The sequence below is a fragment of the Zea mays genome, chromosome 2, assembly GCF_902167145.1.
Source record: "Zea mays cultivar B73 chromosome 2, Zm-B73-REFERENCE-NAM-5.0, whole genome shotgun sequence".
NCBI lineage: Eukaryota > Viridiplantae > Streptophyta > Magnoliopsida > Poales > Poaceae > Zea > Zea mays.
The window spans coordinates 60,523,971-60,668,149 of NC_050097.1; the positions used below are offsets into that span (position 1 = coordinate 60,523,971).

Genomic DNA, 144,179 nt, shown 5'->3' on the forward strand with positions numbered 1-144,179 from the left:
TCACGGGAGTAATGAAGATGATTTCTTATACTACCTCCCGGACAACAAAGAAATATCCGTTTGCCAGGAGATAGGTGCAAGCATGGGATTCTCGAGGCTAGAAGACGAACTTTCACTCCTGTCGAAGGATGAACTTGCTGACAACCTAGCATACAATAGCATAAAGGTATAAAAATTAACTTTTAATTTGAAAATGAGGTATTTCATTTGTCATACTCAATTTTTCCTCCTCTTGCAGGGCTTGATTCTTAGCAATGCCCTTAGGGCACAGAAAAATATCGAAGACGAAGGCTATACAATGGCTCTGAACAACCTTTGTACAGAGGTGACTGAATTGAGAAACGAAGGTCTTGAAAAAGACAAAATCTTAATTTCTCTGGTTAACAAAGTGAAAGAAGATGAAGCCAATTACAAGGCTCAGGTTGAAATCCAGAAAGCTGAAATTGAAGACCTTCGAAGACAGCTGGCAGAAGCTAAAGAAAAATGTGCACTCGCAGAAGCTGGCCGATATAACAGCGAATATTGGAAAAATCATTTAGAAAAAACTGTTGAAGAACTTCGCTCATCCAAGGAAAGATGTTTTGAAAAATCTTTGGAGTGCGTGAAGAAGATAAAGGGTAGCTTCGCCAACGTGGGTGCCTATTCGACCGAAGAAAACTTTATACGAGACGACCCCGAAGGTGTTATTGAATGGATAAGTGGAGAGGCTGAATCTTTCGAAGAGATTTTAAGCGATCGCGGGGATGTCTGCGCATTCTCCGGTGCGTGGGGGATTTCAGCTATCTTGGAGAAAGCGGGATGTGATCACGTCAAGGCCATGGCCGAAACCGAAGCTGCCCTCTCCTTTGATGACACGAAGGATCCTTCAGCTGAAGCAACCTTGATGGGCGGAAAATTCTATAATGATGTCTGGGTAAATGGTGGCTGGGAGATGGCCCATAAAATTATAAAGAAAAGTGAAAAAGACACCCACGATGCCCGGATAGAAGCGAGACAGGCTGAAGAAGCTGCGGATCGTGAAAAACGTATAGGTATTATTTATTGGCTATTAGCTTCGTTATTGTTTTTATGGCTTCGGACTGATTAACTTTTTCCTGCTTTAGCTGAACTATCTCCACCGCTGGAGCCATTCAATCCCCTATCGAATCCGGAAATGAAGAAAACGTTGGACATTATAAACATAGCTGAATCCATTATTGATGAGGTTGTTGACAAATTGCTGCACGAAGTTGCTGAGAAAGTTCTTAAAGAGGAATAGTACTTTTTGTAAAAAACATTTTGAGGTGGTCAATGTACCTTTATTGTAACAAGGCTACTATTTGTTGTGTATGGCTTTAAGTCGAATATGTAAATTATTGTAATTCATTTCTTTACGATGCATGAAACTTTACATACATATCGTTTTTGAGCCTTCGGCGAAAAAACACCTTCCCTTCTTTTCATGCTTCGGAAAGAAAAATCCATACTTCGTAAAAATATCCATGCTTCGAAAAAAAGATCCCTTCTTTTGTGACAGGGTTGATGAAGAAGCCTGTATTTTTCACAGCTTGTTTTGTGCCTTAGCACATTTTCATTTCTACGAAGCATTTTCCGAAGATCAACTCCGTTTTCGATTATCATGCTACTGATGTGATATGATGTATGATGTGATGCTATGCGGAATGATGTGATGAATTGATGCAAAAATGATGCTAATGCCGCAGACACACACCCACACACCCATAGTGAAACACACAAGCTCTGCATCCCCTTATGGACGTCTGGAATCTCTTTGCCGTTTATTTTTCGGCTTCACCGCTTATTTTTCGGTGTAAGTTCTGCATCACCTTAGGAACGTCTTTTGAACTTCTTCGCCTTCTATTTCGGCGGTGTCACCATTGGCTTTTCGGTGTAAGTTCTGCATCCCCTTAGGAACGTCTTTTGAACTTCTTTGCCTTATATTTCAGTGGTATTTGGCTCTGCATTTCCTTTGGAACAACTTTTGAGCAGGAAACTTACACTGTGCTCCCTTAGGAACGACTTTTTGTAGCTTCGGCAGAACTTACACTGTGTTCCCTTAGGAACGACTTTTTATAGCTTCGGCAGAACTTATGCTGCGTTCCCTTATGAACGACTTTTTATGGCTTCGGCAATTTTCAGTTTTCATAAGTCTACAAAGAAGATATATTCCATCTTGATAAAAGCAAAAAGTATTACAAGAATTTAAAACTAGATTTACATTGTTTATTCGTCACTAAAAAACAAAATGACATAGAGCATAAAAGTATTTTAGAGGGAGGATATTGCTCAATAAATGTGCTTTGACTCTGGCATAGTGCTGTTGACTATACGAGCTTCGGATTCCTCCCTAAATTCGCGTTGCTGTTGAGAGTGCTGGTGCCCTTCTGGCTGCAGGCTTCGGGAATGCGTAGTTTGTAGTGGTGGTGGCGGTGGAAGCTGAGGCCAAGAAGCCTAAGAATGGCTAGCTGAAGCAACAGAGGTTGCAGGATGATTGCCCACATACTCTGGTATGTAGGGAGAATGGCACGAAGCGGTGCACAAGACCTGCTTCGGCTGATTCTGTCGAGCTTCAGCTTCTGCGATCTCCTTTTGCTTCTGGATAGTAATTTGGCACATTCTTGTAGTATGGCACTTGTCCTCACCATAGAATAGGCAATAGATTTTTCTGGGATGATCCTCATATCTTCCTCCGAAGCCCCTGGCGCCTCTGCCCCTTGGAGCTGATGGCCTAAAGGAACTTTGCTGCTGCCTCGAAGATTATGAGGTATGTTGTGGCCTCTGAAGTTGGCTTGCTTTATCGTCACTCTGACTGGAGCTGTGGATCGATCTGACATGTCTGGGATGGATTCTTCCTCCGAAGCCCCTGGTCATCTCAGAGAATTTGTAAGCTTCCTCCCTTCTTTGGAGGAAGTCGTTGTCAGCCCGGATATATTCATCCATCTTCTGGAGCAGCTTCTCCAAAGTTTGTGGAGGCTTCCTGGCGAAGTATTGAGTCGCAGGTCCTGGCTGAAGACCCTTGATCATGGCCTCAATGACAATTTCATTGGGCACTGTGGGCGCCTGTGCCCTCAGTCGCAAGAACCTTCAGACATAAGCATGAAGGTATTCCTCATGGTCTTGTGTGCACTGGAACAAGGCATGAGCTGTGACTGGCTTCGTTTGAAAGCCTTGGAAGCTGGTAATCAGCATATCCTTGAGCTTCTGCCACGACGTGATTGTTCCTGGCCGAAGAGAAGAATACCATGTTTGGGCTACGTTCTGGACTGCCATGACAAAAGACTTTGCCATGACAGTCGCGTTGCCTCCGTATGAGGATATTGTTGCCTCATAGCTCATCAAAAATTGCTTTGGGTCCGAGTGCCCATCGTACATGGGTAGCTAGGGTGGCTTGTAGGATTGTGGCCATGGGATAACCTGCAATTCTGCTGCCAAGGGAGAAGCATCATCAAAAGTGAAGGTATCATGATTAAAATCATCATATCATCCGTCTTTGTTGAATAAGCCCTCTTGACGAAGCTCCCTGTATTGAGGCCTTCGGTCTTGGTCATCTTGAGTAAGATGACAGACTTCCTCAGTAGCTTCATCGATCTTCCTTTGAAGATCGGCCAGTCGAGTCATCTTCTGTTTTTTCCTTTGTACTTGTTGATGAATGATTTCCATATCCCTGATCTCCTGGTCCAACTCTTCCTCCTGGAATGTTGGACTAGTGGCCTTTCTCTTCTGGCTTCGAGCCTCTCGGAGAGAAAGAGTCTCCTGGTTTGTGTCCAATGGCTACAGTGCAGTAGCCCCTGGCGCTGTTGTCTTCTTCGGCGGCATAACGAAGGCTGGTTTGCCGAAGGTTGTGAAAGTGAGTACATCGGCGGTGGGCGCCAATGTTGGGGTCTTGTTCTCAAATGCTATGAATTAAGAACAAGACAACACAAACGTTAAAGGTTAAAGCCCTTCGTCCTTCGAAGCATTATTTCCCTTGGGATATAATGATCTTCAGGCAAAGGTTGTGAAGGATGAACCTTCATCATCACAGTATAGATTAATAGAAGAAGAAGCATATGAAATATAAAGGGCAACATAAATAATCATGTAATCATACAATACTATTAATATCTTTTCTTCAATTGTTCTGGATAAACAGAAATAATATCGAATTATATTTATACCTTCGGCTTGACAGAAGGTGAAAAATCCAAGCGTGATGCAACAGTGAATACAAGTCAGCGTGAACAGTACAGGAGTACTATTCATCTATTTATAGGCACAGGGCGCAGCCTGTGTAAAATTACATCCATGCCCTTCATATTTTCTACTGACTTATGGACAACTCAACGAGGACCGGATGGCCTTTTCCCCTTTAAGTCGGTTCCTTTTCCGCCGTTTAGCCGAAGCTCCTTCGCCCGTAGCTTCGGAGCAGCGTTAGCCTTCGTCTTGACCATGCTTCTCACATCGTGTACGATTTTGATCTATGTCCGAAGGTACCTGTTCATCTGTTACACTTAGGAAACATTGTTAAATCATGTTTTTGAGGACCTTCGGAGGACGAAGGTCCCCAACAGTACCTTGCCCAGAGGGCCTCCACACCGACTTGGAAACCTTAGCAGGTTGCTTTGTATTAAGTGTATTCTGTGAAAACCTCATAGTGGATCCCTAGCCATTCACCTTGGTAGTGTTTAAGGGTCCGTACAACCCAGGCTAGATGGGATACATGTCTTGTGGGTAAAGTTATACCACCTCTAGAGAGTGTAAAACTGATACGTCAGTCGTGCTCACAGTAAAGAGCAACCTGGACCCTCACATGATAATTGAACTTAAAGATGGACAATAAATCGAGATCTGATGATCTGCCAACGGTTTGCTTAAGTGATTTCACTTAAGTGTTTTTGTTATACTTTTATACCTTTGTTTAATTGGGATACTTGGGATATACACTTATTAGTAAGACATGTGTTGCTAATAAAATATTGACCAAGTAAAATGCTTATCGCTTAACTTTAGCCTTACCTTGTTAAACTTGCATTAATTTTCCCCCACTTGATGAGCCCCGACCATAAGTGAGCTCACCCTTGCTAATATTTTGATCAGAGGGTGATGAAGAAGACCTTGATGGAGATTTCGATGAGTACTGAGTCTAACGATGCGCTGGTCATCTTCCTGTGGGAGATTACCCATGTTATTTCCGCTTTACTTTGATGATACTATTTAAGATACTATTGTCTGGGTGTTGTAATAAAGACTACTCTACTCTCTTTACGCCTTTATTGCATTGTCTTTTGATATACTACACTTGTGACATCAACATATGTGTGGAAAAGGGATCTTGGCACACATATGCTATGCATTCGGTTTTGCCCCTAGAACCGGGTGTGACAGAAGTGGTATCAAAGCTATGCTGACCCTAGGTCGTTAGATTAGTTAGAAATGGAAAGCCTAGTTTGTTCAAAACTTACTAATTTCGTTCTTATAAAATTATTTTATTAGCCTTACATCTTTAAAAATTCAACTGAGTTGACAATTTCTCTTGTAGATGGTTCGCACTCTTCAAACCACCCGAGTCAACACCAACTACGCCCCTCCGCCACGACAAGTTCCTGTCTACCCAGTGGTAGTTGAGGAAATCCCTGTGGATCTCCCTCGCATTCGAGTGGAGCGTGGAGTCATCTTGGAGGACAGCTTGGAGGAACTTCTGCCTACGCCCACCCCATTGGCAGAGTCACTGGCCTTCGCAGCTAGATCATCAACCTCAGTACTGCCTGCACCAGCAGTTCAAGCTTCTGCACCCGGAGGCGACGACCTGGACGACTCTGGGGACGATGATGAAGATGACGACGAAGAAGAAGATGACGATTAGAACGTTAACGAAGAAGCCAACGGTGTTCAGCACGACTACTTCATGGGGTTTGGGCCTGTCACCGAACATTATACATCAATGTTCGAGACAGGGCACTTCCCCAACCTGCTGCAAGATGTGTTACACGCGTTGGGAACCTACGTCCGACCGTTGTACGAGATAAGGCGAGTGTGCGAGCCTCCCCGGGCTTGCTACTGCATCACTCGCATTCACGTCAGGGTGATGGATGCAAGGGATCGGGGTTTCAGGACTCTATCGGCTCATGAGTCCCTGACACCGCTATCCACCTATGCTGCTTCGGTCAGCAATGCTGCTAGGTGAACTCTATGGTCTCTCAGCCACACCTACCGACAGCAGCTGCATAACACGAAGTTCAAGCATCTTCCTCTGCGTGTTAGTGGAGAGAGCCAGACCAGCATCGTTCCAAGTGGAGCTAGAGAAGATCGCCTCAACACCCTAGCTGGTGTAGTGGCAGGTCTTAACACCGACCTCGACAGTGCCACCCTGGATCTCTCTAGGGTACACTTAGAGCTGGAGGATGCCCATGCCAGGATTGTAGCCCTGAAAGCTCAACTTCAAGGAAGGGATCCCCCTGAAGCCCAAGTCCCCGCCATGGCATTGTCTCCTCCCCGCAAGAGGATTCATTATGGGGGACCAGGATCCAGCACTAGGCTGCTTTGAATTTTTAAGTTATATTTGTAAAAAGATAGTTTTCGCGCTAGACGATGAACACTCTTTTATAATTTATGCTTATAATAATAACAACCATGTGATGGTGTTGGTTTCAATGTTTGATTTGGATTTTTGCTTGAGTGCAATGATCTTATGAAATGATGACCATAAGAGCATATATAAAAAACTTAACTTTAATAATAAGCTATTTCCCTCTAGAACCTTTTTTACTCCTCACTCCTCTAAGAATTTCACTTTCTAACCAACCAGATGGTGAACGCTCGCTCAGGTCCCAGGAACAACAGGAATCAGTGTGGTCAGCAGTTGCCACCACCACCACCGAACCCCAATATGGACCAGTTTATCGCAGCTCAAATGCAGCTTTTGCAAGGACTCACTGCGTCTGTGCAACAGATTCAGCAAAACCAGCAGAACCAACAGAACCAGCAGCAACAGCAGAATGTACCCCCGGCTAGAGACAAGCATCAGGATTTTATGAGCCATCACCCGCCTACTTTCTCTCATGCGGTTGATCCCTTGGATGCCGATGACTGGCTCAAGGTCATTGGGAAGAAGTTAGACATCACCCAATGTAATGACCGGGAGAAGGTCCTATATGCTTCCGGAAGACTTGAAGGCTCCGCGTCCGACTAGTGGGATGCTTTCACAGCGGCCCATGCAAACGCGGATACTATAACCTGGCAGGAGTTCCAAGTGAATTTCCGCGCTCATCATATTCCTTCGGGAATTATGAAACTCAAGAAAAAGGAGTTCCTCTCCCTCACTCAAGGGAATATGACCGTCAGTGAGTACCGTGATCGTTTCACCTAGCTTTCGTGCTATGCGCCGAAAGAAGTGGATACTGACGAGAAGCGCCAAGAGCGTTTCTTGGAAGGGTTGATTGGACCGCTAAACTATCAGCTGCAGAGTCACACATTCCCCAACTTCCAGACTCTGCTGAACAAGGCAATTAGCCTTGAGAGCAAAAGAAGGGAATTGTCTGATCATAAAAGGAAATTTCAAGGTCAGTCTAGCAGAAATACACGCCAGAACAACTCGCAGGGTTCTCAGTTTGGCTCTGGTAATCAGGGTGGAAACAACTATCAAATGCAACACTCTGGACAACAAGGTCAGAGAAGCAATCAAACTCAGAACCAGCAGAGGAACAGCTCTTAGACCAATCAAAGGTCTGGTGGTAATTCGCAGAATCGTCAAGGAAGCGTCGTGAACACACAGGCCAAAAGCAACAACAACGCACCAGTCCAACCCAATGGTTGTTTCAAGTGTGACGAACTTGGTCATTATGCTAACAACTGCCCAAGGCGCAACCAACAGACACCTCAGAAGAACAGCAGTCAGAGAACTGACCAGAACACCCCCGCTCGTGGATCTACACAGAACAAAACTCCGCAGAACCAGAATAGAGGAAGGGTTAATCACGTGACAACAAAATCAATTTTTGAGGATGTCGACATGGTGTATGGTATGTTTCTTATTAACTCCATACCTATTTCAGTTTTATTTAACTCTGGAGCATCTCATTCATTTATAACTGAGTCATTCGTGGAAAACATAACATACCAAAGTACCCTCTTAAGAAGATGTTACATATTAGTTCACCTGGAGGTGATATGAAGGCCACACACTCATGCCTCCATGTTAATCTCAAGATTCAAGGAATAGATTTTCTAGTCAACCTAGTGGTCCTAGGATCCAATGGTATTGATGTGATTCTTGGATGTGACTAGTTGAAAAGTTGTGATGGAGTGATACAATGTGCCAAAGGAACAATTATGTTGACAAGTCCACAAGGTGAAAGAATCCAAGTAAGCACAGACATGTCAACAGATGCAGAAGCAGAAACAATGGTAAATCGCCTAGAAGAAAAGCCCCTGGAAAATATCAAGGTAGTGTGTGAATACCCAGATGTATTTCTGGAGGAATTACCAGGTATGCCACCTGATCGTGATATAGAGTTTTCTATTGAATTATTGCTCGGAACTGCACCTATCTCAAAAGACCCTATAAAATGGATGTCAAAGATTGAGTTGAACTGAAGAAACAAATAGAAGAATTACTAGAAAAAGGTTTCATTCGCCCAAGTTCATCCCCTTGGGGAGCCCCAGTTCTATTTGTGAACAAGAAAGATGGTTCGAGAAGAATGTGTGTTGATTATAGAAGTTTGAATGAAGTAACAATTAAGAATAAATACCCTTTACCTCGGATTGAATATTTATTTGATCAGATGAAAGGAGCTAAGATATTCTCGAAGATAGATCTAAGGTCAGGATATCATCAGCTAAAGATTCGAGCAGAATATGTACCCAAGACAGTCTTCACCACGAGATATGGATTATATGAGTTTTTGGTCATATGTCATTTGGACTGACAAATGCACCAGCATACTTTATGAACTTGATGAATAAAGTATTCATGGAATATCTGGATCAGTTTGTGGTCGTATTCATTGACGACATACTGGTATACTCTCTGAATGAAGAAACACATGAAGATCATCTAAGACTAGTCCTACAAAAGCTTCGTGACAACCAATTGTATGCAAAGTTCTCGAAGTATGATTTTTGGCTGAAGGAAGTTGCTTTCCTAGGACATATTGTTACTAATGGTGGAATTAAAGTAGATTTGGGAAAAATAAGTGAAATACTAAATTGGAAGCAACCAAAGGATGCGTCCAAGATTAGAAGTTTTTTTGGATTGGCATGATACTACAGAAGATTTATTGAAGGTTTTTCCAAGTTAGTGAAACCTCTTACCTCACTACTAAAGAAAGGTAAAGAGTTTAAGTGGGATGAAGCATGCCAGAAATGTTTTGTTTTGAAGAACTCAAGAAAAGGTCAACCACTGCACCAATATTAGTAATGTCAGACATTCACAAAGGATTTGATGTGTATTGTGATGCATCACATCTAGGACTTGGATGTGTGCTAATGCAAGAAGGAAAAGTAATAGCTTATGCCTCAAGGCAGTTGAGGAAGCTTGAGAAGAATTATCCTACGCATGACTTGGAACTAGCTGCCGTAGTGCATGCTTTGAAGATTTGGAGACACTATATGATTGGAAACAAGTGCAAAATCTTCACGGATCACAAAAGCTTGAAATATATATTCACTCAGAAAGAACTCAACCTCAGACAGAGAAGATGGCTTGGGTTGATCAAAGATTATGATTTGGAAATACAATATCACCCAAGAAAAGCAAATATAGTGACTGATGCTTTGAGCCGTAAGGGTCAAGTGAACAACATCAGTACTCATTTGATGTCACAGGAATTGTGCTGGGAAATGGAAAAACTCAACCTTGGTATGCTCAATAATATGGAAGCAACAGTTATGGAAGTTGAATCTACTTTGGAACAAGAGATTCGTAAAGGACAGGAATCTGATGAGAAAATTAAGGAAATTAAAACTTTGATGGGTTTGGGTAAAGCCCCAGATTTCACGGAAGATGAACAAGGCACACTATGGTTTAAAAAGAGAATATGCGTACCGGAAATCGAACACCTACGCTAACTTATTTTGAGAGAAACTCATGATTCAGCGTACTCTATTCACCCTGGAAGCACAAAGATGTACCAGGATATAAAGGAAAAGTATTTGTGGTACGGTTTGAAAAGAGATGTGGCTACTCATGTTGCACTATGTGATGTGTGTCAATGAGTTATAGCCGAACACCAAAGACCAGTAGGATTGCTACAACCTCTCAGAGTACCGAAATGGAAATGAGAAGAAATCGGTATGGATTTCATAGTTGGACTACCCCGTACTTGGGATGGCTATGATTCAATATGGGTCATAGTAGATAGGTTGACTAAAGTGGCACACTTTATACCTGTGAAGACAACTTACTCAGGAGCCCAGTTAGTAGAGTTATACATGTCGAGGATTGTTTGTCTGCATGGAGTACCGAAGAAGATCGTATTGGACCGAGGAATTCAATTTACCTCGCGCTTTTGGAAAAGACTACATGAGTCCATGGATACCAAGCTAAACTTTAGTTCAGCTTATCATCCGCAAACAGATGGGCAAACGGAAAGAACAAACCAAGAGTTGGAAGATATGCTAAGAGCTTGCGCTCTAAAGCATGGTAGAAGCTGGGATAAAAGTTTGCCTTATGCAGAATTCTCGTATAACAATAGTTATCAAGCAAGTCTAAAAATGGCACCATTTGAAGCACTTTATGGACAAAAGTGTAGAGCACCGCTTTATTGGAATCAGACATGAGAAAGTCAAGTATTTGGTCCAGAAATTCTCCAGGAAGCAGAAAAGCAAGTGCAGATTATCAGAGAGAATTTGAAGATGGCATAATCAAGACAGAAAAGCTATGTTGATAATAGAAGAGAGTTGATATTCGAAGTACGAGACTTTGTATACCTTAAAGTTTCACCGATGAGAGGAATTAAAAGATTTAAGGTTAAGGGAAAATTATCTCCTCGCTACACTGGCCCATTCAAAATTTTGGAAAGAAAAGGTGGAGTAGCGTACCAGTTAGAGCTACCCGATATTTTGTTGGATGTGCATGACGTATTTCACGTGTCACAACTCAAGAAATGCTTAAGAGTACCGGAGGAACAATTACCTATGGAAGAACTGAATGTTAATGAGGATTTGACTTATTCGGAGTACCCTGTCAGAATTTTGGAAACATCTCGCAGAATTACACGGAGTAAAGTTATTAACATGTGCAAAGTTTAGTGGAGTCATCATTCAAAAGATGAGGCCACTTGGGAAAGAGAAGATGAACTCAGGGCAGAATTCCGCCAGTTATTCTCGGATATTCCTTAATCTCGAGGACGAGATTCTTTTAAGAGGGGTGGGTTTGTAACACCGTAAAACCATCAACTAAACTAATGCATTTAAGTTTATTAATAATAATTAGGGTAATAAATTTTTTTTTCTAATGTTTGATTTTTATTTGCATCTAGAATAATTTTTGGTTTTATTCATGTTTGATTCTAGATGTTTAGTAGAATTTTCTTCTTAATAAAAATCTAATTAAATAATGTAGAAATATTGGTCCAAAAATAAATATTTTAGTTATAAATAGTTTTGGTATAATTATTATGATTTTTTGAATTATTTAAAAATATATTTATTTACATTTTTAAATAGAGAAGAGAAAAAATTCGAAACCCTAAACTGGTTGGCCGAATTTGGCCCACCAGGGCCCAGCCCCCCCATTTTCCCTCCCTCCCTCTCACCGCCAGGCGAGCCCCACCCAGGCCGCCGTCTCCCTGCCCCTTCCCTCATCCTCCCATGTCGTCGCCACCAGGATCCCGCGCAGCCGCTCGCGCGCAGTCGCGCCACGCGACGTGCCCCTGGCCGCCGACCCCGAGCATTCCGCGCCCGTTCGGAGTCCCCACATCGGAAACCACCGCCCCTTCTCCTCCCCCTGTTTCCCCTTCTTCCTCCCCATTATGGAGCTCCATTGATGGCCATCAATGGCGCTAATGGTCGGCCGTTTCTTCTCCCTCCCCGGTGCCCTCTCCCCTCCCCTCTCCTCCCTCTATAAAAGCCGCCACCTCCCTCTCCCTCTCCCTCCCCGAACTCGCCATCTCTCTCGCTCCCCTTGCTCTCACCATAGGCCGTGCCCGCACCGTCGAACGCCATCACTGGAGCTTCGCCGTCCGCGCAGCACCCTTCCGGAGCCCCGCCCAACATCGAGGTCCCGTGCCCCGCTCCCTTTCTCGGCCAACCCCCCTGCCGAGCTCCCTCCCCTACGCTTGAGCAAGAGCTCCAAGGTAGAAGAAGGCAAATTTGCGATTTGTTCCCTGTTTGTAAATTTAACTAATTTCGGGATTTTCAGTTTAGAGATTGTCGAAAAGAGATTCTGATGTATACGTGTAGCCAAAATTGAACCCCACAATAATATTTTGGATATGTGTATAATTTTATAACTTTAAAAATGAATACGGTCACTATTCACTACCTCGGTGATTTTCATACTAGAAAACGTTTACAAATTTAACTTCGCTCTAGCGTATGGAACGATGATTGTTAGTAGTATTTTTAGTGTAAATTTATTGACATGAAGTAGTAGAAGAAAATACTAGACCACGTGTTTTCGGTCAGATGAAAATAGATTTTTACTAGTTAGATGAAAATGGATTTTTACTAGTTAGAATACATGTGTTCATAAATATAGCACTAAATTAATTAGAATTAGTAAAATACTTGTTTATGTCATAATAACCATGAATCTCTACTAATCCATATGTATCCAGTGAGGGCGTCCACACCCAGCTTCACCATGCCCCCGCCACACTCCCACACGTGGCGCCTCCATCACGCCATCGCCAGCCTTCTCCACGCGATCTCCTTCTCAAGCCCTGCGCCACCATCCCGCCTTCAATGCCGCTCGAGCCCCGCCACACTTCCCACGCGTTGTGCCACCATGCTGCCATCAAATTCGTCAACTCCACGTGAGCCATCCTCGCCCCGTTCGACGCCCACCTCCCGTTGACGCAGTGCGTGGTGTTACTTCGACGCCACCCGAGTCCCCGCCACACTCCCCACGCGTTGCGGCGTTCGAGCCATCGCTGCCCTTCCCAAGCCATGTGCAACCATCCCGCCTTCAACGTCGCCCGAGCCATCCTCACCCCAACTGCCTTCACCCCACCCGCAAGTCATCTCCCGAGCATGAGATCCGCTTGCCCGCCTGCCCCATCCCCATGGCGCCTCATGGCCGCTCAAGCGGGGGATCCACCCGCCGGGCATCTCCTTGACCTACGGCAGTAGTGAGCCAATGATTGTGGCGTGGTAGACGCCGTGATGGAGGAGCTCGAATCCAGGAGCGGGCGGTGAGGGGGCCGTGTTGGGCTTGGCGGCGCAGGAGGACACGACATGGACGCGAGGGCCACAGGCGGTGCTACAGGAGCTCATGGAGTGGTGACACGCTGGGAGCGCGTCTATGCTAGGGCGGCGGTGCGACGAGATCATGTCTAGGGGGTGGCAGCCGGTGTGTCCATAACATTAAAGACGGATTCCTCCTGAGGCCTTCGAATTTGATAGTTCATATCCTGATTTCATAGTTCCTCGGTTCCGGATGACCTTCGAATTTGATAGTTCCTCGGTTCCGGATGATCTTTAAGTGGAGTCAGCGGCCGGAGATCCTTGCTCCGTGGTGCTGCAATGCTACGGGCAGCAGAGGCGAGGACGAGGGGGAGGCGATCCCCGCCCGAGAAAGAGGCGGAGGGGCGACAAGTTCATCCCCGTCGAGCTGCTCGGCGACGTCCCAGCCTCCAGCATCCCGTACGCTGCCTTCGGACTCCGGTGGAGCGAGGCACCCGAGGCACCGCCAGAGGCCGCGCAACCGCCGCCCGTGACGAGGCCGCCTGTGGTGCGCTCGTCGTGAGGCCGCACCCTGGTGCTGCCCTCTAGGTTTAATGACTCGGTACTTATCGACCCCTAAAAGAAGGAGAAGCCGGCCAGGCCGCCGACTCCTGTCAAGACACAGCACTTGGCGCGCAGAAACGAGCTGCTGCACAAAAAAGGTGCAAATTTTAATAGCAATGTTGCATTGTCCGAGGTAGATGACGACGATGAGGAGGAGGCCATGGTGGAACGTTACCGAGCACGCCGCAATTTCGGTGCCTCCAGGAAGCACTTAGCCTCTCGGAGCACGCTTACCTCGGTACATGATGAACCATATAGTAATCACCACAGGAAGGAAGTAAAGCTTATGCATTACTATGAGGAAGACAATGAGGAAGAAGAGGAAAAAGAAGATATTTTTCACTGTACCAAAGAATTGGTGTATGGGGACATTGTGTGGGCAAAGCTTGGCAAACGCCAGCCGATGTGGCCAGGAGTGGTGGTCAACCCAACTCAGTAGGCCGCTGCCGATGCAATGCCACCACAACCTCGCGGTGTCACTGTGCTTTGTGTGATGCTATTTGGCTGGCGCACAGAGTTCAATGGCGAGAAGGTACAATTTTCCAGTGACTGTTGTATTCAAACTGGCCGACTTTAATTTCCACTGCTTTTCTCTATGGAAAATGATGCATTTGATGATATGAGTTGCAGAAGTACGTGTGGGTGAGGCAGGGGTTGATATTTCCATTTTCAGACTACATGAACCGGTGAGTAGTAGTTTAAAATGCATAACTACATGGACAACTTTTAGAATGCTGCTAAAACACCTGCTCGAGTAGTTTTGACAACTTTACTATGGTTAGAATATGCCAGCTATGCCTTAAGAACAAGTTGTATTTGTCATTTCAGATTTCAAGGGCAGACAGAACTAAGTAGTTGCAAACCTGCTAATTTCCGGAGGGTAGTAGAAGAGGCCTTTTTGGCTGATCAGGGATTCTCAGAAGTAGTCGTACATTGCAGCACCAAGGGCCAATCTATGGTGTGTCATTCTTTCCCAGATGATTTACATGAAGTGACTGGTTCAAATGAATTGGAGTACCAGCCACAGATTAAGGCAAGTTGATGAATTTGTTTACAGTTGATACACAACTAAGGCTATGCATATGTGTGTAGGATATTTCAACAACAAATCAATGCCTTATGCAGTCTTCTACGTTTTATTTAATGTCCGTAAATTTTATTTCGAGGGAAGCTTATGATGTTACATTGCCTTGCTTCTTAAATAGGAAGAATTCAGGTGAATGTCAAAGGACCCTAAAAGAATTAATGTATGACAATGATAAAATCTTGAAACAGATACACTCTAACTGAATCATGTACTATGTACTAGCATATAGCCCGTGCTAACACGGCGGCATGAGTGAGAGGGAGGGACGTGGGGGAGGGGGAAGTTGGGGGTGGCAGGGTCGTGGGAGAGGCAGAGAGATGATGGACGATCCAAATAATATTGTCAATTAGATTTGAGTGAGCAATGGAGAGGGGGTTATCCAACAATCTGAACCGTTGGTTTTGATGTTGTGTTAAGTTTGGGTGCAATTTATTTGGTGAATTTAGTGGAGGTTATGGATGTGGGGGTGATTTGGTTGGGTGGGTTTTGCAAAGTTTAAACTGGTGGATTATATAGAGGTATAGAACTATAGATAAGCAGAGTGATATTGTTCTAGTAATTCTCTGTGTGGATGAGGGATTCACGATGGCTAAGTCGAAGGACCACATGGCACATAACCAGTCATACAAGGCGCACATGAACGACATCAAGAAACCCAAGCGCCACCGCCAGACCTCCACCAAGGGGGTACGTGCTTCCTTTTCCTTGCTTCTCAAATCTGAACTATGCTAGATCTGAATGTGCTTGCTTTTCCTTACTTGTCAGCTACGCTACTCCTCGTCTTCCTCCCGAGGCCTTCTCTAGATTCGATTGTTCATCTCCTGATTTCTTGGCGGAACCGCAGGTGACTAGGAGCAGTAACAAGAGGGATTCTGAATGGCTAAGTTGAAGAACCACATGGCGCATAACCAATCGTACAAGGCACAAAAAACGACATCAAGAAGCCCAAGCGTCACTGCCAGACCTCCACTAAGGGGTGTACGTGCTTCCTTTTCCTTGCTTCTCAACTATGCTAGATCTGAATTTGAAAACCACCATTCCGCTAAAACGTGTTGCTTCTATTTTGCTTCCATTATTATGTATGTATAGCTTTTGTTTATGTCAATCAGGGGAGTATCCAGTTTTTAGGTTGAGTTGTTTTAACCTCAATACAATCCCTTTCTGTTTAGGTTCTTAACAAAGCTCATGATGATGCTCGGAGTAGTGCTCAAAATAGCTTGTCTGAAAGCAATAATTCGAAGGCTACGGTCACTGCAGACTCAAAAGGCAATTTCACTAGCATTTCATTAATATCCATGTAAATGAAATGTTAATTGAATGGTCACTGTAGGCTCACTGCATTCCCAATCCACATTGGGTCTGGCTAGATTGGGAATCCACATGCGCAATATACCACTGGAACATCAGGTCATGTTGTTTTTGGACAAATTTTTTATTTTTCAATTCAAGTTTGTCCCATTGAGTCCAACTAGATTCGAGTGTGATCTTAGCTATCACCAAGGGACAAAGCATAAACACTGATAAATCTGTTATCGTATATGTGTCTCCCCAACCAAGAGCATCACTAGCTACATTCTCTGGTCTTTCCCAGTCACACAGGTAATTACATGGCCATGCCATATCCATTCCCTTGTCAAAAATCATTACCCTGACATATATGCTCATACAAATGTTTCCCACGAGTTATTTTTTTCAAAACACAGTTGAAAGGTTGCACTTCAATTATGAGAACTAAATCTAACTCTTTTCAATTCTAAAAAAACAGGTGAATATTGTGTAGCGACCACAGAGGCACAGACCATTACAGTACACTCAGACATCCAGGGATATACTTTAACACAAGCAAGTAAAGATCTTTTAATTCGTTACCAATATCAAAATCTGACCTGCATCGAGAAATTAAATGTCATAAATTCTATAACAGGACGAAGACCTTGGTAAGCTGCACCAACACTAATGCCAGTAAAGCTAGCCTGAGGGTAGAAAGAGAAAGCAGTAAGTGTGCCTATGTGATCATGTTTACGCAGCCTAGAAGCAATGGTTTCAGGATTTTAATAGTACAACTCTGTGATAGGTGTGTCAAGAACCCTATCGGGACCATACTTGTCAAGCGAGCCCTTAGAAATCTGCAACAGGACAACAATGAATATTATAAAAATGGTAGGATTTAAGATTCCAATGTTACGTTACCGACAGATAAGAGCAAACACATTAATCCTTAGAATTTTTACAAACCTTCTATGCACCTTGATACTCTCCAACCTACACAAATGGATATGAATATAAATTATGAAAAAAGACACTGAACAGGGAAAAAGACCAGTAGAAAGCTTTTTTCCAGGCGATACCTCTTCTCCCATAAAAAAACAGAAGGATCAGCAGACATCTCTTCATCCAATGCAGAGTTAAATGCATCACGGACAGTCATCTGAACATGTAGAACAATAATGTATATGACTTGCCACATAAAGATGTAGAAACTACAGCATGGGAATAAAACACTAGCGGGTGTTGGCATAGGGTCGAAATAGAGTAAAAATCAAGAATGAAACAATGCATAAAATGCATAAACACAATGATTTGATGACACATCAAATGAACCCCAAGTAAAAATTAACATAAGAAACTACCAAGTGTGCTTCATATATATGTATCAGTATATATATATACAATAATGTATATTCTTTGTTTTCCGAGCATACAAATGTTTCCCACGAGTTATTTTTTTTCAAAACACAGTTGAAAGGTTGCACTTCAATTATGAGAACTAATTCTAACTCTTTTAAATTCAGGTCCTCAGAAAACTGAATGATTTGTTCAAGTCGATTAGTGTAAAGGCTAATTTAGACACAAGCTCAAGTCGAGATCTATCTCTTATTGAAGTACGCGATGAATTTATTTCATGTTATCAGAAAATTCAATCATGTAGTGGCCAAGAAGCTGAAGCCAATCTTCCAATGATTCAATCTGCATGCCCCGTTGAGATGTTTGCTCAGAACATGGCGTATGGATACTTACATAAGGCAGTTTGGGTTCTAAAAATTCTGTGACCATTCATGTATAATACTAATAGTTTATCACTGCATTTTATGCATTTTCTTTAGAAACAAGTGCACGATTTGTTCACAAAATATCTATCACATTCTCTTCCACTTGCAGGTTGGATATGCATTATGCTAAGCTAAAAAGACCGAGGCAGGCGCAGCAAAGCGTGCCTCTTGTCTTATGATATTAACAGTGGTAGTGTTCTTTTTTCTTCCATCTCTTATCTTTCTCTTGTCCATCCATCTCTCACTCTTCTTTATGAAAAAATATGCTCAGTCGATTTTCATCCCAGCCTTGATGATTTATGTAGCTGCAGCAAGCTTGTTTTTAATCTGTATTGCCTCTCAACCAAACATTATTGTTGTTCAGTTATGGTTTATGGAAGATGATCATCATTGGAGATAATTTGGTCTATAAAACTATTTGATATTTCTCAAATTGCCAACTTTTATATCTAACACCAAACCTTGAAATTCCATTCTTTCTTGACATGATAAATTTATCTAATCACCTTGCACTCTGTTTTTCTCCATAGACTGTTCTAGAAGAGCGGTCGTTGTTTATAGGTGACCCGTGACCACATATTAACTGCAGTTTCTCTATAGGCATTGTAATCTAAACAAAAACAAGACTTTTACAAAAATCTCCCAATAATTTTTAATCAACTTGTAGTGTGCTACTCCGACTTTGCCTCCTTGGTCCTCCTCGCATGTGTAGGCCAACTTCCGGTGCCTCCAGTCCCTCCACGACGCACTCCTTCGTCGCCACCTCATTCTTTCTGACGACCTCGTGATGCTTCGCTCCTCTCTCTCCTCTCGTTGGCGCGGTTTCCTCTCATGCCATGTCATCGCCTTTCCTCTGCCACAAGCTCGCATCTTGTCGCACTTCCCATTTGCCTCGACAAGCTCACACCAGGGGCTTGTTAGCCCAGATAGTGGGTTGAAGATGACACCATTAGTGACAACATACACTGTTGAGGCTCTAGAATGTCATCGCGGTCTGTCATGTGTGACGTTGCAACGCACGGGCACCTAACTAGCATGTCATTAAAATTCCAATTAGTGATTTACATTAATTTTTAGAATATTAATGTTAGAAGAATCATAAATAAACCATTTTTAGCTATACGCATAAATTCTATTTAGAAATAAAAGGAATAAAACTTATACGTCTATTATTAGTAATAAAGAAAATAATTAGCATTTATTTTTCATAAAGAATGTTAATACATATTATACTAGATAAAACTAGTGTTATAGCCACCTACTCATAATTTCACCAATAATGACTCGTAGTAATAGTCATAATGAATTAATAAGTATTTACGCTTTAAGACGTATTTATGAGTATAAATGTATGATGTATGAATGTGTATGTAATGGTGAATGATTATCCCTGTAATGGTGTATGTTTATTTATTTGGCGTACGTATTCTTTTGTATGTACGATACACAAATCGATGCTAGAAGTTGACTATGAGGTAAACGAACCAAACTTGTTCGAGGACGACCCACAAGACACTTTCGAGCAAGGCAAGTGGATTCTCCCTCTGCATATTCTATTTGTACCCAATTAATGCATATAATAATATTTACTTTTTGGATATATTGCATAATTTGATGGGATTCGCCTAATTAAGGATTTTCTAGATTTACCAACTGTATTCCTTGATTACCCTGGGAAAATACTATGCTTTGCAAATTTGTGCTACCGCTCAACTTGATAATTTTGATGTCACTCATTATTGATATTAGTGTTCCAGAAATGAAATTGGTATTATGGTGTTAACCCGATGGTTAAACAAAATTATATCATATTAATTGGAACATGGAGTGACCACCCAGGATAACAGTGCAACCATGAGTGCTATCATGGCTCTAGCTTTATATGCTTAGTACCTAGCAACCTTACCTGAAATATGGGCAAGAGGGGGAGCGGCAGTGGTGGCAGCTCATGTTAACATGGGGACGTATTCTTGGCTAAGGTACCTCGCCCAGAGGGCCTCCACACCGACTTGAAAACCTTAGCAGGTTACTTTGTATTAAGTGTATTCTGTGAAAACTTCATAGTGGATCCCTAGCCATTCACCTTGGCAGTGTTTAAGGGTCCGTACAACCCAGGCTAGATGGGATACACGTCTTGTGGGTAAAGTTGTACCACCTCTACAGAGTGTAAAACTGATATGTCAGTCGTGCTCACGGTTAAGAGCAACCTGGACCCTCACATGATAATTGAACTTAAAGATGGACAATAAATCAAGCTATAATGATCTGCCAATGGTTTGCTTAAGTGATTTCACTTAAGTGTTTTTGTCATACTCTTATACCTTTGTTTAATTGGGATACTTGGGATACATACTTATTAGTAAGACATGTGTTGCTAATAAAATATTGACCAACTAAAATGCTTACCGCTTAACCTTAGCCTTACCTTGTTAAACTTGCATTAATTTTCCCCCACTTGCTGAGCCCCGACCATAAGTGAGCTCACCCTTGCTAATATTTTGATTAGAGGGTGATGAAGAAGACCATAATGGAGATTTCGATGAGTACTGAGTCTAACGATGCGCCGGTCATCTTCATGTGGGAGATTACCCATGTTATTTCTGCTTTACTTTGATGATACTGTTTAAGATACTGTTGTTTGGGTGTTGTAATAAAGACTACTCTACTCTCTTTACGCCTTTATTGCATTGTCTTTTGATATACTACACTTGTGATGTTAACATATGTGTAGAAAAGGGATCTTGGCACACATAAGCTATGCATTCGGTTTTGCCCCTAGAACCAGGTGTGACAGCCGTCGACGGGAGCGGGATGGAAACAAGAAATACTATTTTCCGTTCGGATTGTCGGGATCCCATATTCGATCGGGATATTTCCGAATTTATTCCGGATTTAACCCGAAGTGTCACCAGTCAAGACCCAAATCTGCCAAGCCCAACAGGCCTCCATGGATGAGGGCTCCACTCGGCCATGCTAACAAGTGAAAGTGAAACCCTAAGCCCATGCTACTTCGGTACTTCCACAGTTCCACGTCCAGCTTTCTTCCAGTTCACCAGCCGCCGCCGACGGTCACACCACTACACCTCGTCCCTGCCTGCTGGCTCGCTGAGGCCGATCAGGACTAGTACGTCTCGCTGTAGTAGGCGCTCGAGGAGTACGTCTTGCCGAGCAGACGGAGACACCAAGGCCGACCAGGACCACTGGACCAGTACGTCTCGTCGAGCTCCAATCCAGCGCTGACGCCACCACCACACCTCGCCGAGTGCGGATGCCTACTCACCTCTGCCAGCTCAGGTAATCAGGTAACACCCTCCTCCAAGCTCCACTGCCCATTTGCCCCCGACACCTCACCCTTGTCCGCCACGCCGCTACACGTCGCCCCTGCCTGCTGGCTGCTGCGACGTTTGATTGTTTGGTCAATTATTCAATTGTTCATAGAGTGGCATACTAGCATTTGATTGTTTGCAGTAGTTGAGACTCGATATGTCTCACTTTGGAATAGGACCCGAAGGAGGAGGAGCACGCCATTAAGGCTCCATGCCTGTGGAGTTAGAGACCGAGAACAACAACCTAGGTTTGGGAAGTATGTTGCCACTACCTCCATTACAGCCGCAACGACCACTAGGGCTGGGAAAAAAGCTCGGGCTCGATGAGCCGGCTCGAGCTCGTTGTGGCTCGGGTAGGCTCGAGCCGACTCGCGAGCTACGGGCGAGCCGAGCCAATTTCGCACGCTCAAAAAATTCCTGAGCTGAGCCGAGCTAGCTCGCACAAGCTCGCGAGCCAAGCCCAGCGTGTGCACATGTATCAGCTACCCAATACGAATAGGCCCACAAGGCCACAACCTCCCAAAGCCTAGCACGTGCGCATGTGTCAGCTGGTGTGATCTCAAGCGGGACAGGCTCACGAGCCAGCTCGAGCCGGCTCGTGAGCCAGACCCGAGCCGAGCCTATTTTGGTAGCTCGGCGTACCGGCGAGCCGAGCCAGGCTCGAGCCGTTTCACCTCCGAGCCACACCGAGCCTAGCCGAGCCTGGCTCGGCTCGTTTCTAGCCCTAGCGATCATCACTACCTCCTTTTGTGAGAGGCAGCAGCCGCAACTCTGTTTTTAGCAGGCATGTGTATTTTTTCTTGCAGAGTTGCAGTGTATTGTTGATTTCAAAGTAGGAACATGTCTAATAGTGTGTTGTTGATTCTTTGAAAGGAAACAAGAGAAAAGCGAGTGGAAGCTCTATGGGTGCACCAATTGGTCAGTCATCATCTTCAGCACAAGCAGGTGAAAGAAGATGCAAATAAATTGGTTGTCGCAGGCACAAGTAATATTGGTACTAGAGTTGTAGCTTCTGTTGATATAGCGGGCCTTGATGATGATGATGAGGACATACAAGAGGAGATGACTGGAATAGGAAAGAGACAAACGAGGCGCACATCTATTGTATGGAAGTACTTTACAAAATAAAATGTGGAAGTGGATGTGAATGGCAAGAAGTTTGAGCAGCTATGGGCCTACTGCAACTTTCCAAAATGTAAGCAGAGATATAGAGTTGAGTCTAATCATGGAACAAATGCATTCCGCAACCATCTGAGGTCACATCATAGTATTGTCAAAGGACAACTAGAACTAAAGGCAGAAAAGGATCATGGAAAAGATGTCACCACTATTTAGCCTTTTAGGTATGATCCGGATGCTAGTCTTAGAAAATTCTATTTAATAGTAATCATGCATGAGTACCCATTCAACATTGTTGAGCATGATTATTTTGTTGATTTCACCAAGTCGTTGAGGCCTAGTTTTGTCTTCAAGTCTAGAGTGATTGCTAGGAAAGATATACTTGACATATACTTTGAAGAAAAAGAAAAATTGTATGCCCAATTGAAAAATGTAACACGTCGCTTTAGTGCAACAATGGATATTTGGACATCATGCCAGAACAAATCATACATGTGTGTGACATTGCACTAGATAGATGATTCTTGGCATATTCAGAAGAGAATTGTGGGGTTTTTTCATGTAGAAGGAAGGCGTACTGGTATTAAGTTGGCAAAGTGCTTTACTGAAGTGATGGTAAAATGGTTTGCTGAGAAGAAATTGTTTTCATTGACCTGGGACAATGCATCAAACAATTTAGTGGCAGTCAAAGACATTATTCAAGATCTTAGAGTGAATGCTTCTTCTTATTTGATTTGTGATGGAATGTTCTTTCATATTAGATGTGCACGCCACATACTAAACTTGGTTGCTAGAGATGGGCTTGCTGTTATTTCAAAAGCACTGAAAAAGATCAAAGCTTTGGTACTAACTGTGAAGGGCTCTCCCTTGCAATGGGAGGAACTTATGAAGCGTGCTACTGAGTGTGGATTGGATACATCAAAGGGCATTCAACTAGATGTTTCCACAAGGTGGAATTCAACTTACATGATGCTAAGGGACGCATTGCACTATAAGGATGCTTTTAGTAGGCTCAAGACATCAAATCATCATAAGTATGAAAACATATCTCCTTCTGAAAGTAAATGGAACATGGCTGTAGCAGTTTTTGAATGTCTAAGCAAATTTTATGATCTAACTGAATTGCTTTCTGGTACATCATACCCCACTGCAAATCTATTCTATAAGGCCCCGTTTGTTTCGTTGGAATTGAATTCCATTTTAATAATTATAATTTAGACAAAACTAATTAAGTTCATATATTTATATATGCAATATATTTGTATATTATTCTAAATCATATGAGAGAGATAGTTATATACTACATTTATGTTATAGCGAAGCAAGTAGAAGAGTGTGCTATAAGTTGTACATCAGAAACATAGCATGTAAATCTATAGAATCAATTTCCATCTCTCACCCCATGAATTTGAGATAGTCTTATATGATAACTTTGGAAAGTGGTGGAATGTCACATTCTAAAAAAATATCCTGTTCCATTAGTAAGATTCCAATTCCTCAAAATGAAAGGAAACAAACGGGGCCTAAAGGATTTTGTGAGGTTAGGGACTTACTTGATAACTGGTGTATCAGTACTGATTTGACTATTAGGCACATGGCTATTGGTATGAGAGAAAAATTTGAGAAATATTGGAGTTCTTCTAGTATGTGTCTTGTTGTAGCATGCTTCTTTGATCCTAGGTATAAGAGAAGGGTCATAGAGTTCTACATGAAAAAGTTTTATGGTGACTATTATCAAGTGACCCTTGAAGTATTTATGAGTGTTTTAAGGAAGTTGTATAGCTTTTATGCTTCTGAAACACCACGTGCGGCAAAAGACAACTGGACATATCATCCCAACAAATTCATCACAACAGAGGAATGTAAATTTGGAACTTGAGAGTTACTTGTATGATGACTTGCCTGATAGGGATGAGTCTAATGAATTGGATAAATATATGGTTGAGCCACTTATCAAACAAAACTTGTTTGATATTTTAGCATATTGGAAGAACCAAACAGATAAGTATCCAGTTCTTTCCCAAATAGCTCGTGACTTAATGTCTGTTCAAGTGTCAACAGTAGCATCTAAGTCGGCATTTAGTGCTGGTGGCCGAGTCATTGATCCATATCGTAATAGACTTGACCCTGAGGTGGTGGAAGCTCTAATATGCACCAAGGATTGGATCAATGTAGTAAGAAAAGGTATATGCTTGTCCAATTATTCTTATGTATTTATTATATGTCTGTCTTTAACTATGTATATTGAATTACATATGTACATATTCTTAACTTTCAGATTCTAAAAGTGTTCTTTCAATTGTGGCTAAACTAAAACCACCAGAGACAGATCCTTTGTCCCCTAATTCTAGCCACTTGATGGATGATGAGGTAATTTGCTTGCTACCTTGCTGGAAGCCTAGAACTTGTTGATTGCTGCTACCTTGCTGCTTGCTACCTTGCTGCCATGTTCCTACTATCTTTACTGCTTGATGCTTTTCAGCCCACAAGCTTACATGCTTGCTTGCTTCTAGTGCTTTTGCTTCCTGGCTTGCTACAGCCCCATACATACATTCTTGTTTTAGGTTGCTTGCTACTTTATGCTTCCTGCTAGGTTGCTACTTATCATTTACAAATACTTATACAGATCTATTCTAAAATGTAGGAACAAGGCCGGGATAGTGATTCCCAATTCATGAATCAAGATGGCGAGCTGTGAAGAAATCTTGCAAATGTGTGTTTGATGTCATGAAGACATTGAAGAACTTATATTATGTCCATATGTGTGTGTCAGTGTGTGAGTGTGACTATTACTCTGTTAACTGTTATTGTGTCTGAACTGAATTTATGTGGGTTGAGTGAGTGTAAGTTTACTTGTTGGATTTGGAATTGTGCTATGTGCTCATGTACTATTGTGGACTTATTTTCCTGTTGTTCAATGGCTATGTGGTCAACTGGTCATGTAATCATGTGGCGATGTGGACTTATTTTCCGGTTAATTTTTCTGTTGAGGAAATTTCCGTTCGTTTCTGGTTAATTTTCGGTCGTTTTGGTTCGTTTCCGTAAACCCGTATAACTCGGACCCGTTTTCGCCCGTGGTTGTTCCGCTCCCATTTCTGATGAAGAATTGCGTGAGCGGAAACGGGAAAAGGGGTTTTTTTGTCCATTTCCGTCCATTTTCATCGCTAGTGCTACTCAGACCACCTAACCAACTCATTTAGAGGCCATATATGTTGTGTTCATATATAATCAATCTCTCACGAGACCGCATAAACCTTACCTGTTGGGGACTTGTTCTCAGATGCTATGAGTTAAGAACAAGGCAACATAAAAAATGTTAATCGGTTAAGCCCTTCGTCCTTCGAAGCATTATTCCCCTTAGGATATAATGGTTTCCGGACGAAGGTTATGAAGAATATACCTTCATAAATTCATTACACAGTAACGAATGATGAATTATAAGAAATATAAAGGATAACATAAACAATTATATATTATTATCATGTATAAACAGAAGTGACGTCAAGTTACAAATGTACCTTCAACTTGAAGGAGATGAGAGTAAAAGCGTGACGCAAAAGTGAATGCCAAATCAGCGTGAACAGTACGGGGGTACTGTTCACCTATTTATAGGCACAGGACACAGCCTATGCAAAATTACATTTATGCCCTTTACATTTGATAATAATTCTATAGTAATCTATCGAGGTCTGAATAGCCTTTTCATCTTTAAGTCGGTTTCATTTTTTGCTGCCACGCCGAAGCTTTCCTGCTCACACCTTCGGCACTGTATCAACCTTCGTATTATTCTGGTCTGCTGTGATGCTGACTTGAGTCCGAAGATACCTGTTCACACACTATACTCCAGAAATACTGTTAAATCCTGTTTTTGAGGACCTTCGGAAGCCGAAGGCCCCCAATAGTAGCCCCTCGCAATATTAATTTGTTTAAAATAATAAATTTAGATTGCGACATGGACGAAGGCTTTACGCCGAAGGTCTGAAAAAACACCTTCCCTTTGCTAGAATAGCAACATTCACTGACAAGCGGGGTCTTTCAATTTCCAACGCACTGGGCGTATAAATACGGTCATACCGCAAACTCATTTGGCACGCTCTCTGGCTATCTGCTCCCGCTCACTCAATTTTTAGCTCTTGTGCACTAAGATTTGCTGAGTTCTTAGTTTTGAAGCTTCGGCTTTGAAAACAGTTTTTTAGTGTCCCCGAAGATGTCTGAAGATAAGAAGGCTGTTACCGAGATGAAACTGAGTCTCGATGAAGAGAAAAATCTGGGGTTTCTTATAGCAATGTCGAAGACCAACACAGAAAAAATCACCAAGGAGATTCTAGAAGGTTTGTCTGAGGATACTGGTGACAGCGACAGTTATGATGTGGACAGCGGTGGTGAAGACTCCGAAGATCGTCCCTGGCGACCAAGCCATTCAGTTTATGGTAAATCAACTATCAAAGAGAATCATCTTGTCAACATGAGAGGAAGGTATTTCCGGGATTTGTCCGTAGTGAGGGCCGACGAAGGGGAGAAGACTTGCCCACACCCTGAAGAGAATGAAGTCGTAGTGTACCGAAGCTTTTTGAAAGCTGGGCTACGATTTCCCTTGAGCAGCTTCGTTGTGGAGGTGCTGAAAATGTTTGAAATCTATCTTCATCAACTTACCCCCGAAGCAATTATAAGGCTGAATATCTTCGTATGGGCCGTGAGAAGCCAAGGTCTGGAACCTGATGCGAAAAGCTTCTGCAACACACACGAATTATCATACGAGACAAAACCTTGGGGTAAGGAACAGTATCACAATAACTTTGGCTGCTACAATTTTGTTTCTCGGTCTGGGTCAAGCTGTCCCGTGCCAACCTTTCGGAAGAGATGGCCCGGCGACTGGATGACAGAATGGTTTTATGTGAAAAATGATCTGAAAGCACGAGAAGATATCAAAGGTATAATTATGCGCCCTATTTAAGCTTCGGCCTTCGGAGGCCGAAGGTTGAAATGAATGAAGCTGCCGAAGAATGCCAGAGAGCCTTCGGCGTTATCTGTTCTTTTATTGGAACGAGAGATTTAGTACAAGAGCATATTGCCTTCAGGGTGTGGCCGCTCGCGGAGAAATGGGAAATGCCGCAAGAAACCATAAAAGAGGCCGACGAAGGTGGACTTATCAGGCTGAAGTACACTTTTAAGTTCGGAGATAAATTCGTTGAACCAGATGATGACTGGTTAAAAAGCATTGAAAATTTAAGTGATGAACTGCTTGGGGCTTATTCGAAGGCCGAAGATACTGCACTGTCAGCAGCCTTCGGAGGCCGAAAAAAGAAGAGGCTAAATCGGGTGTTTGATGCAATCGGGTTTGTCTACCCTGACTATCGCTATCCCATTCGAGGACAGAAAAGAAAAAACACAACCTCTGCGAAAGAAGAAGCTGCAATTGCTCCCAGCGAGCCAGAACCGAAAAGAAAGAGGATAAAGGTCCTCACACACCAGCCGCGCTATATTGAACCAGCTTCGGTGCCTGAGTTTACCGGAGAAACCTCTTCGGCCACCGAGGCTGAAAAGCCAACCAAACCAACCTTGCTGCCAGAAATCGCAGAAATGGCCGAAGCGCCAAAGAGGATAGAATTGGAAGAACCGAAGATTTTGCTACCAGAAACCAAAAAGATGGTCGAAGCGCCATCCACAGAAAAAATGGAAGAAGTGAAAAAACCAACTGAAGAAAAAACATCAGAAGTTTTGAGTCCTGCAGCAAATGTTGAGACAGTAAAAAATCAAAAAGTGCCAGCAGTGACTCCGAAAAGAAAGAGAATGGCTAATGTGCTAGATGTACTGGAAGCAATTAAATCTTCAAGCACATCTCCGAAGAAGACTGCTGCCATTCCTGAAGCATCAACTGAAATTTCTGATACTAAAGCTCCAGAGCAAGAAACTGAAGCCGAAGCTGGGTCCTCAGAGCCCACAAAGATAAAATCCTTGGAAACTGAGGAAGAAAAAATAACAGAACCAACTTTTGTTGAAGAAATCGGTGTCATTGCCCCCGAAGCATCCTCCAAAGTTCGTGATTATATTGTTCGTCATGCTTCGGGGAAAAAACTATCAGAAAAAGAAGAGCAAGAGGCCCAGCGCTACGCCCAAAAACTGAAGTATCCAAAGGGGGCGTTAATATTCAATGGCAGTGGAGAAGAGGACTTTTTGTATTGTCTCCCTGACAGCAAGGAGATTTCTGTCTGTCGGGAGATGAGCAAGAGCTTCAGATTTCCAACATTAGAAGACGGGCTCTCGGTGCTGTCGAAGAACGATCTGGCCGACAGCCTGGCCTATAATAGCTTAAAGGTGCAACAAATGGGATCTTTGCATTTTTTGTTGAGACCAAAATTTTTCGTTTGTTTAAATCTATTGACGCACACATATTTCTCTTTGCAGGGCCTGATACTTAGCAATGCCCTCAGGGCACAGAAGGATGCTGAAGACGAAGGGTGTGCTATAGCCCTGAGCAACCTTCGTTCCGAAGTAATTGAACTGAGGAACGAAGGTCTCGAAAAAGATAAAATATTACACTCATTGATAAATAAAATAAAGGAAAACGAAGCTGCTTTTAAAGGTCAAGCTGAAGCTCAGAAGCGCGAAATTGAAGATCTTCGGAAACAACTGGCCAGAGCCAAGGAAGAACGCATACTTGAAGAAACAAAGCGAGAACTCAGCGACCAATGGGCAGATCACTTAGAAGGAACTGTTGAAGAGCTTCATTCGTCCAAGAAGAGATGCTATAACAAATCTATAGAGTGTGTTAAGAAGTTAAAAGCTAGCTTCGCCAGGGTCGGCGCATTCTCAAGCGAAGAAAACTTTACAAGAGGCAATCCCGAAGGTCCCATCGAATGGATCGATCACGAAGCTAAGGCCTTCGAGGAAATTTTAAATAGCCGTGGAGATATATGTGCTTTCTCGGGTGCCAGAGGAATTGCCACCATTTTAGAGAAAAGAGGCTGCGAACACGTAAAGATTCTATCGCAGTCCGAAGCTGCTTTGACCTTCGAAGATGCAAGAGATCCCTCGGCCGAAGCTAGCATGGTTGGTGGAAATTTTTTTACCGATATCTGGGATAATGGTGGCCGAGAAATGGCCCGAGAAATTATTCGAAAAAGTGAAAAGGGCATTCGCGATGCTAGAGAAGTGGCTGAAGCTGCTGGAAAAAGCGCAGAGGCCGAAGGGCAAATAGGTATCAACTAATGGTTTTATTGTGTTGTAATTTTCGATTTTAAATTTTGTTCGCAATTTGTAATAGCAATGTAGCCGTATCCTGTCCTCCTTCAGATCCTACTAAAGCGTCTTCGGGACCTCCCCCGAAAGGAGACGACGAAATTAAAAAGATGGCTGAAGCTATCATGGATGAAGTTGTTAATCGGCTCCTGAACGAGGCTGCAGAAGTCGTTTTGAGAGAAGATTAAGTATTATTGTAAAAACTTCTGAAATGTAATATACTGTGACATTTTGTAACCCTGAATGTAATATACCTGTTTTTATTGTTCAACTCTTTACGATGCATGAAATTTTACACGTACCATTTTTGAGTCTTTGACGAAAAAACACCTTCCCTTCTTTTCATGCTTCGTGAAGAAGAATTTTTCTTTGTCACAACAATATCCAGTGTTCTGATGAATAATATCCAGGCTTTGTGAAGATATTTTCCGAAGCTACACTTCCGGCGATCAATAATGTATCTCCTTGTGACATTGTGATTTTTTCCTTTTTTCAAAACATTCTTCTATAGATCGATATTGTATCCACCTCTTGTGCCATATGCAACATGATGTATGATGCTTATGCTATGCGAAATGATGCGATGATGTTATGTTATGTGAGGTGATGTTTATTCCGAAGATACATATGCATCCCTGCAATAAAACACATAATCTTTTATAAGCCTCCCTTAGGAGTTTCTTCGCCTTTTACTTCAGCGGAATCAGCGTTTATTTTTCGCTGTAAGCCTCCCTTAGGAGCTTCTTCGCCTTTTACTTTCAGCGGTATTCACGTTGACTTTTCGCGCTTCGCCTTTTACTTAGGCGGTATCAGCGTTGACTTTTCGCTGTATGCTCTGCATTCCCTTTGGAACGACTTTGGAGCAGAAAACTTACACTGCACTCCTTCTGGAGCGGCTTTTTGTGACTTCGGCAAACTTACTCTGCGTTCCTTAGAACGACTTTTTGTTGCTTCGAAGAATTTTCGATAGTTTGAAGGTCCTCTTTGTTATCACAAATCTTTAAACTTCAACAACTTAGGCCTGTGAAGAAAATATATTTTCCTTGTGGCAAACAACGAAACTATTTACATGAAATCTAAACAATGTCCTTTATTACACAGAAAATAAGACTGAATAAGAAAGACTGCTATTGAGGTAGGATATTTGTCAATAGATGTGCTTTGACTCTGGCACAGTGCTGTTGACTGTACGAGCTTCGGACTGCTCTCTGAAGTCCCTTTGGTGTGGAGCATACTGGCTCCCTTCTGGCTGTTGGCCTTGTTGCAGCGGAGGTGGAGGCGGAGGCTGTTGCCAGGAAGCTTGAGGTTGACTCGCCGAAGCAACAGAAACTGCAGGGTGGTTGCCCACATATTCTGGGATGTAAGGCGAATGATACGAAGCAGTATGCATGACCTGCTTCGGCTGAGCTTGTTGTGCTGCGGCTTCGGCTATTTCCTTTTGCTTCTGGATGGTAACATGGCACATCCTGGTGGTATGGCCTTTGTTCTCACCACAGAATAAGCAAAAGATTCTTCTCGGTTGATCGCCAAATCTTCCGCCGAAGCCCCTGGCGCCTCTGCCTCTCGGAGCTGGTGGTCGGAAGGAGCCTTGCTGTTGCCCCGAAGCCTGTGAGGAACATTGTGGCCTTTGCTGTTGGCTCCCTCTATCATCATTTTGTGTAGAGTTATGAATTGATCTGACGTGCCTCGGATAGAACCTCCCTCCGAAGCCCCTGGTCATCTCAGAAAACCTGAAAGCCTCCTCCCTTCTTTGGCGAAAATCATTATCGGCCCGAATGTACTCGTCCATCTTCTAGAGCAGCTTCTCCAAAGTTGGAGGAGGCTTCCTAGCGAAGTACTGAGCTGACGGTCCTGGCCGAAGCCCCTTAATCATGGCCTCAATGACAATTTCGTTGGGCACTGTTGGTGCCTGTGCCCTCAAACGCAAGAACCTCCGGACGTACGCCTGAAGGTACTCTTCGTGATCCTGGGTGCACTGGAATAGAGCTTGAGCCGTGACTGGCTTCGTCTGGAACCCTTGGAAGCTGGTTAACAACAAGTCCTTCAGCTTTTGCCACGAAGTGATGGTTCCTGGTCGAAGGGAGGAGTACCAGGTTTGAGCAACACTCCTGACAGCCATGACAAAAGATTTGGCCATGACCGCAGCATTGCCACCATACGAAGATACTGTTGCTTCGTAGCTCATCAAAAACTGCTTCGGGTCTGAGTGGCCATCAAATATGGGAAGCTGAGGCGGCTTATAGGATGGAGGCCAAGGTGTAGCCTGCAGCTCAGCGGACAGAGGAGAAGCATCATCAAAAACAAAATTCCCATGATGGAAATTGTCATACCAGTCATCTTCATTGAGGAAACCCTCCTGATGAAGGTCTTGGTGCTGAGGCCTTCGGTGTTGCTCATCCTGAGTAAGATGACGAACTTCCTCAGAGGCTTCATCTATCTGCCTTTGTAGTTCAGCTAGCCTGGTCATCTTTTCCTTCTTCCTCTGCACCTGTTGGTGAAGCATCTCCATGTCTCTGATTTCTTGGTCTATCTCATCCTCTGGTGGTGTCGGGCTAACAGCCTTCCTTTTCTGGCTTCGGGCCTCCCGAAGAGAGACAGTCTCCTGATTGTGGTCCAGCGGTTGAAGAGCTGCAGTGCCAGTTGCTGAAGCTTTCTTTGGCGCCATAGCGAAGGTTTATGATCGCCGAAGGTGTTCAGAAAACTCAGAGTGTGGAAGTGAGTTCACCGGAGGTGGGCGCCAATGTTGGGGACTTGTTCTCAGATGCTATGAGTTAAGAACAAGGCAACATAAAAAATGTTAATCGGTTAAGCCCTTCGTCCTTCGAAGCATTATTCCCCTTAGGATATAATGGTTTCCGGACGAAGGTTATGAAGGATATACCTTCATAAATTCATTACACAGTAACGAAGGATGAATTATAAGAAATATAAAGGATAACATAAACAATTATATATTATTATCATGTATAAACAGAAGTGACGTCAAGTTACAAATGTACCTTCAACTTGAAGGAGATGAGAGTAAAAGCGTGACGCAAAAGTGAATGCCAAATCAGCGTGAACAGTACGGGGGTACTGTTCACCTATTTATAGGCACAGGACACAGCCTATGCAAAATTACATTTATGCCCTTTACATTTGATAATAATTCTATAGTAATCTATCGAGGTCTGAATAGCCTTTTCATCTTTAAGTCGGTTTCATTTTTTGCTGCCACGCCGAAGCTTTCCTGCTCACACCTTCGGCGCTGTATCAACCTTCGTATTATTCTGGTCTGCTGTGATGCTGACTTGAGTCCGAAGATACCTGTTCACACACTATACTCCAGAAATACTGTTAAATCCTGTTTTTGAGGACCTTCGGAAGCCGAAGGCCCCCAACATTACCTTTTGCATGTTATGTTCATATATAATCAATCTCTCATGATAGTGCATAAACCTTAATAAATGTTGGAGTCAAGCAGGCAATGAACCTATGAATTATGATTTGCATGTTTACTAAATGGATGCACAATTTCCCAATAAGAAAATATAAGAAATCAGATTTTGTTGATAAGACATTTCATTGAAGAAGAAGAGAGAACAATAGGGATTGTAGAAACCCCAAACGCACACACCAAGATACAAGTCTTAGAACAATAACAACATCGTCAAGCTTGATGTAGCAAGCAACCAAGCAACCAAAAACCTAGTCAAATGCAAATATGGAATGCCCCGGGAAATAACTTCTAGAGTCCTTTTGATCCAGCTGCCAGCACGCAACAAATGGAGTATATATGCCCTAGCAAGTAACTCCGGGAGGCATTTTGGTCCAGTAGGTACCAACACAGAGTCATTGCGATGATTCAGAATTTCTTGTTCCACAAGAACCAAACTCATAATCCGAAGCGATTCCTATTGTTTATATAGTGTTTTGTCTCTATGGATTATAGCTGCAGCAGTCCGAGCAACTGTCTTTAATCCGAAGCGAACAACCTGTTAGTTCACATATGTGTAATTGGTTTAAAAATTAGACTAAATTTGATACTTATAACTAGTATCCAAATGTCCGATGTTACGAGACTAACGTTTAATGCCCTTAATAGTCATGCACTCATATCAAATGACAACAGGAAAATGTCCAAATAAAGTAAGGGCCTCTTTGTTTTCACGGTGTTAAAGTTTAGGACCGGCTAAAGTTTAAACTACTAATTATTTTGCTAAACTTTAGCACTTGGGGGTTGTTTAGGGTTGTTTGGATACAAGTGGTAAGCTTTATCATATAAATATAATTATCTACTAGTAGAATGCCCGTGCGTTGCGACGACACACAAAAATTTCGATAAAATATTAATGCACAATGATTACATAAAAATGAAGAAACATATATTATAATGTTAGTGTAGAAACATAAAAATGTGTAGATTATGCTAACTATTTAGGAGTGGCATGTTCCTGCTTCAATTTGGTTTAAATCTTTAATTAGAAACACGCTTAATGCTCCAAGGTGATCTGCTCTGTTGCAACAAATAAAATTGGTGACACTACAAACCAGCTTCGAGGATGTCTCTAGATGGGCACGTGTCAGTAACCTATCATCTGTAATCCTAAAATAGAAACAGACACACAAGTAGATTCAGACAAAATTGTGAAGAGCCTTTTAATACTAAAGTAATCGAATGTAATATCCCAAAAAAATGTTGACCAAAAGTTGATCTTCGGTGCGTGGATGAGGGAAAGGGTTGTGGGCCGTTGGATGCAAAGTCAGAAGTCATCCGAGACGTCGGTCCTTTCTCCCACAAAACCCTAGGTGGCCACCCTTTTCCCTTGGCTGGCCGCCCCCTCTCCTCCCATTGCAGCTGCCCTCCATTGCTTCCTCCTCCCTAGATCTCCCCCCACGCAGCAAGGATCGAGAAGAGGAGGAGCACGTTGAATTAAAGAGGAAGAGAGGATCAAGGAGATGTTCTACCCCATCTCTTCTTGTAGATTTTCTTGCGGAAACCCTAGGTAAGGATAAGATCTATGTTCCTCCCTGCAATTATGTGTTTTGGAGGTTGTGGATTGAAAGGGAATTAGGCTTACACCTTGTTCCTAATTGATTTTGGTGGTTGAATTGCCCAACACAAATAATTGGACTAACTAGTTTGCTCTAGTGCATAAGTTATACAGGTGCCAAAGGTTCACACTTAGCCAATAAAAAGACCAAGAATTGGGTTCAACAAAAGAGCAAAGGGATAACCGAAGGCACCTCTGGTCTGGCGCACCGGACAGTGTCCGGTGCACCGCCGGACAGTGTCCGGTGCACCAGAGGACTCCAAGCTGAACTTCGCACCTTCAGGAATTCTCAGAGCCGGCGCACTATAATTCACCGGACTGTCCGGTGTACACCGGACAGTGTCCGGTGCTCCAAAAGGACACGACTCTGAACTCGCCAGCTTCGGGAATTCGCAACGGCTAGTCCGCTATAATTCACCGGACTGTCCGGTGTGACATCGAAGCAACGGATATTTCGGCGCCAACGGCTACCTGCAGCGCATTAAATGCGCACCAGCGCGCGCAGAAGTCAGGCACGCCCATACTGGCGCACCAGACACTCTACAGTGCATGTCCGCTGCGCCACCGGACATCCAGGCGGGCCCAGAAGACAGAGCTCCAACGGTCAGAACCCAACGACTTTGGTGACGTGGCTAGCGCAGCGGACATGTCCGGTGTGCACCGGACTGTCCAGTGCACCATGCGACAGACAACCCCACCAAACGGCTAGTTTGGTGGTTGGGGCTATAAATACCCCCAACCACCCACCATTCATTGCATCCAAGTTTTCCTACTTCAACCACTTACAAGAGCTCTAGCATTCAATTCTAGACATACCCAAGTGATCAAATCCTCTCCAAATTACACACAAAGCTTTAGTGACTAGTGAGAGAGATTTGCTTGTGTTCTTTCGAGCTCTTGCGCTTGGATTGCTTTCTTCTTTCTTGATTCCTTATTACGATCAAACTCACTTGTAATTGAGGCAAGAGACACCAATCTTGTGGTGGTCCTTGTAGGAACTTTGTGTTCCAAGTGATTGAGAAGAGAAAGCTCACTCGGTCCGAGGGACCGTTTGAGAGAGGGAAAGGGTTGAAAGAGACCCGGTCTTTGTGACCACCTCAACGGGGAGTAGGTTTGCAAGAACCGAACCTCGGTAAAACAAATCCACGTATCTCACTCCTTATTCGCTTGCGATTTGTTTTGCACCCTCTCTCGCGGACTCAATTATATTTCTAACTCTAACCCGGCTTGTAGTTGTGATTATTTTTGAGAATTTCAGTTTCGCCCTATTCACCCCCCCTCTAGGCGACTTTCAATTGGTATCGGAGCCTGGTGCTTCATTAGAGCCTAACCGCTCAAAGTGATGTCGGGAGATCACGCCAAGAAGGAGATGGAGACCGGCAAAAAGCCCACTACAAGCAATGAGAAAGCTCTATCGGGAGAGTCCCGCAACAAGGAGAAGAGGAAGGAAAAGAAGAAGGAAAAGAAGACTTCTTCTCACAAGTCGCATCGGAGTGGCGACAAAATAAAGAAGATGAGGAAGGTGGTCTACTACGAGACCGACACTTCATCACCTTCTACCTCCGGCTCCGACGCACCCTCCATAACTTCTAGGCGCCATGAGCGCAATAAGTTTAGTAAGATTCCCTTACATTATCCTCGTACTTCTAGACATACTCCATTACTTTCCGTTCCATTAGGCAAACCACCAACCTTTGACGGTGAAGATTATGCTAGGTGGAGTGATTTAATGAAATTTAATCTAACCTCACTCCACAAAAGTATATGGAATGTTGTTGAGTTTGGAGCACAGGTACCATCCGTAGGGGATGAGGATTATGATGAGGACGAGGTGGCCCAAATCGAGCACTTCAACTCCCAAGCCACAACAATACTCCTCGCCTCTCTAAGTAGGGAGGAGTACAACAAGGTGCAAGGATTGAAGAGCGCCAAGGAAGTTTGGGACATGCTCAAGACCGCACATGAGGGTGATGAACTCACCAAAATTACCAAGCGGGAAACGATCGAGGGGGAGCTCGGTCGCTTCCGTCTACGCCAAGGGGAGGAGCCACAAGACATGTACAACCGGCTCAAAACCTTGGTGAACCAAGTGCGCAACCTTGGGAGCAAAAAGTGGGATGACCACGAGGTGGTTAAGGTTATTCTAAGATCTCTTATTTTCCTTAACCCTACTCAAGTACAATTAATTCGTGGCAATCCAAGATATACACTAATGACTCCCGAGGAAGTAATCGGGAATTTTGTGAGCTTTGAATTTATGATCAAGGGCTCACGAAAGATCAACGAGCTTGACGGTCCCTCCACATCCGAAGCACAACCAGTCGCATTCAAGGCGATGGAGGAGAAGAAGGAGGAGTCTACACCTAGTAGAACACCCATTGACGCCTCCAAGCTCGACAACGAGGAAATGACGCTCGTCATCAAGAGCTTCCGCCAAATCCTCAAACAAAGGAGGGGGAAGGACTACAAACCCCGCTCCAAGAAAGTGTGCTACAAATGTGGTAAGCCCGGTCATTTTATTGCAAAATGTCCCATATCTAGTGACAGTGACAGGGGCGACGACAAGAAGGGAAGAAGAAAGGAGAAGAAGAGATACTACAAGAAGAAGGGCGGCGATGCCCATGTTTGTCGCGAGTGGGACTCCGACGAAAGCTCTAGCGACTCCTCCGACGACGAGGACGCCGCCAACATCGCCGTCACCAAGGGACTTCTCTTCCCCAACATCGGCCACAAGTGCCTCATGGCAAAGGACGGCAAAAAGAAAAAGGTTAAATCTAAATCCTCCACTAGATATGAATCCTCTAGCGATGATAATGCTAGTGATGAGGAAGATAATTTGCGTACTCTTTTTGCCAACTTAAACATGCAACAAAAAGAGAAATTAAATGAATTAATTAGTGCCATCCATGAGAAGGATGATCTCTTGGACTCCCAAGAGGACTTCCTAATCAAGGAAAACAAAAAGCATGTTAAAGTTAAAAATGCTTATGCTCTAGAAGTTGAAAAATGTGAAAAATTATCTAGTGAGCTAAGCACTTGCCATGAGACTATAGACAACCTTAGAAATGAGAATTCTAATTTGTTAGCTAAGGTTGATTCTATTGCTTGTAATATTTCAATTCCCAATCTTAGAAATGATAATGATGATTTGCTTGCTAAGATTGAAGAATTGAATATGTCTCTTGCTAGCCTTAGGATTGAAAATGAAAAGTTGCTTGCTAAGGCTAAAGAACTAGATGTTTGCAATGTTACAATTTCCGACCTTAGAACTAAAAATGATATATTGCATGCTAAGGTTGTAGAATTGAAATCTTGCAAACCCTCTACATCTACCGTTGAGCACACTTCTATTTGTACTAGATGTAGAGATGTTGATATTAATGCTATTCATGATCATATGGCTTTAATTAAACAACAAAATGATCATATAGCAAAGTTAGATGCTAAAATTGCCGAGCATGAACTTGAAAATGAAAAATTTAAATTTGCTCGTAGTATGCTTTGTAGTGGGAGACGCCCTGGCATTAAGGATGGCATTGGCTTCCAAAAGGGGGACAATGTCAAACTTAATGCCCCTCCTAAGAAATTGTCTAATTTTGTTAAGGGCAAGGCTCCCATGCCTCAAGATAACGAGGGTTACATTTTGTACCCTGCCGGTTATCCTGAGAGCAAAATTAGGAGAATTCACTCTAGGAAGTCTCACTCTGGCCCTAACCATGCTTTTATGTATAAGGGTGAGACATCTAGTTCTAGGCAACCAACCCGTGCTAAGTTGCCTAAGAAGAAAACTCCTAATGCATCAAATGATCATGACATTTCATTTAAAACCTTTGATGCATCTTATGTTCTAACTAACAAATCCGGCAAGGTAGTTGCCAAATATGTTGGGGGCAAGCATAAGGGCTCAAAGACTTGTGTTTGGGTACCCAAAGTTCTTGTATCTAATGCCAAAGGACCCAAAACCATTTGGGTACCTAAAGTCAAGAACTAAACATGTTTTGTAGGTTTGTGCATCCGGGGGCTCAAGTTGGATCATCGACAGCGGATGCACAAACCACATGACAGGGGAGAAGAAGATGTTCTCCTCCTACGAGAAAAACCGGGATCCCCGACGAGCTATCACATTCGGGGATGGAAACCAAGGTTTGGTCAAGGGTTTGGGTAAAATTGCTATATCTCCTGACCATTCCATTTCCAATGTTTTTCTTGTAGATTCATTAGATTACAATTTGCTTTCTGTATCTCAATTATGCAAAATGGGCTACAACTGTTTATTCACTGATGTAGGTGTCACTGTCTTTAGAAGAAGTGATGATTCAATAGCATTTAAGGGAGTGTTAGAGGGTCAGCTATACTTAGTGAATTTTGATAAAGCTAAACTCGACACTTGCTTAATTGCTAAGACTAACATGGGCTGGCTCTGGCATCGCCGACTAGCACATGTTGGGATTAAGAATCTTCATAAGCTTCTAAAGGGAGAGCACATTTTAGGATTAACCAATGTTCATTTTGAGAAAGACAGGATTTGTAGCGCATGCCAAGCAGGGAAGCAAGTTGGTGCTCACCATCCACACAAGAACATCATGACGACTGACAGGCCACTGGAGCTCCTACACATGGACCTATTCGGCCCGATCGCTTACATAAGCATCGGCGGGAGTAAGTACTGTCTAGTTATTGTGGATGATTATTCTCGCTTCACTTGGGTGTTCTTTTTGCAGGAAAAATCTCATACCCAAGAAACATTAAAGGGATTCTTGAGACGGGCTCAAAATGAGTTCGGCTTAAGGATCAAGAAAATTAGAAGCGACAACGGGACGGAGTTCAAGAACTCTCAAATTGAAGGCTTCCTTGAGGAGGAGGGCATCAAGCATGAGTTCTCTTCTCCCTACACGCCACAACAAAATGGTGTAGTAGAGAGGAAGAATCGAACTCTATTGGACATGGCAAGAACCATGCTTGATGAGTACAAGACTTCGGATCGGTTTTGGGCCGAGGCGGTCAACACCGCTTGCTACGCCATCAACCGGCTATATCTTCACCGAATCCTCAAGAAGACATCTTACGAACTCCTAACCGGTAAAAATCCCAATATTTCATATTTTAGAGTCTTTGGTAGCAAATGCTTTATACTTGTTAAAAGAGGTAGAAAATCTAAATTTGCTCCTAAGACTGTAGAAGGCTTTTTACTAGGATATGATTCAAACACAAGGGCATATAGAGTCTTTAACAAGTCCACTGGACAAGTTGAAGTTTCTTGTGACGTTGTGTTTGATGAAACTAACGGCTCTCAAGTAGAGCAAGTTGATCTTGATGAGATAGGTGATGAAGAGGCTCCGTGCATCGCGGTAAGGAACATGTCCATTGGGGATGTGTGTCCTAAAGAATCCGAAGAGCCTCCAAATGCACAAGATCAACCATCCTCCTCCACGCAAGCATCTCCACCAACTCAAAATGAGGATGAGGCTCAAGTTGATGAAGTTGAAGATCAAGCAAATGAGCCACCTCAAGATGATGGCAATGATCAAGGGGGAGATGCAAATAATCAAGACAAGGAGGATGAAGAACAAAGACCGCCACACCCAAGAGTCCACCAAGCAATCCAACGAGATCACCCCGTCGACACCATCCTTGGCGACATTCATAAGGGGGTAACCACTAGATCTCATGTTGCACATTTCTGTGAGCATTACTCTTTTGTTTCCTCTATTGAGCCACACAGGGTAGAGGAAGCACTTGAAGATTCGGATTGGGTGGTGGCGATGCAAGAGGAGCTCAACAACTTCACTAGAAATGAGGTATGGCATTTAGTTCCACGTCCTAATCAAAATGTTGTAGGAACCAAGTGGGTCTTCCGCAACAAGCAAGACGAGCATGGTGTGGTGACAAGGAACAAAGCTCGACTCGTGGCCAAGGGGTATTCACAAGTCGAAGGTTTGGATTTTGGTGAAACCTATGCACCCATAGCTAGGCTTGAGTCAATTCGTATATTATTAGCCTATGCTACTTACCATGGCTTCAAGCTTTACCAAATGGACGTGAAGAGTGCCTTCCTCAATGGACCAATCAAAGAAGAGGTCTACGTTGAGCAACCTCCCGGCTTTGAAGACAGTGAGTACCCTAACCATGTCTATAGGCTCTCTAAGGCGCTTTATGGGCTCAAACAAGCCCCAAGAGCATGGTATGAATGCCTAAGAGATTTCCTTATTGCTAATGGCTTCAAAGTCGGCAAGGCTGATCCTACTTTATTCACTAAAACTCTTGACAATGATTTGTTTGTATGCCAAATTTATGTTGATGATATTATATTTGGGTCTACTAACGAATCTACATGTGAAGAATTTAGTAGGATTATGACACAAAAGTTCGAGATGTCGATGATGGGGGAGTTGAAGTATTTCTTGGGATTTCAAGTAAAGCAACTCCAAGAGGGCACCTTCATTTGCCAAACAAAGTACACTCAAGACATTCTAAACAAGTTTGGGATGAAGGATGCCAAGCCCATCAAGACACCCATGGGAATCGATGGGCATCTCGACCTCGACGAAGGAGGTAAATCCGTCGATCAAAAGGTATATCGGTCGATGATAGGTTCTTTGCTATATTTATGTGCATCTCGACCGGATATTATGCTTTCCGTATGCATGTGTGCAAGATTCCAAGCCGACCCTAAGGAAGCTCACCTTACGGACGTAAAACGAATCTTGAGATATTTGGCTTATACTCCTAAGTTTGGGCTTTGGTACCCTCGGGGATCCACATTTGATTTACTTGGTTATTCGGATGCCGACTGGGCGGGGTGTAAGATTAATAGAAAGAGCACATCGGGGACTTGCCAGTTCTTGGGAAGATCCTTGGTGCCTTGGGCTTCTAAGAAGCAAAATTCGGTCGCTCTTTCTACTGCCGAAGCCGAGTATATTGCCGTAGGCCATTGTTGCGCACAATTGCTTTGGATGAGGCAAACCCTACAGGATTATGGTTACAAATTAACCAAAGTTCCTCTTCTATGTGATAATGAGAGTGCAATCTGCATGGCGGATAATCCCGTTGAGCATAGCCGCACTAAACACATAGCCATTCGGTATCACTTTTTAAGGGATCACCAACAAAAGGGAGATATCGAGATTTCATACATTAATACTAAAGATCAATTAGCCGATATCTTTACCAAGCCACTAGATGAACAAACTTTTAACAAACTTAGGCATGAGCTAAATATTCTTGATTCTAGGAACTTCTTTTATTGATTTGCACACATAGCTCATTTATATACCTTTGATCATGTCTCTTTCATATGCTATGACTAAAGTGTTTTCAAGTCTATTTCAAACCAAGTCATAGGTGTATTGAAAGGGAATTGGAGTCTTCGGCGAAGACAAAGGCTTCCACTCCGTAACTCATCCTTCGCCGTCACTCCGAGCAACTCTCCATCTTTGGGGGAGAAAAGGACTCCATCTTTGGTATAATCTTCACTCATTTCTTTATGACCAAAGGGGGAGAGAATAATCAAAGGGCTCTAATGACTCCGTTTTTGGCGATTAATGCCAAAGGGGGAGAAAGTATTAGCCCAAAGCAAAAGGACCGCACCACCACCTAGTTTTAAAAGAGTTTTTCAATTGGTATGATTCTCAAATTGATAAAATTCAAATTGGTATCTTATTGTGTTCAAAAGGGGGGAGAAAAGTAGTATTTTCAAAATCTATATCAAAACCCTCTTGAACACTAAGAGGAGGATTTCATCTAGGGGAGTTTTGTTAGTCAAAGGAAAAACATTTGAAACAAGGGGAGAAAAATTCAAATCTTGAAAATGCTTCGCAAAATCTTATTCACTTACCCTTGACTAGTTGCAAAAGAACTTTGAAAAGGATTTACAATAGAATTTGCAAAAACAAAACAAGTGGTGCAAGCGTGGTCCAAAATGTTAAAAATAAAGAAACAATCCATGCATATCTTATAAGTATTTATATTGGCTCAATTCCAAGCAATCTTTGCACTTACATTATGCAAACTAGTTCAATTATGCATTTCTATACTTGCTTTGATTTGTGTTGGCATCAATCACCAAAAAGGGGGAGATTGAAAGGGAATTAGGCTTACACCTTGTTCCTAATTGATTTTGGTGGTTGAATTGCCCAACACAAATAATTGGACTAACTAGTTTGCTCTAGTGCATAAGTTATACAGGTGCCAAAGGTTCACACTTAGCCAATAAAAAGACCAAGAATTGGGTTCAACAAAAGAGCAAAGGGATAACCGAAGGCACCTCTGGTCTGGCGCATCGGACAGTGTCCGGTGCACCAGAGGACTCCAAGCTGAACTTCGCACCTTTGGAAATTCTCAGAGCCGGCGCACTATAATTCACCGGACTGTCCGGTGTACACCGGACAGTGTCCGATGCTCCAAGAGGACGCGGCTCTGAACTCGCCAGCTTCGGGAATTCGCAACGGCTAGTCCGCTATAATTCACCGGACATGTCCGGTGTACACCGGACTGTCCGGTGTGACATCGAAGCAACGGATATTTCGGCGCCAACGGCTACCTGCAGCGCATTAAATGCGCGCCAGCGCGCGCAGAAGTCAGGCACGCCCATACTGGCGCACCAGACACTCTACAGTGCATGTCCGCTGCGCCACCGGACATCCAGGCGGGCCCAGAAGACAGAGCTCCAACGGTCAGAACCCAACGGCTTTGGTGACGTGGCTAGCGCACCGGACTGTCCGGTGCACCATGCGACAGACAGCCCCACCAAACGGCTAGTTTGGTGGTTGGGGCTATAAATACCCCCAACCACCCACCATTCATTGCATCCAAGTTTTCCTACTTCAACCACTTACAAGAGCTCTAGCATTCAATTCTAGACACACCCAAGTGATCAAATCCTCTCCAAATTCCACACAAAGCTTTAGTGACTAGTGAGAGAGATTTGCTTGTGTTCTTTCGAGCTCTTGCGCTTGGATTGCTTTCTTCTTTCTTGATTCCTTATTACGATCAAACTCACTTGTAATTGAGGCAAGAGACACCAATCTTGTGGTGGTCCTTGTAGGAACTTTGTGTTCCAAGTGATTGAGAAGAGAAAGCTCACTCGGTCCGAGGGACCGTTTGAGAGAGGGAAAGGGTTGAAAGAGACCCGGTCTTTGTGACCACCTCAACGGGGAGTAGGTTTGCAAGAACCGAACCTCGGTAAAACAAATCCACGTATCTCACTCCTTATTCGCTTGCGATTTGTTTTGCACCCTCTCTCGCGAACTCAATTATATTTCTAACTCTAACCCGGCTTGTAGTTGTGATTATTTTTGAGAATTTCAGTTTCGCCCTATTCACCCCCCCTCTAGGCGACTTTCATGGATCATGGGGATTGAAGGATTAGAGGTTGGATTAGATGTGGGGTTAGATTTTTATCTCGAAATTAGTTTCTGCAGAATGGCAGATTCGACAGTTTCTGTTCATGTCAGTTTTTCATGTTCTTAGTGGCCTCAAAAAATAAAAAGTCTATCTATGAGTCGTAGATAATTTATAGATCTTTCTGTGTCCATGAAGAACACCTCAATCGGACATCAGATCAGAAAGTTATTGCAGTTTGATTATAGCAGTTTTTCAGCCTCGTAATTCTGTGTAGAATCTATTCTCTTAAGATTTAGGCAATTTTATCAACAGAATTAAACTTTAGGTTGGTAAAAAAAAGTTGTAGATAATTTCATAAGCTTTCCAGATTGTTAAAGAGTGCATTCATATAAATTTTGAAACTCCAGTTATGTTTGTTTTACTGTGGTTGTTCCTGTTTGCCTGACAAAAATGAGCGAGTCTGTTCACTTGTAGATTTCATCTAGTAAATGGCCGAATTGGCTCTTCCAACTATGGAGACCTTTGTAGAGGGATAAAAGTTCTTACTGCTAGCAGAATTTCATAATTTTTGGTTGAGTAGTTTGGGATATATCAAATTTTGAAGTTAACTATGCTGCTGTCTGAAACAGATTCAGCCGGTTATCTTGTCAGATGTTTTAGAACTTATAGATGGCAGATTTTAATTATCCATTGAATACCGAAGTTGTAGAGTTTTTTGTGTAGATACTTCTAGAGTATTTGTTTGATATTACCACTGTTATAATTTTAAAAATACAAAATTAACAAACAACACTGCTGTTGTATGGCATGTGGTTCATGGTGGGAGTCTTTCCACCAGGTCTTGGTATCAAGTGTAGGAGCGATTTGTTGATTGTTGGCAAATGTTTGTGAAATATTTGTACAAAGTTTTATACCCGCTAGCAGGTGGCTATACTCCAGATCATACCTAGTACATTTTTATTCTTCGATGAAGGCAAGTGAATGTAGCGGTGGTTGCTACCGTTTTGACCTGTTATTTCTATCGCCTACACTCTAATATTTAGAATTATTGGATCCTTTCATAATTGAACTCTATGATGAGGTTTTACTGGATTGTATTATATTGATGCTCTATCATATATTGATGATGATTATGGTTCGAGTATGACCCATGAGATTAATTCACACCCCTGAAGGCAGATGAAGTATTATTTGAGGTTTGTATAGTATCTGAAGGCAGATGAAGTATTATTTGAGGTTTATATTGTATCTGAAGGAAGCGAAGTTTATTGATAAATGCAGCATGCCATATACATTGCATGACTCATTTGCATCTGAAGTTTTGTCGTGGCCTATGGTCCGACCGTACCGGTACAACTTAGCATCGTACGTTGCCCGAGGAGGGGTACGATGTGGCTTCATACCCTTAGAGGTATGAAGGCAGATGACATATGCATTGCATTCATATGCATTCATTGAAGTGATATTTGCAGATGAAGTGGTTTTATACCCTCAGAGGTATGAGGACAGAGGACCTACACATTGCATTCCTATGCATACATTGAAGTGATATTTGCAGGTATTGTTGACGCAGGGAAGTGTTATACAACCTATTGTGGTTGTTCGAGGAAATGAGATGATATTGGTTATATTGGGACTACTGAGTTCTATATCTACAAGTATTTCTAATCTTAATTGTGATTCTTTTAAAATGTTGATTAATTCAATTTGTGGTTTAAATATCTCGTCAAAACAATTTGCTTGCTGAGTTGTTTCATCTCACTCTTGTATTACTCAATGCATGTGCTTGTTACTCATCAAGGGGAGTGGGAAGTAGCAGCACATCCACCTTCACTCTTATAATAACGTTACCTAGGCGCAGTCATGATTTAATTAGAAACTTCTTGTCAAAGGATGTTTGTTTTTAACTAGTTGTACGCACTGGTTAATTCAGTTCATGTCGTTATGGTTGTCTTCCCATTGCTAGCAGATTATTAATGTCTATTATGTTTTCTTATCATGATATCTATTTATACTTTGTTGCTTCCCCGTTTATGCAATTTTCGAAGGAGATGCTGTCGAAATTTTATATATGAATGTTAGATGTGTAGTTTAGTAGCATTCTGAGGTGTTTGTGGATCCCGGGGTGTTACATCGAAGGTATACTCTAACCTGGTTTTCTCGCCATGAACTTGCTTATGTCAATTTGCAACTTCCCTAGCTCCCCACCTTGTGGGAAACTAAATGTGCTAGCAAAATTTGATGCTGGAAAACAATCATCAACAATCCTTAACCAGTACTTTAGGCTTATGTCATAAGAAAAGCATGATGGCTGGCAAGGACAACCAAGGGTGATCCACATCTTGAGAACGTGATAGATATAACCTTTACTATACCTGTCAACAAAGCAAGGACAACTAATGAACACCTCATGCAGAATCTAAGATGCAACCAAGTTCAGATGAGCCATCTCACGTAGCACGACAACAAAGTCTGGATATAAAATAGTTACTAGCATGGCAGATGACTCATTTGAAGATGCAATCAAAGAAGCTGAGTCCTGCAAAATGCAGGTCGTGTCATAAAAGTTTCATATGTACATTAGACATCTCCTTGTGATGAGAAGCAATTTCCAAGAGTCCTCACAATCAATAAAAACAATTGCAGATCCCATCATCATTGCTGGCATTCCTCGCACTCCACATCTTGTGTAGACCTAACTAATTACATATTGTTAGAAAATAAAAATGCAGATTTTAGGATATAATTGACGAGCATAGAAGCATCTAAATTGAAACACATAATTAATTTGAAAGAATGAATATTACACACCTGTAAGAAACCATCTTCACAACCAACAACCTAGAAATTTGTATTGCCTGCCAAGACAGTAACCTTTCCAGAGATAGGATCTAACCAAAGAGTTTTTGTACCTCTTATAAACAATCGTCCATCTAATCCACAAATTGAAATGTAATCTTGATTCGACCCCACTCACTTGGGAGCCTCGGCCACTATGTTTGCCCTTTTTATACAAGCAAAATGACGTGTGTCATCGTGTAATATAAAAAGAGGCAACACATCAAACAAATAAACTCCTTACTGATGGTTATTAAAAAGCAGGTTAATTGACTGACCTTTTAATTGGGATATCCAAGTCCGCATCGTGAGTTCGCAGTAAAATCTATTATGATAGGAGGTAAATACAAAAAGTACCATTGTTTTGCTTATTCTCTTTATGAACAAATAAAGAGTAACTTCATCACAAATTCACAGTACAATACTATACTACAATACGAACAAATATTAAGTGCAAATAAATTAGAAAAGTATCACACTAAATATGTATATGCAAGCGTGGCTTTGTTTCCAGTTTATTTATTGTGGAACATGGATGATGGGCACACAAGAGTACAAGACTACTGCAAGAAAAAATAAAGCCAAATTTGTCATCAAAATGTGAGCTTTGCCTTAGGCCACTTAAAAAATTGCCTTTGCCATAAGACATTCTAAATTACACCTAATATACTACAAGACATATATGCGGTCGTGTGATGAAATAAGCAGTTGTATACCTCTGCTTGGACTGTTTGGAAATGCTACAAGTTGTATCTGTATAAAAGAAGCTCCCCTTTCTTTTATGTATTGACGCTAAACTGCAAACTACTCTCTCTAGCCCCCTTTCAAAGGGGGTTGTATAAAAGAAGCTCCCCTTTCAAAGTTTCTGAACCAACCCCCCTTTCTTTTATGCTGGGTCTCTGTGGTATCATGGAGGAACCTTCAAGTTATATATATACATCGTCGAACCATTGAAAGAAAACAGATGTAACTTACCTGTAGCAACAAACAAATGTGCTAGATATTGGAAACATCATACAAAGTGATAATATTTGTTGCCTGCAAAAACAATAATGAATTAATTTTCGTGCGTGAAGTGTACAACAAGCAATTGGTGTGTAGAGAACAATGCTGATGAACTCTACTGCAATAAGCATCACTAAAAATAAAAATATAGAATATATATGATACACATAGTAATTAGCCAGATGCCCATATGTAAGTTTATCATTTAGGCTAGGTGAATTATGTTCTCATGATATAGATAGATGGAATCATTTCCAAATAGAAAGTTGCATTAGTTATTTCGAAAGCACCACATAAATATACTAAATTACCTTTTCAAGCCTCCCAAAAAGGATGTGATGAATAAATTTAAGCTCGATAGGTTGTTTATTTGAGATTCTCTTCGCAACTGCAAAATGTTCAGATCTAAATCAATACAGTATAGTATAATAAACACTTGTAGAAAGAACCGCACTTTATGATTCATTGAACTGCAGAATAGTACTGCAACATAGAGAAAATGCAGCTCTGCAACATGCAAAAATTCTTTTGCCAGGGCACTAACAACATATAAAACTTCAATTCTAATAAAGCATAATGCAGTTTCAAAATAGGAAACTGATAGAGTCACAAATTATATCATCCTGGATTTACACATCTTTATTTGAAGCTTAAAATGGTAAATGAGATAATGGAAAAGGTAAAAGCAGAGCATGAAAAATGAAGTTGAATACATGGATTTCCTTGGTATATGAATTCCCACTATTGGGAACTTGTTCTCAAATGCTATGAATTAAGAACAAGGCAACAAGAAATGTTATATGTTAATGCCCTTCGTCCTATGAAGCATTATTTCCCTTAGGATATAATGATCTCCGGACGAAGGTCATGAAGGACATACCTTCATCATTGCAGTATACATTAAATGAAAGAAGAAGCATATGAAAACATAAAAAACAACGTGAACAATTATGTAACATTATTAATTCATTTTCTATCATATCATCGTGAGTGAATGAAAATAATATAAAATTACAAATTGTACCTTCGGCTCAACAGAAAGTGAAAGCACAAGAGTGACACAAGGACGAGTACGAGTCAGCGTGAACAGTACGGGGGTATTGTTCATCTATTTATAGACACAGGACGCAGCCTGTGAGAAATTACATTCATGCACTTTACATTTACTATTGACTTTAAAACAATTCGTTGAGGTCCATATTGCCTATTCCCCTTTAAGTCAGTTCCTTTTCCTGCTGCTATGCCAAAGCTCTCATGCGTGTGGCTTCGGGACCGCATCACCCTTCGTATCGTTCATGCTTCTCACATTGTATATGGTCTAGATCCGAGTCCAAAGGTACCTGTTCATACACCACACTTGGAAAATATTGTCAAATCATGTTTTTGAGGACCTTCGGAAGACGAAGGCCCCCAACAGTAGCCCCTCGCGGTATTAATTTGTTTAAGATAACGAATTCAGACCGCGACATAGACGAAGGCCTTAAGCCGAAGTTCCAAAAAAACGCATTCCTTTTGCTAGAATAGCAACAGTCAATGACGGATGGGACCCCCCAATTTGGGGCGTGCTGAGCATATAAATAAGAACTCGCACCAGCCACATTTGATACGCTGCCTGCGCCATTTGCTTTGTTTTCTCAATTTCATAGCTCTTGCTCACTTTCACTTGCTAGTTTTCCAAGTTTTCTGAGCTTCGGTTAAAAAGACGCATTTTGGTCATTTCTGAAGGAGAAATGTCTGAAGACAAAAAGATTGTTGTTGGGACAAAGGTGACTGAAGATACAAAGCTATTTGAAGAGAAGAAGAATATGGATCCTTATATTGTTGGTTTTATCGAATCGATGGCAAAGACAAACATAGAGAAGATTGTTAAAGAGAAGCTGGAAGGTTTGTCTGAAGATATTGGTGACAGTGATAGTTATGATGCGGAAAGCGGGGGCGAAGATTCTGAGGATCGGCCCTGGAGGCCAAGTCATATAATCTTTGGGAAATCAACGATTAAGCAGAGCCATCTTGATAATATGAGAGGAAGGTATTTTTGGGATATGTCTATTGTAAGGGCTGGCGGAGACAACAAGGTTCCTGCTCCCGAAGAAAACGAAGTTGTGATTTACTGAAGCTTCTTCAAAGCCGAGCTTCGGTTCCCTCTAAGCAGGTTCGTAGTTGAAGTGCTGAAGACCTACCAAATCTTCCTTCATCAGTTGACCCCCGAAGCCATATTGAGGATGAGAATCTTCGTCTGGGCAGTAAGAAGCCAAGGGATAGAGCCAAGCACGAAGTGCTTCTGCAGCATGCACGAACTTCGGTATGAGACAAAGGCCATGGGTAAAGAACAGTACCACAACAACTTTGGTTGTTATGGATTTGTCGCCCGCGCCAATGCCAACCATCCAGTGCCAACATTTCGGAAGAGATGGCCCAGAACTTGGATGGAAGAATGGTTTTATGTGAAGAACGACTTGATGGCGAGGGAGGACATCAAAGAGGTTATCATGTGCCCCATATGGTCTCGCTTCGGTCTCCGAAAACCGAAGGTTGAAATTGATGATGCTGCGGAAGTGTGCCAGAAGGCCTTCGGCACTGTTTGCTTTTTCATCGGTACAAGAAATTTAATTCAAGAGCATATAGCATTTAGAGTGTGGCCGCTTGCGGAAGGCTAGGAAATGCCAAAGGAAATTATCAATGATCCTAGCGAAGGTGATTTGGTCCGGCTGAAATACACCTTCAAGTTTGGAGATAAGTTTGATGAACCAAATAATGATTGGCTGAAATGTATTGAAGTTACAAGTGATGAACTGCTTGGATCATATACCAAGGCAGAAGATAATGCATTATCCGCAACCTTCAAAAGTCGGGGAAAAAAGAGATTGAATAGAGTTTTTGATGCTATTGGCTTCGTCTACCCCGACTACCGCTACCCGCTGTGGGTACAGGGGAAGAAGAGACAAGTTGATGCAACAGCTGCCCCAGCCAAGCCTGTGCCGGAGGCTGTAAGCAAAAAGTTGTAGGTGCTTACCCACTAGCCCCGTTACATTGAACCGGTCGTGGTTCCTGAGTTTGGCGCAGGGACATCTTCTATTGCCGAAGCAAAGCGCGCTGCCCCGACTGTGCAGAGTACTGAAGAGTCGATTGTAGCACCGAAGACGTCTGCAGTCGGGCTAGCCGAAGCTAGAGATGACAAGGCTGAAGAGCTACAAGTGGAAAAGGTGATAAAAACGCCAGAAATCTTGAGCCCACCGACAAAGACAGTTTTGTCAAAGATGCAAAAAATTCCTACTGCCACTCCTAGGAGGAGGAGAATGGCCAGCGTATTAGACGCTGTTATAGAAACTACGAAGACTTTGAGCCCTGCTCCTAAGAAAATTGTCGAAGCTTCAAAAGCTTCGATCGAAGCTGAAGCTGGGCCTTCAATGCCCACCGAGACGGAGCCTACCGTATCTGAGAACAAAACAGCGGGGCAAAATGTACCAGAAAAAACCGAAACTCCTGCTCCTGAAGCTCCGATCGAAGAGGTTGACTACATTATTCGGCATACTGCAGGGAAAAAATTGTCCGAAGAGGAAATTTTTGAAGCCAAACACTATGCCCAGGAACTAAAGTACCCGAAGGGGGCCTTAGTGTTTAATGGTACAAACGAAGATGATTTCTTGTACTGACTCCCAGACAATAAAGAATTATCTATGTGCCGGGAGATGGCCAGAAGTATGGGCTTCCCGAAGCTTGAAGCTGGCCTTTGTGCCATGACGAAAGCTGATCTCGCAGATAGTCTTGCATACAACAGTCTGAAGGTTCAGAAATTATGAATTTTGAAACTTATGAACTCTGGAATAAGTCTTTTACTTTGATGTTAATCCTTTTATTCTTTCTTGTAGGGCCTGATACTTAGCAACGCCCTAAGAGTGCAAAAGAATGCTGAAGACGAGAGCTACACTATAGCTCTCAATAACCTTCGAACAGAGGTTATCAGGCTGAGAAACGAAGCCTCAGAAAAAGACAAAATTCTACTTTCATTGGTGGATAAAGTAAAAGAAGATGAAGCAAATTTTAAGGCTTAAGCTGAAATTCAAAAGAATGAGATCGAAGACCTTCGGAAACAGCTGGCCGAAGCCAAAGAAAAATGCGCTATCGCAGAAGCTGCCGAGAGGCCAGCGAATATTGGAAAAACTATTTTGAAAAACAGTTGAAGAACTTCGTGCATCCAAAGAAAGATGTTTTGAAAAATCTTTAAGGTGCGTGGAGAAGATAAAGGCTAGCTTCGCCAACGTGGGCGCCTATTCAAACAAAGATAACTTCATACGAGGCGATCCTAAGGGTGTTATCGAGTGGATAAGCGGAGAGACCGAAGCTTTTGAAGAAATCCTGAGTGATCGCGGAGATGTCTGCGCGTTCTCCGGTGCAAGGGGAATTTCAGCTATCTTGGAGAAGGCGGGTTGCGACCACATTAAAACTCTGGCCCAAGCCGAAGCTGCCTTGTCTGTGGATGACACAGAAGATCCCTCAACTGAAGCAAGCTTAGTGGGTGGAAAATTTTACACTGACATCTAGGCAAATTGTGGCCAAGAAATAGCTCACAAAATTATGAAAAAGAGCGAGAAAGACATCCATGAGGCCCGAGTACAAGCTAAGCAAGCTGAAGAAGCTGCAGAGCGCGAGAGGCGCATATGTATTGTTTCGCGGCATCTAGCTTCGACATTTGTTTTCGTGACTTCGAACTAATTAATTTTTCTACTGTAGCTGAACTATCTCCTCCACCGGAACCGTTCGACCCCCTAGCTGACCCGGAAACGAAGGAAGCAATAAATATCATCAATTTGGCTGAATCTATTGTTGACGAAGTTGTTAACAAGTTGTTAAATGAAGTTGCAGAGAAGGTCCTGAAAGAGAACTAGTACTTATTGTAAAAATATTTTTAGATGATCAATATAACTTTGGTGTATCAAGAATGTAATATTCGATGTGCACAATTATGAATCTAATATGTAAATTATTTTGTAATTCAATTCTTTGCGATGCATGATACTTTATATACATACCGCTTTTGAGCCTTTGGCGAAAAAACACCTTCCCTTCTTTTCATGCTTCGTAAAGACGAAAATTCGTGCTTCGTGAAGATATCCTTGCTTCGTAAAAACATCCCATCTTCGTAAACAAAGGATCCCTTCTTTTGCATTAGAGCTGACGAAGCTGTATTTCTCAGCTTACTTTGTGTCTTAGCACATTTTCATTTTTTATAAAGCAGTCTCCGAAGATCGATTTCGTATTCAATTCATGTCATCGGTGCAATATGATGTATGATGTGATGTTATGCGGGATGATGTGATGATATGATGCAAATGATGATGCTAATGCTGAAGATACGCACCCACACACCCACACTGGAACACACCATCTCTGCGTCCCCTTAGGAATGATCGGAATCTTTTTGTCGTTTATTTTTCGGCTTCACCGTTTATTTTTTGGTGTAAGTTCTGCATCCCCTTAGGAACGTCTTTTGAACTTCTTCGCCTTCTATTTCGGCGGTATTTTTTGCGTTGACTTTTCGTGCTTCGCCTTATATTTCGGCGGTATTTTTCGCGTTGACTTTTCGCGCTTCGCCTTATATTTCGGCGTTATTTGGCTCTGCATTCCCTTGGGAACGACTTTTGAGCAAAAAACTTATGCTGCGCTCCATTGTGAGCGACTTTTTTGTAGCTTCGGCAAGACTTAGACTGCGCTCCCTTAGGTACGTCTTTATTTTTGTAGCTTCGGCTGTTTTTGAGCTTCGTAAACCTATGAAAAAGCTATATTTCATTGTGATATAAGCGAAACTTATTACAAAAAACTAAGTTTACATTGATTGTTTCTTAAAAACAAAATGACAAATAACCATAAAAGCATTTTTGGAGTAGGATATCGCTCAATAAATGTGCTTGGATTCTAGCACAGTACTGTTGACTGTGTGATCTTCGGATTCCTCCCTGAAATCACGTTGTTGTTGAGAGTGCTGGTGCCCTTCTGGCTGCTGGCTCCGGAATGAATCGGTTGTAGTGGTGGTGGAGGTGGGAGTTGTGGCCAAGAAGCCTGTGAATGGCTAGCCGAAGCAACGGAAGCTCTAGGATGATTGCCCACATACTCTGGTATGTATGGAGAAGGGCACGAAGCAGTGTGCAAGACTTGCTTCGGCTGATTCTGCCGAGCTTCGGCTTCTGCTATCTCCTTTTGCTTCTGAATAGTGATTTGGCACATTCTTGTAGTATGACCCTTGTCCTCACCACAGAATAAGCAGTAGATCTTTCTACGCTGATCCCCAAATCTTCCCCCAAAGCCCCTGGCGCCTCTGCCTCTTGGGGCTGGTGGCCTAAAAGAGCTTTGCTGTTGCCCCGAAGATTGTGAGGTGTATTGTGACCTCTGAGGCTGACTCCCTGAAAGTCGCCTAGAGGGGGGTGGATAGGCGAAACCTGAAAATTAAAACTTTATCCCCCAAATAGATCCCTTGATTAGTGGTTAGAACAAGATATATAATTATCGGAGTATAAAAACTAAGTCCTTACTTGTAAAGAGTATTGCTTTCAAATAATGCGGAATTGATAAATCAATACTACTAATAAGTCTATGAGAATAAAGCAAGAAGGCTTAGGCAAGAAGAGCAATAACACAAGTTCTCTCTTGCAATGTGTTGCTTCACTAAATGAGAGTTTAACTTAAAGCAACACCAAATAGAATTAGCAAAGAGTAGTGCAAGAGAAACTTAGAAAGGGAAAGGACAAACAAATCACAAGCAATAAGCACACGAGACACGGGTGATTTGTTTTACCGAGGTTCGGCCCTCGAAGGCCTAGTCCCCGTTGAGGAGTCCACTAAGGACGGGTCTTTTCCAACCCTTTCCCTCTCTCCGCCGACCACTCAAGATCGGCGAGCTCTTCTTCTTCTCAAGGATCACTTAAGACCCCGCAAGGATCACCACACTCTTTGGTGTCTCTTGCTAGCTTTTACAAGGCCTCCAAAACTTTGGAGGAAGTTCAATGGGAGTCAATACTCCACGCACAAATGAACACAAAGATGTAGCACACACTATCTCTCAATGAATCTCACAAGGCACTAGTGCTAAACTCAAATGAGTAGCTCTCTTTTGCTTGCTCTCTCTTTTGTGGCACTTGTGTTGGTTGTAGTGGTCTAAATCTTGTGTATAGGATGGATCAATGAATATATGTGGTTGGGAGGGCTTGAGTATGTCAACTAGATGACTTGGAATGTTGCTTGGGCTCCCACTTACTGAAGTGGCCGGTTGGGGTGGTATTTATAGCCCCCAACCAAAATCTAGCCGTTGGTGAAGTCTGCTGGCGAAGGGCGCACCGGACAGTCCGGTGCGCCACCGGATAGTGTCCGGTGCGCCGCCACGTCATCCTGCCGTTAGGGCTTGGAGCTGGTCGACCGTTGGAGGCTTTGTCCTCTTGTGGCACACCGGACAGTCCGGTGGCACACCGGACAGTCCGGTGCCCCTCTGACTTGCTGCTCTGACATCTGAATTCCACTGTTCACTTTGCAGAGTCGACCGTTGCACGCAGATAGCCGTTGCTCCGCTGGTGCACCGGACACTGTCCGGTGGCACACCGGACAGTCCGGTGAATTATAGCGGAGCTGCGCCTGGGAAACCCGAAGGTGAAGAGTTCGAGCTGAAGCACCCTGGTGCACCGGACACTGTCCGGTGGTGCACCGGACTGTCCGGTGCGCCAGACCAGGACAACCTTCGGTTTCCTTTTTGCTCCTTTCTTTTGAGACCTAACTTGTTCTTTTGATTGGTTTGTGTTGAACCTTTGGCACCTGTAGAATGTATAATCTTGAACAAACTAGTTAGTCCAATTATTTGTGTTGGGCAATTCAACCACCAAAATCAATTAGGAAAATGTTTGACCCTATTTCCCTTTCAATCTCCCCCTTTTTGGTGATTGATGCCAACACAAACCAAAGCAAATATATAAGTGCATATTTGAACTAGTTTGCATAATATATGTGCAAAGATTGCTTGGAATTAAACCAATCTATATTTTATAAGATATGCATGGATGCTTTCTTTATATTTAATGTTTTAGACCATGCTCGCACCAATTGTTTTGTTTTTGCAACCTCTTTTGTAAATTCTTTTCAAAGTGTTTTGCAAAATTGTCAAAGGATAAATGAATAAGATTTTGAGAAGCATTTTCAAGATTTGAAATTTTCTCCCCCTGTTTCAAGTGCTTTTCCTTTGACTTAAACAAAATTCCCCCTCAATAAATTCCTCCTCTTAGTGTTCAAGAGGGTTTTAAGATACCAATTTTTGAAGGTGCTACTTTCTCCCCCTTTTGAACATGATAAAATACCAATTTGAAAATCATGAGTTTAAAATTAGGTGGTGGTGCAGTCCTTTTGCTTTGGGCTAATACTTTCTCCCCCCTTTGGCATGAATCGCCAAAAACGGATACTTTGAGTGAAATATAAGCCCTTTTACTTTCTCTCCCCCTTTGGCAAATAATATATGAGTGAAGATTGTACCAAATTTGGAGATACGACGGAATACCGGCAAAGAGTGGATAATACCAATGGAGTTGAGTGGAAGTGATGTCTTTGCCGAATACTCCATTTTCCTTTCAATCTAAGACTTAATACATGAGATGCTCATGAAAACATATTAGTCTTAGCCTTGGCACAAAATAGAGATAAGAAATATGCAAATGTACCAAAGGAAAGAGACATGATTAAAAGGATATGTCAATTAAGTTTAAACAATTCTATATAATATAGAGTTCTCCCCCTAAATATGTGCTTTGAGAGGAATACAAATTTTTGGTCTTAAATGCCAAGTGCACATAATTAGGTTAAAGAGATTGTGTCTATATCATAGAGAATGTGAAGTGCATTGTGTCATAGTATAAGTGTGATGCACATGACAGTTTAAGCACTTATGAAAGCATGCCATAAATATTTCAAGCATTTACCCTTAAGGATTTCAAAGAGGCTTAAGGACCATCCACCTTTGGAACAAAGGCAGCTTATCCTCGTTACAAGGTTAAGCTTTAAGCTCTTTGACAATAAAATTACTTCACCCAGTTTAAACAAAGAGTAAGAATGAATGTTTGAGAAGTTAAACTAGGTATGAAGCAGGGTTTAATGCATGAACATGCTTTCTCTTCCTTTTATACAAGATATGCAAGGAATGTAGGAAGATTTAGGTACATGTATGAATAAAATTGAATAGTTTTACCCTTTTGTACCTTTACATAGTGATGCTCTCTTCATTGTGCTTTGTCCTTAGTCTTATTGAATTCGCCTAAGACCTATAATCAAGACAATGTATGAAAATATTTTGCACAAGAGAGAGTTCTACAACTAGTGATCCTTCTCTAAGTCATTGTTTTAGATATCAAGTAGATCACAAATTGCATAAATATATCATGAATTATCCTTTTAACTTAGTGCATATCAAGATAGATGTCGATTGAAATTACCAATTGACATCAGGTTGAAATTACATAAGGCACTAAAAAGCATAAGTGATAATTGAAGTTTATTCAATGATCAAACAACATATGTGATCAAAAGAACAACATAGGCATTAAATTTTCAATCAAGCTCAAAAAATAGGAGAATCCAATAAATATGCTACTTTAACATTGAAAGCTACAATCCTTGATAAAGGTGACATTATTTTACCAAGTTGGATTGAAATGTAGTAGCATGTCTTATGAGAAACTTGTTCTCATACATGAGACTACTAAGATAACGTGCTAGTCTCAATATAATCAAGATATAGAAATAGGCTCCCCCTAGAGATATGCATCAAGAATGAATGAAATAGGTGAATGCACTCATTTTTAAAGGCAAATATGGAGAAGCACTATTTATCTTGGATCAAGGCTAAAAAGATTTGCAATACACAATTTATGCCTGGTATTCTCACAATGAAAAAGATTTAGAATACTCACAACCACACCATTGATGTTTTTGAAAATCTCATTGTCCAAGTAGGTGTTGTTGCACTTGATGTCTTTCTCTTTCATGTGAGTGTTCTCCCTTTGTAGTTGTTTCTTTTTCCTTCCAAACTTATTGAAAATACTCAAGAAAGATGTTAATAGCACAAGGGAGTATATGATGAAGGATGACTTCTTAGATAGGAAATAAACACAATTCATCATCCAAAATTCACATATACTTGAAGTAAATTCCTTAATGTTAGCGCACTTCTTTAGGAAAGAGGAATATGCACCTTTTAAACATTTTGATCAATCATAGAAAATTTACTTCTTCATATTGAATTTATTGATCATTATTTAGAAGCAAATCAATATGAGAACAAATATAGCAAAGGCATGAAATAGATTCTAATGGACAAGTGCATTTTATTAGAATGAGATTGAATGCACATCTATCCGACTTTGGTCCAATAAAGAATCTATTCTTTACATAGGTAGAATATGATATATTAGAGTAAACAACCATTGATGGGAACTATATTTGATTGAGAAGATAAGTTCCCATACCTTTGCTTTTACCTTCCTTCCTTTGGGTGAAGAGCAACCCTTTGAGACTTGTGGCTTTAAACTTGCACCCACTCTCTTGTAGATTTTCATAAGTGAGCTTAAGAGAAATGTTAATAGCAACACAAGCACTAGTTTCCCTTTTTGTAATCATTTTGATAAGGAATGAAAGGTGGGTTACTAAAGCATGGAAACTCTATAATATGAACTAGATTATTCCTTGAAGTATGCTCAGTTTTATCTTATGGAACAAGCATAGTTAGTTCTTTTAAGGTTATGGGAATAAATCTAATTCATAATATGGAGAGCGATAGATGTAGAAGAATCATATCCAATATAAGCAAGAAGCAAAACAACATAAATCATTGGATTGACTTTTCCTTTTATGTTAAATTACGCATCTCCAAAGAGAAACATATTCTCTACTAGTGAGACTACATGGGTTACTTAGATAAAAGCATTAGTTTCACTATTCTAGTTATAGAGATAATCTTCCTTTTGTAGGTGTTGTAGGGATTTGAATTCCTTACATGACACCCTATTCTTTTAGGAACTTGGAATATCTCTCTATATCTAGAATCATAGCAATAATAAGATAATAAGTGTAAAACATGCCATGAGTTGCTTAATAATTTAAAACATGTAGATTGCCATAGTATAGGAATGAAGAGTGTACAATCTACCATATGAGAGGAATTTCTTCAAAGAATGATGATATAGTTTAAAGATATTTGAAGTGCTTCATTTTTCTATGTGACTACACAAGACATATAAGAATTGATATTCTAATATACTTGCACTTAAAAGCATAAATGTTACCATCCTTTGGCTTTCCTCCATGTTATAGGTCTTGATTTTTCGGCATAGGATAATTCTTTATTTCCTTCAACATCAACATCTTCTTTCGAGATGATATGAGTTTAAGATATAGTAATTTGAAAAATAACCTTGGGTCAACCTTGGATATGTAGATCATTGTAGATTGATAGCTTGAGTTAATAAGAATTGAATTGACTCTTTCAAGCACCCCAAGGCTTCATACCATCTCCTTTTCCTGCAAATCTTGTCAAGCATGTTTTGGTACCCATCGCTTGATGGGTCCATCATGGTTAGTCAACAAAGATCTAAGAACCCAAGAGTCCTTTGTGTTAGCACTTGGTAAACTCATTACCTTTCTAACACAAGTTGCAATTTTGGGTTGCCTAGTTATATGGGAATTAATTGACAAGCTAGAAGTGGAATAGTTACCAATGGGACAATCCTTGCATTGATGTCCCTTCTTTCGGCATATGTAGCAAAGGCGATCTTCAAGTCTTGAAGATTTCTTCCTTCCTCGTTTCTTGCTTGCTACATGGTTAGTAAATATTTTCTTTTCTAGCCCTATGCCTTTTTGTTTCAAATGGGGACAAGATTTAATAAAGTGTCCCTTCTTTGAACATTTAAAACAAAGTTTATCATCCTTGTTAATAATCAAGCCATTTTTAATATAGGGACATGATCTAATCAAGTGCCCCTTTTCAAAGCATTCACTACACTTGTTATTTCTATTTGTATGAAGTGTGACTTGATTATTACCTTGAATGTTACCTTTTATGGAGGTATGGTTGAGGCTTTTGGAAGAGGAATTGATTTTCTTCTTTTGCTTCCTCCTCTTGGCAATCCTCAAGTCCTTGCCATTTTGTTCAAGGGATTTAGTGCATGCCACGGTTGTTCCCGTCTCAAGCTTCTTCACCATGAGATCACGGTTACCTTGAGAAGGTCGAGCAATGCATTTCCCTTTTAGTTGTGTCAAGCTCCTTATTAGCCTCTCATTTTCTTCTTTGAGCTTTTGATATGAATCATCGTTTGTTCCTGCAAATTCTAGCTCAAAGGAAGATTTGCTTGTCGATGGACAACAAGCATTAGCACATGGTAATGTAGTTTTAATTTGAATACATGTGCATGAGTGAGGTTGTTGGGATTTTAAGTTTTCTATTACAACCTCATGAGCAATATTTAATATGATATGATCATCCATAAGATTTTCATGAGAGCATAGGAGCATATCATATTTTTCTTGAAAAGCTAGATTTTTAACTTTTAGCTTTTCTACTTGGTCCTTAAGCAAGGTATTCCTATTTACTAATTGAGCGATACAATGTAAAGTGTTATCTTGCTCAATTGAAACAGTTTCATACCTTTGGACCAAATCAACATGAGAGCACTTTAGCTCCTCATGTTCTTTAGTCAACTCGTCAAAGTGTAGCATTTTCATGGAGAGAACATCTTCTAGCCTTTGACGAGCTTCGCTTTGCTCTCTCGCTCTTTCTAGAAGTTTGAGCATGACCGCCTTATCTTCTTGGCTTAGGCGAGCGTAGAGTTGCATAAAGCTTCTTTCTTCCTACTCATCCTCATTTGTCCTTCCGCTATCATTTTCATTAGCCACACAACATATGTGGGAATCGAAATGGGAAGACAAACCTTTTGGAGAGGTGGATTCATCGTTTGGTCTCTATCGTTCATTTTCTTCTTCCTTGCAAGGGTTAGTATCACAAATACCAAAGGAAGTAGAGACATAAAATGAACTATCATGTTTGGACTCATCAAATTTATTTTTAATTCTAGTCCAAATATCATGCGCATCATAAATGGATTTGTCATTATTTGATATGAAGGCATGATAATCCTCATTGCTAAGAGAATTGCTTAAGATGTCATAAGCTAGGTAGTTTAAGCGGAAACATCTTTGATCCTCCTTGGAGAGAATTTTTCCATTATAACTAGGAGGGAAGATACTCTTGTCCATAATTTGTTCTAATTGTGGATCTACGGTTCTAAAGGCATTCATCACCCTAGTAGACCAAGAATCATAATTAGAACAATGGGAAAGTAATATTTCAAGAGTTACCTTATTGTTCTCCTTCGGAGTTGTCTTCTTGTTCTTTTGGGATCTTCTACGAGCCATCACTTCGAGTTGTTAGACTCAATATGAAGTGCCTAGCTCCGATACCAATTGAAAGTCGCCTAAAGGGGGGGTGGATAGGCAAAACCTGAAAATTAAAACTTTATCCCCCAACTAGATCCCTTGATTAGTGGTTAGAACAAGATATATAATTATCGGAGTATAAAAACTAAGTCCTTACTTGTAAAGAGTATTGCTTTCAAATAATGCGGAATTGATAAATCAATACTACTAATAAGTCTATGAGAATAAAGCAAGAAGGCTTAGGCAAGAAGAGCAATAACACAAGTTCTCTCTTGCAATGTGTTGCTTCACTAAATGAGAGTTTAACTTAAAGCAACACCAAATAGAATTAGCAAAGAGTAGTGCAAGAGAAACTTAGAAAGGGAAAGGACAAACAAATCACAAGCAATAAGCACACGAGACACGGGTGATTTGTTTTACCGAGGTTCGGCCCTCGAAGGCCTAGTCCCCGTTGAGGAGTCCACTAAGGACGGATCTTTTCCAACCCTTTCCCTCTCTCCGCCGATCACTCAAGATCGGCGAGCTCTTCTTCTTCTCAAGGATCACTTAAGACCCCGCAAGGATCACCACACTCTTTGGTGTCTCTTGCTAGCTTTTACAAGGCCTCCAAAACTTTGGAGGAAGTTCAATGGGAGTCAATACTCCACGCACAAATGAACACAAAGATGTAGCACACACTATCTCTCAATGAATCTCACAAGGCACTAGTGCTAAACTCAAATGAGTAGCTCTCTTTTGCTTGCTCTCTCTTTTGTGACACTTGTGTTGGTTGTAGTGGTCTAAATCTTGTGTATAGGATGGATCAATGAATATATGTGGTTGGGAGGGCTTGAGTATGTCAACTAGATGACTTGGAATGTTGCTTGGGCTCCCACTTACTGAAGTGGCCGGTTGGGGTGGTATTTATAGCCCCCAACCAAAATCTAGCCGTTGGTGAAGTCTGCTGGCGAAGGGCGCACCGGACAGTCCGGTGCGCCGCCACGTCATCCTGCTGTTAGGGCTTGGAGCTGGTCGACCGTTGGAGGCTTTGTCCTCTTGTGGCACCAGACAGTCTGGTGCCCCTCTGACTTGCTGCTCTGACATCTAAATTCCACTGTTCACTTTGCAGAGTCGACCGTTGCGCGCAGATAGTCGTTGCTCCGCTGGTGCACCGAACAGTCCGGTGGCACACCAGACAGTCCGGTGAATTATAGCGGAGCTGCGCCTAGGAAACACGAAGGTGAAGAGTTCGAGCTGAAGCACCCTGGTGCACCGGACACTGTCCGGTGCGCCAGACCAGGACAGCCTTCAGTTTCCTTTTTGCTCCTTTCTTTTGAGACCTAACTTGTTCTTTTGATTAGTTTGTGTTGAACCTTTGGCACCTGTAGAATGTATAATCTTGAACAAACTAGTTAGTCCAATTATTTGTGTTGGGCAATTCAACCACCAAAATCAATTAGGAAAAGGTTTGACCCTATTTCCCTTTCACTCCCTTTGTCATGATTCTGAGTGGAATTGTGGATTGACCTGACATGCCTTGGATGGATTCTTCCTCCGAAGCCCCTGGTCATTTCTGAGAATCTGTAAGCTTCCTCTCTTCTCTAGCGAAAGTCGTTGTCAGCCCGGATGTACTCATCCATTTTATGGAGCAGCTTCTCCAGAGTTTGTGGGGGCTTCCTGGCGAAGTACTAGGCCGTAGGTCCTGGTCGAAGGCCCTTAATCATGGCCTCAATGACAATTTCATTGGGCACCGTGGGTGCTTGCGCCCTCAATCGCAAGAACCTTCGGACATACGCCTGGAGGTATTCCTCATGGTCTTGCGTGCATTGGAACAAGGTCTGAGCTGTGACTGGCTTTGTCTGAAAACCTTGGAAACTAGTCACCAGCATGTCCTTAAGCTTCTGCCACGATGTGATAGTCCCTGGCCGAAGAGAAGAATACCATGTTTGAGCTACATTCTGGACTGTCATGACGAAGGACTTCGCAATGACTGCAGTATTGCCCCCATACGAAGATATAGTTGCTTCGTAGCTCATCAGAAACTGCTTTGGGTCTGAATGCCCATCATACATGGGAAGCTGAGGTGGCTTGTATGATGGGGGCCATGGGGTAGCCTGCAGTTCTGCTGCCAAGGGAGAAGCGTCATCAAAAGTAAAGGTATCATGATTAAAATCATCATACCACCCATCTTCGTTGAATAAGCCTTCTTGACGAAGTTCCCTGTGTTGGGGCCTTCGATCTTGTTCATCTTGAACAAGATGGCGCACTTCTTCAGTAGCTTCGTCGATCTTCCTTTGAAGATCAGCCAGTCACGCCATCTTCTCCTTCTTCCTTTGTACTTGTTGATGAATGATTTCCATGTCCCTGATTTCTTAGTCCAATTCCTCCTCCTGGAGTGTTGGACTGGTAGCCTTCCTCTTCTGGCTTCAAGCTTCTCGGAGAGAAAGAGTTTCCTAGTTTGGGTCCAGTGGCTGCAGTGCAGCAGCCCCTATCGCTGAAGCTTTCTTCGGCGGCATGACGAAGGTCAGTGCTTGCCGAAGGTGGTCGAAAGAGTTCAACGTTGGTGGGCGCCAATGTTGGGAACTTATTCTCAAATGCTATGAATTAAGAACAAGGCAACACGAAATGTTATATGTTAATGCCCTTTGTCCCACGGAGCATTGTTTCCCTTAGGATATAATGATCTCCGGACGAAGGTCATGAAGGACATACCTTCATCATTGCAATATACATTGAATGAAAGAAGAAGCATATGAAAACGTAAAAAACAACGTGAACAATTATGTAACATTATTAATTCATTTTCTATCATATCATCGTGAGTGAATGAAAACAATATAAAATTACAAATTGTACCTTCGGCTCAACAGAAAGCGAAAGCACAAGAGTGACACAAGGACGAGTACGAGTCAGTGTGAACAGTACAGGGGTATTGTTCATCTATTTATAGACACAGGACGCAGCCTATGAGAAATTACATTCACGCCCTTTACATTTACTATTGACTTTAAAACAATTCGTTGAGGTCCATATTGCCTTTTCCCCTTTAAGTCGGTTCCTTTTCCTGCTGCTATGCCGAAGCTCTCATGCGCGTGGCTTCGGGACCGCATCACCCTTCGTATCGTTCATGCTTCTCACATTGTATATGGTCTAGATCCGAGTCCGAAGGTACCTGTTCATACACCACACTTGGAAAATATTGTCAAATCATGTTTTTGAGGACCTTCAGAAGATGAAGGCCCCCAACACCCACCATCATCCACAACAGACACTTACAAAAATGCAAGTTAGCAATTATGTCATTTGCTAGCCAGCAATAAAAGCCAAGACACCATTAAAAACCTTATGGTATTCATTTCCCAACCATAAATTATAACCAAGCAAGCTGCAATGTGAAGTCTGGGAGCTGACAATGTAGCAAGTTGTGAGTAGTTGGGGAACTTCAGAACTAAGGTAAGAGCAATGAAACCAAGGGTATTGGCATAATGAAACTAGGGTTTCCAGTTGTTGAGAACCAGCCTCAAAATTACATATTGCCCAATAGCGAGAACCTATTGTTCAGTAACCTTTGACATATAGTAATTATAACTCCTAATATGGTGTCGTGCTTCTATGCAGCTTCAGATTGCTTATTTTATACTTGAATAAACTCCTACTATGGTGTCATGCAGCTTTGTAGCTTCAGACTTTTGGCTCCTCAGTGGAAACATGAATCCTTCTATCATGAACAAATGCCATGAATTTGGCAAAGTAGGAACAATCCATACGTAGTTCTACAAGCAGACATGCCATTTTACATTCTTATCTTGTTTGTTTTAGATTAATATGCAAAGTAGACAATGCATGCGACACTCAAGAACTATAGCAGAAAGTGCTGATTCCACACAAAACCAATGATCAATAATACCTATCTAAAGTAACCCTCGAACCCAACCATCACAATAAACCAGTGATTTGGTATCTCGATGTCTAAAACTATATTATATTTGAGAAAAAAGATAGAAGCGACTACCTGAAGTTGCGAATAAGCGGCTTGAATGTTCAGGCACAATATGTGGAACTGTTGTATATCCATATCTGTGTTCTCAAAAGAACTTTAAGTTTGACATACAAAGTTTAGTTAGCAGATCACACATGGAAACATAATCAAGTAATCTGAAAGAGAATTACAAACACTTGTAAAAAAATATACGTGCAGAACACAGCAAACTGAACATGTGTCCTAGGTTATGGACTGCTTGCATGTAAACAAAAAATCTTTACTTTACCTGCAGACTTGCTCGCTCCGCTCGGCTGATGCTCGACCGAGATGGCCCGTATGCGAAGTCGCCGATGCAGCGCCGATGGAGAAAGGGGTGCTTTGAGGAGGGGAGGCATGTTACCCTTTAGGTTCTAAATAGTACAATGCCTCTCCCTTGCGACATCACAAAATTTATTTTATAAATTATTTGATAAAATATTAGTGCATAACGTGCCTTGTTGAAAAACATGCTTCACTATTATAATTTTCATTATATCTTTTCACTATTATATCTTGAACTGATATGATATATCTAAGAAAAATCCAACGATAACTATTATTTTATAGCTAACCCTTTCTACTTCAAACTTAATATCTATTTTATATTTAATCGTTTTTAACTAAAATATTAATTATGTTGGATTTTAATTGAACTAATTATACATTGACAAATTATGCATGCCAAGGTAGAAGAGAAATTACCTTTTCAATAGATCATTCCCTAGTAAGGATGTTCTGAGGTTTCATATCCCGGTGAATAATTCAGATTGGTAAGAAAGTAATACAATGCTTTCACCTGAAATAAAATGTCCTGAAACAATGAAGGTAAATAATGAAGGGAATACGACCAAAACAACTGGACTGCTATTATGTATGGAGAACACAACAGAGTGAAGTGCATACCAGCTACCTAGCTAATGCCTGAACTTGTTCTTCTAGAAGGTATTTATCATCCTCGAGCACCTCAAATAGTTCTATCTAAGCCAAGGATTTTCATTGAAGTTAGCTAACAGCAAGCAATTCAAACCTGTCAAGATGATAAAGGACAATATAATTGAACTGAGTTCTTGTGTACCTAAGCAAACTCTGTGACAACACAAAACTCATGACATGTTTCATAGGCATCGATCATTTGGATAAGCATCAGCCAAGGAGAAGCCAACAAAGAACTCCATGAAGAATGATTTATTAATAATTATAATGAAAACCCAGCAACACACATGCTGACATGCATCAATAGGAAGAATTAGAAGTTAGAGAATTATGGTTCACATACCATAAAGTGAGCCGTTGTTGTTAGGTAGTATTCCAATAACATTCACTTGATCAGGATGTGCATACAGAGGTTGAAGAACAGGCTCCCGAGCAAAATCCTATTATGATAATGCATGATAATATTACTTTTGTAAACAGGTGGGTATGAAGTACAAATCCTAATATTCATGGTGGTTCTACTTTTATTTAAGGATCTTGTGGTGCCGCCTTGATGTCAATATACAAGTTTTGCAGGAACCATGTCAAGAATACTTGCCATTCCTGAGGCTTGGCACATGAGTGCAAACTCATGGCAGAATCCATGAACAACACTATCTTGCACATTCCAAGCGAAATTGACACATATCAACTTCTGACTTTACCGCCATCTACCGTTTTCTGGGCATAGGGAAGTGAAAGAATAGTAAGTTTCCATGCACAATAAACAAATAACTATGTGAAAGGGAAATACGGTTAACCTTTTCCTACAATTAATTTTGGTGGTTGAATATCCAGCACAAATATATGGACTAACTAGTTTGCTCTAAAACTCATGTATTACAGGTGCATAAGGTTCAACATAAACCAATAAATATTCAAGTTAGGGATCCAATTCCAAGGAGCAAAAGAAACCAAGTGTACTGTGGTCTGGCGCACCAGACTGTTCGGTGTGCCACCGGACAGTGTCCGGTGCACCAGGCCCGTACAGGGCTAAACCAGCCACTATCGGGTTTTCGCAGGCGCGCTCCGCTAAAATTCACCAGACTGTCTGGTGTGCCACCGGACTGTCCGGTGCACCAGCGGAGCAATGGCTAACTCAAGCAACGGTCGACTACAAAAGCTGATGAACAGATGAACAGTGCGCAACAGTGCGTGACAGAGTCAGAGGCGCACCAGATAATGAACAGGAGCTACCCGGTGTGGCACCGGACTGTCTGGTGCCACAAGAAGACAACGGCGCCAACGGCTGCTCCCGAACCCTAACGGTTGGGTGACGTGGCGACGCACCGGATAGCCTACAGTGCCTGTCCGGTGGCGCACCGGACTGTCCGGTGCGCCTATCGACAGCAGCCTTCCCCAATGACCATTTGGTGGTTGAGGGCTATAAATACCCCCCAACCACCACAACTCCAAGCATCCAAGATTTCTGAGTATCACATTCATTACAAGAGCTCTAGCATTCACTCCTAGACACAATTCAAAAGATCAAAGCCTCTCCAAGTCCCAAATTCATCTCAAACACTTAGTGACTTGTGAGAGAGAGATTTTGTGTTCTTTTGAGCTCTTGCTTCTTGGATTGCCTTTCTTTCTTTCTCATTCTTGTTCCCAAGTGACTTGTAATCAAAGCAATAGACACCTAAGTGTGTGGTGGTCCTTGCGGGGTCTAAGTGACCTGTTTGATTAAGGAGAAGGCTCACTCGGTCTAAGTGACCGTTTGAGAGAGGGAAAGGGTTGAAAGAGACCTGGTATTTGTGACCACCTCAACAGGGACTAGGTTCTTTAGAACCGAACCTCGGTAAAACAAATCACCGTGTTCATTCGCTTGATTTCCATTTGATTTGTTTTCCCCCTCTTCTGGACTTGAACTTTACTCTAACGCTAACCCTGGCTTGTAGATTGTGTTTAAAGTTATAAATTTCAGGTTTCGCCTATTCACCCCCTCTAGGCAACTTTCAATTGGTATCAAAGCCCGATGCTTCATTAGAGTCTAACAACTTGAAGTGATGTCAGGAGATCACGGTAAGAGGGAGATCGTGACCGCGACAAGCCCGCAAGCTCGGGGAGGACTCTCTCAAGGGAGTCCGGCAACAAGCATAAGGAGGAATCCTCATCCTCCAACAAGACACATTGGAGAGGTGACAAGAAGAAGAAGATGAAGAAAGTGGTCTACTACGAGACCGACTCTTCGTCACCCTCCACCTCCGGCTCTGACTCATCGTCCACTACTTCTAAGCGCCATGAGCGCAATAAGTATAGTAAGATGCCCCTATGATATCCCCATATTTCAAAGCGTGCTCCTCTACTTTCCGTTCCATTAGGCAAGCCATCATATTTTGATGGTGAAGATTATTCTATGTGGAGTGACAAAATGAGGCATCATCTAACCTCACTCCACGAAAGCATATGGAGCATTGTTGAGTTTGGAGCGCAGGTACCTAAGGTGGGGGACGAGGACTATGACTCGGACGAGGTTGCCCAAATTAGGCACTTTAACTCCTAAGCCACAACTATACTCCTCGCCTCCTTGTGTCGAGAGGAGTATAATAATGTGCAAGGGTTAAAGAGTGCCAAATAAATTTGGGACGTTCTCAAAACGGCACATGAAGGGAACGAGGTGACCAAGATCACCAAGCACGAAACGATCGAGGGAGAACTCAGTCGATTCGTCCTCAACAAGGGAGAGGAGCCACAAGCAATGTACAACCGGCTCAAGACCTTGGTGAACCAAGTGCGCAACCTCAGGAGCACCAAGTGGGATAACCATGAAATGGTCAAGGTTATTCTTAGATCACTTGTTTTTTCATAATCCCACTCAAGTGCAACTAATCCGTGGAGACCCTAGATATAAACAATGTCTCCCTAGGAAGTAATTGGCAAGTTTGTGAGCTTTGAATTTATGATCAAAGACTCCAAACATATTGCCAACTTGGAGCAAGGCACCACCTCTACACTCAAGGTGCAACCCACCCGTCGCATTCAAGGCGACGGAAGAATAGAAGAGGGAGTCTATGCCAAGTAGGCTTCCAATCGACGCCTCCAAGCTCAACAACAAGGAGATGGCGCTCATCATCAAGAGCTTCCGTCAAATCCTCAAGCAAAGGAGGGGGAAGGACTACAAGCCCCACTCCAAAAGGGTGTGCTACAAATGTGGTAAGCTTGATCATTTTATTGCTAAATGTCCAAATTCAAGTGATAGTGATAGGGGCTACGACAAGAAGGGAAAGAAGGAAAAAAAGAGGTATTACAAGAAGAAGGGCGGCGATGCCCACTTGTGTCAGGAATGGGACTCCGACGAGAGCTCCACCGACTCCTCCTCCGACAAGGATGCCGCCAACATCGCCGTCAACAAGGGCCTCCTCTTCCCAAATGTCTGCCATAAGTGTTTCATGGCTAAGGACGGCAAAAAGAAGAAGGTACAATCTAGAACCACCCCCAAGTATACTACATCTAGTGATGAGGGTAGTTCTAGTGATAATGAAGATGATTTAATGTCTCTTTTTGCCAACCTTAACATGGAACAAAAGAAAAAAAATTAAATGAACTAATTGAAACCATTAATGAGAAGGATGATCTCTTGGAAAGCCAAGAGGACTTCCTTATTAAAGAAAACAAAAAACATGTTAAGGTAAAGAATGCTTATGCTCAGGAAGTTGAAAAATGTGAAAACTTGACTAAGGAGCTTAGCACTTGCCATGATTCAATTATTTGTCTTAGAAATGAAAATGCTAGTCTAAATGCTAAGATTGATGAATTGAATGATACAATTTCTAGCCTTAGAAATGAAAATGCTAGCATAGTTTCTAAGGTTAAAGATTTAAATGTTTGCAATGATTCTATTTCATGTCTTAGAAATGAGAATGCCATATTACATGCTAAGATAGAAGAATTAAATGTTTGCAAATCCTCTATATCTACTGTTGATCATGTTTCTATTTGTACTAGATGTAGAGATGTTAATATAGAAGCTAAGGATGATCACCTTGCCATGATTAAACAACAAAATGATCACATAGCAAAATTAACTGCTAAAATTAATGAGCATGAACTTGAAAAATGAAAAGTTTAAATTTGCTAGAAGCATGCTCCATAATGGGAGACACCCTGGTATTAAGGATGACATTGATTTTCAACAGGGAAGCAATGTCAAGCTTAATGCCCCTAAAAGATTGTCTAATTTTGTTAAGGGCAAGACTCCCATGGTTCAGGATAATGAAGGCTACATTTTATATCCTACTAATTATCCTGAGCACAAAATTAGGAAGATTCATGCTAGAAAACCTCATACTGTTTCTCACCATGCTTTTATGTATAAGAATGAGACATCTAGCTCTAGGCAAACCAGTCATATTAAATTGCCTAGAAAGAAAATTCCTACTGCATCAAATGAACATAACATTTCATTTAAGACTTTTGATGCATCTTATGTTTTAACTAACAAATCAGGCAAAATAGTTGCCAAATATGTTGGGGGCAAACACAAGAGTCCTAAGACTTGTGTTTGGGTACCTAAGGTAATTGTTTCTAACATCAAAGGACCCAAGACTATTTGGGTACCTAAGAACAAGGCCTAAATTGTTTTGCATGTTTATGCATCCGGGGGCTCAAGTTGGATAATTGATAGCGGATGCACAAACCACATAACAGGGGAGAAGAGAATGTTCTCCTCCTATGTGAAAAACGAAGATCCCCAACGAGCTATCACATTCGAGGATGGAAATCAAGGATTGGTCAAAAGTTTGGGTAAAACTACTATATCACCTGACCACTCTATTTCCAATGTTTTTCTTGTAGATTCATTAGATTACAATTTGCTTTCTGTATCTCAATTATGTAAAATGGACTACAACTGTCTTTTTAGTGATATTGGTGTTACTGTCATTAGAAGAAGTGATGATTCAATAGCAGTCAAGGGAGTGTTAGAGGGTCAGCTATATTTAGTTGATTTTAATGATAATCAAGCTGAACTTGACACTTGTTTAATTGCTAAGACCAATATGGGTTGGCTCTGGCATCGCCGACTTGCTCATGTTGGGATGAAGAATCTTCACAAACTTCTAAAGGGAGAGCACATTTTGGGACTAATAAATGTTCATTTTGAGAAAGACAGGATTTGTAGTGCATGTCAAGCAGGAAAGCAAGTTGGTGCTCATCAATCATCATCCACACAAGAACATCATGATGACTGACAGGCCGCTCGAGCTACTCCACATGGATTTATTCGGCTCGATCGCTTACATAAGCATCGGCGGGAGTAAGTACAATCTTGTTATTGTGGATGATTATTCTCGCTTCACTTGGGTATTCTTTTTGCAGGAAAAATCTCAGACCCAAGATACACTCAAAGGATTCTTGAGACAGACTCAAAATGAGTTCGGATTGAGAATAAAAAAGATAAGAAGCGACAATGGGACGGAGTTCAAGAATTCACAAATAGAAGGATTTCTTGAGGACGAGGGCATCAAGCATGAGTTTTCTTCTCCGTACACACCTCAACAAAATGGTGTAGTGGAGAGGAAAAATAGAACTCTACTGGATATGGCAAGAACCATGCTTGATGAATACAAGACTTCGAACCGGTTTTGGGCTGAAGCAATCAACACTGCTTGCTACTCCATCAACCGGCTCTACCTTCACCAAATCCTCAAAAAGACATCATACGAACTCCTCATCGGTAAAAAGCCCAATGTTTCATATTTTAGAGTTTTTGGGAGCAAATGCTTTATTCTTATTAAAAGAGGTAGAAAATCTAAATTTGCTCCTAAAGCTGTAGAAGGCTTTTTTACTTGGTTATGACTCAAACACAAGGGCATATAGAGTCTTCAACAAATCCACTAGACTAGTTGAAGTTTCTCATGACATTGTGTTTGATGAGACTAATGGCTCCCAGGTGGAGCAAGTTGATCTTGATGAACTAGATGATGAAGAGGCTCCATGCGTCGCACTAAGGAACATGTCCATTGGGGATGTGTGTCCTAAGGAATCCGAAGAGCCTACACAAGAACAAGATCAACCGTCATCTTCCATACAAGCATCTCCACCAACTCAAGATGAGGAACAAGCTCAAGATGATAAGGATGAAGATCAAGAGGATGAGCCACCTCAAGAGGAGGACAATGATCAACGGGGAGATGAGAAAAATGAAGACAAGGAAGATGATCAAGAAATACAGGGTCAAAGACCACCACACCCAAGAGTCCACCAAGCAATTAAACGAGATCACCCCGTCAACTCCATCCTTGGTGACATTCAAAAGGGGGTAACCACTAGATCTCGGGTTGCACATTTCTGTGAGCATTACTCTTTTGTTTCCTCTATTGAGCCATACAGGGTAGAGGATGCCTTAAGAGATTCAGATTGGGTGCTGGCAATGCAAGAGGAGCTCAATAACTTCACGAGGAATGAGGTATGGCATTTGGTTCCACGTCCTAATCAAAATGTTGTAGGTACCAAATGGGTATTCCACAACAAGCAAGATGAGCATGGTGTGGTGATAAGGAACAAAGCCCGACTTGTGGCCAAAGGTTACTCACAAGTCGAAGATTTGGATTTCGATGAAACTTATGCACCCATAGCTAGGCTTGAGTCAATTCGCATATTACTTGCCTATGCTACTTACCATGGCTTCAAGCTTTATCAAATGGACGTGAAGAGTCCTTCCTCAATGGACCTATCAAAGAAGAGGTCTATGTTGAGCAACCTCCCGACTTTGAAGATAGTGAGTACCCTAACCATGTTTATAAAGTCTCAAAGGCGCTTTATGGGCTCAAGCAAGCCCCAAGAGCATGGTATGAATGTCTGCGAGATTTTCTTATCACTAATGGCTTCAAAGTCGGTAAAGCCAATCCTACACTCTTTACTAAAACTATTGAAAAAGACTTGTTCATATGCCAAATTTATGTTGATGATATCATATTTGGGTCTACTAACAAGTCTACCTGTGAAGAGTTTAGTAGGATTATGATTCAAAAATTCGAGATGTCAATGATGGAGGAGTTGAGATATTTCTTAGGATTTCAAATCAAGCAACTCCAAGGGGGCACCTTCATCAGCAAAACAAAATGCATTCAATACATACTTAAGAAGTTTGGAATGAAGGATGGCAAACCCATCAAGACACCCATGGGAACCAATGGGCATCTCGACCTCGACACGGGAGGTAAATCCGTAGATCAAAAGGTATACCAGTCGATGATAGGATCTTTACTCTACTTATGTGCATCTCGACCGGATATTATGCTTTTCGTATGCATGTGTGCAAGGTTCCAAGCCGATCTTAAGGAAATTCACCTTAGGGCCATGAAAAGAATCATGAGATATTTAGTTTACACTCCTAAGTTTGGACTTTGGTACCCCAAGGGATCCACTTTTGATTTGATAGGATATTCCAATGCCGATTGGGCAGGGTGTAAAATTGATAGAAAGAGCACATCAGGGACTTGTCAGTTTCTAGGGAGATCCCTGGTGTCGTGGGCTTCAAAGAAACAAAACTCCGTAGCTCTTTCCACCGCCGAAGCCAAGTATATTGTCACAAGCCATTGTTGTGCGCAATTACTTTGGATGAGGCAAATCCTCAGGGACTATGGCTACAAATTGAGCAAAGTCTCTCTCCTATGTGATAATGAGAGTGCAATCCGTATGGCGGATAATCCCGTTGAACACAGCCGCACTAAGCACATAGACATTCGGTATCACTTTCTGAGAGATCACCAACAAAAGGAGGATATCGAAATAGCTTATGTTAACACCAAAGATCAATTAGCCGATATCTTCACCAAGCCACTAGATGAGAAAACCTTTAGCAAACTTAGGAATGAGCTAAATATTCTTGATTCTCAGAATTTTGATTGAAACATTGCACACATAGCTCATTTATATACCTTTGATCATATCTCTTTCTTTTGGCACATATACATATTTCTTATTCTTCTTGTGCCTAAGCTAAGACTAATATGTCTCCATGAGCATCTTTTGTATTAAGTCTTAGATTGAAAGGGAAATGGAGTATTCGGCAAAGACATCGCTTCCACTCTACTCCATCGGTACTATTTCCTCTTTGCCGGTATTCCGCCATCTCTCCAATTGGTATACTCTTACACTCATATTTCTTTTATCAATGGGGGAGAAAATAAAAAAGGGGGCTCCAAAGCTCTCTGTTTTTGGCGATTAATGCCAAAGGGGGAGAAATATTAAGCCCAAAGCAAAAGGACCGCACCACCACCATTTTCGAAATGGAAGATTTAATTGGTTTTCGCAAATGTTTGTTTTTCAATTGATTTCAAATTGGTATCTAATTGATCTTTCAATTGGTATTTTCAAAGTCTAACTCAAAAACCCTCTTGAAAGCTAAGGGGAGAATTTCATTCAGGGGGAGCTTTAGTCAAAGGAAAAGCATTTGAAACAGGGGGAGAAATCTCAAATCTTGAAAATGCTTCTCGCAATCTTATTCATATACCTTTGACTATTTGCAAAAAGATTTTTTTTGAAAAAGACTTTAAAAAGATTTGCAAAAATAAAACATGTGGAGCAAAAGTGGTCCAAAATGTCAAATAAAAGAAAGCAATCCATTCATATCTAGTAAAATTATCAATTGGTTTAACTCCAAGTAACCTATGCACTTACCTTATGCAAACTAGCTCATTTCTGCACTTATATATTTGCTTTGGTTTGTGTTGGCATCAATCACCAAAAAGGGGGAGATTGAAAGGGAAATAGGGTTAACCTTTTCCTACAATTAATTTTGGTGGTTGAATGTCCAACACAAATATATGGACTAACTAGTTTGCTCTAGAACTCATGTATTATAGGTGCATAAGGTTCAACATAAACCAATAAATATTCAAATTAGGGATCCAATTCCAAGGAGCAAAAGAAACCAAGTGTGCTGTGGTCTGGCGCACCGGACTGTCCGGTGTGCCACCGGATAGTGTCCGGTGCACTAGGCCCGTACATGGCTAAACCAGCCACTCTTGGGTTTTCACAGGCGCGCTCCACTAAAATTTACCGGACTGTTCGGTGCACCAACGGAGCAACGACTAACTCGCATTCATTACAAGAGCTCTAACATTCACTCCTAAACACAATTCAAAAGATCAAAGCCTCTCCAAGTCCCAAATTTATCTCAAACACTTAGTGACTTGTGTGAGAGAGATTTTGTGTTCTTTTGAGCTCTTGCTTCTTGGGTTGCATTTCTTCCTTTCTCATTCTTGTTCCCAAGCGACTTGTAATCAAAGCAAGAGACACCTAAGTGTGTGGTGGTCCTTGCGGGGTCTAAGTGACCCGTTTGATTAAGGAGAAGGCTCACTCGGTCTAAGTGACCGTTTGAGAGAGGGAAAGGGTTGAAAGAGATCCGGTCTTTGTGACCACCTCAACGGGGACTAGGTTCTTTAGAACCGAACCTCGGTAAAACAAATCACCATGTTCATTCGCTTGATTTCCATTTGATTTGTTTTCCCCCTCTCTTCCAGACTTGAACTTTACTCTAACGCTAACCCCGGCTTGTAGATTATGTTTAAAGTTATAAATTTCAGGTTTCGCCTATTCACCCCCCTCTAGGCAACTTTCACTATGCCTCTGTAATTTTTGAGATTTAAAATTCTATGTCAGAAGGATAATGCTAATTATTAAACACAGCTATATAGGTCATGCATTGCTACGATTTCTATATATCACATTGATAATCCTTGATAATGATCTATTTTCTCTATGCTATTTGCTTTGTGAACTCAAAGTACTCAACTTATGACTATGAATATAACACATCTTATTGTTTTATGTCAAGTCTGAAATGATGTTTCAGTGTTCAATGTTTAAATGTTGAAAAGGTGCCTCCTAACATTTTATTGTTTTACTACTTTAATAGCCATGCACCCCACCACCCTTGGTGACAAACAAACAAAAGAACTAAGTCTTGGCAAGCATAGTTAACATTAAATATGCTATGAAGATGTCACTATGTGTCTCTAAGGATTCCTTTCACGACAAACAAAAAAAGCACCCTTGTAAAGGTAAACCAATGGACAAAAATGAATGGAGTAAGCATTACTCTTCCTCCTCCAATGTCATGTGAATACTTACTGCTTTATCCATATGATTTAGCCCATTCTGATCGACACTGGTTTATGTGCATGTTCACCGTACCTTAAATAGAATGTGGCTTGCGCCTTTTTCTGCCTTTGCACTCTCCCAAATCCTGATATAAAATCGGTAATTATTTTTTTGAGGAATAAACAGAAACATTGTTAATCTTTTCCTTATGTGTAACCTTTATATCAGAGGGTAGCATAACTGGAGGAACCTGTTGGCGTTTGGGTTTTCAAGGAGGCAGAGGGCGGGAGCCCCATGAGCGTGGTGGACTACGCGGTGCCCAGCATCAATGAAAGGGAGCTCAGGAAGTAATGGACCCGCTCGCGACGGATTGGAGCCCATGGCGCACGAGGCCGAGGGCGTTGAGCTGGTGGTGTACACCGTCGTGCACTGTGTCCGGCTAGAGGGCAAGGACCACCCCGCCATGGCCGACATCGTGGCCAACCTGGAGACGGTGTTAGCACTCTGCGAGGGAAGCGCCACCGGCAGCGGCCGTGGGACCGACGGGTTCGGAAACAGCTCCTCCAGCGCCAGCCTCTCCGTCATGTCCATGGACCGGTTGGAAGCCCTGGCCTAAGCCTGAGCCTGACCGACAGGCGGATAGATGAGTCCATTCTTTTCTAGTCTTCATTCATACATCAGTCGCCCGCGCCACCGCCATTGTTGGTTATGGCGAGCTCCATCCGTCCGTCCTGTGATTAGCGTGTTGAGACTGGGAAAGGGAACAGACGTAGGGTGATCGAATTCATTGCTTACCCGGGCAAGCTCCTCGATCTCAAGGCTGCGACCACCAGCGACGCCGGCTCGGCTGGCCAGAGCAACCCACACGGCGAGCCAGGTAGTCACCCTACTGCTGCCGTCAAGTTCCGGTGGGGAAGGGCGTGGAGGGGGGGGGGATGGCGTGGACCGGCGTTTGGCAAGCGCGCTGCGAGGGGCGGTGGGGAAGGGCATGGACGATGCGGCATGTGCACTGCTGGATCCTGGGCGTGGATGGCGTGTGGCACGCGCTGCTGGATCTCGGGCGAGGGGCGAGGACTGCCGGCGGAAATGATGTCGCGCTGCCGGATTCGGTGGGAAAGGGCGTGGACGGCGTGCGTAGGAGGGTGGGGCGAAGGAGAGGGAGGCGTCAGTCGCGGAGAGGATGGAAGGGGGCGCGGCTGGGGCGGAGGCGTCTTGGGGCGGATCTGACGATGGCGGCGCCGATGGCGTGGGGAGGAGGGTGGGGCGGAGGAGAGGGAGGCGTGCGTCGCGGAGAGGATCTCGGGCGTGCATCGCGGAGAGGATATCGGAGGAGACGATAGCAGAACCGTGCACTATATAGGATGTGGACGCCTACACTACCATCTTAAGGGGTAGTATAGATAATATAATTATCTATTGTTAATGCCTATTTCTCCATGTATTTGAGGGATGAACGGTGGAAGAGAGAGAAAGGGGTTGGTGGCATAGGGTGGAGGGAGAGAGAAAGGTGTAAATGACTAAATGAGGTTGATGACTAATTTTTAGCACAATTTAGTATTGGGAAGCTAAAGTGCTAAAGGGTACTAAACTTTATCATAACACTTTTAATCACTCTTAGAGCAACTCCAAGTGAGAACGGAAATCAACCCAAAAACTAAAATTAGGGGCTGATTCATTTTTTTATTGCGACAACCGATCCCTCTTCTTTCACTGAAAAACTTTGCATCTCGTATCGAGCTCCCTCCCCCCGCATATATTAGCGTCAGACATTGTTTCCCAATAACCTGGCGGCGTACAGGCACAACACAAGGATCATGCCTTGATTGTGTGCAGCAAGGCCGATCCAATAAAGACAGTCAAGCAACCTGGAAGCCCAGGGAGCAATCAGATAGGTTTTTTGGTTCAGTTCCCAATTTTTTTTAGACTGTCACGGGGGGAGAGGATCCCCACCTGATTTTCATTCAGGTCTTTTTGCCCAAAGCGACTAGAGTTTACAGCAAGCTAGCAGCATTGTAGCTAGCATAGTTACAGGGGGAGGGCGAAGCAATGATGAGATTACATAATAGGATTAGAAAACACCAACAACCAAGCACCTAATACTTGTGCCTCTTTCCTGTTGTGCCTGTACGCCCAAGCTTTTGCTTCAGAAGCGCATGAATGCAAAGTGGCCGCAAGAGTGGCCTGATCCTGACGGAAGACGACACCATTTCTGCGTTTCCACAATTGCCAGCAGCAGAGGAGGACAAAGGAGTTGAATTCTGCACCCGGAAGGCGATCAGGGCGACTGATGTTTGGCAGGTCCTGGGTGCCCAGATCATCAGCGACAGAGAATCCGATGGAGCTCCAAAATTGGCGTGCAAACGGGCAGTGGAAGATGATGTGCGAAGGAGTTTCACTGTCTTGGTTACATATTTCACAACAGTCATCATCCACAATCCCTTTTTTCTTCAGGTTCCATTTGCACTGAATTTTTCCTTGCATAACCAGCCAACAGAAGAATTGTGCCCGCGGGGGGCTTTGTTACCCCAGATGAAAGTGGTGCTAACATCACCATGCCCCAAGGACCCTTTAAGGGGAATTGTTGTACACAACAGGTTTCGCTCAAAAACTTTTTAGCCTCACTCCAATAATCAGTTTTTGGCATAAGTTTTTTAACATCCTCTTGAAGTTGCTCTTAGTAGCTAAACTTTAGCAAAAGTAAAATGTTAAACTTTAACCAGGGAAAACAAACGGGTTTAGGTTGGTGAACCAGACCTGTGTTTTCTCATGTTTAGTCACTGGTTGTGAAGTGTAAATTGTGTTTATGATAGCATGCTCCCTCTCTTGATACTATTCGACAGATTTGGAGGTGACGGGCATGTGCACGGTGCAGGCTCGCTTGCCATTTGGTGGCGTAAAAATTTCTGGCGGTAGAGTAAAGCTCGGCCGAATTGACGGTCAGGAGGAGAGCGCGACTGCTCGTAGGCCATCGTGTACCCCCGGCCGGCCCTTTTCGTCCGTTTGTTTCCTATACTGTGCGGCGATCTGGCGGGCTACCAAAGCAATCGCCGATCGAACATCCCCAGTCAACACCTGTCGACGAGCTATAGAAAAAATCTCCCTCGTATCTAGGATCAACGAGTGATTAATTAATGTATTAAACTATGCATGGGTTGCACGGCTGCACGTTTTCTGGTGTTGAATGGTAGTAGTGGCTAATTTAAATTCGTGCATTGGGCAAGACGACAGTTGACAGTGGTGAGTGAGATCTCGTTGCTATAGAGGTGATATTGTTTACAGGAAGAGGTTTTGATTTTATGAAATCGAATGTAAAATGCTGGGAATATTCGTATTGCCGAGGTTATATGCTTTCAATCCCACACAAGGGACGAGTTTATGAGAATACGCTCCATCAGTCTCTTTAAGATCTTTTTACCTGTCCTGCGGACAAGAACAGCCAAGCATTCGGCTCGACAGCGGACGCCAGGGCAGGGACGCACGGTCCACGGAGCACGAGCAAGCGCCGCCACCACGCACCAGAGACACATGAATGGGAGCGAGTAGCCGCGTGACTCCTCTCCCTTTCTTCTTCTTCTCAGAAAAAAACGGAGAGGCAGTAGCTTACGGGACTTCTACTGCTACGGGACACACTACTGTGGTAGGCGGTAGGCGACAGCGGCAGACCGCGAGGGCGCCTGCCACGGATGGCCAGGAACGCGCTCTCAGCCGTTGGTTCGCGATCTGCTGCTGCCCCACCCCAACGCCACGTCTCCGTCCGCTGCCACCTCCGGCCGTCCGGCGCGGGCGCACGGGGAAGACGACGCCCACGCTTTTCCACGGGGCCCCCACCCTGGCGCCTTTTTCCCTTTCACATCCCCATGCAGATGCAGCGCCAGTGCCTCCTTCCACCACCGCCGCACACGTTGCTCCCCCATTCCTTCCCTCCCCACTCCCCAGCCCAGCCCTGCTCACTCCCGCGGGCTAATAATATCTCACGCCGCTCGTCCTCCTCGGCCTCAGCTGCCGCCACTCCCCACACTCGCTTCCCGTGGGCTGCGCGGGTGAAGGAGCGCGCGCGTGCGTACGTACGTGCGGGTGGTTGGACTCGGATCTGCTGCTGGGTGGGGCGCGGGATGGCGTCGTTCGCTGTGTCCGGCGCGAGGCTCGGGGTCGTGCGGCCCGGCGGCTCGGCGCGATCTGGTGGGGAGCGGAGGAGTGCGGTGGACTTGCCGTCGGTGCTCTTCAGGAGGAAGGACGCTTTCTCTCGTACGGCTCTCTCGCTCGCTCGCTTCCCCCTCCCCCTCTATTCTTAGTCGGCTGGTCGCCGGCTCTCCTCGCTTTTCTCCCTCTGCGCTTGTGTGCCGTTTGTGCTGGCCTGGATCCTGAGTGGTTCTGGTTCTCATACGCGCACGCATATTTTTTTTCTTATTCCTATGTCTGCATTTCGACCAGTGGAAGCCATCGAGCGCGGTTCCTAAACTCGGATCCTGCATTTTGTTGCGGCGATATGCGTTAGTGTTACCAGTTGCTGCAGCGATACTTCCAATTTCTGTGCCGATGGGTTTCCTCGTTTTCTTCTTATTTTGTTTCCTCGTCGTCGCAGCCTGCAAATTGGTGGTTTCTTGGTTCTTATCAGTGGAGCTCGCTTTGGAATTTGCAGGCACCGTTCTGAGCTGCGCTGGTGCTCCTGGAAAGGTACTGGTGCCTGGAGGTGGCAGTGATGACTTGCTTTCCTCCGCAGAGCCGGTCGTGGACACTCAACCTGAAGAACTACAGGTTCGATTGTCCCCTTCTGTGCCTCCATGGTACAAATGTCCAAATGTCTGATGAAATCAAGTTTGGGTTTCAGCCTTTGCACTTTCATATCAGGCATTGTGCAAAGCCTCGTGAATTGTTGGTTAGGGCACCGTGCTGGTTCTTGGGCTACTGACATTGTTAGCTTGTGATCCCACCTACACCTAGCAAGAAGATCACTAAGGAATACACCATTGGTTATTTCTGTTGTTCTACACAAAACTTATCTATTTCTTTGCTGTAGATACCTGAAGCAGAACTGACTGTGGAGAAGACATCCTCCTCACCAACTCAAACAACATCAGCAGTGGCTGAAGCAAGCTCAGGAGTTGAGGCTGAGGAGAGGCCTGAGCTCTCAGAAGTGATTGGAGTTGGAGGTACTGGTGGAACCAAAATTGATGGTGCAGGCATCAAAGCCAAAGCACCACTCGTGGAGGAGAAACCACGAGTTATCCCACCACCAGGAGATGGCCAACGAATATATGAGATTGACCCAATGTTGGAAGGGTTTCGGGGTCACCTTGACTACCGGTAAGCTGTTACTTCTGTTTAGCGCTGAGCTAAACTGCTGAAATTACGGTCTGCTCTTAGTGGGATTATTCATCATGGTTTTGTGGATGTATTAGAAAGCATTTTGGAATTAATGACTGAAAAACTTAATTTCTAGATTTTAAACTATAAAATTCACCATATATTATTTTTATCTCTGTTTATCATTTATCATTATTCAAACAGAGCAACTAAACTGATAAGAATGTGTAACTGGTACGTGGGGTGTGTAATTTACTCTGTCGATTCGCCAACAATTAGACAATTTAAGCTCCAATATTTGTTGCTTTTGTTGGGAAAAGTGCAACTTCGACATTTTTGCTTGGTTTGCCTTTGTGGATTCAACAGATACAGTGAATATAAGAGATTACGTGCGGCTATTGATCAACATGAAGGTGGTTTGGATGCATTTTCACGCGGTTACGAAAAGCTTGGATTTACTCGCAGGTAAATGTAAAGCCATATGACTATGTTCTTTTTAGTAAATCATGCATCTTATGAGCAAATACTGATTACTGTTTCCCCCTTCCTTTTCCAGCGCTGAAGGTATCACTTACAGAGAATGGGCTCCTGGAGCATACGTATGTTCTCCACAAGTTTGGCAGTCACCTTTTAAACACATGATAGTGTTCATGATTCACTTGTTACCTTGTGCGCAATACAGACAGATAGTTTACACGAATATCACGATTCTCTTCAAAGCTATAGTTTATCTTCCTGATCAACTCATTAAGATTTAAGAACGGGTTCTTACATCTTACTGCAGTCTGCAGCATTAGTAGGTGACTTCAACAACTGGAACCCAAATGCTGATGCTATGGCCAGAGTATGTCTACAGTTCTGCGATATCTGTGTTTGCCTTGTAATTGTTGATATATTTTCATCTACTGTGTTTCTTTCATATGTTTACACATTCCTTCAAGTTGAGCCTCAAGTTCTCATATTAATAATATTGTATAAATTCAGTACAATGAGTGCACTGATTCCTTGGTACTATACTTCTGCTTAACCATCATATCATTTGATTCTAAATTCAAAAACTGATGCAAAGTTCATGGCATGGATGTGGTTGTGTTATTAATGACCTGTTAGGAGAGGATGAATTCAATCCATTCCAGTGGGCAACAGCCAAAACATGCACAGTTACCCTTACACAATGAGAAAAATACAGACACTGAGACACATATACAGCTATATCTAACACCATCCACAATATTTTAACGTGACATAAGCTGACGAGGTTTCATACTATCAAACACATTTCCATTTGATAAGTATTTTTTTATTTATCCTGATATATGGAATTATCACTTTTAGAATGAGTACGGCGTTTGGGAGATTTTCCTGCCTAACAATGCTGATGGTTCCCCTGCTATTCCTCATGGCTCACGTGTAAAGGTAGATTTTCTGATTGGTTAGTTTGGGAGTGAAAACATTCTTCAGATTGTCTCTGCTAAAGGGACTTCTTTTTTTTTTCTCTCCCTATTGTTTCTAGATACGGATGGACACACCATCTGGTGTTAAGGATTCCATTCCTGCCTGGATCAAGTTTTCTGTGCAGGCTCCAGGTGAAATACCATACAACGGTATATATTATGACCCACCTGAAGAGGTATGCTCAAATTTTTTATCTTACATTTTTAATAGATTTTTTTATGCTTACCACTGCCTAGTATTGTTTTACTTCCAACTTTATTCTTATAGCATGTGGATACAGAACAATGTTTTGAGTCTTGGAAGTGACATATACAATATGTCTTCTTATTAGTGGAAAAAATTATGTGTGTCTTTGTTCCACATTTGAGCCTCTTACAGATACCTACTTAGGGGGTGTTTGGTTTGAGGAATCACTCCATCCAAAATTAGATGATGCATCATGTGTCCATTCCCCAAATTTGGTGGAATGACTCCATTCCTCATATTAGTACTAACTAACTAACTATGAGGAATGAGGTGGTGATGGATCGACTCATTCCATTCCACAAACCAAACAAAAAAAAGAGTGAGAAGATGATGGACTAGCTCATTCCTCAAACCAAACACCCTATTACTCTCTTTTTTGGTTCACTTCTTCATTTTAAACTTTTTATGACCTATGCAAAATGCAGGAGAAATATGTATTCAAACACCCTCAACCTAAGCGGCCCAAGTCACTGCGGATATATGAATCACATGTTGGAATGAGTAGCCCGGTATGCCCATAAGCTACAAATTTTTTTCTGTGCTTATTGTTTAGTCCCTCATGGTCCATACCGATTGTGTAATATTTTTAACATCCAATTGTTCACATTTCTTGCGCAAAAGAGAAAGGGAGAAAAGCTGTTAGTTTGTCCTTCACTTAGCTACTCTCTCAGACACATTGAATTCATGTGACAACTAGTCAGATTCTGGAACATCTTTAAAGTTAATGTGGAACTTAATTTGCATAAAGATTATAGTATGTGTATATCAGGTCTCCTATTTTCCTGCATGATTTTTAATTCCTTTTGTAAAGGCATTCTATATTAACATAAATGGAAAACATGGTTTGTTGTTTCCAGAACCTAGCTATATGTGAATGCTGTCTTTGTTGTAATTTTTTTTTACCATGTTAGTAGACTAGTAGTTTCAGACTTTCAGGAGAGAAAGCTGCAGACTATTTATAAGGTAGCCTATGGGTGATTATATGTACCATTCTATTGGGTAATTGAAGTTTCAGTACTATAAACTATGATCATCTATACTTCAGATAAACTGAGTATTTTAGGTGATCTGTTACACAGGAACCAAAGATAAATACATATGCTAACTTCAGAGATGAGGTGCTTCCAAGAATTAAAAAGCTTGGATACAATGCAGTACAGATAATGGCAATCCAGGAACACTCTTATTATGCAAGCTTTGGGTATTCACACTTTCAATGGATCCATCCATTTCTTTGTGGTTTCTGTTTGTTTTCATCCATCTGAAACTCTTGCCTTCTAATGCTTTGTACAAACAGAGACATCTGAATCTGCCTCATTATTTTCGTAGGCCATATAACAATCATTAGTTTTCTTACTTTATATGGTTTCTGTATATTTCCATTTTCAGGTACCATGTTACGAATTTTTTTGCCCCAAGTAGCCGTTTTGGGACTCCAGAGGACCTAAAATCTCTTATTGATAAAGCGCATGAGCTTGGCTTGCTAGTGCTTATGGATATTGTTCATAGGTATGTCTGTTCGGGTATTCTATTGTCTCGTTGGATGCCTTATTTCTATCATGCAGTAGAATTGCACCATTGATTTTTCTTTGTTAGATGTATGAACTCAGTTGGAAGTTAAATGTATCTGACACCTATGAGTAGATACTTCTTGGAACCTTGCTTTATAAATAGCCACAGGTGGAATAGATATGGCAGACTCAGATGTGATGAACTCATTTACCTGGAAATCTTCTAGGTTATGCTACACTGATACACAGATGTTGTGAGTTGGGAAGTAGAGATGTTTCTTATGGATAAGGCGATAAGCTTATCATCCTCGTTCCATTTACGCATGTTCGCATAGTTACTGAGCTTAATCCATACGTGGTATATTTCTTGTAAGGGATGTAAATAAGGAACACATTGTAGACATTTGCCAATATCTTTATGAAGTTGTACAGGCAGTCAACTGGGCTTTAACACACCCACCTGCTTTAGCCAGTTGAAATTCTTGTTCTGGCCTTTGTATTCTCAATAAGATTATAACTTAACATACTTCATGTCTCAATTGGTTTGTACTTTGAATTGCATATATTTACTATATCTCTGTATCCTGCAGTCATTCATCAAATAATACCTTGGATGGTTTGAATGGTTTCGATGGCACCGATACACATTACTTCCATGGTGGTCCACGAGGCCATCATTGGATGTGGGATTCTCGCCTATTCAATTATGGGAGTTGGGAAGTATGTCATGTGCAGAATGTATTAGCTAATAGTTCATATTTATTTTCTATACACACATAACAATTCATTTTGTGCAGGTTTTGAGATTTCTATTGTCAAATGCGAGATGGTGGCTTGAAGAATATAAATTTGATGGGTTTCGATTTGATGGGGTGACCTCCATGATGTATACTCACCATGGATTACAAGTAAGTTTACCAGATAATTCAAGTAGTCTGATTTCACGGTTCTCTAGTGGGTGCATTGTGCTGTCCGTTTTCTGAAATAATTGCTCTGCTTAATTGCATGTATCATGTCTCCTTGTCCAACTACCAAGTCCGAGATAGCTTTCCTTAGTTGTACATGATGAAAGCGATAATTGATTTTTCTAAAATTTCTGTTATTTACTGTAGGTGACATTCACTGGGAACTATGGCGAGTATTTTGGATTTGCCACTGATGTTGATGCAGTAGTTTACCTAATGCTGGTAAACGATCTTATTCGTGGGCTTTATCCAGAAGCTGTATCCATTGGCGAAGATGTAAGTGCTCACGATCTTTTTTGTGTTTTTCTTTTGTAAATACTCTTCTCAGAGCAGTTAATTTAGTTGGTGCATTTGCACCCCCCCCCCCCCCCCCCCCCCCCGAGTCTAGGTTAGTATGATTCATTTTGGGAAGGAAGTCTATCTTCCTATTTACCTTCCATGCATGTTCTTGGATTGCATTTAGTCCTCTAACCTAATATGCAAGTGTCAATCGATTTGATATTATCGGTGAAAATGCGAAAGGGTCTCTAGCCGAGTTGGTTAGGTGGTCTGAGTAGCACTCCTCATGTTTTGGGTTCGACTCCCTGTGGGAGCGAATTTCAGGCTGTGGTTAACAAATCCCCTCGTCTGTCTCACACTAAAGCACAGGTCTAAGGCCCGGTCTCGGTCGTAGTCGTTTCTTACATGGGCTACGATGCCGCTGTGTATGGGGGTGAGGTAGGGCATCGGGGGTTTTCTCGACCTGCATGAGGTCTTCTTAATATAATGTCTGGGGCTGTCTTACCCCGCAGGTCGATTTTTTGTTGTTGATATTATCAGTGAAAAAAGGTGATCTTGATAAATAGTTTTTTAAACGTAAGTCCTCATAAATATCTTGAGAAAGTTGATTTGGAATGCTATTACGAGTGGATATTTTGTAAAAGGAACAAGGTTTAACGTTTAACATACATGCAAAGTAGTTATGGATTCCAGTTGTACACATGCCATGCCTGGGCCTATACCAGTATTATTAAACTTCTGTGGTTTAAGGTTCTAAAAAGGATGGCTTTTGAACACCAACATGACAATTGCTTGCAAGTAGGAGGTTCCACCATATATTGAACATCCATTGTTCAATTTGTCTAATTGTGTTCAGGTCAGCGGAATGCCTACATTTTGTATCCCTGTCCAAGATGGTGGTGTTGGTTTTGATTATCGTCTTCATATGGCTGTCCCAGACAAATGGATTGAACTTCTGAAGTAAGTGGTCGATATTAATAGTTGCATATGAAAAATGTATCTTTGAGTTCTTAATTGATTCAAGTCTACATTTATGTTATTCTTTATATAATATTTGTGGTATCAGGTTCAATATGAAAAGTGTCAATAACGTAGTACCTTCATTCTCTTTTATCGTCCTAAGTGTCACTGTTTAAACTTTTTGCCCCAAATATCTAAAACATGCTTTGGGTTTGTTGCAGGGAAAAATATTAGTAGAAGTATCATCAAATGATACAAAGCTATTACTTCATTATCATTATGTCTTTATAAATTTTAGATATAATAGTTCATGCACATTCCTACTTTTGTTTTTAACAATCTTGGACTTGTTTTCCTGATGGTTGTTCTGGCATTTTATTTGAGCTGGAATGTTAGTACTTCATGCATATTTTGAGTAGTTCCAAATAAACATATGATGTGGTCAAATTCAACATTCTCTATTACCACAGGCAAAGTGACGAATATTGGGAAATGGGTGACATCGTGCACACCTTAACAAATAGAAGGTGGCTTGAAAAGTGTGTCACTTATTGTGAAAGTCATGATCAAGCTCTTGTTGGTGACAAGACAATTGCATTCTGGTTGATGGATAAGGTACTAGCTGTTACTCTTATATTGCTCTATCAGATTGTTTGTCCTTCTTGGGATACTGATCTGTTCATTCACTAGTCATTTGCCGCATGGGCAAAATGAACACGTTACTTGATACTAAGCATTGATTGCTAAGCGTGTATGGTGATTTGCTAATCAGTTGAACATGCACATTTTTTTTCTCAAACACGCAAGAGAGCTGTGTATAATTATATTAAAAATGCACATTTTCTCTTGCAAATACTTCTCAATCAGTAAAACTTAACTGCCTAATGAATCATCTACCATATATTTTGCTAAGAAAGTCATACAACTTACACGAAACAGGGCAAGGATGACTCCAATTCACCAATGTAACTCCGTAAATTGGCAACTTCAACCAAAACTATCAGATTGGTTTATGCTGATAGCTGAGGAGAAATCAGAAATTTGTTTTATCCAATTAAAATAAATTTGGTTGCAGTTTTTGGCAACTGGATCTGATTTTTGTAACAGCTTGGTTCTGAAATATCTAGGAGTCCCTTGAGCATAGATCTTGTAGGTCTACTGGCCGAGGTGCTATGTTTCTTCATATTTGAAGGAAATAGCTAAACAAACATTATCAAGAGAAACACATAAGATCTATCTATATTATTTGATGACTTCTCGACCAAAGGACATCTAGGTGTCCCATCTTTCATTGGTTTTTTCATTAATGTATCCTTGTATGTTTTGTCTTTAACCATCCAGAGTATTGAAGGACTTTCTATGCTTGTGCATTGAAGATATTTATTTTCTTTATGCTTTGTAGTTTTCTCCTAGAAAACCACGCTTCCACTTAATATCATCACATACTGTTGATACTCAGTACATGCAGAAGTGTAGTATTGTGCTGTAAACTCTGTTTCAGAATAGAACAGAATTACATGAACATCTCAACTTCTCTTCTGGCAGGATATGTATGATTTCATGGCTCTGGACAGGCCTTCAACGCCTCGCATCGATCGTGGGATAGCATTACATAAAATGATTAGGCTTGTCACAATGGGTTTAGGAGGTGAAGGCTATCTAAATTTCATGGGAAATGAGTTTGGGCATCCTGGTTAGTCTTCTCAATTTTATTGCATGTTGCATAATGCATAGTTACGAGTTATAATGTTTTTGGTCCTTGCATGGCATGCAGCCTAATTCATCAGTGGAGGAAGTTATGACTAGTTTCATTTTACGTGGCAGAATGGATAGATTTTCCAAGAGGTCCTCAAAGTCTTCCAAATGGCTCCGTCATTCCTGGGAATAACAATAGCTTTGATAAATGCCGCCGTAGATTTGACCTTGTAAGTTTAACTGTGCTACTATATTCTTTCGACTTATCTGGATTGACCACATATTTCTTGGTAAAACTTGCTTTGGAAAGATCAAGAATGTTCTATATAAGCTAATACTACCATATGTTATCGGTGTTGTTGAATACAATTTTAATCCCTTTTTCAGGGAGATGCAGATTATCTTAGATATCGTGGTATGCAAGAGTTTGACCAGGCAATGCAGCACCTTGAGGGAAAATATGAAGTATGTCACTGGTTTATCTCTGTTGCTTTGCACAATAACTTACCACTAAATTTCTATACAATAACACCAACAAAGCATTTAGTCTAGTCCCATGCAAGTGGGTAGGCTCGCTGTTAAATTTTGTTCTCGCTAATTTTTTTATATTAGTAGGGAGCCTAAAACAAATTGATAAATTAACAAAAACTGCGTGAAAGGAGGATATAAATTGTTTTCCGTAGGAGGGTGGTTGGTGCGTTTTACTGATGAAATGCGCAATACGATTTCAGTTCATGACATCTGATCACTCATATGTATCACGGAAGCATGAGGAGGATAAGGTGATCATCTTTGAGAGAGGAGATTTGGTCTTCGTGTTCAACTTCCACTGGAGCAATAGCTATTTTGACTATCGCGTTGGTTGTTTCAAGCCTGGGAAGTACAAGGTATGCAGCTCTTTTGCCTGTATCTGTATTTTGGTTGTCCAACCTTCCGTCGCTGTTGGGGTTCTTACAATTTTTTTCCCATCATGGATAAATCTGTTGCTGGAGATTATGTGATCTTTGTAGCCAAGTAGCAGTTTAACACTCCTATAATTTCTTTTTACCTTCACTAAATTATGAACTTCTATCGAATACCGATCTTCGTCTAACTCTAATAATGAAATTTATTTCCAAAATGTACTTTAATCAGCCCATATCGGGATACAAATATGTTGCGATGGATGCTGATGGGTTCTCTCTTTTTTCCTTGCCAGATCGTTTTAGATTCTGACGATGGCCTTTTCGGTGGATTTAGTCGGCTTGATCATGATGCCGAGTACTTCACTGCTGTAAGTCCTGGTTCTGAGTATTGCGGCAGTCTTGGTTCTGAGTATTGCAGCACACAGTCTGCTTCTCTTATTTTATTGCCCCCCTACAACATCTTAGTAGATAACGACCCATTTACTGATTCTTATTACAGGACTGGCCGCATGACAACAGGCCGTGTTCTTTCTCGGTCTATGCACCCAGCAGAACAGCCGTCGTATATGCACCTGCAGGTGCAGAGGACGAATAGGGCACAACAGCGGTTGTTGGGGAAGAACTTCAGAGGGATGTGCTGCTGGTGGACTGACACCACTGCCACGCGCGATGCTGCCAGATGTTGCCCTCGAGACCACGTGGCAGGACGATCAGCTATTCAGGTGGATAGGTTAGCTTACCGATGAGCTCTCGCTTTCGAGTGACTGGTGAAGGAAATGGACCTCGCACACCGCATTTTCGCTATGCATTCTGAAAATGTACCGTGTGGTTTTGTACATATGGCATCAGTAGGCATTATATCATTCATCTCGCTGAACCAACCATTTACGCTATACTCCGTACTGCTGTGCAAATCTCTCTCTCACTCTCTTTTTTTGCTTATTGCTACCATACCAACCTCGGCGTGCTGCTGTGCTTTTCAATGTGGTGACATCTGCGTACGATGTACCTTACCTACGGGCCTACGGCTGTGTTCATTTTAGCAGCAGCAGTTGTTCATACACAGGGCTCCGCTCATCAAAATCGATGTTTTAAATAGCGGGCTAAGGTGTTTAGCGATTAAATAGAGGTAGTTTAGGAATGTTATCTATACTATACTTAAAGCACCAGTTTCAACAGTCGTCGTGCGTTATATTTTTATTTTTTATAAAAAGACTCCTATTCTTCTTCCAACCAACCCGTCGCACGCCTGCGTCACCATTTTACAAAAACACCCCTATATCCCTACAGACCCTGCATCCGCCATTCCCGCAGCTGTCGACCCACAGATGCCATCCCCGCAGACCCTGTCGACCCGCAGACGTCATCCCCGCAGACCCCGTCGACCCCGCAGCCCGACCCCCCCAGACGCCATCCCCGCTGACCTCGCACCCGCCATCCCGCAGACCCCGCAGCCCGACCCCGCAGCCGCCATTCCCGCAGACCCCGCCGACCCCATCCCCAAGCGCCGAAGCAGCCCCGTCCTCGAGCGCCGACGAGCCCTCCCGAGCTCCGACCTCGCGGCCGCGCCCATAAATCCGCCTGTCGGCGTTTCGAGACGGGGGGGGGGTCCCTGGACCGACGAGTAAATTGTCGCCGCGTGCCCCAGCCCAGATGGGTCGGCGCGAGACGGAGCGCGAAGGGGGGAGGCAGCCGGAGAGAGAGAGAGGTGGAAATCCCGCGGCCTTCGTGTTTGTCCCGCGCCCAGGTCGGGTGCGCTTGCAGTAGGGGGTTACAAGCGTCCACGCGGAAGGGAGCGAGCGGCCTCGCGCGAGCGCCTGTCCCATCCTTTTCCCCGCGCGGCCAACCCTCTGTAAGAGGGCCCTGGTCCTTCCTTTTATAGGCGTAAGGAGAGGATCCAGATATACAATGGGGGGTGTAGCAGAGTACTAACGTGTCTAGCGGAGGAGAGCTAGCTCCCTAAGTACATGCCATCGTGGCAGCCGGAGAGGTTTTGGCACCCGGTTCGTGTGGTGTCGTGGCCGTCGGAGGAGCGCTGGAGCCTGGCGGAAGGATAGCTGTCGGGGCTGTCGAGTCCTTGCTGACGTCCTCTTGCTTCCGTAAGGGGGCTGAGAGCCGCCGTCGTCATAGAGCGTGCGGGGCGCCATCATTACTTGTCTGGCGGAGCGAGCCAGATGGGACGCCGGTCTTGTTCCTCGTAGCCTGAGTCAGCTTGGGGTAGGGTAATGATGGCGCCTCCTGTTGACGTGGTCGGTCCGTGCCCTAGGTTGGGCGATGTGGAGGCTCCTCCGAGGTCGAGGTTGAGTCTGTCTTCCGAGGCCGAGGTCGAGTCCGAGCCCCTGGGTCGGGCGAGGCGGAGACCGTCGGCTGAGGCCAGGGCTGAGTCCGAGCCCTGGGGTCGGGCGAAGCGGAGTTCGTCGTCTTCAGGGGCTGAGCCCGAGTCCGAGCCCTGGGTCGGGCGGAGCGGAGTTCGCCGTCTTCCGGGGCTGAGCCCGAGTCCGAGCCCTGGGTCGGGCGAAGCGGAGTTTCCTATGGTGCCTGAGGCCGGGCCTGGCTGCCTGTCAGCCTCACTCTGTCGAGTGGCACAACAGTCGGAGCGGCGCAGGCGGCGCTGTCCTCTTGTCAGACCGGTCAGTGGAGCGGCGAAGTGACTGCGGTCACTTCGGCTCTGTCGACTGGAGGGCACGCGTCAGGATAAAGGTGTCAGGCCACCTTTGCATTAAATGCCCCTGCGATTTGGTCGGTTGGTGTGGCGATTTGGCCAGGGTTGCTTCTTGGCGAAGACTGGGCCTTGGGCGAGCCGGAAGTATGTTTGTTGCTGGAGGGGGGCCTCGGGCGAGACGTAGATCCTCCGGGGTCGGCTGCCCTTGCCCGAGGCTGGGCTCGGGCGAGGCGTGATCGAGTCCCTCGAATGGACCGATCCCTGACTTAGTCGCACCCATCAGGCCTTTGAAGCTTTGTGCTGATGGGGGTTACCAGCTGAGAATTAGGAGTCTTGAGGGTACCCCTAATTATGGTCCCCGACAGTAGCCCCCGAGCCTCGAAGGGAGTGTTAACACTCGCTTGGAGGATTTTGTCGCACTTTTTTGCAAGGGGACCAGCCTTTCTCGGTTGCGTTTTGTTCCGGTGGGTGCGCGCGAGCGCACCCGCTGGGTGTAGCCCCCGAGGCCTCGGAGGAGTGGTTTGACTCCTCCGAGGTCTTAATGCCTTGCGCAATGCTTCGGCTGGTCTGGTCGTTCCCTCATGCGAGCTGGCTGTAGCCCGGGTGCACGGTCGGGTCCCAAGTTCTCGGGCTGGTATGTTGACGCTGTCAACGGTTTGGCCGGAGCCGGGTTTGCGAGAGCAGCCCCCGAGCCTCTGCACAGGGCGAGAGGACGGTCAAGGACAGACTCGACTTTTTTACATACGCCCCTGCGTCGCCTTTCCGCAAGGAGGAGGGGGGGGGGGGGGGAAAGCGCCAGGTTGCCCTCGGAGGGCGCCGAACATGGTGTCTCTGGTGAGCTGCTGGCGGGTAATCCGAGTGGACGCCCGTGCCCCATTTGTTAGGGGTCGGCTAGAGGCCCGGAGGCGCGCTCAAAAGTACCTGCGGGTGATCTGCCGGACCCGGTCTCCTTTCGACGGGGTCCGAGGGCTCGATGCCTCCCTCTGATGGGATTCCGTTACAAGATCGTTCCCGCTGGTCTCGGAAATGTCCTAGGGTACCTCAGGAGCGTAGCCCGAGCCTTGGTTATGTATCGAACGTACCCAGGGTCATCCCTCGCTCTGTGTCTGAGGCGGCTGTGAACCTTTCGAGGGCCAGCCTACGAACCCCTGATCAGTAGTGGGCGCGGAGCCCGAGTAGCCTGAGGCGGCCGTTGAACCCTTCCGAGGGGCCGGCCTTCGAACCTCTGACCAGTAGTGGGTGCGGGGCCCACGCGCTCTGAGGCGGCTGTTAAACCCCTCCGAGGGGCCAGCCTTGGAACCTCTGATTAGTAGGGAGGCTCGGAGCCTGTTTCCTTCACGGAGAAGGATCCTTTTCGGGGTATCCCCTTTCCCGGTCCCTGTTGTAAGAGAGAGAAAGAGGAAAAGGAAAAGGATACGAAATCGATTGACGTGGCGTACCTCTTTGGACGCGGTCATTATGGCGAAGGCGAAGCGTCGCTTGCTTCTCCTGCCAAAGGCGCCGCCTGTCCCGCCGCGGAGTTAATGCGACGGGGCGAGTGGTTCGCGAGGCGGCCGTTGCGCGTGCGCGAGCCATTCGAGGAACGAAACGCGGGCGCGCCATCTTCACGCCGTGAGAGAGGGCTCTCTCGCTGCCCCTGGATGGGACGTAAGCTTGGCTGACGACGTGACCGCTGCTCCTGCCCGCCTGCCACCGCCATTACTGCCGGCCCATTTTTGGCCGTATTGACCGTCGCGCCTAGCTGGCACTGCTGGGTCGTACGCAGGGTTGCCTCGAGTCGCGGTACTGGTTCCATAGTCGAGGAGGCGTGGCAGTGGTGCGAGTGGCGGTGCAGTTGCTCGCACGTTGCAACCAGCGCGCCGGTTGCATGACGCGTGGGCCTGGGCCTCCATGCTGGGTGCGTTGGAAGTCGAAGGGGTGCGCCCACTTGGCGCGATTGCATGCCGCCCGCATGGCTACCCGCCCTTTCACCTGCTGGTCTGGGCGAAAGCGGAGGAATGCCTGTAACCGCTGGGCGGTTGCATGCACCGCGCGCGGCGGTTTGGCTTCTTCTGCCCTGGGCCAGCTTGCATGACGCGTGGGACCCAGCCCCCGCGCCATAGGGGGAGGACCTTGGAGCGTGTTGGAGAAGACTCAGCCCACGACGGCTGGGGACGCAAGTAGGGAGAGTCACCTTTAAAAGGAGGGTGACCCCCTTGAAAGGCGACCATGTCTTCGCGCTCCCTTATGCGTCGTGTCTTTCCACCTTCCGGGCCCCCGGATGGGGGACACCCGCAATCCTTCCGCCTTGTCGTTGGAGGAACGCAACTCCGTGGGAGTTGGTACCTTTCAGCCATCGTTCGGCTTCAAGGATTTTCATCATGCAGCCCGGCTGCACCCCTCCGCCGGCGGTCACCCAAGACGGTGACCTCCAGTTCGATGGCGGGGGAAAGCAAGCCGGGCTGCGGCCTCTGCCCCTCCCTCAGCCTCAAGGATTTTCATCATCAGTGCTGGGGAGGGGAGTGTGCCGAGTTGGGGTCGGCCCCTGCGCGGGCGGCGACCCGCTCCTTCCCTCAGTGATCGGGGGGAAGAGCGTTCGCCGCTCGTGGCGCTGGCAGCTGCCGCGTGCCTGGCTCTCTGACCCGAGTGGCTTCGAAGCCGCTCCCGGCGCCGCCTTCCGCCACGGCAGCTGGAAGAGGTTCTTCCGCCGACGAGATAGCCGGGGCCGCCCACGGACCGACCTCCAACTCTACGGCCTTCTGCCCGTCCTTGCCTCACGAGTGAGGGCACGAGCGAGGGCCTCATGGCAGCAGCATCCGCCCTGAGGTCATCGCTGCTGCTGTTCGGCCCCCCGGAGCAGAAGTCGTCGTCGTCACCGCTGCTGGAGCGGGCGACGACGAGCCGTTCGTCGGTCTTCTGTTGCTCTGCAGGCCCCCCAATCGTGTGGGGTTGTTCGTACCTGCGGAGGTGGAACCGGAGTTCCGTTTGTAATGGCACCTTGAATGCCGGTCTTTTGTTCATTGTGGCTGTCGGGGCCTGAACATGTATGTATTTTTGGCGCGAAGCCGTGTTTTTTCCTCATTTTCGAGCACTAAGACTCGCCTGTTGGTTATCTGAACCGCTTCACCAAGCGTGAGGCGCCCCATGCAAAGGTGACAAGTGATGTATCCGTATCCCAGAGGCGTAGGAGTCCCTCGGCTCGATCGGCCTTGCTGTCCGAGGCTTCTCTTGCTCAGTTAAAGGAACCCCTCGGCCGCTCTTCGATGAGCCGAAGCTAGGGGTAGCGGTGTCAGCACGGACAGAGGCAGAGTTGGCTCGAAAAGAAGACTTGGTCGGCCAGAGCCTGGCCGGGTCGTCCACTGGCGGGACCGACGCCGGAATTGAGTTGTCGAGGCCTCGGGCCGGGCTGATGCCTTCGGGGGACAGCTGGCCGAGGCCTCGGGGTAACCGGCCGAGCCGCCTGCTCGAGCCGGATTCTTGGAGAAGACCCTGGCGGCGATGGCCCGGGCGTGATGATGACGTCGTCCTTCAGAGTGGAGATCCTCGGACCGCGTCGCCGTCCGAGGCTAGGTCGGACCTCGCCGAAGGTGTAGTTGACGCCGAGGGTGCTGCTGCTCCCTTCAACTGTCAAGATCCAAGCCTGCAGGATCGGATTATCTTGTAGTGTGTGTTTTCTGCGGCCGTCGAGGCCCAAACACACCATCGCCGTGTTGTAAAGCTGCATTTCTTTTCCTCTTGTTTCGATTATCTGGACCTTTTCGTCGGTAACAGAATTGTCTGTGCGAGCGAGAGTTGCTTTTCACGGGAGGCGATGAGTGAGGTATCCGTATCCCGGAGGCGTAGGAATCCCTCGGCTCGGTCGGCCTTGCCGCTTACGCGCGCTCTTGCCCGTCCATGGGGTTCTGTCACCGACGCAGTCGAGAAGGCCCGAAGAATCGCTTCGGCAGAAGAGCTTTCGAGCGTGAAGACTTGTTCGGTCCGCGGAATCACTTATCCGAACGCGAGTTACTTATCGCAGAAGGTGATGAGTGAGGTATCCGTATCCCGGAGGCGTAGGAGTCCCTTGGCTCGGTCAGCCTTGGCTGCTTACGTGTACTCCACCGTTTTCAGGATCCATTTCGAAGTAGTCGAAAAGCACGAAAGATATTCTGGCAGAAAAGATCTTTTTTCGAGGAAAATTTCGACGCAGAGGGGGTTGCCCCCTTTTAGCCCCCGAGGGAGGGTCGGGCTTTGCCGAGGCAAGGCTGACCCTTCCTTGATGACTAAACTTTGAGTGGGAACGAGGTATACGAACAACTTGAAAGCATCTTAAGGGTAGAAGCGACGTAGCTGTTGGATGTTCCAAGCGTGGCTGTAGACCTCGCCTTGACTGTTGGCCAGCTTGTACGTTCCGGGCTTCAGAACTTTGGCGATGACGAACGGCCCTTCCCAGGGAGGCGTGAGCTTGTGCCGCCCTCGGGCGTCTTGTCGTAGCCGAAGCACCAGGTCGCCCACCTGGAGGTCTCGGGACCGGACCCCTCGGGCGTGGTGGCGTCGCAGGGACTGCTGGTACCGCGCCGAGTGTAGTAAGGCCATGTCCCGAGCCTCTTCCAGCTGGTCCAGCGAGCCTTCTCGATTAGCTTGGTTGCTTTGGTCGGCGTAGGCCCTCGTCCTCGGGGAACCGTATTCTAAGTCTGTGGGCAGGATGGCCTTGGCCCCATAGACTAGAAAGAACGGCGTGAAGCCCGTGGCTCGGCTCGGCGTTGTCCTCATACTCCAAACCACCGAGGGGAGTTCCTTCATCCATCGCTTGCCGAACTTGTTGAGGTCATTGTAGATCCGAGGCTTGAGTCCTTGTAGAATCATGTCGTTGGCACGCTCTACTTGCCCATTTGTCATGGGGTGAGCCACGGCGGCCTAGTCCACCCGGATGTGGTGATCCTCGCAGAAGTCCAGGAACTTTTTGCCGGTGAACTGGGTGCCGTTGTCGGAGATGATGGAGTTCGGGACCCCAAAGCAATGGATGATGTTGGTGAAGAACGCCACCGCCTGTTCGGACCTGATGCTGTTTAGGGGTCGGACCTCGATCCACTTGGAGAATTCGTCGATGGCGACCAACAGGTGCGTGTAGCCCCCGGGTGCCTTCTGCAAGGGGCCGACGAGGTCCAGACCCCACACAGCAAAAGGCCAAGTGATGGGTATCGTCTGCAGAGCCTGAGCGGGCAGGTGGGTCTGCCTTGCGTAGAACTGACACCCTTCGCAGGTGCGGACAATTCTAGTGGCGTCGGCCACCGCCGTCGACCAGTAGAAACCTTGCCGGAAGGCGTTTCCGACAAGGGCTCGAGGTGCTACGTGATGGCCGCAAGCCCCCGAGTGTATCTCTCGTAGGAGCTCCTGACCTTCGGCGATGGGGATGCATCGCTGGAGGATGCCTGAGGGGCTGCGGTGGTAGAGCTCCTTCCCATCTCCTAGCAAGACGAACGACTTGGCGCGTCGCGCCAACCGCCAAGCTTCGGCTCGGTCGAGGGGTAGCTCTCCTCGGTGGAGATATTGCAGGTACGGGGTCTGCCAGTTTCGATTAGGCGTGACCCCGCTTCGCTCCTCCTCGACGCGCAGTGCCTCACCCTCGGGGGCCGAGGGTACCTCGGGCTGAATTGAGGGTGCCTCGGGCCGAGCTGAGGGTGCCTCGGGCCGAGCCGAGGGCGCCTCGGACTGAGCCGAGGGTACCTCGGGCTGGGCCGAGGGTGCCTCAGGCTCGGGCGTGTCGTCGATCTTGACGGAGGGTTGATGCAGGTCTCGGGAGAAGACGTCCGGGGGAACCGTTGTTCGCCCCGAGGCTATTTTAGCCAGCTCGTCTGCAGTCTCGTTGTAGCGCCGGGCGATGTGGTTGAGCTCGAGCCCGTAGAACTTGTCTTCCAGGCGCCGAAACTCATCGCAGTAGGCCTCCATCTTCGGGTCGCGGCAGTGGGAGTTCTTCATGACTTGGTCGATGACGAGCTGCGAGTCACCGCGAGCGTCAAGGCGTCGGACCCCTAGCTCGATGGCGATCCGCAACCCGTTGACCAGAGCCTCGTACTCAGCCACATTGTTGGACGCCGGGAAATGGAGGCGTAGCACGTAGCGTAGGTGCTTCCCGAGGGGCGAGATGAAGAGTAGGCCTGCGCCGGCTCTTGTCTTCATCAGCGACCCGTCGAAGAACATGGTCCAGAGTTCCGGCTGGATCGGAACTATTGGGAGCTGGGTGTCGACCCATTCAGCCACGAAGTCCGCCAAGACCGGGGACTTGATGGCCTTCCGAAGGGCGAACGAGATTGTTTCGCCCATGATTTCCACCGCCCACTTTGAAATTCTACCCGAGGCCTCTCGGCACTGAATGATCTCCCCCAGGGGGAAGGATGACACCACAGTTACCGGATGAGACTCGAAGTAGTGTCGCAACTTCCACCGCGTCAGGACCACCGCGTATAGCAGCTTCTGAATTTGTGGGTAGCGGGTCTTGGTTTCGGACAGTACCTCACTGATGAAGTAGACTGGCCTCTGGACGGGCAATGCATGCCCCTCTTCTCGTCATCGCGGCGCTAACCACCTGAGTGGTCGCGGCGACGTAGATCAGGAGGGCTTCTCCGGCAGCTGGTGGCACCAAGATGGGCGCGTTTGTAAGGAGCGCCTTCAGGTTCCCGAGGGCTTCCTCGGCCTCAGGGGTCCAAGTGAAGCACTCGGCCTTCCTTAAGAGGCGGTACAGAGGCAGGCCTCTTTCGCCGAGGCGCGAGATGAAGCGGCTCTGAGCCGCAAGGCATCCCATGACCCTCTGTACGCCTTTTAAGTCCTTGATGGGCCCCATGCTGGTGATGGTCACGATCTTCTCCGGGTTGGCCTCGATGCCCTGCTCGGAGACGATGAACCCCAAGAGCATGCCTCGGGGAACCCCGAAGACACACTTCTCGGGATTGAGCTTCACGCCTTTCGCCTTGAGACATCGAAATGTCACTTCAAGGTCGGAGAGGAGGTCGGAGGCTTTCCTCGTCTTGACTACGATGTCATCGACGTAAGCCTCGACCGTCCGGCCAATGTGTTCGCCGAACACATGGTTCATGCACCGTTGGTACGTCGCACCCGCATTCCTCAAGCCGAACGACATGGTGACATAGCAGTACATGCCGAAGGGTGTGATGAAAGAAGTCGCGAGCTGGTCGGACTCTTTCATCCTGATTTGGTGATACCCTGAGTAGGCATCGAGGAAAGACAGGGTTTCGCACCCAGCAGTGGAATCCACAATTTGGTCGATGCGAGGCAGAGGGTAGGGAACCTTCAGACATGCTTTGTTTAGACCAGTGTAGTCTACACACATCCGCCATTTCCCTCTTTTCTTTCTCACAAGCACAGGGTTGGCAAGCCATTCGGGATGGAATACCTCTTTGATGAACCCTGCCGCCATTAGCTTGTGGATCTCCTCGCCAATGGCTCTGCGCTTTTCTTCGTCGAATCGGCGCAGAGGCTGCTTCACGGGTCGGGCTCCAGCTCGGATGTCCAGCGAGTGCTCGGCGACATCCCTCGGTATGCCGGGCATGTCCGAGGGACTCCACGCGAAAACGTCGACGTTTGCGTGGAGAAAGTCGACGAGCACTGCTTCCTATTTGGGATCGAGCTCGGAGCCGATCCGGATCTGCTTGGAGGCGTCGCTGCTGGGGTCAAGGGGGACGGACTTAACCGTCTCCGCTGGCTCGAAGTTGCCGGCTGGCGCTTCACGTCTGGCACCTCCTTCGAGAGGCTCTCTAGGTCGGCGATGAGGGCCTCGGATTCAGCGAGGGCCTCAGCGTACTCCACGCACTCCACGTCGCATTCGAACGCGTGTCGGTACGTGGGGCCGACGGTGATGACCCTGTTGGGGCCCGACATCTTGAGCTTGAGGTAGGTGTAGTTGGGGATGGCCATGAACTTCGCGTAGCATGGCCTCCCCAATACTGCGTGGTAGGTTCCTCGGAACCCGACCACCTCGAACATGAGGGTCTCCCTTCAGAAGTTGGAGGGTGTTCCGAAGCAGACGGGAAGGTCGAGTTGTCCGAGGGGCTGGACGCGCTTCCCGGGGATGATCAACACACAGGAGCCCGAGGGTCTCGACGTAGATGATGTTGAGGCTGCTGTCTCCGTCCATGAGGACCTTGGTGAGCCTGACGTCGCCGATGATGGGGTCGACAACAAGCGGGTATTTCCCCGGGCTCGGCACGTGGTCGGGGTGGTTGGCTTGGTCGAAGGTGATGGGCTTGTCGGACCAGTCTAGGTAGACTAGCGCCGCCACCTTTACCGAACAGACCTCCCGACGCTCTTGCTTGCGGTGCCGAGCCGAGGCGTTCGCCGCTTGCCCACCGTAGATCATGAAGCAGTCGCGGACCTCAGGGAACTCTCCTGCCTGGTGATCTTCCTTCTTGTCGTCGTCGTGATCCCTGCCACCCTCCGCGGGTGGCCCGGCCCTGTGGAAGTGGCGTCGAAGCATGGCGCACTCCTCAAGGGTGTGCTTGACAGGCCCCTGATGATAGGGGCACGACTCCTTGAGCATCTTGTCGAAGAGGTTGGCACCTCCGAGGGGTTTCCGAGGGTTCTTGTACTCGGCGGCGGCGACAAGGTCCGCGTCGGCGGCGTCGCGTTTCGCTTGCGACTTCTTCTTGCCCCTCTTCTTGGCGCCGCGCTGAGTTGATGCCTCGGGGGCATCTTCCGGTGGGCGGCCCTGGGGCTGCTTGTCCTTCCGGAAGATAGCCTCAACCGCCTCCTGGCCAGAGGCGAACTTGGTGGCGATGTCCATCAGCTCGCTCGCCCTGGTGGGGGTCTTGCGACCCAGCTTGCTCACCAGGTCGCGGCAGGTGGTGCCGGCGAGGAACGCGCCAATGACATCTGAATCGGTGATGTTGGGCATCTCGGTGCGCTGCTTCGAGAATCGCCGGTTGTAGTCCCGGAGAGACTCTCCCGGCTGCTGTCGGCAGCTCCGGAGATCCCAGGAGTTCCCAGGGCGCACGTACGTGCCCTGGAAATTGCCGGCGAAGGCTTGGACCAGGTCGTCCCAGTTGGAGATCTGCCCCGGAGGCAGGTGCTCCAACCAAGCGCGAGCGGTGTCGGAGAGGAACAGGGGGAGGTTGCGGATGATGAGGTTGTCATCGTCCTTTCACCCAATTGGCAGGCCAGCCGGTAGTTCGCGAGCCACAGTTCCGGTCTCGTCTCCCCCGAGTACTTTGTGATAGTAGTCGGGGGTCGGAACCGGGTCGGGAACGGCGCCCATCGTATGGCGCGGCTGAAAGCCTGCGGACCGGGTGGTTCGAGCGAGGGACTCCGATCCTCCCCGCTGTCGTAGCGTCCCCCACGCCTGGGGTGGTAGCCTCGGCTCACCCTCTCGTTGAGGTGGGCCCGACGGTCGCGGTGATGGTGCTCGTTGCCGAGGCGACCCGGGGCCGCAGGCGCTGTGTTGCGCATGCGCCCGGTGTGGACCGAGGCTTCTCGCATGAATCGGGAAGTCGCGGCGCGATGTTCCGAGGGGTACCCCTGCCTTCGGGAGGCGGAGCTTTCGACCCGTCGGACCGCGGCGCCCTCCAGGAGATTCTTGAGCTCTCCCTGGATTCGCCGCCCCTCGGTGGTTGATGGCTCCGGCATCGCGCGGAGAAGCATTGCTGCTGCAGCCAGGTTCTGGCCGACTCCACTGGAAGCGGGTGGTGCCTCACCCTGACATCGTCGGCGATGCGGTGCTGGATACCCTGGGGTAGATGACGCACTTCTCCGGCCGGAGGTTGGCCCGCCCATTCCTGCCTGACGTCCCGGCGGATCGGCTCAAGTGTTCCTGCTCCCTCGTCGATCCTGGCCTGCACCCCGCGGATTTGCTCGAGCTGTGGGTCATGACCCCCCGCCGGAACGGGGACCACAGCTAGCTCCCGTAGGATGTCAACGCGAGGCACAGGCCTAGGGAGATCACCGTTCTCCGGCATACCAAGATGGTTGCCTTCGGAGGGACACCCTAGATCGACGTGGAAACATTCACGACTTGGGCCGCAGTCCTCGTCGCCGAGGCTGCGGCTACCGTCAGAATAGTCGGAAAGGCAGCAGTCGCATGCGGTCATGAAGTCCCGCACGACACTAGGGTTACCAAGTCCAGAGAAATCCCAACAGAAGTCGGGCTCATCATCTTCCTCGGACCCCGAGGGCCCGTAGGTCGAGACGTCCGTCAGCCGGTCCCAGGGTGACCGCATACGATACCCTAGAGGGTTTGGACTCGCCTCTACGAGAGCGTCCGCCAAAGCGAAGTCGTTTGGCGGGTCGAGGCTGAATCCAAAAGGCGTGAGATGGGAATCAGTGGGTACCTCCTGGTCGACGGGCGGTGACGAAGTCACGTCAGGGACTGACTGCACCGTCGTCTCAGGTACGAGGGTGACGCCCAGCAAGCCTTTCGCGAGCGTGCTGGCATCGTCCGTTTGCTTGGGATTGGCGCGTTGCGGAGAGACGACGCTCGTCTTCATCTCAGACGCGAGGTCGATGCCCGACGTGCCCCCCATTGGGGCGCCAGCGCCGTCGACTCGCTCGACAGCCGACGAGGTTCCGCCTCCTGCTTGGCCTTGGTTGCCCCGCCTCCTCCTCCGTCGGCGGGGGAGAGGACGGGGCGAGCTCGAATGTTGTTCTTCCACCACGCGGGTAAGACGTCGTCGATTCCGTCGCCGGCGGGCGGGCTGCCGGCCGCCATCGTCGTTGTCGCACGGCGGGGGAAGGAGTATCATGTCGTAGCTGCCGTTGAGGGACATGAACTCAAGACTCCCGAAACGGAGCATCGTCCCGGGCTGGAAAGGTTGCTGGAGACTGCCCATCTGGAGCTTGACGGGAAGCTGTTCGTCAACACGTAGCAGGCCCCTACCTGGCGCGCCAACTATCGGCGTTTCGAGACCGGGGGGGTCCCTGGACCGACGAGTAAATTGTCGCCGCGTGCCCCAGCCCAGATGGGTCGGCGCGAGACGGAGCACGAAGGGGGGAGGCAGCCAGAGAGAGAGAGAGAGAGAGAGGTGGAAATCCCGCGGCCTTCATGTTTGTCCCACGCCCAGGTCGGGTGCGCTTGCAGTAGGGGGTTACAAGCGTCCACGCGGGAGGGAGCGAGCGGCCTCGCGCGAGCGCCTGTCCCGTCCTTTTCCCCGCGCGGCCAACCCTCTATAAGAGGGCCCTGGTCCTTCCTTTTATAGGCGTAAGGAGAGGATCCAGGTGTACAATGGGGGGCGTAGCAGAGTGCTAACGTGTCTAGCGGAGGAGAGCTAGCGCCCTAAGTACATGCCATCGTGGCAGCCGGAGAGGTTTTGGCACCCGGTTCGTGTGGTGTCGTGGCCGTCGGAGGAGCGCTGGAGCCTGGCGGAAGGACAGCTGTCGGGGCTGTCGAGTCCTTGCTGACGTCCTCTTGCTTCCGTAAGGGGGCTGAGAGCCGCCGTCGTCATAGAGCGTGCGGGGCGCCATCATTACTTGTCTGGCGGAGCGAGCCAGATGGGACGCCGATCTTGTTCCCCGTAGCCTGAGTCAGCTTGGGGTAGGGTAATGATGGCGCCTCCTGTTGACGTGGTCGGTCCGTGCCCTAGGTTGGGCGATGTGGAGGCTCCTCCGAGGTCGAGGTCGAGTCTGTCTTCCGAGGCCGAGGTCGAGTCCGAGCCCCTGGGTTGGGCGAGGCGGAGACCGTCGGCTGAGGCCAGGGCTGAGTCCGAGCCCTGGGGTCGGGTGAAGCGGAGTTCATTGTCTTCAGGGGCTGAGCCCGAGTCCGAGCCCTAGGTCGGGCGGAGCGGAGTTCGTCGTCTTCCGGGGCTGAGCCCGAGTCCGAGCCCTGGGTCGGGCGGAGCGGAGTTCGTCGTCTTCCGGGGCTGAGCCCGAGTCCCCGTCCGAGCCCTGGGTCGGGCGGAGCGGAGTTCGCCGTCTTCCGGGGCTGAGCCCGAGTCCGAGCCCTGGGTCGGGCGAAGCAGAGTTCGCCGTCTTCCGGGGCTGAGCCCGAGTCCGAGCCCTGGGTCGGGCGAAGCGGAGTTTCCTATGGTGCCTGAGGCCGGGCCTGGCTGCCTATCAGCCTCACTCTGTCGAGTGGCACAGCAGTCAGAGCGGCGCAGGCGGCGCTGTCCTCTTGTCAGACCGGTCAGTGGAGCGGCGAAGTGACTGCGGTCACTTCGGCTCTGTCGACTGGAGGGCGCGCGTCAGGATAAAGGTGTCAGGCCACCTTTGCATTAAATGCCCCTGCGATTTGGTCGGTTGGCGTGGCGATTTGGCCAGGGTTGCTTCTTGGCGAAGACTGGGCCTTGGGCGAGCCGGAAGTATGTTCGTTGCTGGAGGGGGGCCTCGGGCGAGACGTAGATCCTCCGGGGTCGGCTGCCCTTGCCCGAGGCTGGGCTCGGGCGAGGCGTGATCGAGTCCCTCGAATGGACCGATCCATGACTTAGTCGCACCCATCAGGCCTTTGCAGCTTTGTGCTGATGGGGGTTACCAGCTGAGAATTAGGAGTCTTGAGGGTACCCCTAATTATGGTCCCTGATACCGCCGCGCCCAGAAATCCACTGCCATTCCCCGTTGAACAACCTCCGTGCATGATGGAACCCTTGTGCCGCCGGACTCCCAACAACCTCCGTGCATGGCGCTGGTCACCCCAACCCAATCGCCCTCCGGATCTGCCCCTCTCCTATATCAAGGGTTTCATCTCCCACCCATCCTCTTCCTATTTGGCTGCTCGCGGCGATTCCCTGCAGCTTTGCGATGGAACTGCTCGAGATAAGGTCCAAAGAGCTGTCCCTCCATGTGCTGCTTAATGCTGGGAACCCAGGTCCGTGTGTTTTCTATTATACTCTATTTGGTTGTTCTTCAACAAAACCCTAAACCCTGCGACGCACGGACATTGTAATGGTTGTCCTCTTCCTATTTGTAATCACTGTGTAGAAGAACAAGATCGCTTTGGCTTTGAGATAAGCACCTCCGACAAGCTTCAGTTCTACATACACACATATATACAGGTTTTCAATTCTCATTTACCCTGTTTTCTATATTTGTATGTCATCTCTTTTTGTCGCTAAGCCATGTGTATAGCTTATTCTAGCATGATTTGTATGGAATCAAGCCTAAAAGGCTGCTGTTGCTTGTGTAGTCAATTAGTTTGAACTCAGTAATATTAATGATGAGGACATTCTCCACTATTACCCGTTGGCAAAGACGCAATTGGCCCAGTTAGCCCAATTGTAGTCGGACGGCGACCGTGTGAGCCTCATAATTATCCCACCTCGCTTAACTTGGGAGGAGGAAGCCACTTTAAAAGGGAGAGCCACCCTTCCCCCATTGGACTAGTCTTTTGGGGCGATTGGGACTTTCCCTAAGTTGGGTGTGCTTAATGAACTATTGGGCTCCAGGCAACCCTAATTTGTTGGGCCTTGGCCAACCCCACCTGGGCTGGGTGTATCATCTGGTATCAGAGCTAGGGCCCATTTTAAGAAGGTGGGAATGATAAGGACATCCTCCACTATTACCCGTTGGCAAAGACGCAATTGGCCCAGTTGGTCCAATTGTAGTCGGACGACGACCGTGTGAGCCTCAGAATTATCCCACCTCGCTTAACTTGGGAGGAGGAAGCCACTTTAAAAGGGAGAGCCACCCTTCCCCCATTGGACTAGTCTTTTGGGGCGATTGGGACTTTCCCTGATTTGGGTGTGCTTAATGAACTGTTGGGCTCCGGGCAACCCTAATTTGTTGGGCCTCGGCCAACCCCACCTGGGCTGGGTGTATCAATTAAGCTTTAGTGGATTGGTAATTGCAATCGTTTGAGCTTATGGTACTTCTTTCTCTTATAACTCCCACTGACTTTTTATTCCTGAAAACAAACCAAACTAAGATTAAAATTAAGGTTTTCACGAACATGATGATGGAGTATCTTTTTAGTTAACTAAAAAAAAGATAAATACCACATATTTGGCATTCGATGAAAACTAACTCAGTAGCAAATAATAGTAACAGAGGTTAAAGTTTTGGGACACTGAAATGAGAACAGAAAAAGGAAAAGGTGAAATATCCCGATTCTAAAGACACATATTTCACAACTAATGGTTAATCTAAACCAAACAATACACCACTGACTTTTTATTCCTGAAAACAAACCAAACTGAGATTAAAATTAAGGTTTTCACGAACCTGATGATGAAGTATCTTTTTAGTTAACTAAAAAAAGATAGATGCCACATATTTGGCATTCGATGAAAACTAACTCAGTAGCAGATAATAGTAATAGAGGTTAAAGTTTTGGGACACTGAAATGAGAACAGAAGAAGGAAAAGGTGAAATATCCCGGTTCTAAAGACACATATTTCACAACTAATGGTTAATGTAAACCAAACAATACATATAGTGCAAGTTGGTTAAATAAATAAGGAATTAAATTACAAAGTGGCTCACAAAATCAACCATCATAATGCCAGGCTGATGAACATTAGTATTAGATAGTGACAATTAGGCTTTGACTTGGTATTGTTTGCCCTGATCTAATGATGGTTCATGGTACCAGTAAAAGCAAAACAATAGCCTTGTTAGCTACAGATGCAGTTCAGAGTCTGGTGATACATCACTAATGGAGCTAGGGAGCTTAAACTTAAGCACACTGATTTTGAAGATTCTCCGATGCTTTATGGTTCTTTATGCTTTGTTTTACTGTTGATGACCTATGTGTAAGGAAAATGATTCAAGTGTTTGTTTGGTCCTTTTAGCTTACTGTGTCAAATTCTTTAACGATGTTCATTTTCTGATGCACCACTGCAAGGTTTTCGTCCTATTTTAACTGTAAAGAACCATAAATAATTTAAACTTCTAGAAGAAATCAATCAAAATATGGAAGCACACACCTGGTAAACAGGCAACAAGGAGAGGGTCCCTATGTGTAAGGAAAATGATTCAAGTGTTTGTTTGGTCCTTTTAGGTGTTTAAAATTATGTATATTGTCAAGCTAGATACAAGCATATTGTGACTTGTAAGGAAAATGATTGACGTGTTTGAAAAGAACTATTTCAGCATATTGTGACTTGTGAGGGGGTCATTGAACAAGCACACTCTATGATGTACTTATTTAGTAAATGCTTCATCGAACAACACACTCTGTGATGTACTTATTTAGTAAATGCTTCATTATAAGGTAAACCTTTGAGTATATGCTGAAATAGTTCTTTTCAAAAGCTTGCACTGTGATCCAGGTGTCGGAGATCGAATTGGTTTTGGACATCGTCGACCAGCACAACCTCATCGACACCTTCTTCTGCTACCTCGGTGGCAAGGCAAGGTACGCCGAGGTCAAATGTAATACTATTCTGTACTTCAATCTGGTGTATTTTCCTTTTTTTGTGTGCCTACAAAATGCTGTTTTGTTCTACTTAACATTTTTGCTATGCTTATTCATATTGTTCTTGTTAATTCCAACTCTTGATCCTTCTGCACATAAGGGCACAGGCTAAAAAGCCCCAATATATTAAGTTTACTTATTACTGTGCTCTCTTGCCATGTTATTTTTATTCTATACACAAATGACTCTTCTGGAGACTCACTACCACATTCACTTGTGATTCTCTAATGTACCAGTTTGTTTGTTAGCCATTCAGTTTCGACATCCTATCTGTATTCCTTTCTGTTTTGTTCAATTTGAGTCGTGTCCTCGGATGTAGCCGAGTTTGTTGAGCTTGGACAATGGCTAAGCGTGTTTGTAACCAAACAATACACCCACTGACTTTTTATTCCTGAAAACAAACCAAACTGAGATTAAAATTAAGGTTTTCACGAACCTGATGATGAAGTATCTTTTTAGTTAACTAAAAAAAGATAGATGCCACATATTTGGCATTCGATGAAAACTAACTCAGTAGCAGATAATAGTAATAGAGGTTAAAGTTTTGGGACATTGAAATGAGAACAGAAGAAAGAAAAGGTGAAATATCCCGGTTCTAAAGACACATATTTCACAACTAATGGTTAATGTAAACCAAACAATACATATAGTGCAAGTTGGTTAAATAAATAAGGAATTAAATTACAAAGTGGCTCACAAAATCAACCATCATAATGCCAGGCTGATGAACATTAGTATTAGATAGTGATAATTAGGCTTTGACTTGGTATTGTTTGCCCTGATCTGATGATGGTTCATGGTACCAGTACAAGCAAAACAATAGCCTTGTTAGCTATAGATGCAGTTCAGAGTCTGGTGATACATCAGTAATGGAGCTAGGGAGCTTAAACTTAAGCACACCGATTTTGAAGACTCATAATATTTTTAGTTGTGTCCCAATATTTACAAATACAAACATCCTAGCAAAAGGGGTCTCATGTTTATTTATCAAAACGAAGGGATCTGCAATTGGTATTGGAAAATACGACCATTTAGTGATTCCATGTGTAGAAATAAGTTTAAGTTTTTTTTTCAAACAAGTAGTAGAACCATGTATAATTATATTACATTAAGAAGAAAACAAGTTTAAGGTTTAGCTGATGCGAGTACCACTAAACCTGTTAGATAGATCAGACAGGCCACACCACACATTCAGACTTCATATTGAAGAAAAGGTAAAAACTTTCATAAGCACCTGGGATAATGCAATCATGCTTGTGGACAAATTATTTATCCTGCATCGCTCGTCAATTGAGAGGTTCATCTGTCTTGCCAATAAATGTTTATCGAAGACAACAAAAGAAAATGATTGATTGGCAGATTGATAATTGATACCAAAATACATAAATTGCAGTAAATTTCCGGGATATCCTGATAAGTTCCATACCTTTACACTAATAATATCAAATAGTGTTTCATTGTCACGAGCATAAGCGTAGTTTATCTGCAATCCAAGAAACAGTCAAAGCAACCAATGCCCAAATTCCATTGACATACACCATAACAATTAACAAATATTTAAAAACAAATGAAAAATCAAGTATTGAATCCAGATCTCTTCATCCTAACAAGAGAAAACCAAAAATATGCACATGATTGGACCTTCACCATCCTTTCAGAAACTGACAACAGTTCTGATTTGTGATTTAGTGTGGCCATGTGCAACCCAAGTTATGGTAAAATGTCATGCCCATTTGGTGGTTCCAAAGGAAACATTTTATTATTACTACTACTGATCATCTTTTACACAATTAGCCACTGGTGGCATTTCTAAGGATTGGACATACAATTCATAAATGAAGTTAAATAAATAACTAGATGAAACTAGAGATACAAGATACGACATGTTATCATAAATAAACATAAGAAGCATTGAAGAGCGGCTGCGGGGATAAGTAGTGTATACAACAGCTAATAGAAAATCTCAGATGGAAGGCAAAGAAAAAGACCTGTGGAGCAGCCATTCTCTCAAGGTTGACAGCATAGGGCATAGGTACATCAGCTCTAGCGATCCTCTCAACTGGGGCATATGGACCAAAAACTGAACATAATATTAAAAGGAATGCATATTACAGTCAGTGAGTAGATTGTTGGCACGAGAAGTCGCAGCAATGACCTTTTCATGCTTATCGATCTTGAAAGGGAATTAGGCTTACACCTTTTTCCTAATTGATTTTGGTGGTTGAATTGCCCAACACAAATAATTGGACTAACTAGTTTGCTCTAGTCTATAAGTTTTACAGGTGCCAAAGGTTCACAATAAGCCAATAAAAAGACCAAGAAAGGGTTCAAATAAAGAGAGCTAAAGACATCCCAAATGGCACCCTGGTCTGGCACACCGGACTGTCCGGTGTGCCACCGGACAGTGTCCGGTGCACCAGGGCACTCGACGCTGAACTCGCCACCTTCGGGAAAATGGGAGGCCGCTCCGCTATAATTCACCGGACTGTATGGTGAAGCACCGGACAGTGTCCGGTGTCACACCGGATTGTCCGATGTGCCAGCGGAGCAACGACTACTTCGCGCGCAACGGTCGACTGCAATGCATTTAATGCGTGCCTGCGCGCGCAGAGGATAGAGCACACACAGTTGGCTCACCAGACAGTCTACAGGACCTGTCCGGTGCACCACCAGACAGCCCAGAGGCCCCACCAGTCAGAGCTCCAACGGTCAGAACCCAACGACCGACTGACGTGGCTGGCGCACCGGACAGTGTCCGGTGCGCCATGCGACAGCAGCCTTCCAACGACCACATTTTGGTGGTTGGGGCTATAAATACCCCAACCACCCCACATTCAAAGCATCCAAGTTTTCCACCTTCAACACATTACAAGAGCTATAGCATTCAATTCTAGACACAACCAAAGAGATCAAATCCTCTCCCAAGTCCGGAATCACTCCAAATCAAATAGTGACTAGACAGAGCGACATTTGTGTTCATTTGAGCTCTTGCTCTTGGATTGCTTCTTTTCTTTCTCATTCTTCTTGTGATCAAACTCAATTGTAACCAATGCAAGAGACACTAATTGTGTGGTGGTCCTTGCAGGAACTTTGTGTTCCATTTGATTGAGAAGAGAAGCTCACTCGGTCTAAGTGACCGTTTGAGAGAGGGAAAGGGTTGAAAGAGACCCGGTCTTTGTGACCACCTCAACGGGGAGTAGGTTTGCAAGAACCAAACCTCGGTAAAACAAATCATCGTGTCTCGCTCTTTATTTGCTCATGATTTGTTGTGCGCCCTCTCTCTCGGACTCGTTCTTATTTCTAACGCTAACCCGGCTTGTAGTTGTGCTTAAGATTATAAATTTCAGATTTGCCCTATTCACCCCCCTCTAGGCGACTTTCAATTGGTATCGGAGCCCGGTGCTTCATTAGAGCCTAACCACTCGAAGTGATGTCGGGAGCATCCGCCAAGAGGGAGATCGGGACCGGCGAGAAGTCCGCCACAAGCCATGGGAAGGCTCCATCCGGGGAGTCCGCCAACAAGGTGAAGGGATCCCCTTCACACAACAAGTCGCGTCGGAGCGGTGACAAGAAGAAAAAGATGAGGAAGGTGGTCTACTACGAGACCGACTCCTCGTCGCCATCCACCTCCGGCTCCGACACGCCGTCCGTAACTTCTAAGCGCCATGAGCGCAAGAAGTTTAGTAAGATTCCCCTACGCTACCCTCGCATTCCAAAACGTACTCCATTACTTTCCGTCCCATTAGGCAAACCACCCATGTTTGATGGTGAATATTATAATATGTGGAGTGATAAAATGAGGCATCATCTAACCTCACTCCACACTAGCATTTGGGATGTTGTTGAAATTGGAGTACAGGTACCATCACCGGGGGATGAAGACTATGATTTGGACGAAGTCGCCCAAATCCGACACTTCAACTCTCAAGCCACCACTATACTCCTCGCTTCTCTAAGTCGAGAGGAGTATAACAAGGTGCAAGGATTAAAAAGCGCCAAGGAGATTTGGGACGTACTCAAGACCGCGCACGAAGGAGGCGAGGTGACCAAAATCACCAAGCAGGAGACGATCGAGGGGGAGCTCGGTCGCTTCCGGCTTCGCCAAGGGGTGGAGCCACAAGACATGTATAACCGCTTGAAGACCTTGGTGAACCAAGTGCGCAACCTCAGAAGCACAAAATGGGATGACCATGAAATGGTCAAGGTTATTCTAAGATCCCTCGTTTTTCTTAATCCTACGCTGTTGGGGACCTTCGGCATCCGAAGGTCCTCAAAAACAGGATTTAACAGTATTTCTGGAGTACAATGTGTGAACAGGTATCTTCGGACTGAAGTCGGCATTGCTGTAGACCGGAATAATACGAAGGTTGATACAGAGCCGAAGGTGCGAGCAGGAAAGCTTCGGTGTTACAGCAAAGAGTGGAACCGACTTAAAGATGAAAAGGCTATTCAGACCTCGATAGACTACTACAGAATTATTATCAAATGTAAAGGGCATGTATGTAATTTTGTAAGGGCTGTGTCCCATGCCTATAAATAGGTGAACAATATCCCCGTACTGTTCACGCTGACTGGGCATTCACCTTTTGCGTCACGCTTGTATTGTCATCTTCTCTCGATTGAAGGTACACTTATAATTCAATAATATTTCTATTTATGCCTGATAATAATATATATAATCGTTCATATTGTCTTTTATATTCTTTACATTTTCTCCTTCGTCATCGTTTAATGACTTTATGAAGGTATGTCCTTCATAACCTTCGTCCGTAAATCATTATATCCTAAGGGAAATAATGCTTCGGAGGACGAAGGACTATAACGATTAACATTTTCTGTGTTGCCTTGTTCTTAACTCACTTCCATTTCTGAAGCTTTTCAACACCTTCGGCAAGCATCACCTTCGTCATGCCGCCGAAGAAGGCTTCAGCACCAGGGGCTGGCACGCTGCAGCCGCTGGACCCCAATCAAGACGTCCTTTCTCTTAGAGAGGCACGAAGCCAGAAGAGGAAGGCTACCAGTCCAACACCTCCGGAGGATGATCTAGATCAGGAGATTCAAAATCTGGAAATCCTTCAGCAGCAGGTTCAACGCAAGAAGGAAAAGATGGCCAGGCTAGCTGAACTGCAGAGGCAGATAGACGAAGCCTCTGAAGAAGTTCGTCATCTTGCTCAGGATGAGCAACACCGAAGGCCTCAGCATCAAGACCTTCATCAGGAGGGTTTTCCCAACGAAGATGACTGGTATGACAATTTCCATCATGGGAATTTTGTTTTTGATGATGCTTCTCCTCTGTCCGCTGAGCTGCAGGCTACACCTTGGCCCCCGTCCTACAAGCCGCCTCAGCTCCCCGTATTCGATGGCCACTCAGACCCGAAGCAGTTTTTGATGAGCTACGAAGCAACAGTGTCTTCGTATGGTGGCAATGCTTCAGTCATGGCCAAATCTTTCGTCATGGCTGTCAGAAGTGTTGCTCAAACCTGGTATTCCTCCCTTCGACCAGGAACGATCACTTCATGGCAGAAGCTGAAGGATTTGTTGTTAACCAGCTTTCAAGGATTTCAGACGAAGCCGGTCACTGCTCAGGCTCTGTTCCAGTGCACTCAGGATCATGAAGAATACCTTCAGGCATATGTCCGAAGGTTCTTGCGTTTAAGGGCACAGGCACCAACGGTGCCCAATGAAATTGTCATCGAGGCCATGATCAAGGGGCTTCGGCCAGGTCCGTCAGCTCAGTACTTCGCCAGGAAGCCTCCTCAAACTTTGGAGAAGCTTCTCCAAAAAATGGATGAATACATTCGGGCCGACAATGATTTTCGCCAAAGAAGGGAGGAGGCTTTCAGGTTTTCTGAAATGACCAGGGGCTTCGGAGGGAGGTTTTACCCGAGGCATGTGAGATCAATTCACAATTCTACACAAAATGATGACAGAGGAAGCCAACAGCAAAGGCCACAATACTCCTCACAGACTTCTGGACAACAGCAAAGCTCCTTCCGACCACCAGCTCCAAGAGGCAGAGGCGCCAGGGGCTTCGGAGGAAGATTTGGCGATCAACCGAGAAGAATCTTTTGCTTATTCTGCGGTGAGAACAAAGGCCATACTACCAGGATGTGCCATGTTACTATTCAGAAGCAAAAGGAAATAGCCGAAGCAGCAGCACAACAAGCCCAGCCGAAGCAGGTCATGCATACAGCTTCGTGTCATTCGCCCTACATCCCAGAATATGTGGGCAACCATCCTGCAGTCTCTGTTGCTTCGGCGAGTCAGCCTCAAGCTTCCTGGCAACAGCCTCCGCCTCCACCTCCGTTGCAACAAGGCCAGCAGCCAGAAGGGAGCCAATATGCTCCGCATCAAAGGGACTTCAGAGAACAGTCCGAAGCTCGCACGGTCAACAGCACTGTGCCAGAATCAAAGCACATCTATTGACAAATATCCTACTGTGATAGTAATCTTTTTCATTCAGTTTTATTTTTTGTGTAATAAAGGACATTATTTAGATTCCATGGAAATAGTTCCCACAAGGAAAATATATTTTCTTCACAGGCTTCAGTTGACGAAGTTTAAGGATTTGTCATAAAAAAGAGGACCTTCGAATTATCGAAAAAATTCTTCGAAGCAGCAAAAAGTCGTTCCAAGGAACGCAGAGTAAGTTTGACGAAGTCACAAAAAGTCGTTCCGAAGGGAGCGCAGTGTAAGTTTTCTGCTCCAAAGTCGTTCCAAAAGGAATGCAGAGCATACAGCGAAAAGTCAACGCTGATACCGCCTAAGTAAAAGGCGAAGAAGCTCCAAAGTCGTTCCTAAGGGAATGCAGAGCTTACAGCGAAAAGTCAACGCTGATTCCGCTGAAGTAAAAGGCGAAGAAGCTCCTAAGGGAGGCTTATAGCGAAAAGTCAACGCTGATTCACAAAAAGATTGTGTTTTATCGCGCAGATATGCGTGTACCTTCGGAATATTACCTTACATAGCATAACATCATCACATCATTTTGCATAACATAAGCATCATACATCATACTGCATGTGGCATAAGAAAGAGATATGGTATCAATCTTCGGGAAAACGCTTTGAAAAAGGGGCAAATCATGCCAAGTCACAAGGAGAAACAATATTGACCTCCGAAGTATAGCCTTGAGGAATGTTTCTACGAAGCTTCAACACTTTTCGGGATACTTCGGATATTGTTGTGATAAATGGTAATTCTTCTTCACGAAGCATGAAAAGAAGGGAAGGTGTTTTTTCGCCAGAACTCAAAAACGGTATGTATGTAAAGTTTCATGCATCGTAAAGAATTGAACCATAAAGAAAAATAAAACAAATATATTACATACAGGATTACAAGATATTACACATGTTACATTTAAAATGTTTTTACAATAGCATTTAGTCTTCCCTAAGTACCACTTCTGCAGCTTCGTTCAACAGTCGATCGACAACTTCATCCATAATAGCTTCAGCCATCTTTTTAATCTCATCGTCACCCCTAGGCCGTGCACCCGGAGATACTTCAGTAGGATCTGGGGAAGGACAGGACACGGCTACATTGCTATTACAAATCGCAAACAAATTTTAAAGCCTAAGATTACAATACGATAAAAACTATTATTTAATACCTAATTGACCTTCGGCCCCTGCGTTTTTTTCAGCAGCCTCAGCTACTTCTCTAGCATCGTGAATGCCCTTTTCACTTCTTCGAATAATTTCTCCGGCCATTTCTCGGCCACCATTATCCCAGATATCGGTAAAAAACTTTCCACCAATTATGCTAGCTTCGGCCGAAGGATCTCTTGTATCTTCAAAAGACAAGGCAGCTTCGGACTGTGCTAAAATTTTTATATGTTCGCAGCCCTTTTTCTCTAAGATGGTGGCAATCCCTCTGGCGCCGGAGAAGGCACATATATCTCCTCGGCTATTTAAAATTTCTTCGAAGGCTTCAGCTTCGTGGCCAATCCATTCAATAACACCTTCGGGATTGCCTCTCGAAAGGTTTTCCTCACTTGAGAACGCGCCAACCTTGGCGAAGCTAGCCTTTAATTTCTTAACACAATCTATAGATTTGTTGTAGCATCGCTTTTTGGATGAACGAAGCTCTTCAACAGTCACTTCTAGGTGATCTGCCCATTGATCGCTGAGTTCACGTTTTGTTTCTTCAAGAATGCGTTCTTCCTTGGCTCTGGCCAGTTGTTTCCGAAGGTCTTCAATTTCGTGTTTCTGAACTTCAGCTTGACTTTTAAAAGCAGCTTCGTCTTCCTTTATTTTATTTATCAATGAGTATAATATTTTATCTTTTTCGAGACCTTCGTTCCTCAGTTCAATTACTTCGGAACGAAGGTTGCTCAGGGCTATAGTACATCCTTCGTCCTCAGCATCCTTTTGCGCCCTGAGGGCATTGCTGAGTATCAGCCCCTGCAAAGAGGAATATGTCTGTGTCAATAGGTTTAAACAAATGAAAAATTTTGAAGAAGTACAAGAATTTCATTTGTCGCACCTTTAAGCTATTGTAAGCTAGGCTGTCAGCCAGATCGTTCTTTGACAGCACCGAAAGTCCGTCTTCTAAAGTTGGGAATCCGAAGCTCCTGCTCATCTCCCGACAGACAGAAATTTCCTTGCTGTCGGGGAGACAATACAAGAAGTCTTCTTCTCCACTGCCATTGAATATTAATGCCCCCTTTGGATATTTCAGTTTTTGGGCATAGTGCTGGGCCTCTTGTTCTTCTTTTTCTGATAGTTTCTTCCCCAAAGCATGACGAACAATATAATCACGAATTTTGGAGGATGCTTCGGGGGCAATAACACCGGTTTCTTCAACAAGAGTTGGCTTTGTTATTTTTTCTGTCTCGCTTTCCGAGGGTTTTATCTTTGCGGGCTCTGAGGGCCCAGCTTCGGCTTCAGTCTCTTGCTCTGGAGTTTTGGAAACAGAAGTTTCAACTATTGTTTCAGGACTGACAGCAGCCTTCTTCGGAGGTGTGCTTGAAGACTTGATCGTTTCCAGCACATCTAGTACATTAGCCATTCTCTTTCTTTTCGGAGTGACGGCTGGCACTTTTTCATTTTTTGCTGTCTCAATGATTGCTGCAGGACTCAAAACTTCCGATGTTTTGGAGCCCTCAGTTGCTTCCTTTACCTTTTCCATTTTTTCTGTGGATGGCGCTTCGGCCTTCTCTTTCGTTTCTGGCAACAAAATCTTTGATTGCTCTAATTTTGTCTTTTTTGGCACTTCGGCCGTTTCTGCGACTTCTGGCAGCACAGTTGGCTCGGTTGGTTGTTCAGCTTCGGTGGCCGAAGGAGTTTCTCCGGCAAACTCAGGCACCGAAGCTGGTTCAATATAACGCGGCCGATGCGTAAGGACCTTTAACTTCTTCCTTTTCGGTCCTGGCTCGCTAGGAGCAGCTACAGCTTCTTCTTTTGCAGAGATTGTGCTTTTTCTCTTCTGCCTTCGAACGGGATAACAATAGTCAGGGTAGACAAACCCGATGGCATCAAATACCCGATTCAGCCTTTTCTTTTTTCGGCCTCCGAAGGCTGCTGACATGGCAGTATCTTCGGCTTTCGAATAAGCCCCAAGCAGTTCATCGCTTAAATTTTCAATACTTTTCAACCAATCATCATCTGGCTCAACGAATTTATCTCCAAATTTAAAAGTGTACTTTAACCTGATAAGTCCACCTTCGTCGGTTTCTTTTACGGTTTCTTGTGGCATTTCCCATTTCTCCGCAAGTGGCCATACCCTGAAGGCAATATGCTCTTGAACTAAGTCTCTTGTTCCAATGAAAAAGCACACTGCGCCGAAGGCCCTCTGGCATTCTTCGGCAGCTTCATTCATTTCAACCTTCGGCCTCCGAAGGCCGAAGCTCTACCAAATAGGGCGCATAATTATACCCTTGATATCTTCTCGTATTGTCAGATCATTCTTCACATAGAACCATTCTGTCATCCAGTCTCCAGGCCATCTCTTCCGAAAGGTTGGCACGGGGCAGCTTGACCCGGACCGAGAAACAAAACTGTAGCAGCCAAAATTGTTGTGATATTGTTCCTTACCCCAAGGTTTTGTTTCATATGATAATTCATGTATATTGCAGAAGCTTTTTGCATCAGGTTTCAGACCTTGGCTTCTCACGGCCCATACGAAGATATTTAGCCTTATAATTGCCTCGGGGGTAAGTTGATGAAGATAGACTTCGAATATTTTCAGTACCTCCACAACGAAGCTGCTCAAAGGAAATCGCAGTCCAGCTTTCAAAAAGCTTCGGTACACTACGACCTCATTTTCTTCAGGGTGTGGGCAAGTTTTTTCCCCTTCGTCGGCCCTCACAATGGACAAATCCCGGAAATACCTCCCTCTCATGTTGACAAGATGATTCTCTTTGATAGTTGATTTACCATAAACTGAATGACTTGGTCGCCATGGACGATCTTCGGAGTCCTCGCCACCACTGTCCACATCATAGCTGTCGCTGTCACCAGTATCTTCGGACAAACCTTCCAGAATCTCCTTGGTAATCTTTTCCGTGTTGGTCTTCGACATCGCTATAAGAAACCCCAAGTTTTTCTCTTCGTCGAGGCTCAGCTTCGTCTCAGCAACAGTCTTCTTATCCTCGGACATCTTCGGAAACACTAAAAAACTGTTTTCAAATCCGAAGCTTCAAAGCTAAAAACTTAGCAAATCATAGTGCACAAGAGCTAAAAATTGAGTGAGCGGGAGTGGTTGGCCAGAAAGCGTGTCAAATGAGTTTGCGGTATGCCCGTATTTATACGCCAAGAGCGTTGAAAATTCAGAGACCCCGCTTGTCAGTGATTGTTGCTATTCTAGCAAAGGGAAGGTGTTTTTTCGGACCTTCGGCGTAAAGCCTTCGTCCAGGTCGCAATCTGAATTCGTTATTATAGACAAATTAATATTGCGAGGGGCTACTGTTGGGGACCTTCGGCATCCGAAGGTCCTCAAAAACAGGATTTAACAGTATTTCTGGAGTACAATGTGTGAACAGGTATCTTCGGACTGAAGTCGGCATTGCTGTAGACCGGAATAATACGAAGGTTGATACAGAGCCGAAGGTGCGAGCAGGAAAGCTTCGGTGTTACAGCAAAGAGTGGAACCGACTTAAAGATGAAAAGGCTATTCAGACCTTGATAGACTACTACAGAATTATTATCAAATGTAAAGGGCATGTATGTAATTTTGTAAGGGCTGTGTCCCATGCCTATAAATAGGTGAACAGTATCCCCGTACTGTTCACGCTGACTGGGCATTCACCTTTTGCGTCACGCTTGTATTGTCATCTTCTCTCGATTGAAGGTACACTTATAATTCAATAATATTTCTATTTATGCCTGATAATAATATATATAATCGTTCATATTGTCTTTTATATTCTTTACATTTTCTCCTTCGTCATCGTTTAATGACTTTATGAAGGTATGTCCTTCATAACCTTCGTCCGTAAATCATTATATCCTAAGGGAAATAATGCTTCGGAGGACGAAGGACTATAACGATTAACATTTTCTGTGTTGCCTTGTTCTTAACTCTTAGTACTTGAGAACAAGTCCCCAACATACGCAAGTTCAATTAATTCGTGGTAATCCTAGATATACACTAATGTCTCCTGAGGAAGTTATAGGAAACTTTGTGAGCTTTGAGTTGATGATCAAAGGCTCAAAGAAAATCATCGAGCTAGATGGCCCCTCCACGTCTGAAGCACAACCTATCGCATTCAATGCAACGGAGGAGAAAAAGGAGGAGTCTACATCAAGTAGACAACCCATCGACGCCTCTAAGCTCGACAACGAGGAAATGACGCTCATCATCAAGAGCTTCCGTCAAATCCTCAAACAAAGGAGGGGGAAAGACTACAAATCCTGCTCCAAGAAAGTGTGCTACAAGTGTGGTAAGCCCGGTCATTTCATTGCTAAATGTCCATTATCTAGTGATAGTGACAGGGGCGACGACAAGAAGGGAAAGAGGAGAGAAAAGAAGAGATACTACAAGAAGAAGGGCGGCGATGCCCATGTGTGTCGCGAGTGGGACTCCGACGAGAGCTCCTCCAACTCCTCCTCTGAAGAGGACGCCGCCAACATCGCCGTCACCAAGGGACTCCTCTTCCCCAACGTCGGCCACAAGTGCCTCATGGCAAAGGACGGCAAAAGGAAGAAGGTAAAATCAAGATCCTCCACTAAATATGCTTCCTCTAGTGATGAAGATAATTCTAGTGAAAATGAGGAGGATAACTTGCGCACCCTTTTTGCCAACCTAAACATGCAACAAAAGGAAAAATTAAATGAATTAATTAGTGCTATTCATGAGAAGGATGAACTCTTGGACACCCAAGAGGACTTCCTAATTAAGGAAAATAAGAAGCATGTTAAGGTTAAAAATGCTTACACTCTAGAAGTAGAAAAATGTGAAAAACTATCTAGTGAGCTAAGCACTTGCCAAAATGACATTGCCCACCTTAGAAATGAAAATGCTAGATTAATTGCTAAGGTTGATTCAAATGTTTGTAATGATTCAATTCCCAATCTTAGAGATGATAATGCTAGTTTGCTTGCTAAGATTGAAGAATTGAATAATTCACTTGCTAGCCTTAAAATTGAAAATGAAAATTTGATTGCTAAGGCTAAGGATTTAGATGTTTGCAATGTTACCATATCCAATCTTAGAAGTGAAAATAAAATATTACATGCTAAGGTTGTTGAATTAAAATCTTGCAAACCCTCTACATCTACCGTTGAGCATGTTTCCATTTGTACTAGATGTAGAGACATTAATGTTGATGCTATTCATGATCACCTAGCCTTAATTAAGAAACAAAATGATCACATAGCTCAACTTAATGCCAAAATTAATGAGCATGACTTAGAAAATGAAAAATTTAAATTTGCTAGAAGCATGCTCTATAGTGGGAGACGCCCTGGCATCAAGGATGGCATTGGCTTCCAAAAGGGGGACAATGTCAAACTTAATGCCCCTCCTAAAAGATTGTCTAACTTTGTTAAGGGGCAAGGCTCCCATGCCTCAGGATAACGAGGGTTACATTTTGTACCCTGCCGGTTATCCCGAGCACAAAATTAGGAGAATTCATTCCAGGAAGTCTCACTCCGGCCATAATCATGCTTTTATGTATAAGGGTGAGACATCTAGTTCTAGGCAATCAACCCATGCTAGATTGCCTAAAAGGAAAACTCCTGCTGCATCAAATGATCATAACATTTCATTTAAAACTTTTGATGCATCTTATGTGCTAACCAACAAATCAGGCAAGGTAGTTGCCAAGTATGTTGGGGACAAACACAAGGGCACCAAGACTTGTGTTTGGGTACCCAAAGTTCTTGTATCTAATGCCAAAGGACCCAAAACCGTTTGGGTACCTAAAATCAAGAACTAAACTTGTTTTGTAGGTTTATGCATCCAGTGGCTCAAGTTGGATCATCGATAGAGGGTGCACAAACCATATGACAGGGGAGAAGAAGATGTTCTCCTCCTACGAGAAAAACCAAGATCCCCAACGAGCTATCACATTCAGGGATGGAAATCAAGGTTTGGTCAAATGATTGGGTAAAATTGCTATATCTCCTGACCATTCCATTTCCAATGTTTTTCTTGTAGATTCTTTAGATTACAACTTGCTTTCAGTTTCACAATTATGTAAAATGGGTTACAACTGTCTTTTTACGGATACAGGTGTTACTGTCTTTAGAAGAAGTGATGATTCAATAGCATTTAAGGGAGTGTTAGAGGGTCAACTATACTTAGTAGATTTTGATAGAGCTGAACTCGACACTTGCTTAATTGCTAAGACTAACATGGGCTGGCTCTGGCATCGCCAACTAGTACATGTTGGAATGAAGAATCTTCACAAGCTTCTAAAGGGAGAACACATTTTGGGACTAACAAATGTTCATTTTGAGAAAGACAGGGTTTGTAGCGCATGTAAGGCAGGAAAGCAAGTTGGTGTTCATCATCCACACAAGAACATCATGACGACTGACAGGCCACTCGAGGTCCTACACATGGATCTATTCGGCCCGATTGCTTACATAAGCATCGGTGGGAGTAAGTACTGTCTAGTTATTGTGGATGATTATTCTTGCTTCACTTGGGTGTTCTTTTTGCAGGAAAAATCTCATACCCAAGAGACCTTAAAGGGATTCTTGAGACAAGCTCAAAATGAGTTCGGTTTAAGGATCAAGAAAATTAGAAGCAACAACGGAACAGAGTTCAAGAACTCTCAAATCGAAGGCTTCCTTGAGGAGGAGGGCATCAAGCACGAGTTCTCTTCTCCTTACACGCCACAACAAAATGATGTAGTGGAGAGGAAGAATCGAACGCTATTGGACATGGCAAGAACCATGCTTGATGAGTACAAGACTTCGGATCGGTTTTGGGCCGAGGCGGTCAACACCACTTGCTACGCCATCAACCGGTTATATCTACATCGAATCCTCAAGAAGACATCATACGAACTCCTAACCGGTAAAAAGCCCAATGTTTCATATTTTAGAGTCTTTGGTAGCAAATGTTTCATTCTTGTTAAAAGAGGTAGAAAATCTAAATTTGCTTTTAAGGTTGTAGAAGGCTTTTTACTAGGATATGATTCAAACACAAGGGCATATAGAGTCTTTAACAAGTCCTCTAGACAAGTTGAAGTTTCTTGTGACATTGTGTTTGATGAGACTAACGACTCTCAAGTAGAGCAAGTTGATCTTGATGAGATAGGTGATGAAGAGGCTCCGTGCGTCGCGCTAAGGAACATGTCCATTGGGGATGTGTGTCCTAAGGAATCCAAAGAGCCTCCAAATGCACAAGATCAACCATCTTCCTCCATGCAAGCATCTCCACCAACTCAAGATGAGGATGAGGCTCAAAATGATAAATGAGAAAATCAAGAAGTTGAGCCACCTCAAGAGGAGAGCAATCATCAAGGGGGAGATGCTCGTGATCAAGATGAGGAAGATGAACAAGTTCCAAGACCGCCACACCCAAGAGTCCACCAAGCAATCCAACGAGATCACCCCGTGAACACCATCCTCGGTGATATTCAAAAGGGGGTAACTACTCGATCTTGTGTTGCTCATTTTTGTGAACATTACTCTTTTGTTTCCTCTATTGAGCCACACAGGGTAGAGGAAGCACTTCAAGATTCGGATTGGGTGGTGGCGATGCAAGAGGAGCTCAATAACTTTACTAGGAATGAGGTATGGCATTTAGTTCCACGTCCTAATCAAAATATTGTAGGAACCAAGTGGGTCTTCCGCAACAAGCAAGATGAGCATGGTGTGGTGACAAGGAACAAAGCGCGACTTGTGGCCAAGGGGTATTCACAAGTCGAAGGTTTGGATTTCGGTGAAACCTATGCACCCATAGCTAGGCTAGAATCAATTCGCATTTTACTTGCCTATGCTACTTACCATGGCTTCAAGCTTTATCAAATGGACGTGAAAAGTGCCTTCCTCAATGGACCAATCAAGGAGGAGGTCTATGTTGAGCAACCTCCCGGCTTTGAAGATAGTGAGTACCCTAATCACGTTTATAAACTCTCTAAGGTGCTTTATGGGCTCAACCAAGCCCCAAGAGCATGGTATGAATGCCTAAGAGATGTTCTTATCACTAATGGCTTCAAAGTCGGAAAGGCCGATCCTACTCTATTCACTAAAACTCTTGACAATGATTTGTTTGTATGCCAAATTTATGTTGATGATATTATATTTGGGTCTACTAACGAATCTACATGTGAGGAATTTAGTAGGATCATGACACAGAAATTCGAGATGTCGATGATGGGGGAGTTGAAGTACTTCTTAGGATTTCAAGTGAAGCAACTCCAAGAGGGCACCTTCATTAGCCAAACAAAGTATATTCAAGACATTCTAAACAAGTTTGGGATGAAGGATGCCAAGCCCATCAAGACACCCATGGGAACCAATGGGCATCTCGACCTCGACACGGGAGGTAAATCCATCGATCAAAAGGTATACCAGTCGATGATAGGCTCTTTACTCTATTTATGTGCATCTCGACCGGACATAATGCTTTCCGTATGCATGTGTGCAAGATTCCAAGCCGACCCTAAGGAAGCTCACCTTACGGCCGTAAAACGAATCTTTAGATATTTAGTTTATACTCCTAAGTTTGGGCTTTGGTACCCTCGGGGATCCACATTTGATTTAATTAGTTATTCGGATGCCGATTGGGCGGGGTGTAAAATTAATAGAAAGAGCACATCGGGGACTTGCCAGTTCTTGGGAAGGTCCCTGGTGTCTTGGGCTTCAAAGAAGCAAAATTCCGTAGCTCTTTCTACCGCCGAAGCCGAGTATATTGCCGCAGGCCATTGTTGCGCACAATTACTTTGGATGAGGCAAACCCTTAGGGACTATGGTTACGAATTAACCAAAGTTCCTCTTCTATGTGATAATGAGAGTGCAATCCGCATGGCGGATAATCCCGTTGAGCATAGCCACACTAAATACATAGCCATTCGGTATCATTTTCTAGGGGATCACCAACAAAAGGGAGATATCAAGATTGCATATATTAATACCAAAGAACAATTAGCCGATATCTTTACCAAGCCACTAGATGAACAAACCTTTAACAAACTTAGGCATGAGCTAAATATTCTTGATTCTCGGAATTTCTTTTGATGTCTTGCATACATGGCTCATTAATATACCTTTGATTATGTTTCTTTTATATGATATGACTGTTGGGGACTTGTTCTCAAATGCTAAGAGTTAAGAACAAGGCAACATAAAAAATGTTAAATATTAAAGTTCTTCGTCCTTCAAGACATTATGTCCCTTCGGATATAATGAATTCCGGACGAAGGTTATGAAGGAAAAACCTTGGTTAGCACAATAAATGGTAAGGAAGAATTCATATATGAAATACGAAAAATAATATAAACATTATCATCAACTTATTTTTATTTGCATTACCATATTTAGAATAACAAATTATAAATGTACCTTCGGTTTGACGGAAAGTAAGGGTACAAGCGTGATGCAAAAAGCGAATGCCAAGTCAGCGTGAACAGTACGAGAGTACTGTTCATCTATTTATAGGCAAGGGACGCAGCCCATGTACAATTACATTCATGCCCTTTACATTTGCTAATAACTCTATAGTAATTCTTCGAGGTCTAATTTGCCTTTTCATCTTTAAGTCGGTTCCCCTTTTCTGCTATCATGCCGAAGCTTTTCTGCGCACAACTTCGTGATCATCTAGACCTTCGTCATAATTATCTTTCGTCTCGTTCAGGCTTCGTCCTGACTGCTCTTGTATACTCATGATCCGATTCCGAAGATACCTGCTCACATATTTCACTTGGAAAACATTGTCAAATCATGTTTTTGAGGACCTTCGGAAGCCGAAGGCCCCCAACAGTAGCCCCTCGCAATATTAATTTGCTAGAATGATAAATTCATATTGCGACATGGACGAAGGCCTTAAGCCGAAGGTCCAAAAAACACCTTCCCTTTGCTTGAATAGCAACAGTCATTGACAAGCGGGACCCTCCAGTTTTCAACGCACTAGGTGTATAAATAAGAGCTCACCACGAGTTCATTTGGCACACTTTCTTGCCATCTGCTCTTGCTCACTCGACTTCTAGCCCTTGCACAACAACACTTGCTTGGCTTTTGAAATTTTTAAGCTTCGGTTTCGAGAGCACTTTCTCAGCATTTTCGAAGATGTCTGAAGATAAGAAAGTTGTTGCTGAATCGAAGCTGAGCCTTTCTGAGGAGATGCATCTTGGCTTTCTTCAATCAATAGCAAAGACAAATACAGAGAAGATTACTAGGGAGATTTTAGAGGGTTTATCTGAAGATACTGGTGACAGTGACAGCTATGATGTGGAAAGCGGTGGTGAAGATTCCGAAGATCGACCTTGGCGACCAAGCCATGCAGTTTTTGGGAAATCAAGCATTAAACAAAGCCATCTTGTCAATACGAGGGGTAGATATTTTCGGGACTTGTCTATTGTGAGGGTTGACGAAGGAGAGAAAACTTGTCCGACTCCCGAGGAGAATGATGTCGTGATATTCCGAAGCTTCTTAAAGGCTGGACTGCGGTTTCCCTTGAGCAGTTTTGTCGTGGAAGTATTGAAGATATTTGAAATCTGCCTTCATCAAATTACTCCCGAAGCAATCATAAGGATGGGCATCTTCGTCTAGGCCGTGAGGAGCCAAGGTTTAGAGCCAAATGCAAAAAGTTTCTGCAACATACATGAGCTATTGTATGAGACAAAACCCTGGGGTAAAGAGCAGTATCACAACAATTTTGGCTGCTATAGCTTCGGTGCCCGATCTGGGTCAAGCTGTCCCGTGCCAACCTTTCGAAAGAGATGGCCCGGCGACTGGATGACGGAATTGTTTTATGTGAAGAATGATTTGAAAACACGAGAAGATATTAAAGATATCATTATGCACCCTATCTGGCAACACTTCGGCCTCCGTAGGCCGAAGGTGGAAATGGATGAAGCGGCCGAAGAATGCCAGAGAGCCTTCGGCGTTGTTTGCTCTTTTATTGGGACAAGAGATTTGATCCAAGAACACATTGCCTTCAGAGTATGGCCACTTGCAGAAAAGTGGGAAATGCCGAAGGAAATCGTCAGGGAAACTGACGAAGGTGGACTAGTTAGGCTAAAATACTCCTTCAAATATGGAGATAAATTCGTCGAGCCAGATGACGACTGGCTGAAAAGCATTGAGGCCATAAGTGATAAACTGCTTGGATTATACTCGAAGGCGGAGGACACTGCACTATCTGCGGCCTTCGGAGGCCAAAAGAAAAAAAGACTCAACCGAGTATTTGATGCAATTGGGTTTGTCTACCCCGACTACCGTTATCCAACACGGGGTCAAAAAAGAAAGAATACTGCTTCAGCGAAGGAAGTTGCTTCAGCCGCTCCCAGTGAGCCAGCGCCGGAGAGGAAAAAGATAAAGGTTCTTACGCACCGGCCACGCTATATTGAATCAGCCACAGTGCCTGAATTTGTCGGTGAAACCTCTTCGGCCACCGAAGCCAAGGAGCCGACTCCCCTTCTCAATGTTGAAGAGTCAGTCATAATGCTGGAAATAGAGAAAATAGAAGAACCGAAGGCTACAGAAACAAGGACATATGAAATTTTAAGTCCTTCAGCAAAAGTTGAAGCACCAAAAAGCCAAAAGGGTCCAGCAATGACCCCAAAAGAAAAAGGATGGTTAATGTACTGGATGTTTTGGAGACAATAAAGTCTTCAAGCACTACTCCGAAGAAAATTGTTGAAACTTCCGAAGTGCAAACTAAAACCTTTGGTGCCGAAGCTTCAAAACACCAAGCTGAGACTGAAGCTGGGCCTTCAGAGACCGCCAAGGTGAAATCCTTGGAAGCCGAAGAAACAGAAAAATCAGAACAAATTATGGCTAAAGAAACAGGCACTGCCGCCCCCGAAGCATCTTCGGAAGCTTTCGATTATATTTTACGACATGCTTCGGGGAAAAAGTTAACTGAAAAAGAAAAGCAAGAGGCCCAGTTTTATGCCAAAAAACTGAAATATCCAAAGGGGGCGTTGATATTCAATGGCAGCGGAGAAGAAGACTTCTTGTATTGTCTCCCTGACAGCAAGGAGATTTCTGTCTGTCGGGAGATGAGCAAGAGCTTCGGATTCCCAACATTAGAAGACGGGCTCTCGGTGTTATCAAAAGACGAGCTGGCCGACAGCTTGGCGTACAATAGCTTAAAGGTGCGAAAATGTGGTCTTTGTATTATTTCTTGAAATCAAAATTTTTCATTTACTTAAACTTATTGACACACACACAATTTTTGCAGGGCCTTATACTTAGCAATGCCCTCAGGGCTCAAAAAGATGATGAAGACGAAGGGTGTGTTATGGCCCTAAGCAACCTTCGTTCCGAAGTAATTGAACTAAGGAACGAAGGTCTAGAAAAAGATAAAATATTACACTCATTGGTGAATAGAATAAAAGAAGACGAAGCTACTTTCAAAGCTCAAGCTGAGGCTCAGAAGCGTGAAATTGAGGATCTTCGGAAGCAACTAGCCAGAGCTATAGAGGAACGCACACTTGAAGAAACAAAACGAGAAATTAGTGAACAATGGGCAAATCATTTGGAAAAAAGCGTTGAAGAGCTTAGTGCATCCAAGAAAAAGTGCTATGAAAAATCCATATAATGTGTTAAGAAAATAAGAACCAGCTTCGCCAGCGTTGGCACATTTTCAAGTGAGGAGAACTTCGTAAGGGGTGAACCCGAAGGCCCAATTGGATGGATCAGCCACGAAGCTGAAGCTTTTGAAGAAATTTTAAATAGTCGTGGAGACATATGTGCCTTTTCGGGTGCCAGGGGGATTGCTACTATTTTGGAGAGGAAAGGCTGTGACCATGTGAAATTCTTGGCACAATCCGAAGCCGCCTTATCCTCTGAAGATATAAAAGACCCCTCGGCCGAAGCGAGCCTGGTCGGTGGAAAATTTTTCACCGACATCTGGGACAATGGTGGCCGGGAAATGGCCCAAGAAATTATACGAAAAAGCGAAAAAGGCATTCATGACGCTAGAAAAGTAGCAGAGGCCGCTGAGAAAAGTGCGGAGCTCGAAGGGCAAATAGGTATTGACTAGTGGTTTTAGGCTCTTTGTTGTAACTTTTTGATTTCGAACTTGTTTACGGTTTGTAATAGTAATATAGCCGTATCTTCTCCTCCCTCAGAACCTGCCAAGCCATCTGCGGACCCCCACGCGAAGGGGGACGACGAAATTAGGAAAATGGCCGAAGCCATCACAGATAAAGTTGTTGATTAGCTACTAAACGAAGCTGCAGAAGTAGTTCTAAGGGAAGATTAGATGCTGTTGTAAAAACATTTAGAATGTAATGTTTGTTGGGAAACATGTGTAATATTTTGTAAGTTTGAATGTAACATATTAGCTATTTATGGTTCTATTCTTTACGATGCATGAAACTTCATATACATACTGTTTTTGAGCCTTCTTTTCATGCTTCGTAAATAATATCCGTGTTCTCATAAAATCAGCAATGAATCCTCGTAAAATCAATAATCAATAGATCTTTTCATTTCAGAGTTTGGCGAAGGTATAATTCCTCAATAGCTATTTTTTGTGCCCTGTCACTATTTCTTCGAAACAATCTTCGAATATCAATACTGAGACCCCCTTCTTGCGTTGTTGATGCAATATGATGTATGATATTATGCTATGCAAATGATGTAGTGATGTGATGTTATGCAAAATGATATTTGCCGAAGATCGACGTTTTTTCACTGCAAGCCTCCCTTAGGAGCTTCTTCGCCTTTTACTTTCAGCGGAATCAACGTTTATTTTTCGCTGTAAGCCTCCCTTAGGAGCTTCTTCGCCTTTTACTTTCAACGGAATCAGCGTTTATTTTTCACTGTAAGCCTCCCTTAGGAGCTTCTTCGCCTTTTACTTTCAGCGGAATCAGCGTTTATTTTTCACTGTAAGCTCTGCATTCCCTTCGGAACGACTTTTGAGCAGAAAACTTACGCTGCGCTCCCTTAGGAACGACTTTTTGTTATTTCAAAGATTCACCCTGTAACCATAGGTTCTTATGCTTCGGCAACATTTTTGGACTCCGTTATTCTGTGGAGAAGGTATACTTGTACTATAGCAAAGTCGAAGCTATTACAAGAAATTGAAAACGACAATGAAAACATTTAAACTTTCAATAATTGTTCCTTATTAAAAAGAAAATGATATTGAATGCAAAAACTGCTGTGGAGGTAGGATATTTGTCAATAAATGTGCTTCGATTCTGGCACAGTACTATTGACTGTGCGAGCTTCGGACTCTTCTCTGAAGTCTCGTTGGTGTTGAGTGTGCTGACTCCCTTCTGGCTGCTGGCCTCGTTGCATTGGTGGTGGAGGTGGAAGCTGTTGTCAAGATGCCTGAGATTGACTTGCCGAAGCAACAGAAGTTGCAGGATGGTTACCCACATACTCTGGGATATAGGGCAAGTGGTACGAAGCAGTATGCATGACTTGCTTCAGCTGAGTCTGTTGGGCTGCAGCTTCTGCTATTTCTTTTTGTTTCTGGATGGTGACATGGCACATCCTGGTGGTGTGGCCCTTGTCTTCACCACAGAATAAGCAATAGATTTTCCTTGGCTGATCCCCAAATCTTCCTCCGAAGCCCCTGGCACCTCTGCCCCTTGGAGCTGGAGGCCGAGGATAACTCTGCTGCTGCCCCGAAGCCTGGGAAGCCTAGGAGGAATATTGCGGCCTCTGCTGCTAGCTTCCCCTGTCATCATTCTAGGTGGAATGAATCGATCTGACATGTCTAGGATGAAACCTCCCTCCGAAGCCCCAGGCTATTTCGGAGAATCTGTAAGCTTCCTCCCTTCTCTGTCGAAAGTCATTGTCGGCGCGGATGTATTCATCCATCTTCTGAAGCAACTTCTCCAGAGTCTGAGGGGGTTTCCTGGCAAAGTACTGGGCTGAAGGTCCCGGCCGAAGCCCCTTGATCATGGCCTCAATGACAATTTCATTGGGCACAGTTGGCGCTTGTGCCCTCAGGCGTAAGAATCTTCGGACATACGCCTGAAGATATTCCTCATGATCCTGGGTGCACTGGAATAAGGCTTGAGCAGTGACCGGCTTCGTTTGAAATCCTTGAAAACTGGTGATCAGCATATCCTTTAGCTTCTGCCATGATGTGATTGTTCCTGGCCGAAGGGAGGAGTACCAGGTTTGTGCAACACTCTTGACTGCCATGACGAAAGATTTCGCCATGACTGCAGTATTGCCACCATATGAAGATATTGTTGCTTCGTAACTCATCAAAAACTGCTTCGGATCTGAATGGCCGTTGTACATGGGTAGTTGAGGTGGCTTGTAGGACGGAGGCCAGGGTGTAGCCTGCAGTTCAGCTGACAGAGGATAAGCATCATCAAAAGCAAAATTTCCATGATGGAAATTCTCATACCAGTCATCTTCGTTGAAGAAGCCCTCCTGATGAAGCTCTCTGTGCTGAGGCCTTCGGTTCTGCTCATCTTGAGTAAGATGGCGAACTTCTTCAGAGGCTTCGTCTATCTGCCTTTGCAGGTCAGCTAGCCTAGCCATCTTTTCCTTCTTCCTTTGCACCTGTTGATGGAGCATTTCCATATCTCTGATTTCTTGATCTAATTCGTCCTCCTGAGGCGTTGGACTGGTGGCCTTCCTCTTCTGGCTTCGGGCCGCCCGAAGAGAGAGAGAGTCTCCTGGTTGGGGTCCAGCGGTTGCAGAGCTGCAACCCCTGTTGCTGAAGCTTTCTTCGGCGGCATGACGAAGGTCTATGCTTGCCGAAGGTGTTCGAAACTCACAAAGTGGAAGTGAGTTCACCGGAGGTGGGCGCCAATGTTGGGGACTTGTTCTCAAATGCTAAGAGTTAAGAACAAGGCAACATAAAAATGTTAAATATTAAAGTCCTTCGTCCTTCAAGACATTATGTCCCTTCGGATATAATGAATTCCGGACGAAGGTTGTGAAGGAAAAACCTTGGTTAGCACAATAAATGGTAAGGAAGAATTCATATATGAAATACGAACATCAACTTATTTTTATTTGCATTACCATATTTAGAATAACAAATTATAAATGTACCTTCGGTTTGACGGAAAGTAAGTGTACAAGCGTGATGCAAAAAGCGAATGCCAAGTCAGCGTGAACAGTATGCCCTTTACATTTGCTAATAACTCTATAGTAATTCTTCGAGGTCTAATTTGCCTTTTCATCTTTAAGTCGGTTCCTCTTTTCTACTATCATGTCGAAGCTTTTCTGCGCACAACTTTGTGATCATCTAGACCTTCGTCATAATTATCTTTCGTCTCGTTTAGGCTTCGTCCTGACTGCTCTTGTATACTCATGATCCGATTTCGAAGATACCTGCTCACATATTTCACTTGGAAAACATTGTCAAATCATGTTTTTGAGGACCTTCGGAAGCCGAAGGCCCCCAACAATGACTAATATGTTTTCAAGTGTATTTCAAACAAAGTCATAGATTGAAAGGGAATTGGAGTCTTTGGCGAAGACAAAGGCTTCCACTCCACTTCATTGACTCACTCATCCTTCGCCGTCGCTCCGAGCAACTCTCCAACCTTGGTATAATCTTCACTCATATTATTGTTTGCCAAAGGGGAGAAAGTAGTCATAAGGGCTTATATTTCACTCAAGTATCCGTTTTTGGCGATTCATGCCAAAGGGGGAGAAAGTATTAGCCCAAAGCAAAAGGACCGCACCACCACCATTTTAATTTGAAGTTAAGAAAAGGTTTTGAAATGATGAATTTTTCAATTGGTATCTTATTTTTGATAGAATTTCAAATTGGTACACCCTCTTCAAAAACTAATATCTAAAACCCTCTTGAACACTAAGAGGAGGATTTTATTGAGGGGGAGTTTTGTTTAGTCAAAGGAAAAGCATTTGAAACAGGGGGAGAAAATTTCAAATCTCAAAAATGCTTCTCAAAATCTTATTCATTTATCTTTGACTATTTGCAAAAGGACTTTTGAAAAGAATTTACAAAAGAATTTGCAAAAACAAAACACGTGGTGCAAGCGTGGTCCAAAATGTCAAAAATAAAGAAACAATCCATGCATATCTTATGAAAATATTTATTGGTTCAATTCTAAGTAATCTTTGCACTTACATTATGCAAACTAGTTCAATTATGTTCTTCTATACTTGCTTTGGTTTGTGTTGGCATCAATCACCAAAAAGGGGGAGATTGAAAGGGAATTAGGCTTACACCTTTTTCCTAATTGATTTTGGTGGTTGAATTGCCCAACACAAATAATTGGACTAACTAGTTTGCTCTAGTCTATAAGTTTTACAGGTGCCAAAGGTTCACAATAAGCCAATAAAAAGACCAAGAAAGGGTTCAAATAAAGAGAGCTAAAGACATCCCAAATGGCACCCTGGTCTGGCGCACCGGACTGTCCGGTGCACCAGGGCACTCGACGCTGAACTCGCCACCTTCGGGAAAATGGGAGGCCGCTCCGCTATAATTCACTGGACTATCCGGTGAAGCACCGGACAATGTCCGGTGTGCCAGCGGAGCAACGGCTAATTCCCGCGCAACGGTCGACTGCAACGCATTTAATGCGCGCCTGCACGCGCAGAGGTCAGAGCACACGCAGTTGGCTCACCGGACAGTCTACAGGACCTGTCCGGTGCACCACCGGACAGCCTAGAGGCCCCACCAGTCAGAGCTCCAACGGTCAGAACCCAACGGCCGACTGACGTGGCTGGCGCACCGGACAGTGTTCGGTGGCGCACCGGACTGTCCGGTGCGCCATGCGACAGCAGCCTTCCAACGACCACATTTTGGTGGTTGGGGCTATAAATACCCCAACCACCCCACATTCAAAGCATCCAAGTTTTCCACCTTCAACACATTACAAGAGCTATAGCATTCAATTCTAGACACAACCAAAGAGATCAAATCCTCTCCCAAGTCCGGAATCACTCCAAATCAAATAGTGACTAGAGAGAGCGACATTTGTGTTCATTTGAGCTCTTGCGCTTGGATTGCTTCTTTTCTTTCTCATTCTTCTTGTGATCAAACTCAATTGTAACCAAGGCAAGAGACACCAATTGTGTGGTGGTCCTTGTGGGAACTTTGTGTTCCGTTTTATTGAGAAGAGAAGCTCACTCAGTCTAAGTGACCGTTTGAGAGAGGGAAAGGGTTGAAAGAGACCCGGTCTTCGTGACCACCTCAACGGGGAGTAGGTTTGCAAGAACCGAACCTCGGTGAAACAAATCATTGTGTCTCGTTCTTTATTTGCTCACGATTTGTTTTGCGCCCTCTCTCTCGGACTCGTTCTTATTTCTAACGCTAACCCGGCTTGTAGTTGTGCTTAAGATTATAAATTTCAGATTCGCCCTATTCACCCCCCTCTAGGCGACTTTCAGATCTCATAGTTCATTTTTTATCAGAACTTCTGCAAGCACCACTAGAAACTGTAACCGACAGCAAGCACCTATAGGGTCGAGTCACCCTCTGTATAATCAATACCAACTATTGTAATATCAAGAATCGAGCTACTGATGAAAAATCTGCACAAAAGACTCTCATTTTAGAGAGACCGCATCATTGGATTCAGAGTCAACAAATATCAAGGAGGCTGAAGAATTCATCTAAAAGTGAAAAACAAAAACAATACTAATATATAATATAAATAGCAATCATAATGTGCTATTACTTTTCAGATAATTTCCTGACTAAGCAGCAAAGTTCATCTGAGATGACACAAAATGCGAAAATCAGGGGACTTTGAACTTTTACCTAGGATTGTTACTACTTTTCTTTTTTCATCATGATATAGTATAGGTCAGTTGTTGTCGGAGGGTAAATCTCTCCGGCCGGGTGGCAGATTGCACCCGCCCTAATTCCTAAAATGAGGAGGGGCCTAAGCGTCTTGCTTGTTACGAGGTTGGTGGATGAACACAAGGGAGCACACGAGGGTTTAGAGTGGTTCGGGTCGCCGGGACGTAACACCCTACTCCACTGTGTAATGTATTGTGAGTTTGAGCCTGAGATTGGCGTCGCATGCCTCCCCTTTTATAGCTGAAGGGGGGCATGCACAAAGGCACTGAGCCCCGACATGTGGGCCCAAGGACATAGAGAATATAACACTTGAGACTATAAATATTTGATGTCGGGGCAATCCCCTTGTGTCCTATCGTTCGAGAGCTGTGTATCTTCGGCGTGCAGGGGAAGCTTCTTGTAGAAGGGATAACACAGAGCGCTGCTTGGAACGGGCGCACTGTTCGCCGGCAGACCCAGCAGGTGCGCCGCCTGCTGGATGACCTTGACGCCGCCTGCCAGCGGTTGGGATGGGACACATTAAATGCTGTGAGGGCACGTCGCCCATCAGTGCAGTGGCAGGCGACGCGTCCTCTCTTCAATAAATGCAGGGGCTGCATGGCTTTATGTCAGGCTTGGCCCGATGGCTTATGTCATGGGCCACAAGCAGTGGGTCTCCGCCTGAGCGGGAAGTGAAGGGCAAGGCCTGGACACGTGTCAGCACCGGACCCCTACTCACGCCAGAGTCCTCCTCGTTCCGGGACCTTGCTGAGGTTCGGACCTTACTCGGAGGCTCCGGTCGTATACGTATAGGGGTCCGGTGTCCTTCTGTGGAGGTCCGGACCCCCACGATACATACTGGGATGTGTTGTCTTTTCTTGCCACGTGGCGCCCTTTGGCCTGCCCATGCGGTAGGGTTAGGCGCCGTCCTCCGCGTGGCCTGGAGACGTCGCATGGGTGCGGCGTCTTCATGCTATAGAAGAGGGTACCCCTGATTTAGGGTACCGACAGTGGCCCCCGGGCCCACCTCAGGAGGGGATACGATCCTGTTGGTGGGACTAGAGTCTTATTGGCGGTTGACCTGCTGCTCCTGCGCGCCTGTTGATGCAGTGGCTACCGGCCTGCCTATGGTCACACCGACGACCATGCCCGTTTTCACGGTTGACCGGCCCGTGACTCTCGCACTTAGCGTGCACTGCTGGGCCATGCGCAGGGTGTCTCGAGTCGCCGCACTGGTTCTGAAAACTTATCTTTTTAGTTTTCTGCGACGGCTCCGAGGAGTCATGGCATTGGCGCGAGTGGCGGTGCGACTTTTCCGCACCCAGTGACTGGCGCGCCGGTTGCATGACATGTGGGCCTGAGCCCCCATGTTGGACCGCTAGTTGCAGCGAAGCTGAGGGGGCGCATAACCGCGGGGCGGTTGTACGCTTCCCGCGCGGCGGTTCGACTTTTTGACCGCTGGTTTCGGCGAAGATGAGGGAGCGTTTAACCGCGGGGCAGTTGCATGCTCCTTTGTGCGGCGGTTCACCTTCCTGACTGCTGGTTGCCCCGAGAATGAAGGGGCGCTTAAATGTGGGGCAGTTGCATGCTCCCTGCGCGGTGGTTCGCCTTCCTCGTGCTTCGGGTCAGTCAGCCTGACACGTGGGGCCTGGCCCCCCGTGTCATAGGGTAGATACCTTGGAGTACGTCGGGGGAGATTTTGCCCGTGACGCTTCAGGGCGCGAGTGGGGAGATCTGCCTATAAAAAGGGATCGATCTCCCGGGCAGTAACCATGCTTTGCTCCTCTCGCCTTCATCGCACCCTTCCGCCTTCCAGGCCTCTAGATGGGGTACGCCGGTGTTTTCTGGAGAGGTCCGCGTCAGGGCCACCCCCTCCGGCGACCTCACCACCGGAGAGCTCGTGCCCGTGGTGGTGCTGGCGGTCTTGCCTTCTTCTTGCTGCTGTTTAGAGGAGCGCAACCTCGAGGAGGTTGGTGCTCTTCCACCATTGCTCGGCTTCAAGGATTTTCATCATGCAGCCCGGCTGCAGTCCCCCACCAGTGGTCATCCAGAAGGATGACTACCAGCCTTGTGGTGGGGAGAAGCAAACCGGGCTGCGGCCTCCCTCCTGCCCTCAGCTTCAAGGATGTTCATCATCCGTGCTGGGGAGGAGGGCGAGCCGAGTCGGGGCTTCGCCTTTCGCGCGGGCTGGCGACCTGCTTCTTCCTCCAGCATTCGGGGGAGAAGGGCGTTCGCCAGCCTTGCGAAGGAGGCGAACTTCGGCTACGCGGGGTCAGCAGTCTGAGGCACCGTCAGCTGCCGTGTGTCTGGCTCCTCGGCCTGGGGGGCTTTGGTGCCGCCTCCAGCGTTGCCTCCTACCGCTTGGATGGGGCATGGCTATCCGTCCACCGCACGGGCGACGGTCATGTCGTGTGCAGGTCGGCCACACCCACGACTTCTCCCGCATCGCCGACCGCCCCGGGGGGTTGTACAAGACGTTGTACGCCGTGGGGGCGGCGACGACGTTCTTGGATGGTCTTGTCCTCACTCCACAGTGAGGACGGGAGCAAGGACCTCTTTGCGCGCGCGCTAGGGCGGCCACCGTTCGTCGGTATGGCACTGGTGCGCAGGTGGCCGCTGTCGTCGGTGCTGAGGTGGTCGCTGCCGCTGGTGAGGCTCCCCACTGCAGAGGTGGTTGCCTCCGCTGGCAAGACCGTCAGTGCCACCTGCCACCGGACCTCCGGCTCTTTGGCTTTAATGGCCTCGCAGTCACCCCCCGTAGGAGGACGGGGGCGAGGACCTATTCTCAATAGCGCTCACCCTGAGGTGATCGCTGCTGCTGGCGAGCCGCCCGGGGCGGAGGTCGTTGTTGCTGCTGGTGCAGAGGTGGTCGCTGTCGCCGGTGACCCGTCGATGCAGAGGTGGTCGCCGCCGTTGGTGGGGCTGTCCGGAGCCAGCTTCCAGCGCGACTCCTGCTGGTGCAGCGTAGTCCATTCCTGCAGAAATGGAGCTGGGGTCCCGCTTGTAAGGGCATGTAATGACATTTGCTTAAGAGTAGAATGTAATAACATATGTATGAAGGATTTTAGCCTGGGAAGCCAAGTTGTGTGTTCGGACCCCCTGGATGGTGGCTTCAAGTACTAAGACACCTACCACAGGGCGGTGGAGTATGCAGGCTCACGGTACGGGACCAGGCTGAGCGGCTACACGGTTTCCGGACCCCCCAGGAGACAAGTGCCCGTTCTTCATAGTTGGACCTCTAGGTTGTTGGACGCACAGGACTATAGTTTTAAATACTAGGACACCCATCACGGAGTGGTGGAGTGTGCAGGATTTTGGGTACGGAACCAGGCTAACCGGCCACACAGGCTCCGGACCACCCTATGGAATGGGCATTCGTTCTTTAGAACCGGCCCCCAGGCCTTCCCCTGTTTTTGTAAAGTAATAAATATTGTCTATTAAGCAGTATTTAACACTTATCTGTGTATCGCCTGTTCCTGCTGTGTGAGATGTTGCGGTGTTGAGTCCCCCTGGTACCTGGCCCCCCCGCCTGGGATGCAGGCTTGATGTGCCGAGGTTGGATACCAGCGTGTTTTGAAAGAGTTGTCAACAATTCTCGGGAGGGAGCCTCTCTGAGACCTGGATCTGTACACAGCTTTTAGCCAAGGAGCGTTAGTAATACACCCGTAGGACCCATCATCAGACACTAGCCATCCTTTGATACGTGCTCGGGACTTGCAGGGTCTAGTCTGGGGGAGCCAAGTTGTGCGTCTGGACTCCCTGGATGGTGGTTCTAGGTACTAGGATGCCCGCCACAGAGTGGCGAAGCATGCAGGCCCACGGTACGGGACCAGGCTGAGCAGCTACATGGCTCCGGGCCATTCCAGGAGACAAGTGTCTCTTCTCTAGTTCCGGACCCCAGGTTGTCGGACCCACAGGACTTATAGTTCTAAGTACTAGGGTACCCGTCACGGAGCGGTGGAGTGTGCGGGCTTTCGGGTACGGGACTAGGCTAAGCGGCCACATAGGCTCCGGACCACCTCATGGAACGGGTTCCCATTCTTTAGAACCGGCACCCAGGCTATCAGGCCCTCTTATTTTCACGAAGAGGTCCTAACCTGCAAGTCTGGCTGTCCAATTCGGATGTCATTATGTTTGATGGAACGAGAACTGCTTGGGTGGGTTAGGTAAAATAACATCCAGAGGATTGCAAGGTAAGACCATGGAGCAGTAGGACAATACTATCATAGAGGCGCACCTGAGAGGGTAGTTTTCCTTTATAACTTATCATGCATGTGTGCAGACCAATAGGCCGGGTTTATGGGGACAGACCCCACCGGGTTGGCGTACACGTATGTGCTACCTAGTTACAAAAGGGAAACAACTCGACCCCTCAGGCCTGCTGTTGGGGACTTGTTCTCAAATGCTAAGAGTTAAGAACAAGGCAACATGAAAAATGTTAAATGTTAAAGTCCTTCGTCCTTCAAGACATTATGTCCCTTCGGATATAATGAATTCCGGACGAAGATTATGAAGGAAAAAACCTTCATAAGAACAATGGATGATAAAGGGGAATTCATATACGAAATACAAAATACGAAAAATAATGTAGACATTATCATCAACTTATTTTTATTTGCACTATCCAGAATAACAAATCATAAATATACCTTCGGTTTGATGGAAAGTAAAGGTACAGGTGTGATGCAAAAAGCGAATGCTTAATCAGCGTGAACAGTACGGGAGTACTGTTCATCTATTTATAGGCAAGGGACGCAGCCCTTGTAGAATTACATTAATGCCCTTTACATTTATCAATAACTCTATAGTAATTCTTCGAGGTCTAATTTGCATTTTTCATCTTTAAGTCGGTTCCCCTTCTCTGCTATCATGCCGAAGCTTTTCTGCGCATAGCTTCGTGATCATCTTATCCTTCGTCATAATCGCCTTTCGTCTCGCTCATGCTTCGTCCTGACCATGCTCTTGTATACTCATAACCCGATTCCGAAGATACCTGTTCACATATTTCACTTGGAAAACATTGTTAAATCATGTTTTTGAGGACCTTCGGAAGCCGAAGGCCCCCAACACCTGCTTTATAGATAGAACTTACAGAGATGTTCCAGCACCGGGGAGGGTACTCCTTCAATCGTAGCTAGACAGTTGCCCTCGGGTCGGAGTATTCCCGTTACCTTGAAGGGTCCTTCCCAGTTGGGGAGTGTTGTGGAGCCCTGATTTGGTTTGGTACTTTCGTAAGATTAGGTCCCGTCCCCGGGTTTCCATCTGCGTTTGACAAAGGAGCCCCCGTCCTTGGCCTTGGTCACTCCTGGATAAACCTGTCAGAAGTTTGGACCCGTGGGGGACCCAGAATGGTTTCCGGAGGAAGGCAGGCTTCAGCTCCGTAGGCCGGGGGACATGGGGTCCCGCCGGTGGTTCGTCTAGTCGCCATCGGAGTGGGAGTCTCTAGTGAAGACGTCCTTTAGGTCCCCCTCGGGTGACTGGTATCCGAGGTCTCGCTTAGCCGCGGCTACCTCGCCGTCGTCGACCTTTTCCTTGCCAGGGCGACGACGAGGTGGGGAGCCGTCCTTGGAAGACTACTCATGCTGCTCGTTGATTCGATCGCTGACGCGTTTCGCGAGATCAATGATCTCGCAGCACTCCACGGTGCTGTGGCGACCATTGGGGTGTATAGGGCACGAGCCGCCGCTACCCCTTTGCGGCCGTGGGCATTTGTTGTGGTCGACCCGGCCCCCGGTCGCAGCTGCAATGACCAGAGCGATGGATCGCGGCTTCTGGTAGTCGTGATCCTTCTTCTTTTTCTTCTTCTCGTCCGGGGGGGGGGGGCGACACTCGATCCGCCTGGCTGGGCAGCCCCTGTTTGTGGGGCCGAGTGCCATGCACGACCCTTGGCTGCTCTGGCGCATTTGTAAGCCAGAGCAAAGAGCGTGGGGACAGTTTCCACGTCATGTGTGGCCAACTTTTCCAGCATTTTCTTGTCACGCACCCCCTGTCGGAAGGCCATGATGATGGAGGCATCAGAGATATGAGGTATAGTACCTCGCACCTTGGTGAAGCGTGAGATGAACTTCTAGAGAGTCTCCCCGGGCTCCTGCCTCACCGCATGGAGGTGGGCCTCCACACCGTGTTGTTGGTAAGTGCTGGCGAAGTTCGCGGCGAACCGCGCGCAGAGCTCTTCCCAGGAGTAGATGGATCCTGGGGCGAGGTTCATGAGCCAAGTCCGGGCAGGTCCAGACAAGGCGACATGAAAATACGTTGCCATCACAACAGTGTTTCCACCTACTGCCGTGATGGCGGTGACGTACACCTGCAGGAACTCCGACGGGTTTGATGTCCCATCGTATTTTTCCGACAGGTGCGGCCGGAACTTGGGCGGCCATGATGCCGCGCGAAGATGGTCCGCGAGGGCGGCGCAGCCCACGCCGGCCAAGGGGACACCCGTTTGGGACCGGGTGCCCATTGGTGTCTGCGGTGTTGCCGCAACAAAGTCTTGATCGAGGTTGTGGCCCTCGATGTTTTGGCGGCGCTCGCATGCCCTTTCCAAGGAGATCCGGGCGTCCTCTCCCGTACGCCTGCGGTTGAGCTCTGCCCGGAGGTCATCAGTCTGTGCACCCCTTATGGAAGGCGAGCGCACAGACGCCGTGGCTTCGCGCTGGCGCCGGGATGTCACACCCGGTTTTAGAAGGCAAACCGAATGCGAACCATGTACGTGCCAGGATCAGTTATTCACGTACACAGCAGTTACATAACATGGACATCATCACACAATGCTCAAATAGTATTAAAAGGGAAATAATAGTCGATTACATCATACGTCTGAGACGTCCATATAGTCCTTACAATAAATCAAAGTGCGGAAAAGAAACGCAGATAAACGCGGCCTTCACAGGCAGCCAACTGGGGGTTGCCGCTAACCCACGCCTAGAACTCGTCGTAGTCTTGGAACTCCTAGAAGTCTCCTTCCACAGCTTCATCTTCTCCTGAGCAGTGGTTGCAATGCTGACAACCTGGGGATGGGGGGGGGTTTGGTGTGTAGAGCAAGGGTGAGTACACATCAACATACTCAGCAAGTATCCTGTTTGGCTGTAGTGGACTAGCTTTATGTGGGGATAAGTCAAGCAGTTGCTTTTAGTTGGTCAGATTATTATTTCTAGTAGAGAAAGCCAAGTTTTAGATTTAACCCACGTTATTAACCCAAACGTACTCCTTTCCAAACGGAAAGAGTACCACTTACCAGCACCATAGTCATAACCAAAGCCATCGATCTCATAGCCACCTGTACCATAATGTCTCTGATCAAGTACCACTAATCACTGGAGCTCCCTTGGCCGCTCATAACCGCGAGCACGGCTGATATATCAGTTTTCAAACACTCTGCAGAGGTTGTTCACTTTACCCACAAGCCGTGATTCCCTCTTGCCTCGGGCCGATCAAACCCTTAAACACTACCAAGGTGAATAGGCAGGGTCTCACTACGTAGCCTTTACAAAGATTCCCCGGGGCTGTAGCCGCCCGTTAGGTTTCCTAAATGTACCGCACTCCTCCCCAAGGGACAAATCAACCTTGGCAGAGCGAGCCGCATACACCGAGCCCCATTGACGGCACGACGGCGAAGCGAACTACACCCTAGATCCTCTAATTATTCAGCTAAGGGCACCCCATTCCACCCTCATGGTTGCACTGTTTTCCCGGGCGGTCATCCATAGAACAGGTCCTTACGGAGAGGCACTCGAGAAACCGCTCGAGCCCCCTTAAAGTCACAAGTACAACATCATAATAAGAGAAGGGAAAACAACGTATCATAGATAATCTCATCATGTTCATTGATTAGAGTTAAGCAATAGCATAAAGCTAAACAATAATAATCCAACCCAGATAGGTAACCAAGGACATGGATAACAAAAGCTAGTCAAACCTTAGGTATAAATATGTAAAGCGGGAGGTGAATTAAATAATGAATAGGACAGAGATAGGTCAAAGGACACTTGCCTCCACCAACCGACTGCTGCTCAGGGGCTTCTCCTGCGGGTTCTTCGGGTTCTCCGACCGGATCGTTCTCTATACGAGCGCAAACATACATACATCCACATATTTAATACAAAAGAACAGTACACCATTCAATAGAATGCAATAAGTAAACAGACGTTCCACGCGGGCTCGCGAGTACGGTTAAGAGAGAAAGAGGAAAAGACAGTCGAGAAACGATCACGTTACATGATTATAAATTAACCACTCGCTTAATGGAAGGAAATTTAATGTAGACACTATGTTTAGCGTAAAGTAAAGTCATGTTTCATGTCTAATCATTATAAGCAGGTGGAGATAAATAAAAAGGATGGTCGCGCGGCGAGACGCGCGACATAGCACTCTAAAACAAATTAAGAAGTTAACGACTCGTCGCGCGACCGGGCACGCAACGAGACACTTCGCCTTGGTTATGAGGAGACGTTAAGCGTCGCGCGACGAAACGCACGACGGCATACGTCGACTAAACTGAGTCCAAAGTGGAACGTCGCGTGAATACACACGCGGCGTTACACCTTAAACAACCTGAAATTAAAATGGATCGTCGCGCGACGAAGCGCACGACGCAACACACAGATAGAATCTGAAATTAGAGAATCCGTCGCGCGGCGAAGCGCGCGACGCAGCACGCTAACTAACGGAGTTTGACATTAACCATCAACTAACAAAAATAATCACCACGAGCGCGGGCGAGCGGGGACACGGTCGGACGAGGCCGAGCGCGGGAACGGGCGGCCGAGCCGGGGCCGGGGCGGTTGAACCGGGGGGGGGGGGCGAGCTCGCCGGGAGGCGGGCAGCCGAGCCGGGGGCGGGCGCGCGCGGGCGAGCGGGGCTCGCCGCGCCGCGGGAGGGCGCCGGGCCACCACGGCCGGCCGAGCCGAGGGGCGGGGCGGGCGAGCGCCACGCGCAGGGGCCGGGGCGGGCGAGCGAGCGAGCGCCACCACGGGGCCGGGACAGGGCGGGCGCCGCCGCGCGCAGGGGCCGGGGTGGGGGCGGGCCGCCGCCGCGCCGGGGAGGGGCAGGGGGCGGGTCGGGCGGGGGCCGCGCCGCCGCGAGGGGAGGCCGGGCGGGGGGCGCCGCGTGGGGGGAGGCCGGGCGGGCGGGCGAGCGCCGCCGCGCGCGAGGGGGGAGGGGGAGCGCCGCCGACGGGGGTGGGGACAGGGTCGCCGCCGCGGCAGGGGGCGGGCGGGGCCGGCCGCGCCGCCGGCGAGCGGGAACGGGCAGGGGCGCGCGCGAGCAGGAAAAAAAAGGGGCGCGCGTGGGGAGGAAGAAGGAGAGGGAGGGAGAGAGAGAGAGAGAAGAAGGGGAGGGGAGGGGAGCTCACCTCGGGGTCCAAAATCCGGTGATCGCCGTCTCCAAATCCTAGGGCACCACGGGAGAGAGAGGTGGAAGAGGGAGAGGAGAGGTTGTTGCGCGGGAGATCCAAATGAGAGAGAGAGAGAGAAGGGGGGCGCATGGGGGGTTTGGGCGCCAGGGGCGCGCAGGGCCGGGCCGGACCGGGCCGGGCAGGGCTGGGCTGGGCTGGGCTGGGTCGGGCCACTTCGCGGATCGAAAACCCACGACGCGCGCGGACCACTAAACAGAATTAAATCGCAAATCGAAATCTGGAACGGAACGAGACGAACACTCAACATCAGACCAAGAAACGTGCTTCAGCATGATGCAACACCCATGACACTTAGGTTTTGGTTTATACATGACACGAACACCTGTCACTATACTGGTTTGAAATTGGGAAGAATGAGCAAAACGGGGAAAGAGAAAAGAGAGTAACGCCCGAATTTGGTGAGAGAAAAGAAGAAAAAATTCTACCCCCAAATTCAGGGCGTTACAAACCTATCCCCCTTAAAAGAATCTCGCCCTCGAGATTCAGGGTTGGCTAGCAAAGAGCTCAGGGTATTTAGTCAACAGATCATCTTCACGCTCCCAGGTTGCTTCTTCCTCAGAGTGGTGATCCCATCTGACTTTGCACATTCTGATGGTCTTCCTTCGGGTGACTCTGTCTGCAACCTCAAGGATTTGCACTGGCTTCTCAACGTAGGTCAAGTCCTCTTGGACTTCAAGACCTTCCACTGGCAACTGCTCTTCTGGCACACGCAAGCACTTCTTCAACTGAGACACATGAAAGACA

At 45.2% G+C, this 144,179-nt stretch overlaps 1 protein-coding gene, 1 long non-coding RNA gene and 2 pseudogenes across 2 annotated transcripts; 3 read left to right on the top strand and 1 right to left on the bottom strand.

The window, feature by feature from the left end:
• Positions 1 to 13,610: 13,610 nt before the first annotated feature.
• On the top strand, positions 13,611 to 15,902 carry LOC118476236 (histone-lysine N-methyltransferase ATX4-like; annotated as a pseudogene).
• A 5,120-nt stretch (positions 15,903 to 21,022) lies between these two features.
• Positions 21,023 to 22,825, top strand: LOC109944000 (uncharacterized). The gene is made up of 2 exons (XR_002267178.2): positions 21,023 to 21,365; positions 22,263 to 22,825. It is a non-coding gene; the product is annotated as an uncharacterized lncRNA (long non-coding RNA).
• An 11,334-nt stretch (positions 22,826 to 34,159) lies between these two features.
• Positions 34,160 to 76,817, bottom strand: LOC103648679 (protein HIRA-like; annotated as a pseudogene).
• Positions 76,818 to 80,084: 3,267 nt separating this feature from the next.
• LOC542342 (starch branching enzyme 3) lies at positions 80,085 to 90,698 on the top strand. The gene is made up of 22 exons (XM_008671244.2): positions 80,085 to 80,681; positions 81,076 to 81,191; positions 81,454 to 81,740; positions 82,107 to 82,205; positions 82,297 to 82,339; positions 82,525 to 82,584; positions 83,076 to 83,156; positions 83,254 to 83,370; positions 83,867 to 83,950; positions 84,521 to 84,642; positions 84,831 to 84,950; positions 85,543 to 85,672; positions 85,750 to 85,860; positions 86,065 to 86,193; positions 87,053 to 87,156; positions 87,627 to 87,771; positions 88,702 to 88,849; positions 88,981 to 89,081; positions 89,239 to 89,316; positions 89,583 to 89,738; positions 90,050 to 90,124; positions 90,256 to 90,698. The coding sequence occupies exons 1-22, from the start codon at positions 80,120 to 80,122 to the stop codon at positions 90,349 to 90,351; spliced, it is 2,964 nt and encodes a 987-aa protein (XP_008669466.1). The 5' UTR covers positions 80,085 to 80,119; the 3' UTR covers positions 90,352 to 90,698.
• The last annotated feature ends 53,481 nt before the right edge of the window (positions 90,699 to 144,179 follow it).

Coding starts and splice junctions, on each gene's coding strand:
- LOC542342 (XM_008671244.2), top strand. CDS start 80,120: ATGGCCAGGAACGCGCTCTCAGCCGTTGGTTCGCGATCTGCTGCTGCC. Junction 84,951..85,542: donor CTTATGGATATTGTTCATAG/GTATGTCTGTTC, acceptor TGTATCCTGCAG/TCATTCATCAAATAATACCT. Junction 85,673..85,749: donor TCAATTATGGGAGTTGGGAA/GTATGTCATGTG, acceptor CATTTTGTGCAG/GTTTTGAGATTTCTATTGTC.